General features: G+C 42.8%; 14 protein-coding genes across 33 annotated transcripts in view; 5 read left to right on the top strand and 9 right to left on the bottom strand.

Annotated features, from left to right (window-relative positions):
- Window positions 1–3,781: 3,781 nt before the first annotated feature.
- Window positions 3,782–13,949, bottom strand: plekha2 (pleckstrin homology domain containing A2). Of its 3 annotated transcripts, none has more exons than XM_068703685.1 (12): window positions 13,886–13,949; window positions 10,635–10,795; window positions 10,449–10,505; window positions 9,797–9,845; window positions 9,580–9,677; window positions 8,190–8,321; window positions 7,860–7,949; window positions 7,648–7,716; window positions 7,482–7,552; window positions 6,480–6,543; window positions 5,590–5,667; window positions 3,782–5,460 (listed from the first exon to the last, which is right to left on the bottom strand). In XM_068703685.1, exons 2-12 carry the CDS (start codon window positions 10,773–10,775, stop codon window positions 5,008–5,010), a joined length of 1,302 nt encoding a protein of 433 aa, XP_068559786.1. In that variant the 5' UTR covers window positions 10,776–10,795; window positions 13,886–13,949; the 3' UTR covers window positions 3,782–5,007. The 3 variants fall into 3 exon arrangements, with proteins under 3 accessions (XP_068559786.1, XP_068559784.1, XP_068559785.1); XM_068703683.1 differs by lacking the exon at window positions 13,886–13,949 and adding an exon at window positions 13,492–13,722; XM_068703684.1 differs by lacking the exon at window positions 13,886–13,949 and adding an exon at window positions 13,492–13,722 and having other exon boundaries at window positions 10,635–10,813.
- A 1,066-nt stretch (window positions 13,950–15,015) lies between these two features.
- si:ch211-113d22.2 (uncharacterized) lies at window positions 15,016–17,154 on the bottom strand. The gene is made up of 3 exons (XM_068704027.1): window positions 17,093–17,154; window positions 16,424–16,537; window positions 15,016–15,807 (listed from the first exon to the last, which is right to left on the bottom strand). The coding sequence occupies exons 1-3, from the start codon at window positions 17,139–17,141 to the stop codon at window positions 15,587–15,589; spliced, it is 384 nt and encodes a 127-aa protein (XP_068560128.1). The 5' UTR covers window positions 17,142–17,154; the 3' UTR covers window positions 15,016–15,586.
- Window positions 17,155–17,732: 578 nt separating this feature from the next.
- LOC137866998 (transforming acidic coiled-coil-containing protein 1-like) lies at window positions 17,733–37,784 on the bottom strand. Of its 4 annotated transcripts, none has more exons than XM_068703366.1 (13): window positions 37,461–37,784; window positions 29,074–29,165; window positions 25,824–26,256; window positions 23,907–23,961; window positions 23,718–23,799; window positions 22,766–22,812; window positions 21,469–21,600; window positions 21,269–21,345; window positions 21,075–21,118; window positions 20,536–20,696; window positions 20,076–20,182; window positions 19,835–19,955; window positions 17,733–19,681 (listed from the first exon to the last, which is right to left on the bottom strand). In XM_068703366.1, the coding sequence occupies exons 1-13, from the start codon at window positions 37,523–37,525 to the stop codon at window positions 19,613–19,615; spliced, it is 1,485 nt and encodes a 494-aa protein (XP_068559467.1). In that variant the 5' UTR covers window positions 37,526–37,784; the 3' UTR covers window positions 17,733–19,612. The 4 variants fall into 4 exon arrangements, with proteins under 4 accessions (XP_068559467.1, XP_068559466.1, XP_068559465.1 ...); XM_068703365.1 differs by having other exon boundaries at window positions 21,469–21,603; window positions 37,461–37,782; XM_068703364.1 differs by lacking the exon at window positions 37,461–37,784 and adding an exon at window positions 30,850–31,314.
- A 1,572-nt stretch (window positions 37,785–39,356) lies between these two features.
- Window positions 39,357–51,346, bottom strand: ddhd2 (DDHD domain containing 2). 7 transcript variants are annotated; one of them, XM_068703508.1, is made up of 20 exons: window positions 51,243–51,346; window positions 50,917–50,998; window positions 50,304–50,512; window positions 48,250–48,442; window positions 47,722–47,915; window positions 47,512–47,601; window positions 47,241–47,361; window positions 47,046–47,135; window positions 46,758–46,899; window positions 46,422–46,630; window positions 46,266–46,327; window positions 46,036–46,155; window positions 45,611–45,706; window positions 44,955–45,131; window positions 44,818–44,844; window positions 44,202–44,357; window positions 43,723–43,825; window positions 43,457–43,618; window positions 41,647–41,818; window positions 39,357–41,498 (listed from the first exon to the last, which is right to left on the bottom strand). In XM_068703508.1, the coding sequence occupies exons 3-20, from the start codon at window positions 50,421–50,423 to the stop codon at window positions 41,417–41,419; spliced, it is 2,316 nt and encodes a 771-aa protein (XP_068559609.1). In that variant the 5' UTR covers window positions 50,424–50,512; window positions 50,917–50,998; window positions 51,243–51,346; the 3' UTR covers window positions 39,357–41,416. The 7 variants fall into 7 exon arrangements, with proteins under 7 accessions (XP_068559609.1, XP_068559612.1, XP_068559610.1 ...); XM_068703511.1 differs by lacking the exon at window positions 50,917–50,998 and having other exon boundaries at window positions 50,304–50,434; XM_068703509.1 differs by lacking the exon at window positions 50,917–50,998.
- A 1,129-nt stretch (window positions 51,347–52,475) lies between these two features.
- si:ch211-166a6.5 (clustered mitochondria protein homolog) lies at window positions 52,476–62,949 on the top strand. The gene is made up of 28 exons (XM_068703535.1): window positions 52,476–52,721; window positions 54,460–54,569; window positions 54,755–54,926; window positions 55,705–55,836; window positions 55,933–56,087; window positions 56,181–56,335; window positions 56,523–56,645; window positions 56,779–56,911; window positions 57,006–57,098; window positions 57,199–57,365; window positions 57,540–57,719; window positions 57,828–58,265; window positions 58,353–58,426; window positions 58,549–58,653; window positions 58,735–58,835; window positions 58,956–59,108; window positions 59,192–59,254; window positions 59,425–59,669; window positions 59,768–59,852; window positions 59,990–60,143; window positions 60,269–60,408; window positions 60,600–60,680; window positions 60,859–60,984; window positions 61,084–61,193; window positions 61,300–61,393; window positions 61,478–61,603; window positions 61,685–61,758; window positions 62,078–62,949. The coding sequence occupies exons 1-28, from the start codon at window positions 52,676–52,678 to the stop codon at window positions 62,718–62,720; spliced, it is 4,278 nt and encodes a 1,425-aa protein (XP_068559636.1). The 5' UTR covers window positions 52,476–52,675; the 3' UTR covers window positions 62,721–62,949.
- A 643-nt stretch (window positions 62,950–63,592) lies between these two features.
- Window positions 63,593–65,275, bottom strand: srrd (SRR1 domain containing). 2 transcript variants are annotated; one of them, XM_068703727.1, is made up of 6 exons: window positions 65,020–65,275; window positions 64,883–64,923; window positions 64,585–64,781; window positions 64,387–64,485; window positions 64,008–64,159; window positions 63,593–63,921 (listed from the first exon to the last, which is right to left on the bottom strand). In XM_068703727.1, exons 1-6 carry the CDS (start codon window positions 65,160–65,162, stop codon window positions 63,681–63,683), a joined length of 873 nt encoding a protein of 290 aa, XP_068559828.1. In that variant the 5' UTR covers window positions 65,163–65,275; the 3' UTR covers window positions 63,593–63,680. The 2 variants fall into 2 exon arrangements, with proteins under 2 accessions (XP_068559828.1, XP_068559827.1); XM_068703726.1 differs by having other exon boundaries at window positions 64,585–64,796.
- Window positions 65,276–65,542: 267 nt separating this feature from the next.
- Window positions 65,543–70,656, top strand: tfip11 (tuftelin interacting protein 11). The gene is made up of 15 exons (XM_068704083.1): window positions 65,543–65,661; window positions 66,155–66,362; window positions 66,626–66,800; window positions 66,898–67,054; window positions 67,167–67,294; window positions 67,403–67,564; window positions 67,800–67,991; window positions 68,106–68,285; window positions 68,413–68,547; window positions 68,655–68,758; window positions 68,876–69,044; window positions 69,189–69,432; window positions 69,566–69,708; window positions 69,840–70,005; window positions 70,150–70,656. Exons 2-15 carry the CDS (start codon window positions 66,157–66,159, stop codon window positions 70,494–70,496), a joined length of 2,508 nt encoding a protein of 835 aa, XP_068560184.1. The 5' UTR covers window positions 65,543–65,661; window positions 66,155–66,156; the 3' UTR covers window positions 70,497–70,656.
- Window positions 70,657–70,961: 305 nt separating this feature from the next.
- Window positions 70,962–77,902, top strand: thoc5 (THO complex 5). The gene is made up of 20 exons (XM_068704047.1): window positions 70,962–71,076; window positions 71,344–71,448; window positions 72,085–72,228; window positions 72,496–72,609; window positions 72,992–73,089; window positions 73,207–73,353; window positions 73,442–73,556; window positions 73,799–73,931; window positions 74,031–74,108; window positions 74,287–74,330; window positions 75,140–75,239; window positions 75,980–76,088; window positions 76,206–76,307; window positions 76,392–76,488; window positions 76,577–76,688; window positions 76,781–76,884; window positions 76,990–77,077; window positions 77,176–77,291; window positions 77,399–77,589; window positions 77,694–77,902. Exons 2-20 carry the CDS (start codon window positions 71,350–71,352, stop codon window positions 77,755–77,757), a joined length of 2,055 nt encoding a protein of 684 aa, XP_068560148.1. The 5' UTR covers window positions 70,962–71,076; window positions 71,344–71,349; the 3' UTR covers window positions 77,758–77,902.
- Window positions 77,903–79,171: 1,269 nt separating this feature from the next.
- LOC137867426 (neurofilament medium polypeptide-like) lies at window positions 79,172–83,591 on the bottom strand. Its single transcript, XM_068704016.1, has 4 exons — window positions 82,825–83,591; window positions 81,392–81,591; window positions 81,160–81,284; window positions 79,172–81,059 (listed from the first exon to the last, which is right to left on the bottom strand). The coding sequence occupies exons 1-4, from the start codon at window positions 83,573–83,575 to the stop codon at window positions 79,823–79,825; spliced, it is 2,313 nt and encodes a 770-aa protein (XP_068560117.1). The 5' UTR covers window positions 83,576–83,591; the 3' UTR covers window positions 79,172–79,822.
- Window positions 83,592–86,217: 2,626 nt separating this feature from the next.
- On the top strand, window positions 86,218–92,503 carry fancg (FA complementation group G). Of its 4 annotated transcripts, none has more exons than XM_068704212.1 (14): window positions 86,218–86,360; window positions 86,961–87,066; window positions 87,280–87,405; window positions 87,523–87,695; window positions 88,227–88,380; window positions 88,678–88,808; window positions 88,933–89,079; window positions 89,299–89,459; window positions 89,583–89,649; window positions 89,748–90,076; window positions 90,166–90,206; window positions 90,568–90,741; window positions 90,939–91,053; window positions 91,891–92,503. In XM_068704212.1, exons 1-14 carry the CDS (start codon window positions 86,292–86,294, stop codon window positions 91,991–91,993), a joined length of 1,896 nt encoding a protein of 631 aa, XP_068560313.1. In that variant the 5' UTR covers window positions 86,218–86,291; the 3' UTR covers window positions 91,994–92,503. The 4 variants fall into 4 exon arrangements, with proteins under 4 accessions (XP_068560313.1, XP_068560314.1, XP_068560315.1 ...); XM_068704213.1 differs by having other exon boundaries at window positions 86,964–87,066; XM_068704214.1 differs by having other exon boundaries at window positions 86,964–87,066; window positions 89,760–90,076.
- Window positions 92,504–92,747: 244 nt separating this feature from the next.
- vcp (valosin containing protein) lies at window positions 92,748–101,021 on the top strand. Its single transcript, XM_068702841.1, has 17 exons — window positions 92,748–92,888; window positions 94,633–94,744; window positions 94,903–95,075; window positions 95,162–95,304; window positions 95,431–95,561; window positions 95,755–95,886; window positions 96,158–96,260; window positions 96,611–96,744; window positions 97,057–97,192; window positions 98,120–98,232; window positions 98,434–98,598; window positions 98,708–98,830; window positions 98,927–99,139; window positions 99,248–99,556; window positions 99,775–99,930; window positions 100,035–100,189; window positions 100,452–101,021. The coding sequence occupies exons 1-17, from the start codon at window positions 92,872–92,874 to the stop codon at window positions 100,555–100,557; spliced, it is 2,421 nt and encodes an 806-aa protein (XP_068558942.1). The 5' UTR covers window positions 92,748–92,871; the 3' UTR covers window positions 100,558–101,021.
- Window positions 101,022–101,066: 45 nt separating this feature from the next.
- Window positions 101,067–104,295, bottom strand: akr1a1a (aldo-keto reductase family 1, member A1a (aldehyde reductase)). Its single transcript, XM_068702842.1, has 9 exons — window positions 104,195–104,295; window positions 103,390–103,487; window positions 103,169–103,288; window positions 102,685–102,836; window positions 102,377–102,572; window positions 102,208–102,257; window positions 101,980–102,129; window positions 101,733–101,892; window positions 101,067–101,416 (listed from the first exon to the last, which is right to left on the bottom strand). The coding sequence occupies exons 2-9, from the start codon at window positions 103,468–103,470 to the stop codon at window positions 101,351–101,353; spliced, it is 975 nt and encodes a 324-aa protein (XP_068558943.1). The 5' UTR covers window positions 103,471–103,487; window positions 104,195–104,295; the 3' UTR covers window positions 101,067–101,350.
- A 785-nt stretch (window positions 104,296–105,080) lies between these two features.
- dnajb5 (DnaJ heat shock protein family (Hsp40) member B5) lies at window positions 105,081–114,630 on the bottom strand. 4 transcript variants are annotated; one of them, XM_068703588.1, is made up of 4 exons: window positions 114,323–114,630; window positions 112,608–112,820; window positions 111,222–111,877; window positions 105,081–107,176 (listed from the first exon to the last, which is right to left on the bottom strand). In XM_068703588.1, the coding sequence occupies exons 2-4, from the start codon at window positions 112,816–112,818 to the stop codon at window positions 106,943–106,945; spliced, it is 1,101 nt and encodes a 366-aa protein (XP_068559689.1). In that variant the 5' UTR covers window positions 112,819–112,820; window positions 114,323–114,630; the 3' UTR covers window positions 105,081–106,942. The 4 variants fall into 4 exon arrangements, with proteins under 4 accessions (XP_068559689.1, XP_068559686.1, XP_068559687.1 ...); XM_068703585.1 differs by having other exon boundaries at window positions 112,608–112,897; XM_068703586.1 differs by lacking the exon at window positions 114,323–114,630 and adding an exon at window positions 113,784–114,025.
- Window positions 114,631–118,234: 3,604 nt separating this feature from the next.
- Window positions 118,235–134,953, bottom strand: part of epg5 (ectopic P-granules autophagy protein 5 homolog (C. elegans)) — a 20,561-nt gene continuing 3,842 nt past the window's right edge. For both annotated transcript variants that reach the window (XM_068702935.1, XM_068702936.1), the window contains exons 9-46: window positions 134,906–134,953; window positions 134,025–134,139; window positions 133,796–133,946; window positions 133,546–133,707; window positions 133,301–133,458; window positions 132,868–133,019; window positions 132,462–132,602; window positions 132,168–132,329; window positions 131,960–132,082; window positions 131,606–131,868; window positions 131,378–131,518; window positions 131,132–131,276; window positions 130,531–130,728; window positions 130,023–130,130; window positions 129,821–129,943; window positions 127,956–128,122; window positions 127,552–127,788; window positions 127,309–127,432; window positions 127,021–127,165; window positions 126,681–126,852; window positions 126,358–126,520; window positions 126,114–126,256; window positions 125,860–126,016; window positions 125,416–125,610; window positions 125,113–125,326; window positions 124,421–124,608; window positions 124,079–124,286; window positions 123,875–123,950; window positions 123,310–123,413; window positions 123,021–123,196; window positions 122,226–122,450; window positions 121,926–122,135; window positions 120,767–120,911; window positions 120,414–120,656; window positions 119,875–120,088; window positions 119,566–119,784; window positions 119,337–119,451; window positions 118,235–119,248 (exon numbers count right to left, since the gene is read on the bottom strand). The exon at window positions 134,906–134,953 is cut by the window's right edge and continues 61 nt beyond it. In XM_068702935.1, the coding sequence (XP_068559036.1) occupies window positions 119,066–119,248; window positions 119,337–119,451; window positions 119,566–119,784; window positions 119,875–120,088; window positions 120,414–120,656; window positions 120,767–120,911; window positions 121,926–122,135; window positions 122,226–122,450; window positions 123,021–123,196; window positions 123,310–123,413; window positions 123,875–123,950; window positions 124,079–124,286; window positions 124,421–124,608; window positions 125,113–125,326; window positions 125,416–125,610; window positions 125,860–126,016; window positions 126,114–126,256; window positions 126,358–126,520; window positions 126,681–126,852; window positions 127,021–127,165; window positions 127,309–127,432; window positions 127,552–127,788; window positions 127,956–128,122; window positions 129,821–129,943; window positions 130,023–130,130; window positions 130,531–130,728; window positions 131,132–131,276; window positions 131,378–131,518; window positions 131,606–131,868; window positions 131,960–132,082; window positions 132,168–132,329; window positions 132,462–132,602; window positions 132,868–133,019; window positions 133,301–133,458; window positions 133,546–133,707; window positions 133,796–133,946; window positions 134,025–134,139; window positions 134,906–134,953 (6,213 nt within the window). In that variant the 3' untranslated portion in view covers window positions 118,235–119,065. The remainder of the gene's footprint in view (window positions 119,249–119,336; window positions 119,452–119,565; window positions 119,785–119,874; window positions 120,089–120,413; window positions 120,657–120,766; window positions 120,912–121,925; window positions 122,136–122,225; window positions 122,451–123,020; window positions 123,197–123,309; window positions 123,414–123,874; window positions 123,951–124,078; window positions 124,287–124,420; window positions 124,609–125,112; window positions 125,327–125,415; window positions 125,611–125,859; window positions 126,017–126,113; window positions 126,257–126,357; window positions 126,521–126,680; window positions 126,853–127,020; window positions 127,166–127,308; window positions 127,433–127,551; window positions 127,789–127,955; window positions 128,123–129,820; window positions 129,944–130,022; window positions 130,131–130,530; window positions 130,729–131,131; window positions 131,277–131,377; window positions 131,519–131,605; window positions 131,869–131,959; window positions 132,083–132,167; window positions 132,330–132,461; window positions 132,603–132,867; window positions 133,020–133,300; window positions 133,459–133,545; window positions 133,708–133,795; window positions 133,947–134,024; window positions 134,140–134,905) is intronic.

The raw sequence follows: 134,953 nt of genomic DNA on the forward strand, positions 1-134,953 counted from the left end.
TAGAACCCACAGGTCAATTATTTGACTTTCCAACTAAACAGAAATTAACGGACGTGGCAAATCAAAATGAAGACCTAAATATTTTTTAGAAAGAAAGAAAAAATGCTATTGCGTGAAAAAGCAAATTAAACAGATCCATAACTTATTATCACACTTTGCTCAGAATTACCGTTATGTGTAGTTACATCCCAAATACGCTAAAATGTTGATTTACATTCATTATTAGCCTAATAATAATAATTCAACAGACCACAGGCATAGATGTTCACTTATCCGTTTGATGCCACAGGGTAGTTACTGTATACTGTAAAATTTAAATAAATATTTCTGAGGATTTTTGTATATGTGAAAACTAAATGTTAGCGAGGAATATTGTAAGTAATGCTGCACCTTTAAATTAGTCATAACTTCCCAGTCAAAATGAGTGATTTGGCAAAACTCACTCGTCTGTTTATTGATCCTTTAAGCACAACAGTGTAATAGATAAGTATTTGCAATCCGTTCATTTATTTTGAAAATCGAAATAATTTCACGTGTTCCTGAAAGACATACACAGTTTCATCAAATATTTCCGAAAAGTTCTGTAAAACTTCCTCTGTTGAAGTTTACCATCACATAATCGAATAATAGTGATAAATAATAAAATATAATCCGTCTAATTGACTTAAAGCGACAGAAATGAACTGATTTATGCTGTTGTTGTTTATAAAGGCAATTTTTTTAATTCTGGATTCAAAATCACAAAATAGTCTGACTAATTTTTGTGGGCACCCATAAAAACTTTTAAAGTTTGTCCAAAATCTGCTCTGCTTAATAACAAAATATATAGACAAAAACAACATATTCACTCTTGAAAAAGCAGCTTTAGTTGACAGACGGTTATTAAGTAATTTGTATCAGAAACTTAATTAAAATGTTTCATTAAATTTAAAATATGTAAAAAGGAAAATATTTAGCCTATTTGAAAACTCAATATTTTCACGGTAGTATCGTAATATTGTGCATGACACTACAAAAAAACACATACACGGTCACAGGTTGTTTTTTGTGTTATATTTACGTAGCACCATTTTTTGAGTATTTAAAGCAATTTTCTAACTGGGTACTGCTTTTTGGACTGTAACTCTTCATATGGTTTTATGTCCCTCAGTTGGTTGGTCTATGCAGAGGAAAAGTAAGAGGCAAATGAGGTGGTAGTGGCGGCTGGACTGCTCATTATTGTCCCATCCTGGCTGCAGCTGACTGGATCCTCTGTTCTCTGTATGGAGGAAGTGGTGACGGGGTCCCAGACCTCCTGCACTCAGCAGGTCTGTCTCACACACCTCCAGCTTGGCCAGAGCGAGTGTGTGCGTGTGTGTGTGGCATAAGAGGGCAAGGTCAACCCATTTCTCTGCAAACAATCACATCACACAGGGCAAAATACATTCCAACCCCCCTCAACCTCCAGTTTGTAAGGTGGTCTGATGTGGGAACAGAGGAGGGAGGGGATCTGGCAGCGGTCCAGACGGGGCCCCGAGTCCAGATGAAGGAAAACCTGTTCTACATTAATATGACTTCATAATACACATGTTAGGGAGACTCTGCTTTCTGCACACGGTTAATTTAATGTAACGCTCTTCATTAAAGTCCGTGTGTGTCATCTGTCTTGTTGTAAATGTCCATCAGATCAGATCACTCAGTGGTTAATTAGGAAGTGGAGACGTTTACATATCACACGTCGGTGATCAGTGTTGCTCAGAGGCCTATAAAACATATACTTATATATTTAGTCAGTTTAATCATTTGTATCTATCATTCAACGCACTGATTAAATCCATATCATTGTAGCCTATCAACTTTTTTGGCTTGCATGGGTGAACTCTCCGTAGACCTGGAAAAACTCTAGAAAAAAGTCAATCACCATTATAGCTCCAATCATTTGCAACAAATGTGTGATGATTTTACAACACATGAACAACTGACACAACATGTTCACTGCCGCCGAATAACAACTTTTGTCAGTATAACTTGATTATACGTCTTCTTTGTAGCCAATTAAGTGTACATTTTGATTTAATATAGTCAAGAAAGTCAATGTTTATTTATGCAATACTTCGTTTCTCATCAGGCTGTGTTCCGATCATTGACTGTAGATAAGAAGATCTGATCTAATTTTATTATTATTGGGACTTTTATTGTGTAGGGGACATACTAGGAGGAGTAACACCCAAACAATACGCAGGGAACTATTGTACTCTGTCATTGTTTAGCAGCTGGCACATCATCCTCGATTCATAATTATTGTCATGTTTTTATATTGTGAATGATATTGAAAGGCCTGATGGCCACCATGAATATATTTATTGGGTTTTAAAGCGAGTGCTTGAATGCGAGAAGGACTGCTTTAGGAGCTCGTAGCGTCTTGAACTGCTCGTTTGAAAGTGTGCTGAATAAAGTGTGTCGTCTTGCAGCTCCCTCTAGTGGTTTTCTTCTGCAAACAGGGAAATAGTAGTGGAACAGTGGAAAGCAAAGAAATCAATGTGACAAAGTCCAAAAGAAACAAACATTGTACTTGTCTTCATCGTATACATATTAACCGCCTAAACTACAACTATAGCAAGAAAGCATAATCATCCAGCTACAGGAACATGACTGTATTTAGGAGCAACATAAATCACCAGTGTGATGGCATCACAAAGAGGCAGAGGAGGGAGAGACAGAGCAGTCTGGTGCAGATTCATCCATGTGGGAACATTAACATTTAGGGTGGCAGTCTGCCCTCAGAGCTGCCTGTCACTCACAGGCGTCAAACTGAAGTGCAGCGTGACCTTTACATTATGTTTGTGCACACACACACACACACACACACACACATACACACACACACACAGAGAATAAATTCAACCTCGAAGGCTTATTGTGTGTTGCCATTTTTCAGACCTTTACCTCTTTATTGTCTCTCAAACCGTTTGCACCTAAAGGCTGTGAAAGAGTGTTTATGAAGAGATGAGAAGTTCACCAGAGAAGTTGATTATATTGGTGGGAGGTTTTAAATCAGTGTCAAAGGGCCTTGCAATTAAGAGGGTTTTTAATAATCTGTTTTACACAAATAAACACCGTCCTCCACATCATCCCTTTCGTTCTTTTTCTGTCCTTAAACTTGCATCCCTCTCATCGTCACCACTGGTCCGTCCTGACACGCGTTTCTGCTCGGATTTCTTTCAGTACCTAGAGGAGCTCCATCTTTAACAGACTGAAAACTCATTTCAACACAGCTGACATTTCACAGGCACTCAGGGCCTTTTATATTTACCTAAGACACAATTTTAAACTGTTCAGTGGAGACATTTTGCTCTTGTCGGTCCTGCAGCCACACAGCTGCACTGGGAGGCAGAGAGGGAAGTGGACCGAGGTCAGGACAGAGTTTTAGGCGTTTTACCTAATGGACCTTTGCACTGGACGTGTGAAACACTTCACTTAACACAGCCTCTGGGCACTAGATTGGCATGTGTATGGCGTGCATGCATGTGTTAAGGGTGGCTGTGTTAAAAGTCAAATAAATTGGCTCCGACGTGCCTGGTAGTTGGGACATTTTTGCACTTGGGAGAGAAAACAAAGATACAACTTTAGAAGTCTTAATGTCACCCCTTCTATCAAAAACAAATTTAGAAAATGTCAAGTTAGTTTGTGCTATTTGTGGTGCAAAATGTGGATTGACTCAGCAACAGCCACTAGATGGCAGAAAGTGAGAAAACTCAAACTCAAACAGTGAACTTTCCAAAAACAACCCAAACAAGACAAATAAAAAGCATCATTTAATGTACAAGAAAGACAATTAACTCTATATGCAGGCAGACGAGTGCACACAGCTTCAGAAAACTGAAACAGTCGGGAACATGGTACCACATCAATGAAGTCTTGAGGTGAACCTGAGGAGGGCTGCTGTAGCAACACAACGTATCTGAGGCATCATCTCAAGGGAAGCTGTAATATCTGCTGTGAAAGCATTAAACAAAACAAAAAACACAAGTAAAAATGAGAAAAGCAAAGTGCAGAATTACAGTTAAATTACCAGAAGTAGTGGCACATTTTCCCACATAATGCTGGAATTAGAAAATCACATTTACAAAGCTGTCAACCAGCTGATCAACTGTACTTTGATGTTGGCAGTACATTCTACGACAAGTACCATCTAAAACACTGCTGTATCATTACGGTACCCTGTTAAAAGCTAAGAGAGAAGTCACAGTTTACTGACAGTTGATCTTCTTTGAAGTATTAAAAGCTCCTGTTTAAAACATAGTGCGAACACATAAAAATTGCTGTTGACAACAAAAGAGCCCTCATTCAGTTGTACCTTTTTTATGAGACCCAAACTTATACTTTCCCCCAGACACCTGATTAGATGTGAGAAAACAAATGCTTGTTAATTATTAATGAAGAAAAGTTGATGTCACACAACATGTGTTTCAGGAAGAAAGAGGAAAAAAAACACTGCTGGCTTTAAAAAAAACTAAAAAGACCCAATTTTTCAAAAGTATTTTGTGAAGATGAGCTTGAATATAAAAAATATAGATACTAATGTGTTTAAATGCATTAAACACTTCTTGGTAAATACTTCTAGCTGGGGTGAAAACACGTTCTTGATGACAGAGTTACATCAACAACGGAGCCTCGTGCAACAGACTGAAAGCATGTGCCATAATTTGTTAGTCTGCAAGAACAATTAACAACAAGATTATTCAAGTTTTCAGAGGACGTTGTACTAAAACCACTCCATCGTACTTCTTCACAGTCCTGTGAACAACAAACACTGCGCCTCTTGGTCCCCTTCCAGCTGGGTGCGTACTTCGTCTGCAATGCAGCTGCAAGACCAGCAGGAGGCCCCCATCTCACCTCATGGCGATGAGGCGGATGGTCACAGTGTCACTTTATTAGCAGGGAACACTATTATTACCAGTCACATTCATTTTAAAGCAAGTACCAACTCTCAAGTCCAAACAGGAGTCTGGACAGACTTCACTGAACTTAGACGTCTGTGGTGCGGATGCCATCTTCGTCCAGGCTGAAGGGGAAGCTGCAGCCGCTGTGGGGCTGAGGCTGCGAGCGGTGCCTCCGACGCCCGCTGGCCACATCTCCAGACGCTGTGAGGATCCCCAGTCCGCTGGCTGAAGCTGCTGGATTGGCGCAGGGGCAAGGGGTTGCGGCGGAGAGTGAGTTGGAGGAGGAGGAGGTTGAGGAAGAGGTGGAGGAGGAAGAGAGCGAAGGCAAGGTGGGCACAGAGCTGAAAGCACTATCTTCATCCTCTGCATCCAGGATGGAGGGCTCACACGGAGGGACAGGCGTCCAGGGCTGCCAGCCCGGTGCCACAGAGCAGGACTTGACCAGTGCAGGTCGGCGCTCATCGCTCTGTTGACCTCGAGACGCAGAGGAGGCATTCTGACTTCGATAGAGAGAAGACAAACGTCTAGATGGAAAACCCTGCAATGAGAGAGACAGTAAAATGATCAGTGTTTATCATAACCTGGCGTTTTCACTTCTCCTCTAAGAACGTATAGTGAGAAAGGATGGAAGATTTGTTTGTGTCAAGAGGAGAGACAACAGAGTTACCTTAGGGGGACCTCTGAAGTCCTGGATCTTCGTCTCAATGTCCCTGATCCAGCCATGCATCTCCTCTGGAGAGTTTGTCTGCAGAAAAATATTATCGGAAGATAAAGCCTTGCAGAACTGCATATCTGCACTTATTTTCACGCTTGCTATTATGTGTCACTATCCGATATTCTATATTTTTCTTACTGTCATGAAAAACCAACAGAAAAAGTGTCACATTTACATAGTGAATAAAGATAATTATCTTTATTCACAGATTATTGTTTGTTCTGTGATTAACATGTTTTTTTTATCGCTATTATGTTTTCCAAACTTTTAAATATCAATGACCTGCTCGAATTCTTAACCATAATTCACGTTTAATTTTAGTTTAAGATGATTTTCCACTTTGCTGTCCGCACTTCCACTATGATCATGGTCTCGGTGTAATGTGTTTTTTTTAAATTATGCATGTTTTTTTTCAGTTTACTAAATGTTTGTCATGCTTCCTTTTTTTTTTGCGCATACAAAAATAAAAGCGCTCATGCTTGCAGCCTTTCTCTCTCTCTCCAGCACTTCCCATCTGATCCGACCCCACCGTCTCAGTCAGCTGTTCTCCCGGGAGGGGGCGACAGGATGTTATTAATGTTATGGTAACAGATGTCTTTGCCCATTTCACAAAAACAAACTTTTCATGCTCCTAAAATAAGAGCCAGTGCCACACATCAGCAGCAGAGCATTTAGAGAAAACAACAGAAGATACACCTGCGAATACAGACCCTCTCTGCTCTGACTAACAGATTAATTTGTATATAAGCATGCTTTCACCCAGAACCACAGAGCTCACAACATCATTTAAAACTTGTGAGGAACTAAGCCTCTGATGGGTTGGTAGAACACTAAGACTGTACCTGAATGTAGAAGGTCCGGGAGCTGGTGATGATCTCAAACAGGTTGTCTCTCAGCAGGAGATCCCTGATGGACACACATTGTGGAAAATTATCATGCTGAATAAAACAGTGGCCAAGGGGAGGGCTAGATAGTATTTAGTAGTGTACAAATCTACTATCTGTATCAGTTTTGTATTTAGAATTATACAGGAAGTGGCCGGGTGTTTTAACCACGTACCTAAACTAATCAAATAATAACCATAACCATTAAAAAAGGAAAAGTCTAAGCTGAGTCTAAATAAAAGCTTTGTAACTGTTAAAGGAAACAGAACGGGGGTTTTTAACAATGGGGAAATACAAGTCAGAATTGCAGTGTGTCATGTTGTGTGACTTCTCTTTAAAAAATGGAGTTTATGTATTTGATAGGAGTCCAAACGTTTAAAAAATATGAGATAGATAGAGATAGATTATGCACACATGGATTACAATAATGGCCCCATAGAAATTTGCCATAATAATTAATTGAGCCACTTTTTTGTGTTAAAAGTCCAAATGAAAATGAAGGTTGTTGAAAGTGTCTTTGAAAAAAAAGAAATATTGTCCATTGTCAGTTGTCCATTTTGCATGCACTTTTTTAGACGGTCCCAAACTTCAGCCCTTCAGTTTCCATCTACTGTCAAGTCTGCACAGTCTTCAGGCTTCTATATATGCTTGTAGGTCATAGATCTATTGATTGTGAGCTAAAAACAACATCTGTATAACATCAGCTAAGCTTTATCCTGCACTGATCAAACAATCAAAAACTGATGGGGTTGAGGATAAACTTCCCTGAATATCTGAATAACAAAACTGAAACTACTGACATCTATGTTAGCCTTTTGTTTGTTTGCTGCAAAAACGTGAATGCTGTTCCTATCTGTTCAAAGTGTAATATTTTCTATTCACTGGAGAGATAACCAGAGAGAGAGAGAGAGAAAGTAAGTAAAATGGTGAATTTGACTGAGGGATTCACATTTGACTCACCCTGACTTGACGAGACATTCATGGACCTTCTGAATGTCCCTCAGTGGGACAGCTCGGAGAGGCTCCTTATCCTGGGACATACGTAAGCACAATTCAGAGATGGATAGACAAAGACCACAGTCATCAACATGCGAGAAAGGAAAAACAAAAAGGTCTGGCTCCTCACCATCTCAGACTTGTAGTAACTGACTGCATTGTCATCCAGGAGGAAAAACCTCCTCTTCCAGCTCTTCCTCTGAAACACACACACACACACACACACACACACACACACACACACACACACACACACACACACACACACACACATTACAGTTTCCACATGCAGATTTCTTTGTTTGAACACAGTTCATCAGTTATAAGTGGCTGTGTACTCACCACATTTCCTTGTTTGACACAGTAACCGCACCTCAGCACACCTGGTCTGTTGCCCTTCTTCTCCCTCCCTTCTGTCTCTTCGCTCTCATTCTGAAACATTTCATTACCACCATCTTCAATATCATCACATGAACGTGGTCAATGTAACCGCCATCTTCAAAATACACCAGATTACACACACACACACACACACACACTGTGGTTATGAAGGCTGAGAGCAAGCACAGAAAAAAAACAATGATCCATAATGCTAATTCTGGCTTCTAGCATCATCAGTGTCCTTTGATACCATCATAGTAACCACAACGGTTTGAGCTTCCTCTTCATTACCTGGATGGGAGTGTGCACCACCACGCCACCGATGATCTCGGCCTTGTAGGCATGCTGTCTCCTTCCTCCCTGGGTGTCGCTGATTACTGCGGTCACATCGGACCTCAGAGGAGCAGGGCCAGACTTAGGAACCTGTCAGCACAGCAGCCGGTAGGATATTATCAACTAGCATGGCATTAACAAAGAGAGCTCAATGGGTAAAGCTTGCTCCTAATGGGTTAAAAGGGGTTAATGGTTTCATTCCCACTGGGAGTCTCTGTGCTGCTACAATGCAATTGTATTAAGTTCTGCATGAAAACATCCAACACATAGGGTTGTTTGACTTTCATGATTCTTTACCAGGCACTTGACACAAACCAGGCAACAGATCTCGTATGACTGAAAGTCAAAGACAGGTTATGGTTCAATCTATTAACTTTGTTTTATTACCTAGTTTTTTGATTACTTTAGTTTTATTACTGTGCAATATATTAATTTTGTCCAACATTACTTAAATAAGTTAATTCAAGAGGAACAAGAGCTACAAGTCATCAGAATTTTAAATGCATTTGTTGTGCTATGTATAAACTGGAGATGCTGTTTATAAAAAAAACGTACCTTATAAAGGCAACATGAAAAATATATCCTAAGAAATAATAAATGGCGCCTCCAAAGTATATGACAAACAAATATAACTCCTTTGTCTTGAGAAGCAAAATAATAATAGAAGTATCATGTGAAAGGCTTTATTATAATCAAGCTATTATTTGTGAATAAATAGGTGAACTTCATCAGTCTATGCTTTACTTTCATTACTGCATTTACGTCAGGTCCATTCTGCTTTCAAAATTATTATTGTAGGTTTCATTGAGGCCATGGAAGCTGAGAAAAGGCGGCAGAGAGGCCCTCCCATCGAAGGGGAAGTGAAAGAGAGAGTGAGCGACGCTGCTTCCTGTGTCAGTGTGCAGGTGAGAGAGAAAGAGAGACACTCTTCTCTGTCATCTGGATGTCGCTAGTAAACAAGGCCCTGGTCATCTCGCTGAACACGCACAAATAAATGTGCAAATATTATGTGCATAGCATGGTCACACACACAAAGGTGTTTTGACACCTCCACCACAGTGACGTGTGTGTGTGTGTGTGTGTGTGTGTGTGTGTGTGTTATCGCTCATAATAGTGCACATTCACAATTTCCTCATTCAACAAGTGTGTGAGAGATCTGTAGGCAACGCAGCGGCATTTTAGCCCACTCTGGCCAAACTGGTTCCAGTCACATCACCACTTCCTGTGCTCAGGTGGAAACAAATCTCTTCTCAATATCCCCTAGTTTAGCCTTTTTCTAAACACACATAGGACAAACACATCTGGTTCTAATATCATGTATTTGTGCAGATGTGTGTGTTGCACTCACAGTGATCTTGCTGGCCTTATTGAGAGCAGCCACCCAGTCCCTCATGTCAGTCACATCGTTGGCTTGGAGGAAGTACCTCCGGGAAACTGCATTGATAACTACAGAGATAGACATGCACAATAACTGCATTATATGATTTTATCACATGTGTAAGGAAAATGATTGCCATTGTGCACTACTGCATAAGCATGACTCAGCGTTTCTCTGAAAAACTCACCAAAGCAGAACTCTGTCTTTGGCTTTTGCTTCGCTGTAGCTTCACTCACCTGAGAAGAGGAGACCATGGGGAAAGGAGAGGAGACAAGAGGAAAGAAAGGAGTGGAGACAAAAGGAGAGGAGACAAAGAGAGAGAGAAGAGGTGACAACAGAAAAGCAAAGGAGACCAAAGGAGAGATGAGGAGACAAAGGTGAAAGAGAGGTAAGAAGAAGAGACAAAGGAGGAGAAGAGGAGGCAAAGGGCAAGGAGAAGGAAAAGAATAGGAGATAAGACAAAAAGGAGAGAAGGGGGAGGAGAGGAAAGGAGAGGAAAGGAAACAAAAAGAGAAGAGAGAAGTGAAGAGGAGAAACATTTCATATATTTGCCATTTAATTTCTGTCAGAGTGTCCAGGGAGGAGCTGTCAGCACTACAGTGCAGTGCAGCCAGATGTCATTATCTCTGCTGAGCTCAGCGAGCACTCTGACATCTGGAAAACTTTACAAAGTCTTCTTCTGCATGCGACCGTTAACTACGGATAACTCCGATCTGATGTATCTGTGCACCACATTTACATGTTTCTATTTGGGTGAATGGCTGTGTCCACAGTGCTCAGATGTCTCCTCTACTGCACATTAAGTTCACTACAACCCACAGCAAAGTGAACAGGTTTACCTTAGAGATGTAGGTTAGTCTCAGGCTGCCGACAAAACTGGTTCCACTGGGCAAGTTCTGCATACAAACACAAACATACAGACTAGTCATTGGCTCAGAGTCCAAGGTTACACTGCGCCTATTGGTCAATTCCACTTCCTCTTGCTGTTTGTGCAAGTGTGTGTCATGCATATAAGTGTGGAGCACCTGAGGGTTGTCCATGTACCACAGCAGAACATTTTCCTGCGTGTCCAGGATGAAGTATCGCCTCTGGAAGCGGCAGCTGTTCTCCTTCTCCTCGACATCCAGGAAGCCGCATACACGTTTCAACCGGTCCACGTACGGCATACTGCTGCTATCACATGTCACTGGGACACACAGACACTCTAGTCAGATGGACAGTGAGAGGCAAACATGTAAAAGGGAGCAACAGAAGGAGATAGGTCAGAAAGAAATAGACAAACAGATGTGGTGGATAAACCCAACTTTCATATACTGTTCAAATACACACACACACACACACACACACACACACACACACACACACACACACACACACACACACACACACACACACACACACACACACACACATATGAAGAAAGAGACACGCTCGCACTCAGCAGTTTTTCATGTGACGTGATTGAGGCTGAGCAGCAAACCCTGAAGCCCGAGGCTGAGCTGAGGCCCTCCACCACAGCCAAAAATTACAGACTGCACTCAAGAACTGCACACACGCACATTTCCACTGGCCAGGGAAGAGAGAGGAGGGAGGGAGGAATGGGAAAAAAGAGGAGAGAGGTCTGGTGAGATGTATTCATTAAGATGATGCCATGTATGTGAATCACTGAGCTGCTGACTGATTTCTCAACAAAATAAAGACTCATCCAGCTCAGACACTCAGGTATGCTGATATTTTAAAAATGTCTGCTTTCCAGGAGAACTTTAACCAGCGCAGACATCTTTAAATGAAAGTACTTTTGTATTTTTTATTTTTTTTTAGGGGAGGGGGAGAGACTTGCCAGAAGACTTTTGGCACGATGAGAGCTCTATTTTATAATCTCGTCCTCAAACTTTCGGCCCATCCACTCTTCTGCATCTCTGCAGACCATCACACTACATCCTCTACACAGTTAGGTGCAGTCATTCAAAAGATGCAAAGCAGACTTTCTGGACATATGGTCTTACTTTTCCCCACACTTGAATTTATTGAAAGGACTTGACTGAATGTGGCCACAAAGGTAATTATGACGGCTAACTAGGCCACATCTGTGACTGATTTGAAGAACAAACAGTAAAACGTAAGTGACAGTCGTATAAAATATATGATCAGGACTGAATGGCTGAGCCCTCTGCCAATACTTTTACAGGATGAATTTCCATGAACATTTCCATGAATACATTAATACAAATGGTCCAACAAAGCACAGGCAAACATAGACACTGAGAAATAACAACAGACTCGTAGGCTGTATCTTCACTGGCCTGGTTGAACTTCTTTAACACTATTCTCAAGGTAATAGTCAGAAAAATGTTTCATTCTGAAACTGCTTTGAAAAATGAGTGGGCTGTGTTTCTGATGTGTCAGTCATACAACCTTTATTTATTTTGCCATTGAAATAGGTCAGAGATACAAACCATTCAGCAGCCTTTTGCAGAAACTCTGGGTGTAATGGAAAAGAGAAAATGATGCTGCAAAGGGCACACAGACACCCAGGCTCAGACTGACACACCCCACAAACACCAAAATCTTTTTGGGTATCGGAAAACATCTGGCTGAACCAACGCAGGGAGAAGCAGCGGTGAGGTGGACATCTTAGGCAAAAATGTACCACTAAATGTAATTAAGACAGTCTTTAACACAGTTCTATGTTACATTTAAGTACTTTGGCTTTGAATTGTAACAAGATAGCACACACATATATATCAAGGAATGTAAATGTAGTTTAGGTATGAGGGCAGAACATGGTGTACAGATCACAGCAGTGATATCAGTGTCACTGTTTTTAACCACATCCAGGGCAGTGAAAGTGAAACCCACCTCTACTCAGTTTACACATCTGCTTTATTTGTGGACAAGTAAAATCTCGTCTGAAACAGAAACTAATTTAAACTGATGTCACTCATACTCTAGTGATTTTGTTATGTACTTGTTATGAAGTTCGAAAGAATGGGCAAAATCTGAGTTAATCTGAGTTAGTATGTGCTTTGAATTAATAATTAGACAACGTAATTGTGTATTACAATACCTCCGTACAATTTCATCATGATATGATTCCATTGAAAGACGATAAAGGCCCAGCCCCACTGACAGTGATGGAATATTATTGGTTGATGCATTCACATGCGAGTGTTACTTAAATGCTGTAGAACCTAATTTTAACAGCTTTGTATACTTTCTGTAACAAGGCCTCACATGTTTAGGGACTGTACAAACATTATTGGTTATTTAGAGGAGACGTTGAAGTATTTTGAAGTCAAGGAGAGGGTTTGTTAAAACATGTATAAACTGCAGAGGGCCTAACCTTTGTTAAAAAGAGGACCACATGGGAGGCGCCCTCCCCACCCCAATAATTCTGTGGTAAACATATAAAGTAGCTTAAAATAGAAATAAAATACATAACACTGAATATATTTGGATTTGTTAGTTGAACAAAACAAGCTATATGGGAAGTTGTGACAGGCACGTTTCAATAATAGTGGATTAATAACTTCTAATGACAGCTGGATTATTACATGACCTCAGTGCAGATATACGAGACTCACGCCACTGAAAACCATGGGCGTGCACGTACGTAGCCTTTAACGTGAATGTGAGCGCGCAATGAAACGTTTAAATGTGATCTGGCAGAATTACTCAGCGACACCTGACGGACGTGACATTAGTTCTGCTCAGATGACCTGCACTGACTCACCAGATCCAACGACTCCACGGCCTGCCACACCTACAGTACTGAACCCTCCGCGCGCGCACACACACACACGCGCGCACAAACACACAGACAGACAGACAGACAATGACACACACGCAGTCACAAAGTGCTACTGTCGGCTGGCTACTTACCCGCAGTGAAGTCAGTTTGCGCCACAGCCAGCGCCCCGCTCACAAGCACAGAGACACCCGCGTTTGGTAAATAACGAGCATGTCAGAACAAAGTTTTAATAACTTTTACAAACAGCGTACATTATCAAAGCCGGTCCGGTGTGCATCACGCTCTCACACTCTCATCTGTTTGTTTGTGTGATCGGATTACAGAAGAGTTGTCTTTTTTCCGGGTTGGACGTTTCGTTATTAGAATAAACCAGCCCCGGATGTGATCTATGCGCCCTGTGAGCTCCGGCCGGGTCCTCCTCCTCTAGTCTGCTGCTGATCTCTCATACGACGAGGAACTAACAGCTCAACTCACCTCTGCTCTTTTTCATTTTTAACATCTGCGATTCAGTAAAGGCTTCCTTACCTTTGTTTTCTCAAGCTTTTATTGAGAAAATACATTAAACGTGCGCAGTTTCTTTCTTCCTTCAACTGCATGCATATGTTATCTCCTCTACTGTCAGGTGGTAACTGGGGAACTGGGTCAGACACACACATCTACACACACACACACACGAACCAGTTGGTGCTTATAAATGAGCAGCTATAAAAGAAGGGAGTGTAAACCTGGATAAACAGGTACACAGTGAAGAATAGTGTCATTCATAACATGGGAGGTGAGTGTGACAGGTGCAATGTGATGTGCTAAAAGCAGTGTGACAGGGCTGGAAATTCAGATGTTACTGAAGCAGATTGGTCCTTTTCAGAGAGTCTGGCAGAATAATAGTGTTTAATTATTGTAGGTGATCGAGGTGGTGCTTGGCTTGACTATCCCCATGGTTTAAACTTTAGCAATGTATTTTATTTTCTGATCTTATCTTGTCAATCTTAATCTGTAAAATTAGCAACTTCAAGATCTGACAAATCTAGGGGTGTAGAAAGTACAACATTGCTTAAATAAAGTACTTCAGTATTGCTTCAGTTTCCACCTTTACACAAATGAAACTCACCTTACTTTGATGAAACTCCTGAGAGACCGTAAAAGAGCTCGGAGGATGAGCTGACCTGACCTTCTGGTTTCAACAACATGTTTCGTCAATAATCTGTCTTGTTTAGAGTTTCCACACATGTACATGTAGAATCTTCCTCTCTGCTGAGCCTGTCACTTTTATAAGTGCGGAAACAACAATTACTGTCTGCATTTACAGGAGTGATGCTGTAATCTGTCCCCCCCCCCCTCTTTTGGTTAATTTGTGTCCTCTTGTTAAGAGGAAGTGGTTGCACGTCATATGACCTGCCTGAGGAGGGAGACCTACCTCATTGACTTCATATCCTGTGGCGACTGCACAGGATTCAAGTTACACAGTTGAAGAAGGAAGTCCTGATGTTTCCACAGATGTGTTTCTGCTGAATCTTACAGAGTATTTTATCTCTACTGTATGCATGCTTTTACATCAGGGATGCTAAAGATAAACACAAAGTTTTATCAAATGTCACACCAAGATGATCTTAACAAACACACACTGTACACACACTACAATAAGGGTGTGATTGTATCTTTATTCAAACAAGCTTGAATGCTCAAAGTACCAAACACATCATTACAAAATTCTAAAGATTGTTAAAATACTTTTCTGTCTGGTTTCCATGGCATTGACACAGGTGAATAATGTGGTTCAACGGTGTCAAGCGAACTGCACACTAGCTACCCGCTGAGGCACCCCAGCACCTACTGAAACCACACCGGCGGCTATTGCACAAAACATAGGCGTAGTTTACTCTGTGCACACTTATTCACCACAAACACTCTCAGGTTCACAGGTTAGCATTTACAACTTTGGATCATCTGCAAGTGAACACTCTAGATAAAATAATACCATAGATGATGAGGCTACTATTCAAGTTTGATGATAATAAAATAATAACACAATCAAAGGTGCTGAAGCTTGTATTTATGTGACAGACAACCTTCACTGCACCAACACAGTCATCAGAAACACACTTTTCTCTGACACTCAAATCCATTGGATTAAACTTGCATTGAAAATCCCTGAGGGGCACAGTGTCAAAGAGGAGAAGGTGGATGGATGGACAACCTAGCAAATGACTGGAAGGATTGACCGATGAATCACAGCTGACTGGCAGCCACACGCAGCAGCAGGGCCGTGATGAGTAGGACGGGGCTGGAGGCCAGAGCCCCTGCGCTGTTGTGGTGGTGATCCCCATGGCTGTGGCTCCGGTGGGGCCCGTTACAGTCGTCGCCAAAACAGCATTCCATCTTGGCTCCGGAGCCGACGCCATGAGCCTTGTCGCAAAAAGCCTTGTAGGTGCAAGACTTCATCATGGTGTCTGAAAAGAGAGCGAGACATGTGTGAGGCCAGTAGACGTTCACAGTTTAGTTGCTCTGAAGTGATTGAGGACTGACCACTTGTGTTAATTTGGTACGACGCAGTGAACCCAGTGAACTCCCTACCACACTCTTCTGCTCTTAACACACACACACACACACACACACACACACACACACACACACACACACATACAGGCATACAGAGGTTTGTGGCTATTCTAAACTGCTGGGACGACATCCAGTAACCTCAAATGATGAGAGGCTGGCTTTATGATCACGCACATACACACACACATAAACAAACAGAAGAAGATAAAGTATTGACAGAAGAAAAAATAGGCCATGTATCTGCAAAGCATTCAACAGTTCAAAATACTGTTGGTTCCTTCTTTGTGGGTTTTAATACTGATTTCAAACCACTTCTTTGTCAGTGGATGTAGCATGTGCACTATTATAAACTTTACTGACTTCTTTAAACTGCTTCTACACACATGCAGTTGGTTGTAAGTGTTACGCCGACCCCTAGTACAATGCTTTATTCCACCAAAACACACTTGCCTTGCATGTTTTCCTGGTTGTGTGTTTGTATGTATGTGTGTGTGCTTGTTTACTCACTGGGTCCTGTGATGGTGGAGCAGGCGTCAGCGTACTGAGGGCAGGAGGTGGAGCCCTGTCGGTTGCAGTCATCCTCATTGGACGCCACGCATGTGTGACATTTGAGGGCGTGGCCTTTGCAGACAGAACAGGAGAGACCACCTGACTTGAGACTAAGCATGTATGTTCACAGGTGGGTGAAAGCATGCAGACACACAACCATATGTTCATATTAATAGTTAATTTACCCCAGTGTGCATCCACACACACGCAGGCACACACACTCACTTGCAGGTACAGTTAGTGGAGGCTGTCAGTCCCCTCAAATTTATGACAGGGACACATTTGTACACAATGAAAGCTGCTGTATGTCACAACAACCTGTTGTATTGCACTAGTGTATAGGCTTGTTCAAGCTTTGCAGGTTTAAATCTGTGATAGATTGGTATGGTATGGAAAATGTCCCAATTTGTGCAGACCTCAAGCTAAAACTGCTTTGCTGCTGCTACTGCGTAAATCAACAATCTTCAACCAGTATCTGCTTTTTGGAACCAGAAATCCTGGATCCCCTGTGTCACGGTGCTTCTGCAGCCTCTCAGCAATTAGTCTGCCAGCTGCTACCTAACTAAATCTTTCCTCAATACTGAAACCCCAAAATCCAATGTTGGTATCAGTGTTGTAACAACTTACTGTGGCATGCCAGAGAGATGAGAAGCAGCAGGGCCAGAGTAGTCTTCATGGCAGCTGGCCGCTCGTCACTGTGTCTTCTAGAGTCCAGAGAGAGAGAGTGGATGAGCTGAGAGGAGTCTCTGATGGAGGGAACACTAAGGGGTTGAGGTGGAGGAGGAGAATTGAGGGGGTTTAGGCACAGGAAGGTGTCTGAGGGCATTATGGTCTTATCTCTGTAATCTCCATCTATGCTGCACAGCCAGCAGCCTGTGGTAATGGACTTAACCGAGCAAGCTTTAACACAGTTACAGTTCAGTAAGGATTTTGAGTTTATTTCTTTGAGTGTTGATTCTATAACACTGTTTTTGTAACTACTGACAGTTTTCAAATAGTGAATGCAGAACGCAAAAAAAGTGCAAGGTCTCTCACATCACTGCCTCAGCTGGGATGTGTAGGAGTGTGTTTGTTTGTGTGTGTGTGTGTATGTGTGGGGGGGCGGTGGGCGGTAGCGATGTAAATACTGTGCTTCATTACCAGTGCTGAAGCTAAAGCTGAGGCCATGACACACATACTGTGAGAATTTATACTTTTCTGCTTTGAGTCTGTGGTAAAGGTAATAATGAAAACTGCTTAAACACAAGTAAAATAAAACATTAACAACTTGTAGTAGAACAAATTATATTTATGTTTATTCAAGCAAATGTACACACATACACACACTGTTAGTCCTCAAAGTGTCAACACAAATGTGAGATCCTCATTTCTAATGTACAAACAATAATTAAAGAAAGAGGCTAAAGTGACAAAACAATATTTTGTAAAGCACCGACAAACCAGCTGAGTAACGAGATGTAACGTGAAATTGGAATGGCACAAATATAACCTGTGGCACATCAGTGGGTTTGTGTCATTATTGGATCTACGAGATGGTAACGAGTCTGGGTATCAGACTTTTCAACAGTGGCCAACTCCATAGAACTGAGTGTTGAAAAACATTTGAACAACAATCTTTTTAGATTCGTAGTCTTGTTTCAGTTTCTTTTACCAAATATTGCCTGATTTAAGTTATAGATTTGCATATTTTATACTTATAGTAGTAAATGGTAGTTTGTGTTCAGCCTTCAATAAACATTTATAGTGTGGACACTTTTGGCTTCTTTTGTTAAATGGAAATAAAAAAAATTCTGTGGAAAAAGGCAAGTATTTAAGCGTTTTTTTTTTTATTTGAACAAAGTTTTCTAATATTTTCCCTGATACGCAGTTACCAAATCACAGCCTCCTAAGTCATAACTACACAACTAGTTTGACTGGTGTGTTAAGAAAACAATCTGCATTCTGAGAAATACAAAGCTATGAAAATAACCATGCAAAGAAACAGATGTATCTGCTGAATAACTGGTGCAGTGCTGTAAATACAGCCATGAGAGGTCACATTTTCATCACACAGGAGCAACAGACAAAAACCTCTTACAAAGCTGTTTAACACTTAGTTTTCTTCTTGGTTGGAGGTAAATGTGATCAGTGGACACTCTGTGACACAGTGAGGATTTAAGAAGAAAATAACTGTAGACATATTGCAGTGCTTGCTTTCCTTATAATAGATTAAAATATATTTAACCAAAATATAGAGTCACTATGCTTTAATGTTGTCCAGTTGTTCTCTTTTCTCTTCAGCATAACGTTTTGTATTTACTGACTTCAGACAAGACAATGCCACTAAGTTATATAATTACAGTAAAGTCTATGATTGTCCAGTTATCATACTTGTGACTGATAAACTTTCCGCAGCTACTTGAATTGTCCAGAATCCAGGTAAAGCAAATGCTTTGAATTATTTGCAGCGTTAGTTTTACTGACATGTGGTCCAAACTCAGTCTGGTTTCAATGTCTCTTCTGAACAAACCAAGGCCTCTGAGCTCTACCGTATTTCCTCAAATAATCCTTAATCCTTTCCTACAGTTCTTGTGCAGCCTGACTTTGACCCTGACCTCATTCTGCCCCACACAATACCCCTGAGCTTTGCACTTTCAGAGTAAAATCCTTGTTCACTTTATAAAAAAATACATTTCATGGATTGTTGCATTATTATAAAACAATCCTTGCCAAAGTGAAATATACTGTATGCCTAAATGTAACTCTTAAACAACCCCCGCCTGCATGATATCATCCCAGGAGTTGCTGGAAATTTAGCCGTTAAGCTGCTGGGAATTTAAATTGAGTCACAAGAAGTGTGTTGCTCACTGGCGTGATGGGCGAAAGCACAAGTGGTCCAGATGGCCTCATAATGGGCAAAAATGCAAACAAAACAACGTGACCACATACACATAACAGAGTCCCAACTACAACAATGATTAGCATGTAGAGAACCTTTTTGATTCAGGTCACAAGTAGTGCAATTTTAGTATACATGAAGTTACTTTAGACATCTGTATAGAAGCAGTCTCTGTGATGCAGGGCTGGCAGATGGCTGGGGGCATGCACAGGGCGTCGCTGTTAGGCAGGACCGGCGGGACGCTAGTGGCTGATTACAGGGAGTGTCTCTCAGTCTATTCTTCCCATTTTGGCAATCAGCTCATCACAGATCTTAGTGAGTTCCTCCATCTCTTGATTCTATGACAACACAACAAAGGATGCATATGTACATTTAATACATCTCTATATGCTACAGTGTACAAATACGGTAAATATGTTGTGTTGGGTTTTTTTTTAGAACTAAAAGTTTGATGTAGAATTAGCATGCAGAAAGATGAGGATGACTATCACCTTCTGCTGCAGAGCTTGTTCCAGAGACTCATTCTTCATCTGTTCCTTCCTCAAACTGGCGGCCATCGCCATGTTCTCTGAGCTCGCCTTTGCGCGCACCTGAGCAATATCCTCATTGGCCCTGAGAGATGCGTGGAATGAGAAATTATGTGAAATTAACATTATCTCAAACCTGTAAATCTTTTGATTTCTTACAACCGACTTGACAGGAAAATTAGACTTAATTTCAATCTCTACATACTTGTCTAGTTTCTCCTCAGCATGGAGTTTAAGTGTCTGGTATCTCTGCTCCTCCTGCTTAACTCTGGCCAGATACTCCTGAGCACACTTCTTCAGCACCTCCTCATTCTGTACGAGGAAAAGAAACAACAAGCAGAGCTTTATTGCTGCTCTAATCCAGCTGCGAGTCAACTGGGGGTCAAGATTTTGGGGTTAACTTCTTCAATCGAAGGGTTTAATTCCGCGGCAGCTGTTGAGTAAGAGAATGTATTTATTGAGTTGAGGGCCAGGTTTATCTAGTGACCTTCAATGTAAGCCCGACCACTGGGCGACCACTGCCCTAATAATAGGGAAACCTTCCAACCTTATTCTGACCGTAATCCTCTTAGAGCCCTCCAATTTGTGCTATCGGCTGATCGCCTCAGCACTTGAAACCGACACTTTCCTTGAGCAGTTATCTGGACATGAACTTGTCCGCTTACTTTCTTAAAGCCCTCCAGGGTGCTCTTCATAGTTTCATAACGCCGAAACACGTCAGAGAGAGAGCGTTCCACGGAGTTCAGGTCTGCCAGAGCGGCTTCCTTCTCTGTCGTCAGAGTGTGCAAAGCCTTCTGGGAACTCTGGTTGTTGCGCTGCTCGTCCTCTGAGAAGAGCGAAGTAGAAGACATTTTTGCGGAGCGCAAAAAATAAATATTTATGGTATTATGTCTGGTAACAGCATGAAACATTGCATTTAAACGGGGACACATTCACAAACAAAGGGAAATGACTTGAGTGAAACATATAGTTTTTAAATTGTTGCTTTGTCTCTCCCAATAAAAGAGAATGTGGATTAAAGTTACTGCACATGTATCAGTAAAACAGGACACTCAGAGTACAAGATGACACAAATCACACTGTGGCACTAAACTCATTTGAGCAACCAGTGAAATAAACAATATAATATGAAAAATAGAAGTCTGCTCTGCAGCCCTGACCACACAATTTTAAATAGATTGTATTTTCTAACATTTCTACTTACCGATCATCTGAGCGATTGTCTTCTCATATTCTGCAACAATCTTCCTGTAATAAGATGAAACACATGATAAGCCTTACTTAACCTTATGACAGGCTGTAGACAGAATGTTTTGATCTATCAAAACCTCACGTGACCATCCTCAAAATCAATCAGTGACTGCTGAGTAAAATGCACGAAGCAACAGGTTGTCTCACCTCATCTCACTGACTTCTTGTCTGCTGTCCTCGTACTTTTTCTTCCAGTCGTTGGCTACTGCCTCTTTAGTGATGATCTGAAAAGAGACGCCTCCTGTGAGCAGAACTGTGCATTTAAAGAAAACACTTGTGCGATACATTTAGGCGAAAACAAACTGATGTCATATGTCATGTTGGATGAGTGCGATTAAAGAGTGTACCTCCTCCCTAATGAGGGTGAGAACGGCCTGTTTTTCTGCCTCACTGATGCAGATGGAATCCAGGACCTGACTTCCTGTTTTCTGCATTTCACTTCCCTCTGGCTTGTTCTTCAGTTTGCATGGGTCTTCAAACTGCTGAAGGCAGAAGAAAATCAGTGTTATTGAACATCCGATAGTTTAATGGCGGGCAAGTCCACCTAAACTTTAAGAATATACAGAGTATTCATGACAAAAGCACATGTAGAATTCAATAATACTACCATAACACTATGCCTTTTATACAAAAACAAATTCCCCTTTTCATCCCGTTTTTGTCATCATTAGTTTGGTGATATTTATTGTCTTCAAATATTTCCTTTTATAAGTATAAAATAAATAAACCCATTATATTGTAGAGGCTAAGAAAAGCCAATGCAAATGTCATGTTATTAGCTATAGTTTGTATCATCAACTAGTTAGAATAGATCATTTTTTGAGAGAAACAAACAAAAAGGAACATTTATTTCTGTAGTAAACTGCAAATTATGACTCATCATTTTTTTTAAATTCTCTCAAACTTCTCACGTTCTCATTTTTCACCCTGTAGCCCTCTTGCCTTTCAATCAGTGTTCTTACAAATCTCAATCCTTTCTTCTTCTTCTCCCCGTCTCTCTCCTCTCTCATTATGTCCTTCCCTGGATTATGACAGTCATATTCTAATGTCCTGAATGATAATCTAAATCCATCTGTCACCTGAGTACATGAACATGGTGGCAGACACTAAGTACCTCCTGCTGTCGTGCAGCACAGTGCGGCCATCATATCAGACTGGTGATCATACTACAGCTTTAGATAATAATAATAACAATAATAAGAAGAAGAAGAACACAAAACTGCACTATTTCTATTGTCACAACACACTCTACCTGCACAGTGTTTCACTTACTGTGTAAATATCACCAAATTCAAATTAGAAAAAGTACAAAGAGCTGAACACAATGTCCCAATGGGACCCTTACAGTGTCAAGTGAAATGTAATGCTGGGACACATCAAGACTTGTCAAAGCTGTTTCTCTGCAGCTGCTGGAACGGTTTAGTTTAACCAAAGCACTGTCTCTAGTTTAACTAAGAAAAGAGTGCTTCATCTCCATCTAGTGGTCACTGGTGGGTTCACGTTGTAGTTGCTTTTGTTGCTTAGATGACAAATGTTACAGACATTAACAGTGTACCACTATGACAAACAAATAGGCTATATGTGGGTCTGACGCAGCACATATAGGGGAAAGGACATGAATGATTTATTGTAGTATTTATTTACCACTGAGCAGCAGTCTGAGTCCTCAGGTTTTGATGTCACATGGCAATCTTGAAACGGAAGAAAGTGATACTCATGTTAATACGAATTAAGGTTCAGAGATGCTGTGACCTATAATGTAATATGGTTCATCATCATGTGGCAGTAAATGAAAAGTATTACAACATTTCTCCAATTGTATTTCTCACTATAAATATCACTCTATAACCATGTGCTCATATACACTGCTGGTTAATGATGTATGATCTGCAAAAAGTATTCCCATGACAAAACGCAATATCATCTTTTTAATGTGTAGTTATTTGTTTTACTTAAGTCTTGTGTTAAAATAAACTCACTTAAATCACATACGTGAAAATAAACAATGAGCCTAAATGACTAGTTAAGACATCAACAGAAGTGTCAAGGCACTCACGCAAATATCAGCTCAGTACATCTTTGAGAATTGCCTGTCTTTGGACAAAGCTGGAAAAATACTAATGCTCACAGTAAAAATAACAAACGTCATGCCCCGTTTAGAAACAACGAAACCTCAAGCTACTGCCCGTGATGCAGTTACGCAACTTCTGTAACAGTGCGGCCCGCTCAGATCCGACCGGTCAGAAACTAAAGCTGAGTCACAAGCAGCCTGAAGGCACCTGTGTGATCATACAATCTGACTGTGTTTCATCACACCAAAACAACAGAGCAGACAAACCGTACTGTTGCTCTGAACAACTGGACTGTGCTCGTTAAACATTAATGTTGTGTGTCCGTAACAGTTGGGCAAAGATGACCTTCTCACGGTCCGATATTGAAAGAGCGAAGCTAAAGAATGCTGTCTAAACTTTAACATCCAGTTATCTGATCTCTGTAGAGTCTAACTGTTAACTGAGCTCTTCACTACTGTTTCAGTGTAGCACTGTAACCGGGTGGCACGACATTAAAATCAATCTTCATTGATCCTGTTACTCACCGCTTTGGTCCTTGTCTGGTTTGACACTGGTACTGCTCGCCAACTTCTCCTCGTCTGTGGCGTGGTCTCCATGATGGTCCTCCTTTAACAGACGCAGATATAATCAGCCACGCTGACTGTATGAAGCTTTTCTAGAGCTAATACTACTACATGAGTCAGATGAGCAGCAGGCACATTATCACTTCTCACCTGTCCGCTGAAGACCTTTTGCATCGGCTCGGTCTGCTTCACTTTACAGGAGTTCCTGTGAATGAAAGTCAATAACTACATCAGCGTCAACACTAACTTGATCATAAATCTGCATGTGTGCACATGCGGGCAGGTGTGATGATGAGAAGAGGAAGCAGGAGAGACAGAAAGCCTTACAGCCAGACCTCGTTGCTCTGCTCTGTGTGTGCGCTGAGTTTGCATGCTCTGCCTAAAGTGCTGAATTAAGCAGAACAAAAAGCAGATTAATGAAAGATATTGTTGCCAAATTGAAATGAGAGCAACAGTAGTTGTTCAGAGCGCCAGAGGGAATTATAGGGTTTCCACTAACACTCTCTCTCCTCTACTTTCTAAAGCTACTCCTACTTTTTACCTTCAGTTTGGGATTGAAGGAAAATTTAGGTCAGATGAGCCTGGACCTGGACTTGTTTCAAGAACAAGGACTGAGGTTACAAACACACACACATCTGCACACACAGTTATACAGTACTTACAACAGAACACAGAGGAAATGGACTTGCTCAGCAGTCCTGATGCCACACAGAGAGAAGGGAAACAGAATGACAGGTTGGAAGGAAAGACAGGAGAGGACGGGACAGGGGTTAAACACAAGGTGAGTGCAGGGTTATTATAGTTAAGTAAATAAAAAAAAGACTAAAAGTAGACAGGTCACAGACAGTTTTGGTTAAACTGGAAATTAAAATCTTCTTGAAAACAAAAACAAAAAATCTAAATAGTCTAAAACTCTTAACTACTATGATAAGAGTTTTAAACTAAAAATTAAAAAAGTATTTCCTGCTTGTCCTTTGATATTGGCAAGATATTTGTAAAGAGATAATGAAAGTATTTGGAACAAAAGTTGATTGTTCTTTTGTTGAATTAATATTTAAAAACAATTGTGAACAGACTTGTCATATGTTTGGCTGCAAAGCAAGATAGCCATCACACGGAAATGACAGCAGGCAAACCCTCCAACAAAAGACAAATGGGCTACAATTAAAATTAAAACAAACTGCAGAGATAAATTTACATTTATCTAAAGGCTGCGATATGGACAATATGTAATATAATGGAAATGTACTATACTGTACACAGTATATTGGCCTATAAGATGCAACCCATTACATATGTAATTCAAGAGCCTGTTTCTGTATTTAGTATCATTTACTTTGAAAATAAAAATAATCAATAAAAATAATCTTAGTGCAGATTGATTTGAATCAACTTCTAATAAATGTGAGCACAGAACTGAAAATGACCAACCAAGCAATGGTTCCTACAACAGGATGTGAGGTAAGTAGTTCATTGCTGTATTTATCACAAACAGTCAATAATTACAATTGTGTTGTTTTTTTGGGTCATGATTCTTCTTTCAAAAGGAAAGTGAACGGGAAAACACCACAAGAGGGCATTGTTTGACTCTTTACCATGAAAAGAACAGTTTCTGTCCACAAGCAAAGAATAGTTGTTAAAAATACTTCATCCAGCTATGAATACTGAAGAACTGCCTTCAATCTGCCTCTGTGGAATAATGCAAGCAAATCAAAAACAAATCATCCTGAAAACTGAACAAAAAAATTAAGTGAAATTCTAAAATAAAATGATAACTAAAAGTAAAACATTTAAAACTATAATAACGCTGGTGAGGAATGAATGGACGTGCAGGAGACAAACAACATCTGAAGATACACAACAGGCAGACACAGTTGGTCGTAACGGGAACACTTTGATTCCTTCAGGTTCCTTGTGCACAATAGTGAGCATTCATTAATGTCCCCTACGGTCATAAAAGAGAGAGCGCTGTTTGTTCAGCTTGAAAATCTGTGAGTCATATTAGTTCAGTTTAAGCCACTGACTGATTGCTGAAGAGGCCTTTGTGTACTTTTGTGTTTTACTCACGTGATAATTGTGCCGTTGGTCTCACAGGTCAGTTTTGTGTTTTGGGTGTTGGAGTTCATGTTGCCATTAAGCAAGTCGGGATCCACACAAATGTCATGACTGGAGATCAAGTTTGAGTCCGGGCTGGAGTCAGACGTCACCGGAGCCTGGTCGTCCACCTCGGAAGGATCTGGTTTGTTCAGCGGGGAAAGGAAGGACAACGACGGGGGCCGGAGGGCTTGAGGCTGGGGCAGAGGGCTGGAGGGCGAGAGGCCCCCTCCAGGACTGGGATTGCTGCTAAGGGTCAGGTTGAGGTTCTGGTCCAAACCAAAGCTGCGGCCATTTGGTGAGGAGCCGGTGAGGTTGTTCAGGGAATCAACCTCTTGGGATGAAACTGGGCTGACATCCTGGTTGGAGTTCTTGTCCAGAAAGAGGTTTGTGACATCAGGAAGAACTGTGAAAACAGAAGAGAAGTAAGAATGTAACTAAGTTTATATAGAACCTTTCAAGGGCAGGACACAAATAAAAAAACAGACACATAATAGAGACTTAAGAAGAATAAAAAGAGTGACAACATGAAAAATACATTAAAAAAATGACACAAAGGAAGGTTTTAAAGCTGCCCACAGTGTCCACATATCTCATGTTGTGGGAGATAAAAACAGTCTGAAGCAAAGAATAACCAACAAAGCCTGATCAGAGACTTGCTGGTGACATAGGACTGCAGTAGATCTAGGCTGGTGCCTCACACTGAAGAGCTATGAAAGTAATTACAAGAATCTTGAATCGAATTGTAAATATGTGTGTATAGAAACCAACATCGGTGTCACACAGTCAATAACTTAACAGGGTAATTTTGGACAATTTATAAACAATCCAGGGTTGTTTTGCAACACAATGGGACTGAGTTTTGCAATGTTTTTCAGTTTGAAACATCCAGAACAAATGAAAATGCTACTTAATGATTGTATCTGTCATTCAGGGATTTAAACTTGAATTGATGGCTTTCTCCTTCTCTTGTTAGAACACTTAAAATGGCTGCTGGCTTCCTCTCAGAGCACCTCACATCCTGTGTCCTCACACATCCCGTTCACAGCAAGCTAACGACCACAGCAGCAGGCTGGTCTCTGTTGAGTCATTCTGCTGCTGAAACACGGGACTCACTGTTACTGAGAAATACACCCACTCACACTGTAAAGCTCACACAGAATAATACAACTAGAATGACTCTCCTATATTCCTCTGTAATTATTCTCAACTTGCTCAAAACATGAATGAAGTCATTGTGGTTTCACTTTCGGGCAAGTAACAGCTTCTCACACCTTTGTCATGACTAGTGTTTTATTACAGTGTGTTCAATCGCCCCAAGTTCTCCCACACAACTTCCCCTCCGTTCTCTACACTGGCTCCCTGTAAGAGCTCACATCCAGTTTAAGACTCTGGTGCTAGCCTACAGGGCAGTGAAAGGAACAGCTCCTTCCTATCTCCAGGCCATGGTCAAGTCCTACACCCCCGCCCGACCACTTCGCTCTGCTGCCTCGGGGCGATTGGTCGCCCCGTCGCTCAGAGGTCCTGGCGGCCGATCGACCCGGTCACGGCTGTTTTCTTATTTCTGCACTCTACTTTTGCTCTGCTTCATGCTCTTAGATGCTTGTGTAAGCAAGGAGATGCACTTATGACTTCTGGTGACTAGTAGTTCTCTTGAATACCTATGTTCAATACACTTATTGTATGACGCTTTGGATAAAAGCGTCTGCTAAATGACTGTAATGTAATGTAATGTACATCAAACATTGGATTATTGCAAGTTTATGTAAGCTTCTGCTCAAAATCTGGGTACTTTCAGACACACACCCATTGGAGAAAGGGAACAGATGTAGAGGAACCACACCCAGTCATGCAGAGTATACACCACCACGTGGCCTAGCAACAAAGACAACATCAGGCTTTATTATACAACTCTACGAAAAAGAGGAAAACCAGACGGAGAAGTAAGAGAGAGAGAAACAGATAAAGCTGTCTAAGGGTTCAGCTATGCCCTGGTTCAACAGCACAGTTTGATTGTAGCCTGTGGTTGTTATTATTAACAGTGAGGGTTTCCCCCTGAAACATTACGGTCTAATTATACTCAAACAGAATATTGATTACTCCACACAGTCACTCTTTTATTTATGAAACTAACACATATTTTGTACAGAGCATGTGACTGGTTTAGCATTGAAAGGAGACTGTTATTGTCTGCAAACCAGACTCATTAATAATCACATTAATCTCTCTGTTATTAGCTCATCTGGCACAGTGTCCCATATGCTGTTGTTAAAACGTGTCTGATTCCAGCTGAGTCATCCAAAACATGCAGACCAACTTGATCCTGATACACGTACAGTAGCTGTCAAAATCAGTCACTTTAGGGAAAAAGGAGGAGCAGCGTTCGCAAACATCAGTGAAACAAAAGCATTGCTTTGAGCAGAGAAGATGCACCCCACATGATCTATTACCATGGTAACGTGTGGTTCTCCTCGTGTGGGTGAAAGCAGGGCAGAGGGAGGGGGGAGATTGGGGAGAGGGGGGAGGAGGAGGGAGAGGGGGCAGTGAGCTTCTCTGGCAACTTCCAACAGGCCAGATTCATCGTAGTGTGTGTCTAACAGGATGTTTACATTTAATTTAATTTACATTTAATGTTCTCACACACACTGCGTCAGATCCCCCCAAAAAACAAACAATAACCTGAATCTTAAAGCCAAATATCTCAAATACTGGACAACTACAACTATCTCCATGATCAGGTACGACTAAAGGTAGAAAATAGATTGTAATTTGCATGAACCAGCCCTTGAACACACCTTTGTGCCATAAAGCTATCTGCTTAAAGCTATCTGCTTAAAGCTATCTGTTGGATTGGACTGTTGGACATTGTGACATCATTGTTGGCTGTGATTACAGCTGGGCAGTGACACTGCTCTTTTCAGCCTAATGTTAGGCTACTCTTTTAAGTCTAAACACGAGCAGCGATACGAGTACTTTGCCTAAATAAAACACATTATAGACTTGGCAAAAAATGTTAATTATTTGATCAGAGAATAAACAAACAACATCCATTTTCAGTACTCGGTAGTTGTAGATCGTCTGTGCTACACACACATTTCAGTTGGTACCAAAAGGTATTGGGGCTTGATACCAAGCCTAGCCTGAGAATATATATCCAATGCAATCATTTAGGTGTGACAGAGCTTGACCAGTATAAGAGCCCCGGGTCACAGAGCCATCTCACCTGTGTGGTTGGAGTTGTCCAGTTGGCTGAGTAGCTTCACAACACCTGGAGACTCTGCCTCGGGAGTCTCAAAGGTTCCCTCCGAGTCTGAACTGAGGAGAGAGAGAAGAAGACCTTAAAACACCATTCATAAGGAAAGAAAAATATAAAAATCTCCAGTTTGAAATAGAAAATGTGCTGTAACTGACAAATATGATCCATAAAACAAAAGTCTTCTCATGAAGTGACTGAGGGCATGTGATAAAACAAGTCATGTCTGGTTTAAAGCTACACATAAAACAATAGTCTACTGTCTTTGAGAACAATGAGGCATTGAAAATGTTGATCAGTCTAAATAACGACATATAAATGCTACAAACAGCTACTAAAGGACATATAACAGTGAAAGTCTGGATTGTGTGTTGCAATTCTTTCTCACAAATAAGCATATATTAAAATATCAATCGTCTGTTTTCTTAAAGTGACAGTGAGAGTTCAAAGCAGCTAAACATAAACAAGCTGCTTAGATTTTAAAGGAAGTCTGAGGAAGGTAGAGGAGAGGAAGTGAAGTCCTACAAGGCCACCTGCATCCTTTGCCTCTCAATAAGGACGCACTGTGTCCCACACGACTCATTCACACACACACACACACACACACACACACACACACACACACACACACACACACACACAGTTTTTGGTCTGCTGTGTCAGCTGCTTAGACACCCAGCCTAAATTTATGCCCAAACTGTGGAGAGACAAAAAGGAAGGGAGAGACAGGGAGTGAGAGTTTATGTGGTTGTGTGTGTGTGTGTGTGTGTGTGTGTGTATGTGTACCCGTTCCCAGCCGCTTCAACACACATCAAAACGTCTGCACTCTAATGAAAAACAGCACGAGAAGCAACAAAGCTCTCAGTGCCAAAACACAACCACACTCCATCTCTGATACCAGTTCACACAAACACATTCACACACGCTGGAGCCAGAGCTAATCCTAATATACATACCTACCCCCCACCCTGCACACACACACACACACACACACACACACACACACACACACTGAATCACGTCGCTGGATGGTTACTTAGAAACTAGCGATGGACAGGAAAAGAAATCAAAAGCTTTGGAAACTGTGGCTTTTTTCCCCATCCCCCAACATTCAGCAACTGTTCCCCAACTGCCAAACAGCCTTCACACATAAACACACACAGACACACACACACACACACACACACACACACACACACACACACACACACACAAACACATAAAAACAAGCGTTGGACACAGTCATATCCTCAGGTTTGGTGCCTCATAAAGAAACAGAATGGTACACACAAAGCAGAGACTGACAAACAAAAAATGGAGTAACTGTATTTTGACTAAGAATCTGCTTTTAGTCAATGCCAGCATGACCAAGACACTGGGATCCACAGCATAATACAACCACATCAGTCTGTTTGTGTGTGTGTGTGTGTGTGTGTGTGTGTGTGTGTGTGTGTGTGTTGCTCTCTTTGTGTGTATATATCCACCACCTGTCAGTGTGACTCAGGGGAATCTGCAGTCATCGCACAAGAACACAATCAATCTAGTGCTGTTTATCAAAGCAAATACAGAGAATCACCCATTCCTATACAGATATTCTCTGTTTCTATTTCGTATACTGACCCAATAAACCAGCTGTCTCTCTCTCTCTCTCTCTCTCTCTCTCTCTCTCTCTCTCTCTCTCTCTCTCTCTCTCTGTCTCTCTCTCTCTCACACACATACACAAACGCTGTGGCCTAGCCCTCTTACTTGTCCTCTCCGTCATCCCTGGATCTGGGCTGCCCCTCGTCCCCAGCACCCCCAGTCACTGCTGTCCATGTCCATTTGGCCCACTGGACCGGAGACAACCAGGACATCCCTGCAGCACGTCGAGTCTTTAACCTGCTGCCACCTCCAAAATTTAATAGCAAAACTTCCTCTTCCTCGTTTCGATTGTCGCTGCTGTCATTCAATGATCTTCCACAGCTCCTTTTTTAAGTAGAAAGGACCTGTCTTCTTTCCTCTCTAACGTCAGTCTCTGTCCGTCTTGCTTTCTCTTGCTCACTTCCTTGTCTTGCTTAACCGCTCCGCTTTTCCATCCTGCCCTTCTGCGCTGTTGACGCTCATGAGGGGGAAACGTGTCTCACGCTGCTGCTGTTTCTGTTGCTGCTTTGCTCTCCACAGCACTGACTCACACAGTAGAGATTACTGGAGCATCAGTAGTCACTCCTCCCTCCCCTCACCCTCTCCCTCTCCCTCTCTGTCTGGGTGGCCGATCAGCTGGTTAACAGACGTCGGCTCACCCTGCTCCTGTGTGTTTGCTAACTCGCTCACTTGCTCTCAGGAGTTTGCCTCCCCCTCTCCCTGATCCTTTAAGGGTTTGCCGATCGTGAGGGGAGAGAGGAGGGGAGAGGAGAAAGGCAATGCTTCCTGTTTTAAGAGGCAAAGAAGCGTCTGGTTACTCTGGGACATTTGTGTCCTTAAGAAAGAGGAGATGAAAATAGAACAGGGGAGGAAATGATGAGGCTAACAGTATCATTTCAAAGATGTAGGAGGAGATGAGCTTGGACTGGATATAAAGCTCATCCAGAACTCATAGCATTACGATATTCTATCTTACAATAAAGCCCATCTCACTGAGATTACACCCTCCCTAATTCCCTAAACTATAATAGTAAAATGCAGTAAAGGCCTAACTATCTAAATGTGACTTCCTGATGTGTTCGGCCTGCCCACAATGAGTTTAAAAAGGTAACTTGTGTTGTTAATGGTTTGTTTACTTGTAGTTTACCTCCCTGGATACATACAGGGACAGAGTTTAATATATTGTTTTACAAGGACTAAGAATGTACTTTGTATCAGCACTATAATCTAAAACAAATAGAGAAAATCTGAACTAGAAATGTAGCCGTTTATTCCATGATGTGTGACCAAACCCACAGAAGATCTGTTGTTCACTGACAACATCCAGGCCAGACAGCACACAAATCAATACAGCAAACCTAGATTCAACAGTAACGCTGCCGCTACCCATCTGACTGACAGAAAAGTCATTTGGATTAAGAGCTCTCATTGCTGCTCCACACACTTTCACCCACACACACTCGCCTCTGAGGCGGTTCATGGGTGGCTTATATAACTCTAAGTACAGGCTTTCACATTTATACATTTCTCTCACACACACATCTAGGCCAGATGAGACGAGCTCTTTGAAAAAACACGAACCATGACTAATCTAATAAGGGAGGACGGTTCAGCCCCTGTGAAAAGGTGAGCGGGGAAAGAAAAGGGAAGCAGCAGAGATGTTTCTCGTTATTTGCACTTTCAGGATCCTTTTCCTGCTATTTACTGTTCACACGCGGAACACATGTAAAGAAAGACAGGAGCTCTACCACTGTTGACACTGAGCTGGTCCACAGAGACACACAGGCGGATAGACGAGCACAAGCACACTCAGAAATAATGTCACACACGGGTGAACACGGAGAAAGACGCTCTGTTCAATCTGTGGAAGCTGGACTGAAAAAATGGAGCAAATTAGAGGCATGGCAGATGGAAATAAAAACATTCATTAAAAATGAGGAGTGATAGATAACAAGTGAGTTTTTGGGCAGGACTGAAATGTGAAATGCTCTATTGTTTTTCATAAACATTCCTGACATTGTCTTCTAGTTTCCTTATCTGTCCATCTGTACAGCTGAGAAGACAAACCTGTCCGTCTTGCAGTGGACATGATCTGCCTGAAAGCTAACAAACCCCCTCCAGCAGTAAGAGACATCCTGTGTTCACTCTGCTACACCTTGAAGTTGTAAACATGCCTCTGGGCTGAAGGCTGGGCGATAGTTCAACATTGTCTTTCTTTGTATTGTGATGAAATCGTACACTGAGATATCGTAATACATAATTATGTCCTGTAAATTGATAAAAAACAAGCACATACTAACCTGTTCTGCTCATGGGAACACACTAGTTAAATCAAACTATCTCTTAATCTGATTCCTCTGTATGTGTGTGCATGCATGTAAACATAGTCAGTGTAGCTGAAAATATTGTTCATTCTTTTCTATGGTTTAATTTGAAACTGTTATTTTGCAACCATAATAGTATTAAAATAAAATAATAAAATAAAATACTAAGTACCTTTCATTTCCCATGTATTTAATTCACAGAGGAGAATCCAAAAATAGGCTGTACCATTTAGTCATTTCATATAGACCATTTATTCATTGAATTACCAGAAAACATGCTCTATCTTGATGTATTTCGTTATTGAGAAATTATTAAATGATCTATAGATAGAAGATTTTGGCCATATTGGACAGAGTGGGAATATTCCTGACTCTATCTCCGGCAGAGACACGAACCACAGACAGAGAAGAAGGAGCACAGAGAGAGGGAAAAGAGTCAGCTCTTATGTAATACCTTGAAACCACAAATAGCACACAGCGAAACAGAGGCAAACCCACACGTACAGTACACCCTATATGCGAACTAGAGAGCTGCCATCTTAGCACACAGGAGTGGACATTTTACACCACACGGCAAACACCAGCTGTTACGTTTGTTTGCCGTCAGTTAATCCAGCAAGAATGCACATCCTTAATCATCAATTACATTTTGACTGATAGCAGCATGTGTGGTTATGAGCTAAGAATAAATCAGCAAGGATAAACATGTCTGTGAGCCACAACAGAGGTGATGTGATACACTGGATGAGATAACTATGTGTGTGTGTGTGTGTGTGTGTGTGTGTGTGTGTGTGTGTGTGTGTGCACAGAGAGGGAATTAGAGAAGCTTCTCAACTATCACAGACTGTTTATCTCTTTCCTCTCAACCCCCTGTATGATGACAGAAGGTCACCAATCGGACATTTTGTGTAACATCACCACGTCAACATTTACCCAGACCAACAATTCATAATATCTTAAAAACGAATAAGTGGATTTACATTGAATTTGCTGTGATTATTTTTAGACATACTAATGGAGACCCTTTATTTCTAGATATCCTCCATCAGAAGAAACTTGTATACAATGAAGTAACCTCAATGGTTGGATGAGGATGAGCCATTTAGATTTTTAACATCATCACAATCTCCTTCTCTCTTTTACATTGTTTTTATACTCAGAACTGCTAAGAGTAACAGAGATCTCAGCATGTTGTCTGTCAAACACTAACCCTGTTTCAATTACAAGTCACATTCAAAGAAATGTAGACAGCACTGTTTTTAAGTATTTCAACTTTACTTTGAACATTGCACACATGTCAAAGAGCAAACCTGCAATGTAAACATGTCAGTGTAAGTATTCAAAATATAAGTGCTCCTGATCATGTATCTTAAATCAAACTACTGTAAAGTTAGCATTAACTATCCCAGTTACACCGTTTGTTAGAGAGTTTGTAAAAACACACAACACACATCAGAGCCTTGATCCTCTCTGACTGAAACTCTTCAGGGATTGTTGGTGGTGTGGAATATAATATCATTTTAATCTTCCTCTTTGAAAGCTTTAATCAATGAATTAGACCTTAACAATGTAATTATATTTGCCATGCAACAGCTTGACAAAGTGACAACCTACAAGATCAGTGTTTTTGGGTAATTATTTTATGGCTGAGACATCTGCACTGAAGGAAAAGCAGTCTACCAATAAAATACTTAATAATATTTCATTAAGAAACTTCCAATTACCTCAAACAAACTTCTTCAAATTAATGTATTCTTGTGCAGCAGAGGATACAGCTGAGTAACAGACCCTAGGCACATAGAGGTTGAGCCACTACTGTTTGGTTTCAATAGAAAGCAGGACAAAAGATATTTAGAATAACAGGAAGTTGTTCTAAAGTTCCGGCGCAAACTCTGTTGCGACTACACAGTCTGCCATGAATAAACATACGGCCATGTGATGTGAATGTGAGTGTATTTGCAGATACAAGAAGAGGTGTGAGTATACACATATGCTATGTGTGTACAATATGTCAACTATATGTATTGTCTTTATCAGTACGTTTTTCATGTAAGACATAAACACTACTAGTGCATATGTAAAATATATATATATCCTTCCTGGGATGGACAGACGGATGAACTTGCTGTCTGTCTGTCTGTCTAATGACTCACTGCATAATATCATATTCGTTTGCTGGTTCTGTAATATGGCTCCATCTAGTGGTCAGTATTGGACTCTCACCCAGAATCCTCACATTAAAAACGTAAAGTAAATGAAGTTAAAAAAATGCAGCATTAGGACACAGCCGCGTGAGAGAGACACAGATGCTCAAAACGGTCTTTGATATGCTCCTCAGAAGCACAACCCTTTTTACATTCCTGATATCTCTGCATATTTAATAGAGAACACCCAATTAGCTGCAATCGGAGCGGAGAACTAGCATGGGGTGAACAGTGTTCGACTGAATGGAGCTGAAGCCCTCACGGTGCCACAGTGCACTAGAATATCTTAACTGATAGAGGCAGGATGAAACAAAAGAGGACAAAGAAAGGAGAACGAGATTGAAAGAGAGGTGGGGTTCACCCGAGAGGAGTCACGGAGACACCGACTGAGCTATTGTTTCTGACTACAACAATGACTCCAGAGCACACAATTCCCAGACAATAGTGCATGTACATTTTAGACACATGCACGCACAGAGCACGGAGAGAACACCCCCCTACTGTTCTACTTTATGTTTCCATTCATTTCCATTCGCCTGTTACAGGTATTTACTAGACTTAACTTCCCTTTAAAATGCCATATAGTTATATTATTGTTCCTTACAGTGTAGTATCTATAACAATATTGCTATATAAGTGAGGGTTTTCAACATTATTTAGTAGTTTCACTTTCATTCTGGTAGTCAGCATGAGTTTATGCATAATTCATCTTCACATGTTGTGCTCGTCTTCATGTATTCACAATGAGTTTTTCTCTAAAAAATTAGCAAAGTTTTTCAGCCTACACTGGCCTGAATTCATACCCCTGCAGTGAGAAAGGAGCTCCAAATGCAGGGCAGACTGTTCCCAGATGAGGGACTGTCTGGATGTTCAGGGTTTTTTTAAGAACAGGAAGTCCACTGTAGAGCCAAGACTGCTCCAGTTAGGATAAAACAAATGATTAAGCCGACTAAAATTAGATCAGAAGCTGAAAGAAACTGAGATCCCAGTTTTCCCACAGGGAGCAACCCAACCCCCACCTACACTCTAACAAAAACACTGAAACTACAGTATGCTCACGTGATCGGTGAGATTAAAAAAGAAATAAAAGAATAAAATAAATAACAATGAGCATTGCTTTCACATGGCTTTGTCGCTCTGAGCGTCCATGTTCTTGCCTTACTGTCACTCGCCATCTCCAAAACAACATCTGCCTCAGTGCACTGCTCCTCATATTAACGACCGCTGTTCTACACGACTTGAATCACAGAGTGAAAACAGAGAAGACTGAATATGCCTACGCATTTAGCTTACTTGTGTTGAGAGAAAGTGTTCTGCTACAAGGGACTGAGAGAAGTGTTAAAGATCAAAAAAGCATCCCTGGAATCAGCTAAGACAAAGTGAAAGGACTCACTCTCGGTTACAAAGGATGAGAGGAGAAACAGGAAGAGGGCAGTTAAGTGCTTTGAAGCTCTGACGAATGCCTCAGCAACAACCTCTCCCTTCATGTTGACATCACACAGTACATTAAGGATGTCAGACACACAGAACAGGAAGCAGCGCTACCTGCTCAAACAGAAATAAACTGTACCGCCCATATGATAAAAATGCCACCTCAATATCTGAGTCACGGCTGAATAATTAATAGCCAGCAGCAGCATTATCTCTTCTAGTTTTAACTGCAAACGCGGCTGCTAAAATGTCAAACACCAATGACCCTTGTGCTTGGCTTGGACACTGCCTTAATTTCAGGAGGATGATCAGCTCATGCTCATTACATTAGCCTCTCCGCTAATGTCATCAGCTGTACCACTCGTCTCTTCCTTTAGGTTTGAAAACCAAAACAGCATTCAAAACAGCACGACGGGAGAGGCTGTGTGCAGCGCAGTCCGACGGGCTGATTTGCTTTCAGTCCAGTGGGAAAAACCCTGGAAGCATCAAGGTCTCAGCACTGCCCTTCAACCTCTTCTCTCAGACTCCTCTTCCCCTCCCTGATACAGAAGCACTGAGTTCACACACAACAACAACAACAACAACAACAACAACAACAACAACAACAACACAATCTCAGGTACCAAAGGGCTGAGCTGATCCACTCTCCTTGATAAAGTGCACCCACTCTGCCTGTGCAGGTTTCCTTTTCTTGTCAAGAACTTACACACACACACACACACACACACACACACACACACACACACAGACATACAAACAATGGAGCATCTCATCTTACATGCTGCTCTTCTTCCGAGGGGAGCTGACGGAGCCCTTCCTGTGCTGGCTGAGGGAGCCCCCCATGGCAACAGCCGAGTCTGTTTCAGGTTGAACACAGATTCTCCGTATACGTCCCTGTTGTCCTCCAAAGGTTCACCTCTGCCTCTCCTCCAGACAGTCCGTCTCAACGACAGAGTGGCACAAAGCACTGCTTGTCATGACTGTCGTGTTACTATTTAACCAGCCAACCAGCCTTTTCCTCTACGCAGTCATTCTCTTCTCTCTGTTGATGCTATACGGTCTAAATACTCAAGAGTAATACTCATCACACATGAATAGCTGGCAGTCCCGCCTCCTTGCTCTGCTTCTCCTCACCCTTCAAAATCTCTCTCTCTCCCTCTATCTCTTACAAGCGTGCACACACACACACACACACACACACACACACACACACACACACACACACACACACACACACCAGATGCAGATTACATTCACTTGCCAGGCAGGCAGTGCATAGCTTTTATAAGGAGAAAGACAGAGGTGGTATGTGTGTGTGACAGGGATTGTTTAAAGCGCCCGAAGTCCATAGGGGGTGGATGTAGAAAGAGTGTGTGTGTGTGTGTGTGTGTGTGTGTGTGTGTGTGTGTGTCAGTGTGTCATGGGGGGTATCTGGCAGGGGTGAGAGTATTGTTCAAGCGTGAAAGAGTCTCTTCTTTGTTAGTCAGCTGAATACCAGATCTGAGATCCAGAGGGGAGAGATGGAAGATGATGGAGGGAGAGTTGGCGGCATTAAAACAAAGTCCCACTTGTTGTGCCACATTCCCACTACCTGCTGTGACCTAATACCCACCCCTGCAGCCCCATTGAGGTTTAGCATGACAATACACACACACACACACACACACACACACACACACACACACATACACACTGTCAGAGCTCAGCTTGTTTGCATACATTAATTTCCGAGGACAATTACTGCATTTTGACTTCTAACCCCGATACAAAACTTGCACACACTTAAAATCAGGTCAAACAATGCAATCAGCGTGACGAAAAAAGGCTTTTTGAGAAAAACGGATGTATAAACATGTTAAGAGCTATTTAACCAATAATGTAAGAGTTAACCCTATTCATGACTAAAGACGGAAATCATACCTACTGACTCAGGCCTGTCCCATCCTGTTAGTCTCTCAGGATGAAATGAAAAATGACTTAAATTCCTCAGAGCACTGGTGGGTCAGCCAGTGGTGAGCAGGAGAATAACTGAGAGGCTTTAGTGCATAACTTCTTCACACTGAGATGAATCACATGAGACTCACTATGGAGCTCCCTCATTACCACATTTCATTCTCAAACAGCGCACAAACAGCATTCAGCAGACTATTTCCCATGGCTGATGGTTTGAATATGTAACGCTAACTTCTTAGTCAGTATAAAGCAACGTTACAGCCACAGTTCACGTTACTCTGACCACTTGCTAGCGCCATAAACAACGAATACATTAACAATTAAACAATGTAGCAAATAGCTCTGAACTTTGACTTAAAAACAAATGCCAAAACACATATAAGAGTTTAACTTGCCTCATGTTTGTTGTCCAATGTTAGTGAAATCAGCCGCTGCAAGTGATGCTGTTTTCATCACGACTGCGCATGCTCGAGTGACTTACCATAGTAACGATGTTGAGGTTGTAAATTAACCCCCTCCCTGTTTGATTATGACATACTATTACTTTGAAATTATTTAGTGTTATTTGGATGCTCAATATGCGGTAATTATGTCGGTTTTTTTGGCTGTTAATTATGTCCTAGTCAACATAATACAAAACCTAAAAAGGCTGCAGATTAATGTATTGTGCTTTAAATTTCAGGAAAAAGCATGCTTACATTAAATTCATTAAACACAAGAAGACAATTGTAATGTTTTTTATTATGGCACGCACAACATGTTACCATTTTCATAAGGTATGTATTTGGAAAGGAGACAATTCGTTTTTTGGTATGTATCAACATTTTCGTATCAAGTGCAATAACAGAAGTTATGGCATGGAAGAAGAACCAGGGACCATCAAGATCCGTTTCACTGACACTAGAAACACAGAGACAGAGACGGAGGTGAAGTCCAAGGAAAGGGCACCATGATAATTAAGTATTCAGTGCATTTCTAAAGGAAGACAAATGAACAAGACTATTAGGTTTATTCATGTATTGTGCAGATGATACAACCAGAGGGTCAGCGCTTTGGTGGTGGGCCCTGACAGAGAGGAACATATGAGAAATTTGTAAAGTTAAACAGAGTTTCTCAACTTTGTAATCTGGACCCCATGTTGCAGATTTGTGGTATTTAGTCCATTGATATGTTGATTTTTGTCAAATAAATTGACATGCTTTAAAACATAATTTCTATATAGTCTATGCATCATGCTCTTTATATCAAATGCAGAGGATTTCAAGCTCTCTTATTGCTGGGTTCATGAGAATTATGAACATTTTGGAACCCAAGCATTGGGTGAGGACCAGAACATGTTGAGAAACCCTGCTCTAACAAAGCAAAGAAGTGCCTGGGATACAGAAAATGACTTTACGTCACCTCGCTACAGAGACAAACATGTACCATTTGGCCCTTAGATAATACAAAAGTTATAGAACGTGAGATGCTACTCTGTATTTAAATCAATACCATATTTTATAACAAAGAATATGCTGCTGATAGGAATTACAGAAAGATGCATTTTGAGTCAAACATGGTGAAGGAGGAATGGCACAGACCTTGGGGAGAGAAAGTGAAACTGGTCTTTCTGAACAGTTTATAACATACAAACTGTAGTCTCTCTCTCTCACACACACACACACACACACACACACACACACACACACACACATGTCGTAAACCCTTATTTGGATCCCTTCTTTTAGAAACAGATGTAGACATGATCAGAATTAAATAAATATAACAAGTGAAACAAAAATATTATTAGAAGGCAAGATGAACTTTCAATGACAGTATCATGGGAAATGAAAAAGACCATTATTGTTATATTGCACACATGTAGGAGTAGCAACCCTGGGTTTCAAGTGGCCTAAGTGTTGACAGAAAAAAAAATATGGCTTCGAGGGGAAAAATGTATTTTCCTTCAGAACCTAAACATTTTGAGATTCTGCGGGACTAATAAAGGATTATCTTATTTTATAGTTAACCAAATGAAACCACTGGACCTGCTTATTTATAAAGGTCTCATGTTTGGCTAACGGAGTGCTTCGTTGGTGAAGACAGCTTTAGGTTTAAAGGGTCAGACAGACATGCCCTGTTAAACACACATAATTATAAAGCTACATGTCCGATTACATAGGGCTGGGAATTAAATAAAATCTTATAGATTACAATCAATTTAAATTATATTCTGGGATTTTTAAATATATTCTTATTGTACATAGAAATACCAGCTTTGACGTCCAGTTTGTAAACCAATGTGGTAGATATTATACTTGTTCATATTTGAACATGTACTGTGTGTGTCTACTGTTTATCATGAGCATTACTTTTTCCATATTATTCAGCTTCAGCTTGAGGCATATGTCAACACCTGTTGGTTAAGTGAAAGTGCAAAGTCAAAGTCAAATAAAGAATGACTCACAAAAGACAAAGAAATGCATCCAGGAGCATGACAGCGATGTTTGGGTGGATTTGAAACAACTATCAGACACCAAACCCAGTCCTGCACTGGGAGTTTAGGCACCACTAAGAAGCCACTGCTCCCTCAAACGAAGGCTGACTGTCACATCTGAACCGAGATCACCTGACTGCAACCAATCGGTCTTCAGCATCGAGGGAGGGGAGGCCGGGGAACCCAGACAGTAAGGCATCTTGGAAGACGATTGTGCGGCCTCTGGCTCTGACAGCTGTCCTTCCTTTAGTCACTTTCAGGTTACTGTCATTGCTATAAAGCAAGTCAACTTTCATAAAACTGTATTACTGGTGTGACTGTTCAATGGCCACACCTAGCTTGTCGTAGATCTCCTTCAGCAGCAAGAGAGCAGTATCCTCAGATTCCCTAGTAGACAGAGAGAGAAGAACATAATATAATTTAAATAAAGATTTAAGTCAGGGACGTAAAATGGGATACAACAAAGAGAAAAACATCAAGAGCGCACAATAACAAAGGTCACAATAACTGTGGTCCACGTGTATTCATGACTCACCAGTAGCACAGGTGAGACTGGATGGCAAACAGGTACTCGTTGAAGCTCTCGATAGGTTTTTCCTGAAGTACGTAGTCGATCCTTCGTCCTCCATTCAACATCCCCACTTTAATCTCAGGCTGCTCCGTCTGCTCTGCTGACACTGAGGACTCTGCCTCGTCACACACTCCTGCTGCGACAGAATTTTAAAAAAAAGATGAAGCTGCACAGACAGACAACAGACAACAAAAAAACAATAGCCAGCAGCTATTTGTTTTCACTCAGACCTCTTGGTAAAACCAGAACAGATGAGATAATGGACAGGAAGGAAGAGAGTGTCTGCTGTAGATGTTGTAAGAAGATACTTTGATGGAATAACAACCACAAAAACTGTCTTTGTGGTTGTTTAGAAAACCACTGCAGAATGCTCTTATAGGTTAAGACAGTTTTTTTGATTAGCACTGAATGTATTGTCAATTAACATCAGACTTTGACCTGATGCTGTGTACAAACACATCAGGTCAAAGTCTCACTCACGGGTGCAAGTATGAGGTTAAGTAAATGTCAGTGAGATGGGTTAGTTTTGTGATGAGTGTCTGTTGGTATGTTAAAAATGTGTTGTTGTTTTAAGAGTGATCTCACGAGGGCTCTCAACAAAAACCTTCTGATGAACTCTAAACTGCTGGCTGCTTGAATATCATATTTTCTACCTCTACCTCATTTACTGGCAATAATTCGGACATTAAAACCATGAAAATCTTACTCTCAAATTACATATGACTGTGTCCACTACGTACTATGTTATTAGTACATTATAACTAGAGTCTCGTGTTTGGGATCGTATACCACTATACTTGATACAACAGGTGAAGGTTGTACGGGTTGTAAAAGAAAAGCTCTGAGTCCTCGTTAACGTAGAGTGAAGAGTTATTTTGTGATGCATTTGTCTGCTCTAACAGCAGCTGTATTCCCCGTGACTCATTTAATAAACTGACAGACTAAGTACCTGAGGTGCTGTTGAAAAGGGCAGGACGTGCACCTGCATGTAGCTACAGACCTGCTACTGATGATTGACATCACCTGCTGTGAACAACTGTGATCAATACTATTCAACTGGTCCTGTTTGTTCAGAACATACAAGAATGTGCCATGGACAAGTTCCTAGTGGTCTCTGTTGTTAGTGAAGCGGTTAATACATTTAACCAATCAGAACTGTCAGCAGGAGAAGACATTGAGTTGAAGATAAGCTGTGTAGCAGTAGTAGTGCAGTCAAGCATGGAGGAAGGAGGAGCAGAGGAGCAGTGAGAGCCTGTCGTAATAACGACATGCATTATATAGCATTTGCTCTTTGTGAGGGAGCTGAAAAGACAAAGTAAACCACAGTAACTGAGTACTATTAGGTTGTTTTTTTACTATAAATTCTGCAGGTATTGCAGCATAGCTTCAACCATAAAACAGTTAATTAAAGTTTTGCCTCTTTTTCCAGATTCAAACCAGAAAACTGAACTCGAATTCTTTCTATTGTTTCCTGCCTTACCTTGGAAGTAATGCTTATGAAGGGCCCTGGGCCACTCCAGTATTTTAGTCCAAAAGTCAGCACTTTTCTCTTCCCTCTTAGAAGAAGAAGAAGTGATTGCCGCTGAGGCTGAAGTTCAAAAGGTAAAGTAGGTAAAAGGTGAGGGAAGCAGGAGCAACCGCCAGATAGAGTGTAAGAGGGGAGGGGAGGGGAGGGTGGTAACATGCAGAGAGGGGTGAGAGGACATTGGGTTAGACACACCTTTGCACACATACACATACAAATGCACAAATGCAAATAAAAGTGTTTTTCTACCCTGTGTCTCTTGAAGGTCTCTCTCTATTGTAGTGTCTCCTTCGTCCACCGGGGGCAGTGCAGCAACTGGCAGTCTGGAAAAGGACTGCCATGCTGTCCGTAACGATCCCAAAACATTGTTCTTCAAATCCATGCTCATACGGGTCAAGCTGTCCTTTAGTTCTATTAGACAAAGAGACACAGAGATTATCATTAAGCCTACTACACAAAGCTCACACCACAATATCTTTACACAAAGACAAAGAGAAAGGAACAGACAGCCATACCCAGGTGCATTCTCTTGCGGCCTTTATGATGAGGGATCAGCATGGGCTCCAGATCCACCTCTGTTACAATCATGGGCTCTAGCCGATAGGCCACAGGGTCGTACTACACAGCAATAAAGGGGAAGAGTTGACTGTGAAAGATGAGCCCAATTAGATGACTTCAACATGGATGTATTTTTTTATTTTCTTGAGTTCTCTGAAGCACATGTGCATGTTTATTGATGCCAAAAGTTCACTAATCGTAATAATCTTGGTGTGAATACACAATGGTGAAACTTGGACTATTATTCTTGTCATTGTGTTTATTCAATGCTTCAGTTACATCTGGGGAGGGTGTGTGTGTATCTGTGTGGTTCAGGGTGGATCAATGGATGTGTGTCGGTGTGTGTGTGTGAAGTCAAACTGTAGTTGTGGCAAATAAAAGCAGGTGCAGGAGATGTGCCTGAATGGGCAGATACAGTAAATATGTGATGACTCACTGGATGGTAGATGTTGTAAAAGCTCTTGCAGGTTGGGAAGGTGTAGTTGGGATCAATGTGTTTCAGCCCACGAACCGTCAGGAACATTCCAATTGGAGAGCCAAAAGCAAAAAATGTTTGAGGGTGGAAAGCCAGCTGTGGGTAATCAATGGATACCTGTGGAGAGAGGATGGAAACATGTGCTATCAAATTTATTTAAAAAAATGTGAGATGAAGAAATCACAGCTATTCAGACGGATGGAACAACTCCTCTGGTGCACAACAGTGTTTACATTTAACATTTAAACTACATTTCATGACATTAGGACAACGGTCAGGGAGTGTGACAGCAGGAAAAGGGGAGACCAGGGCTCTGACCATTCATGCAGGACGGGATGAGCACAGACGCACTGTGGTATTGGGTTGCATGTCTCAATGGGACAAAGATGGTGGCTTTAATCACCTTAGCATAATGTGACTTGCCATGGAAACCCTATTGATCATAAAACAGCCAATATAATTCAAGTCGCCTTTATTTTTTTCTGAACAGACCAGACTGTGTGTGAAAAGAACCCCCAGGCACAGAGAGATCATAGAGACCAAAGGACAAAGCCTGAGGACACCATGTGAGACACACCTGTCCCTTGGCTATGCCTCCATTGGTCTGTCCAGGCAAGCAGGGGGAGGAGAGAAGCAGGAAGGTGATGCATTAAAGCGTTTTATCTACTGGTACTCCCAAGCACAACTGTATATGTCTGTGTCCGTGTGTGGTACCTGTCCGATACCGACGTCAAAGTACTCGTAGTCTACAGCGCTGGTGACAGACTGCGCCCTGTGGAACTGGGACTGCTGCATCGGGAATCCTGAAGACTGGTTCCCATCGTGGTCGCTGTTCAATGGAGGTGGAACTTGCAACCCTTCCAGCAGATGTACTGCCCCTGTCTTAAAATCCTATTTAGATTAAGAAATATAATATAATAAGTAATTCAAAAGATATCTGAACAGTAGATACTTTATGTGGTTACTCATTGGGATCGAGATCCCCCAAGCAAAAGAGGAGCTGGCCATAAATAAAATCAGCCACATCAAACTGTTTCTCACCGACAGTAAACCAGATCCATAAGATAGTTTTAATCCTATCTTAGAACATACAAAATACATACAAAAGCATGCCACATAACCAGCATCAGTCAAAAAATACACATTGATTGTTTATACACATACACATGGGAAAAAGTATGGAGTCATCTGAATGATTGTGTTGCCTCGATCTGGACAGTGAGCGTATATTAATGCCAAGCAAAGAAACTATCCAATTCAATGTTATCCAGACGAAGTCCGGACCCAAGAAACACATTTTAAAAAGGGCATTACAATGGTCATATGTTCCAAAACAAAACAAAACTCAGTATAGTATCAAGCTGTCTGACCTCTGAAAGCCATTTCTTCCTGACGTAATTCAGGATCTTCTTCCGAGGTCCAAGAGGAATTCCTAAATCTTTGAGATCACTGTCTTGGCAAAGAGCCTAAAAGAGGAGATGATGTGTTTTATACAAAGTAATACACTTGTAATTAAAGTATCTAACACCTTGGCAGACGGGTTTTGTTTATATTAAGAAACATATTTTTTTAAAGTAATTCCTGAGTTAAAAATAGTCAGGGATTAAGGTTACATGAAATATTCTGTATTTCTTCTGTCTGCTACCACTGACTCAGTGTTTACTATTCTGAAGCGTTACACATAGTTTTCACAAGTGGCAGACAAAAGAATTGAGTGGCCAGGAGTAAAAATTTAATTTCAGGCTCTGATTACTCTTAAATCTGTATGTCCATTATGTGTGTGTATGTGCATTACCAGTGACTCCATGTCTAGGTTTTCTGCCTGAAGGGTATCCAGGTACTGCTGTAGGCCCAGTCTGGTCAGAGTCTGCTGCAGTGTGTCACAGTTCAGATGTAAGGGCTCACCAGAGGGCACCTAAAGCACAGGGAGGGAGAAAGAGAAGACAGGAAAGTGGATTTTCTTATCTATGTGAAGAAAATCTATCTGTATACTGGTGTTATCGTTTACTATGAATGTCATCGTACCCCCTCTCTGGCTTCTGATCCAGTCCTCTGATTGGTTAGCAGATCAAACAGGATCAGCGAACCTGAGGAATGACAGATGAGAAGGGAAAATGTTTAATTTCAGCATATTAATGACTTGTGACTGTGTGTGTGTTTCTTTGTTTGCACATGTCTTACCCAGGCTATGGCCCACTACTGAAACAGCCCCATTGAACTCTGAGTGTCTCTGTTTAAAGAGGGCGTGGAGCGTGTTGATCTCTGAGGCCACTGTGTCCACTATGGTCTGGCAGTAGGTGGGGCTGTTGTAGAAAAACAGGTCCAGCAGGGTGTCGTTGGTGAAATGTCTTAGCCTGCTGATGCTGGGTAGAGTGATCCTCTGGATGTCCCTGGAGTGGGGGGAAGAGAGGGAAGACAGAGTTTAACAATTTTCTGCAAGTACTGGAGACATACGACGTAGTATTGCACAAAAGCGGGATCTTGTTTTGTTCGCTCTCTGCCTCTCTCCATGCTTACTCGTCCACACCAGTGGCATCCCCGTGTAGAGCGCTGTGCCAGTTGACTGGGAGGAACTCCACTCTTCCTACCTCGCCATCTTGCTGAGCACGCTTATAATGAGAGGCCAGGAGGGACAGGGACGCACTCCTGAAGTCATTTACTGGAGAGACAAGAAGAAAAAGAGTCATACAAACACAGATATATGTATATGTATATGTATATGTATATATATATATATATATATATATATATATATATATATATATATATATATACACACACACTCACACAAAAACTCACACCTACCACACTGAATGATGGATCTGAAGCGCAAGTCGCATGCAGGGCCGATGCCATGGACCATAAAGACAAGGTGGTCCACCTTTTCAGGTTCACCTGCGAAAACACACAGAAATACGTCTAAACTGTGAATAATACTTTGTTAAATGAGTGTATATGCTAGTATATTTCTCACTGGTACACACAAAGACACACACATACCATCAGGTATTTCTACAGAGATGTTGTTCACCCCCCTCTTGACTGTTCGAGGCCGTCCCTGCTCCGAGGGGGAGGACACCCACTCATCCTGCAATCCTATTGGCTGATATTGCATTATAAGCTGAGAGAGGAGCATGAAAGTGAAATAGAAGATGATCAATAGAAGGAAACAATGTACCTGATTTTAAATAAACTAGAAAAACCACGGTGTGACTTTGTCATCTATTTAATTATAGTGTACATAGTAATGTATATTAAAAACCAGCCTAACCTTGGGATTGTGTAAGATGACAGACTCTCCGTTGGGAAACTCCACTTTCCTTTTCCATTCGTCCAAGGTCACTGCTATCATATAGGCGTCCTGAAAAATGAGAGGATGAGAGGGAAAGGAAGACAAGACAAACGGATAGGAAAGGAGTTAGTGAGGAGTTGCAGCAATGAGCAGTGTGGTGGGGGGTGTTCAGGGTCTGTGTCAGACTACCTCCAGCCTCTTGCTGACGTCCTCGGGGTAAGGCATGAACCTGGTGTCTTTGTCTCCTTTATAGAACCAGCTACAGCGGCGTACTTCAGTGGGGCCTTGCTCCCAGTACACAGCGTAGCGCTTCCTCTCCTTGACACGTACATCATACCGCTCTCCCTCCACAGCTATCACCACATCATCCTCTCGGTCTCCCACTGCACAGTACATGGATGTGGGGAAGGCACGTGATTATCAATGAACAGTAGATATTCAATGTGTTAAAGAAAATAGCCCCCGTACATTACCCCCTTAAAAGCGTCTGTATACAACAAAGGTACCGTCGATGTAGCATAATGAGCCTGAAACTGTAACGCTGAGCATTTCCCGTCAAGAGAGTAAAGCGTCCTACTGGGCACCAGGCAAGTGTTGGCAACAGTAATATTTTGACATTGTATCGTCTCACGGCTGTTTATACATGCCTAATTACACACACCTTTATAAATAGCGTACAGCATATAATGTACATGTAAAGTATATACACATGCTTACCAGCGTGGCAGGCCTTCTCTAGCTTGTTAGAGTCTTCTCTGCTGAAAGGAAGCCAGGAGGTGTTGTCATCGGCCCGTCGACAGAAGAACCAGTGAGGCTGCACTTCTTGATAAGGAGCAGGGGCCGACTCCGTGTCCAGCATCTCAAAGGAGGACGTGGAAGAAGGAGAGGCCTCATCCACTGCAGGCGACACCTGGAGAAAAATTATGTTCAATCAATATTTATTCTTCATGTCAGCAGTGTTGCTCAGTTAGAAAGCAAATACCTGCTATATACAGTACACCTGGGTATACACCTGTTCCCCGCTGTCCCAGAATAAGAAAATATAGAAGTCTGAGCTTAGTCTGCGCCCTTCCATTCAGCTCCTATCGAGGAACTTGAGACCATGAGACAAAGAAGAGGACAATTGGACAGGAAAGGATTAGGCCTCCCCTTGGCTAGCAGCACAAAGCCTTGTTTTATTCTACCCCCCTCTACAAGATGTCCCTTGTCTCTTCTTCTTTGCACAACTGATCCAACTACAGCTTGTAAACAACCCTTTTCCACCAAATATCTTACATTCACAAACAATGCTGCCAGTAACACATTTGGTACTCCACTGCTCCTGTTTTAGTGTGTTGAAAGAGAGAGCCTGCCACTGCTTGACACAACAACAAACACCCACATTACACACAACTGCCAAATCAGTAATCTGAGGTGTCAAGATTTGAAATACAATTTAGAGTAAACTGTGAATGGAGCACCCTTCCTAAAAATAAAATCTCCTTGCAAGTAATACCTTCCTGTTTGCACTGCTCACCAGCCTTAAGATTACAGACTATATGATGGCTATTTGTTGAATGTCATACAACACAAAAAAAGCTTCAGGAAAGAGATTCATGATACTCCATCCAGGCACATGTATGTTTCCAGCTCATTGACTGGGAGACACATTCGCTCTGAACACTTGCACTTTTCATCTGAAAAGAGTGAATTATATCTCTAACACAACTGTTGAGTATTTAATCACTGGCATGGCCTTGAAACTGTACACGGTGTCATTGTATGTTGCTTCTATCAAATGTATAGCTTAAACCTCTTAGGTTTTTGTTGGAGAAAAATAACTTTTAGAATGATCAGTTCTTATTGTTTAACATACAAGGCTTCATGAAGTCTGGGGCTCCTGTGTGAATTCTCTTCACACTTGTTATCCTCAGATGTTCCTCGTTTAGCAGTCAGTGTGACCTTCTGTAAGGGACGATTGTATATCTTACTAAACGTCAAGATGACGTTTGCTTGTGCGGAAGGGGCGAGTTCAAGACATGTCACGTATAAATATCAGAGACTCAGAGAAAGACCTCTGAGCAGCCTTGATACATGACTTGTATGTGTTTCAACTCTGTCTCCTTCTTGCAAGAATAAATGTCCTGTGATAATTACTTTTACATCAGCTTCGAGTGAATTTCTCTAACAGTTTTCCCTGATCACAACCTAGTCCTGGACAACCTAGTCCAGGACTGAAAATAGATTATTGGAGATAACACATTGAGAGCGTACTTTAATCAACAACTAGGACCCAAGTAGCCTTTTATGCAACTCCAGCTGATCAATGAGAAAGGATGATATGACTTAACATTATCTTTAATGTAGGAGATAACCTATTGACTGTGTACTGCAAAATGATGATAACTCTGACAGGTCAGACTGATTCTATTTTCTGTACAGCACCATAGATTTCTAAATTATTCTTGAGACAATGAACATCAATGATGTATTGTCTATGTCTTCAATAGTTTTTTCATAATAAGAATTTCTTGTAACAACTTATTTGTGATGAATAAAGGCCATAACACTAAAAAATATGCACAAGATCTGTGTGTCTGTGTTAAAGTCAGTTTCCCATCAATGTGTGTTATCCCTTACCTAAATTTAAACCCAAAACTAATCCCAATATCTTCAGTGCTTAACCATAACTTAACCTAAACCCTAACCCCAATCATGGAGCTACAGGAAACAGACTTTGACAAACAACACAGATATACACATATGCAAAAAATCCCCCACACACACCTCACCTGATCCTCAGGCGTGTTCTCTGTTGCCACAGTTTCAGTGGGGTTGTCAAACAGGTCTCGTGTGTTGACCTTTGGGGCAGCCTGAGATAGACCCCCCTCTTCACCAGGACTGTGTGACATCAGCCTTAGACCTGACCCCGGGCCACACACACACACACACACACACACACACACACACACACACACACAGGAGCCTGTAATGAACTTAGCTGCACACACAAAAATGAGAGCAAAAAGGAGGATTAAAACACCATCACAACTATTAACGTTACATAACATGTAAGCCTGTCAAGTTTACAAAGGGATTGACTGGCGATACCTGCACCACACTGTTGTTGAGCAGGTTAACGTTAACTGACGTTGAGTTGGCACTTAAGGATTTCTTGACACTGTCTTGAACAAAACTAATGCTAACGGATAGTTCTGTGTGTATTTCAAAGACAAACACAATAATCACATCCTAGAGGTTGGTTGAGGTTCATGCTAGATATGTTAGCTAGCTGAGTTAGGCTGAGCGAACCGGACTCCGGTTTTAGGTTCTCCGTCTTCACATCCTGTTGGTGTTTTTGAACGTTTTAGCACTAGTAACAGACAACGGTCGACTCAAACTCACCGACAGCTTTACCTACAGTGGACGCAGAGGGTTTGTATTCGTTGTTTAGCCAGGTCTAGCTCGGCTAGCCAAGGACAGTCTCCTGTCAAACGATAGCTGGTTACAGTGTTTTCGGAAATATGAGTATTACGAGCATAGAGCCCATTGACGCTCACAAACGACCAGACTAACGGACAAATAACGGTCTAAAACAACGACGTCATTGCAATGACAGTGTTTTCTGTGAAGCCCGAGTGTTCAAAGTGTGATGATAAGATAGTGAAATATGGCTGAAACACAGCGTTCTGGTCCAATGTCCGTTTTTTTATACAATAATAAAATCTTACATTTTCTTCAGATCAATATTCCGCTGTAACACAAAGTAGTTATGAGTCTGCCAACCTCTGAATCAAACACAGTCTCTGAAAACATCCCGTATAGTACAAAAGAACCAAATATTCCTGCATAAAAGTCAAATTTACAAGGAACACTTGAAGGCGACATGAAGCAACACAGCGTCACCAGGCCCCCGCCCCCAAATATGAAGCTGTTTCGTAATGATTTTGATTATTGGTTTTATTCTGCCGAGAACACGGCGTACAAAGTTTGTACGTAACCCATGTAGTTGAAGGTAAAAATAACGTCAATTTATAACTTTTCTATAAATTCAGTAAATGGGATGTTTTTTTTGAGGTGCAGAAGTTATATTTATATATACCCCAACTATATATATATATATATATATATATATATATATATATATATATACCCAAAATGTATATGTATATATATATATATATATATATATACACACATATACAGTATATATATATACACACATATACAGTATATATATATACACACACATATATATATATATATAGTATATATACTTTTTTTTTTACCAATGATACAGCGGATTTTATGCTGGTGATGGTCAGAATGAGGATTTTATATAAAAAAAATTCCGCTGCAGTACTATTATGTCAAACACTTAATAAGTGGTGAATATTCAGCTGAGAGGTGGAATAAACCAGGGAATGCCGCCTAACATACTGTAGGCCTAGATGTTATGTGGAGTATCAATACAACATGGCATTCTTGCCATACTAAACAGATCACCCGCTCAGCCTAACACAGAAATGTTAATGATTGGTTTGGAGTGAGATATGCCCAGGTATGTGTGATATGTGACAGTATAGGCCTCTTACAACCACAACTTGAGAGATCGACACACCCTTTTTTGGCAAGTTTACTGTGGTTGTATTTTCGGTTTGCTGTCTCATGTGAGTCTAACATAAAGAGGATTCACTAATAAGGAATCCCTTACCTTGGGTGTGGGGTTTATATCCCTCTGTTTTCATGAAACCATGGATACATAAATTCCCTAAATGAACCTTGTGGCATTTGTAACATGAGGTACTTTTTTTGTCAAAAGTTGGGTGGTTGCATAGACACACCCAGTCCAACAAAATGTGAGAGACGTGAAGAGTAATGAGCCTGTGTGGAGCAATAAGAGGGTGTGGCTTTTTTAGTCAGAGAGAACAGATAAGCTTGAACGAGTTTTCGTTGCAGAGAGGGGCAGGAGTCACAATCCTGAACAGACAGCCATTTACTTTCACTCTGCTGGGCTCTCTTAACTATCCGGCTGCACGATTCTTCTCCCTCTCTTGTGCATTCCTTCAGCAGTTTGAAGCAAGACTTTGAGGGGAAAGCGGCTTCCAACACAGAGAAGGAAAAACACAAGAAGAAAGCTCAGGAAAGACTATAACTCACAGCCATGAAGGACAAAGTAAAGAAAGGAGGACGGAATCAGGCCAAGGCTGGTGAGGAAACCCTGCAATGTGTTTTTCTTTTCTGTTCCTCTGTCTATGTGCTTCTCTTGTTATTACACTTTCCTCTTCTCCTTTTTTCATCTGGTGCCTCCCCCGCTGGAGAATGTGAGGAGAGTGGGAGATTTAGCACTGCATTGCTGTTCTGAACATGGCTGGTGCTATTCTTTCACCAACTTTTCAATCTGCTTCGCACTGTAAAGTTTTATGGTTAAATGTATACACACAGAGGCATGCTGAGATCAACCTGAAATCCCTAGACAAACTGTAACTCCTCAGTTATAATCCCTTAAGGACAAAGGAGACAAAGATTAGCTTGTATTAACATCTCTGTACAAATCTCTGTATCCTGTAAAAAAAACAACCTCCCAAATATTTTCCAACCACCTTATTTACCTCCTAATTGCTTCTCCCTTTGCCACATTCCTAACTGGGCCTTTCTTTGAACTTCTGCCTCTCCGCCTTCACAAGACAAAATGATTGAATTAAGGAAGAGTCAGTGTTTGCCCGTCTTCAGGTTGGATTGCCTTGACTCTTTGAATCTTTGTGCACAGCTGGATTGATGGCTTAACTGAATTTAACATGACTATATTACATATAGAGTAGGACTTTTTTTAGCTTGTTTAGTTTATGGCAGACGTTCTCAATGTTATTTTCAGCCAAAGACCCCTTCCCAGATAGAGTATATACACGGGACCCCCTCACCTATGTCCCCTGGAATAATTTAATCTAGCCTGTTTCTTTTTTAAAATTATATTCTATGAACTATTATAGATTGAAAGATCAAAATATAATTTATTGATATAAAAATAGATGTATTCATTTTTTATATGCTTATAATTATAAAATAATAAATCTGCAAACTTGTTACGGACACCCTGGTAAAGTGCCTTGGATCCCTGGGGGTCCCCAGACCCTACTTTGAGAATCACTGGTTCCTGGTGCAAGCTAACCTCAGAAATAAGTGCCAAAGTAAACTCGGCAGGGCTGAAAAAAATGCTGTTTTCGGTTGTAGTAAGGTCACAATCCAAATATAAAAGAGGCTAATCCAATCCTGCAGAGAGGAGGGACCTTCTTCCAGCCAATCATGAACAGAGAAGCTTTTTTTGGGGTGCTTTCCAGTGGTAAAGTAGTCCCAGATTGACAGCAAGAGCTGGGGATTTACTGTAGAATGAATAACAATCTTAAGAGATGAGTGCAAAAAAATATTCTGCTTTGCTGTGTACATGCCAAAAGGTTTTGTATGTATAATAAGTGCACGCATCCATGAACGCAAGTTTACTCTACTGCCAAGCTTTAAGTTCATGTCAGCACTGGGCGTGGTGGTAACATGAAGACCAGGAGGCAAAAGCAACAGGTTTAGTCACATTGAAGGTTACGGCACACGCTGGGACCTGCCCTCCCTCTGGTCCTGTGTGTGTGTAAAAAGGCAGACACACCCCACTTTCCCTTCCTCTTACAGTTACTTGCATACTTGCATGTAAGTTACCTCTTACAGTTACGTGTGAGAGACTCTTCACTCCAGTTCCTAATCATTTTAGAGATTAACGTTATTGTTTGATTCTCAACACGAAACGCATTTTCTACAGCAGCGTAGGTTTTCGGCATCAGTGAGCTGGGAACTATCCCAGCATGTAATGAGCAGAAGGCAGGAAAACAAACTCAACTATTTGCTTGTCCAGTGCAGTGCTCTGTGGTTATTCTGAGTTAGTTTTGTGTCTTCTTGAAACAGATGAAATGAGCCTGATTGGTGGAAAGGATGCCGCCGGCATTAAGCAACACGAGGAGACATCGTTCCCTGTGAAGATCCAGGGAGCCGGAGTAGAGCCATTTGAGCTGCAGGTACAAAGCCAGACTGTTGTTTCCTCTCTGTTCCCTAGTGTTCACTAATTTGTAAATAACAAGATGGAAACCAACAGTTTTGCAGGAACTATTCTCAGATAACAGACTTTAAAAAAAATAGTATTGTCAGGTTTATAATCTATATTTGGGCATTACTTGCTGTGTTAAACCACGCGTCTCTGTAGGTCCATGGATTTTGGCTTGTTCAAGATGCAGTAATGACTCTGCTTTTGAGGGATGAGGTGTGTCCACGTTCCAACTTGTCGCTGGCACTCGCTGGTACGACTCTGGACCCCCTTGCAGAACTGCAAAGCCTTAAGGGGCTTAAACCAGGCGCCATCCTTCGCCTGGTGGAAGGTGGGTTTTTTTAAGAGTCCTCTCTTTTAGTTCAGCTTTATGGTCAATCTACATGTTTAATAACTCTGATGTCAGTACAGTTTTGTCTTGCATGTATTTTAATAGGATAATTATGTTTAAGATTTATTCAATATCTTCATAATGGGTTTTGACAGTTAGAATCTTTAGGCAGCTTTAGCTTTTTAAGAATAATCTAATAATACTCTATAAATTGTTTGTCTGGCCTTTTAACAATATAGTTTTATTCTCTCTCACATGTCCACGTATGTTTCTACATATCTCGGGTCATTTATGGTATAATAATTAATTATAGAATTGAATGGAATAATCCAGTTCACGTTTTCACCACACCCATCACTCTTTCCATTTTACACACACTGAAGTCTCTGTCACCTCAACGTAAGGCTGACTCACCTTTTCTGAGTCATCATAACAAGGTTTATAGTTGCAGAGATAACAAGTGTGTGCCAACCAATTATTCAGTTTCTCACCAGCTAGCTGTTAAAATACTGCAACATATTCTGCAGCCAATCTGCTACTATGTGCAGTATATATCCTGTCAGACTCTTGTATGAGTATGCATCATTGATTAATTGGTACCCAATGTGCTATTAAAAATGCAAAACATAACATACATATAAAAATCCTTTAATTCATTTGATGTCATAACATCCTAGAGCAGAGTATTTGTCCTGTGCATTATGGCTGTTTAAGAAGAGCGTCCACAGTTTCATGAAGGCCAGTGCAATCTCTATAATACAGCCGTGTGTCTTTCCAGAACCCTACACCGCCCGCTCAGCCAGACTCCATCTGGCTCGTGTGCTTGAGCTGCTGAGAGCATCTGGACCTCAGGATGCACTGAGAGAAGGACGCTCACCAAGCATTCTGGAGACACTCACACACACACCAGGTACACACACTGGACACTTAGACAAAAGGGTCATTTAAAGATACAACAATTCACAAACAAGCTCATACTGAAGATTTCCTTTCGTTACCTGTGCAGACTCCAGCTTACCGAATGGAAAGAGCCTAAAACGCTCTTTAAGCAACACAAAAACAGAAACAACCAACCAGGACGGAGCTCCCCCTGAGTACCTCCTCCCTGGTTCCTCAGAGAGACCACTCATGGCCCTGCTACCACACAGCTCCCAACCAGAGGTACGTAATCACCTGGAATCTTGTTTCACACTAGGCCAGGCCTCATTCCCACAGACACACTAAATCTCTGTGACTTTATATCCGTCTCATCAGTCCCCCAGCTACCTGAAAGACTTGTCTCTCAGCTGTTGGAACCCGGCTCCAGGACACAGGAAGCTGCAGGGAGACTTCCTGTACATCACTGTGGTGACAATGGAGGGACGACGGTGTGAGATCACATCCTGTCCTAAAGGGTTCTTTCTCAATAGGTAAAGATATTTTTATTTCCGTTTAATGGTTAATAACTTATAGTAGAAAATGTATAAAAAGGCTAATGATGGTCCTAGCTGTCTTATTTCCATTATGTTTGAATAAAGTTATGTGTAAATGGTTGACCTTTAACTACATGAATGTTTCAGTTTAGTTATCAATTATTTTCAATAATCTTCATCTCAGATCTACAGAAGAAGTATTTGATCCTCGTCCTGCACAGTCTTCCTCAGTTTGTCACAGTTTCACCGACCTGCTCTGTCACATCAGCCCTGCCTTCAAACAAACTTTGACCACGTTAAAAAACAGGTAAAATGACTACCTATACATTAAGGAAGCATGAATACTACAGTATTTTGCCAGAATCCAGAAACAGTGGGGTTTCAAATTAAAATCATTAAATGATCATAGTAACTGATAATGTAAACGTTTCTTCCTTCAGGGCACAGTTACCTACAGTAGAGGCTATGCCCACTCCTTACCACACACTGAGCTGGCTCGGGCCTCCCTGCGCCTCTCGCACTCATAAAAACACCTTCAGCCGACTGGGAGTTGATGAACAGTCAGCAACACAGGTTATTTACAACACAGCACAATTATTTGTTGCTATTTATTGGTTAGCGTGCTGGTGGCAGTGATATTATGTGTAACTATGTGTGGTATGTGTAGGCTCCAGACTGGAATGAGGAGTTACAAGCTGCCAGAAATCTTCCAAATGGCAGCCTGGAGGAGAGGCTGCAGCGGGACAGAGCTCTGCTCCAGGTAACCAAGAAAAACAGTTATCTTATAACAGGACTCTTATCTCCTGATTTCAGCTTCTCCCCCTCTAATCTTCATTTCTACTTTTTTTTGTTTTGTTCAGGTTAACAGTGCATTTGTTAGGGCTGTGATGCAGGGGGCAGAAACTGTTGTAGATGGCTTTGTGGAGCCAGTGAATGGAAACCCTGACGACCCAGCTTTCCTGTTGGGCGGCCTGTTCATGAGCCAAGGGGCAGCAAGCGCAATGTTCGGAGGGGACAGGGGTCGCAGGTGAGAGCAAAGCACATGTTCAATGATGAGATACTATAGATGTAAAGCCACTTGCTCTCAATTGTATATGATGTTATATGCCTGCAAAGGATTAAAGGAGGTTTTGTTTCACTTTCAGAACAACATTGATTTTCTCACTGATTATTCAACTGTTTCCCCATCTTCTTCTTGCAGGGCTGCTCAGAGGCTGGAGCTTAAAGGAGTACAGGCCTACAGTGACATCGCGGGGCTGCAGGGGCTGCACACTCTACCTACAGCCGTTGTAGACTACAGAGGAGTGCGTCTGTCTGCTCAGGGTCTGGCCCCTGGGTTGGAGGGCTCAGAGCAGGACCAGGCAACTGCTCCCGCTTCAAGGTAGTGGACCCATTATTCAACAATCCACAGTGGTAGTGGTGTCACACAGTGAGGCAGACATTTTTGTGTTTTTAATCTGCTAATTGTCTTCCTTCTTTTGCTCTATAGAGGCTTGCTGTACGGGTTAGCTGCAGGACCCCAAGAGTCCCCCCAACGCAGACGGCTCCTAGAGCTCATGGCTCAGGCTGCCAAATCTCTCTCTCTCCAGAGACATGTTGTTGTGGGGCCCAACGGTCACAAGGTACCGCTGTTCACCTCAGTGGACGCTCAGGGACTGTTGGGTGCTGATGGGAGGTTCTACATACTGGATGTGTTCAGGATCTTCCCAGCTGATGCCAACTTCTGCCCAGAGGTGGAGACAGAAGGCCAGACAGTCACTGAAGAAGAGGAGAGTAATAAAAGCTGTGAAGAGGACGAGGAGAAGAAGGGTTGTGTAAAAGAAGGTTGGCCAGAGAATTATCAATCAGATTCTGGGCTTCCAAGGAGCTTCCCTCACGGACTCTGTCGACTGAGGCCAGAGTTGGTGCAGGCCTTCACCCAGCACAAGTGAGTTATACATGAAATAAAAACACTTTGAACTCAGTTTTTAAAGTTTTTCCAACAAGTTGAAGTTTTGCTTTTTGCTTTGTTAAGACATTTACAGTTCACTCAGCATGTCAGGGAGACGTTGGACAAGAATGGAGGCTTTGAAGAATGTGCAACAGCTTGTAAGACGTGTTTTAGTAGATAACTAACTAACTGAATGGAAACCAAAGTTAAAGTTAACACATAAAGAACTTTGTCCATTATATATCCTGCATTTACTTGACAAGTGTTCATATGCTTGCAGGTGATTCTCGAGCCACTAAGGCAGTACGAGCTGCTTGTAAAGAAGTGGGCTCAGTCAGCGACATCATCTTTGAGATGCGCTTTAACCCAAACGTCTTCTCTCCAGGTACCATGAGAAAGTACACACACACAGTCAAATCTTTTTGCTGGAACACAATATGACACGCTTCTTGTGTTTTGTGTTTAGAAGTATCCTTCCCTCCTGGTGAAAGTAAGTCAACGAAGCTGCAGGAGAGGTTACTGAGGGAAGCTGCTGCTTTCACCATCACACATCAGATACCAGCCTTCGTAAGTGTTTACATACAGTTCTACAATATGCACATCTACAGCAAACATGCAACCAACTCACCATTTATCTGTATGTGTGTGTGTGTGTGTGTGTGTGTGTGTGTGTGTGTGTGTGTGCAGGTGGAGTTTTGCCTCCAAAGCAATGAGGCACCAATGGATGGAGTCTCTCTAAAACAGGCGCTACACCAGAGAGGCATCAACCTCAGATATCTGGGCCATGTAATCACGACCATCAGCCAATCAGAACACAAGGAGCGCCTGAGGCATATAATGGTGTGTTTGATTTACAAAGTGGTCAAACTTAGTCTTAATGATGTAACTGTGCTTTCTAACACTCCTCTTTTCTTCTTAACCAGAGATTGGTCATAGGGGAAATTTTCACCCGCTCAACAAGAAGAGTGTTCAACAGTTTCCTCCAGGTACTTTACAGTATTCTGTACACAGCATTCCTTTTCATTCTTATGTTTGCACACCTCAAAGTGAGGTGCAGGTGTGTGTCCACACACAGAAAAAACACTGAAAGACTGAACTGAAGAATTTAAACTGCAGCAGAAAGACTGAACGAATAACTTTGTTTATGTCTTTGCAGGGTGTGGACGTGCCTTGTCTCTCTGCAGCTGTCAGTCACTTTCTGTGCTGCTTATTAGTTCCTCACTTCACGCCTGCACCTGTGGGGGATGAGACTAAGAAGAAATCAAGGAGGCGAGGCCGAGGTGCCGGGGCCGGAGCCGGGGCCTCTGAAAGTACGCCCTGGAGCATGCTCGCAGGGGCCGAGTTGTGGAATCTGGTCTGCCAGAATGCTGCTGAAACATATAACATCTCTGACAGCCTTGGGTGAGGACACAGCATGTGTTTGTTCTCTCCCCGTGTTTGTTAGTTGCACAATGGCTCAGATTCAGTGTTAGAATAACTGTATTTTTTATTTGTGGCAGCTCTGGTCCGAACCACCTAGTGGAGCACTACGGCCTTCAGAAGATCTCTCTGCTCAGAGAGTTCTGTTTAAAGACTGGAGTACAGGTAACAGACATCGGTCACAACTGAAACACACAAATATTAATAATGCTGTAATGTACAATGAGATGAAATTGCTAAATTCCAGAGATACTGTATAATTACAGGGGAAAGTATGTTTGTTCTTTCTGTGTCTTCATCAGTTGAGACTGAGAGACTACGTCCTTGACAACCACAATAAAGCTCCCATTGGTCCAGACGACATCCTCAACATCTTCCCTGTTGTCAAGCACATTCACATGCCGACTGTGGATGCTTCAAAAGCTTATCGAGCTGCACAGAACTTCATTCAGAAGGGTGGGTCAATAAGGCCGGGTCATTTTGCTGCAGATTCATGTATTTGTAATATTTGTGCTCAATGTGTGGTTTAGAACAAAATCTGAATGAAAAGTGCAACGTTATTGTGTGCTCCCCAACTGCAGGTCTGCTGGATCAGGCCCATGAACACCTGAAAGAAGCAACCTACTTGTTTGGTAGGGTGTGTGACGACCTGCACCTTGAGGCCTGTTACTGCCACAGTCTGTTGGCCAAGGTGGCCTTCGTGCAGGGCAAGGCAGCTGAGGTAGGCTCACTGCACCACTACTTGTTACAGCTACATATACACATGTTGCAGCAACATAATGCAACTAAGGGAAAGGCCGAACTGTCTATGTCAATTTCATGAGGTAATGAAGTGATTGGATTGGTAATGATTGATATACATGAAGCAGGCCATTACGTTGTGTCATTGCTGTGACTTTCTGTGCTCTCAAGGCTCGCAGCATCCAGCTGAAAGCAGTGGTCGTCAGTGAGAGAGTGCTTGGCTTTGACCATCCAAACACTATCCACCAATATGTGAGTATAGCTACATATTGTTCATCCACACATACCGCTACTGGAAATAGAACCACTGGTCACTGTTGTGAGATAGAGGTATCCCAACTGTACCCCTGGGTCCATTACTACACATTTCTGTAGGATTTTATGCCATAAGTGTAGAGTGTGATTATTATCATTTTGTTGTTATGTGCAGGCCCTGTTGGGTGTGTATGTGTTTGCTGGAGGGGAGACTGCCCTGGCCCAGAAGTGTCTCCTCAGAGCTCGTCTGCTAATGCTAACAGTCCATGGAGAGGACCATCCTTACACCGCAACACTGGATGTAGGTTACGACAAGCACCCAAAAAAGGCTTTTCACAACATCTTTATAGACAATTTTTAATGTTTCGACAATGGCAACCCTCTCATTGTTTTCTTGCAGAGCTGTCTTGGGTTGGTGCTGACCGGAGATCAGAGAGGTAAGTTCTTAGAGAACGCCCTCAGACTCAACACCTCCTTCTTCGGCCCCTCACATCTGCACACCGCTCTCAAGTAAGACGCCATTTATAGCACTCGTATTTTGTAAAAAAGTGAATCTATTTTGTCCCTATTTCCTAACATTCTCACAATTTCCCTCTTTGGTTGCTTGTCCGTGCAGTCAGCACCTGTTGGCCCAGTGGATGTGCAGCAAGGGAGACTACAGAAGTGCTATGAGCCATGAGAAAGAGGCCCTCACTGCTTTTACCTCCATGGTCAGTATATCAGCGTGCGACAGCTGCACTTGAGAGAGATTGGTTTGTATGTGCATGTCATCGTACGGTTATTTTCTCTCTCAGCTTGGAGAGGATCACCCTCAGTCACGCTGCAGCAAAGAGTTTCTGTGCACTATAACCAAGCAAGCGGTGAAGGTGGAGCGCTCTCTCAGACAGGCAGGAGCTGACTGCACGGAGCAGGCAGTGGAGGTACGTCCAGGAGATCATGTGGTCTAAAAAAAAAGGAAAAAAAAGTGTGTTTACTGATGTCCCTGTCCTCTCTGTCCTCAGTGTCTAAGTCCCACATCTGACTCTATGCTGGAGCAAATGGCTCTGGTGACCGGGATCAGCAGCATTACACACAGGTAAATATTCACAAGCTTAAAACTTGTTGAAGCACTGCGCTGAAATGTCGGACCTTTAAAATACTAAATGAGGCATAACTTTTACCTACATGTTTAAAAATGGGCCATCTGAATATTTCATGCCTGTTATTGCTGTTACAAAAATGTAAGAAATGTGTTTTAAACCCAACACATAGTACAAGAAACTGGAAACTCTTAGAATTGTACACTAAAATCTCAAATCACCTTTTCAAACACAACTGGCTGCAGCAACATGTATGTGCATTTCAATAGTGTGCTGTTAGGTAAGAAGCCAATCATGAATGTATTGTTTTCGTAGAGACGGGCTCCAGGAGTATAGGAAGAAACACAAAGAACTGAAGGCAGCGGTGGCAAAAGAACTGGGATTCATAGTGACCGACGAGCTCGTCGCCTCAGAGACTATGAATGGAGAAGAGAAAAGCTCAGATCAAGAAACAGGAAGCAGGAAGGAAGCAGATGATGGAGGAAGCCCGGCGGTGGAGAATACCAGCGAGGGCCAACAGGAGCAGCCAGTGGAAGAGACCTTGGTGAAGAGTGCTGCCACAGCTTCAGTTAATGGTCATGTGGTGCAGCCAGCTGAAGTGAACGGGCATGAGGAGAAAACAGATGTAGACGCAGCAGACAGTGACAGAGCAGCTTCAGATGCTGAGGTCAAGATAGTGAATGGGGAGTCAGAGGTCAGGGACAGCACACCAAATGACGCAAACAGCAACACAGTCAATGGGGAGATCGGATCTGATGCAACAGTTACTGTGATAAATTCTGAGTCAGATGAGGTTAATGGTGACACAAATGGAGCTTGTGACATCCCTGTAAGCCCGTCAGTCCTAAAGAGCAAAGGAACCTGGGCAGATGTTGTTTCAAAAGCCAATGGAGGGAAAGACACAGTGGTCAACATAGCAGCAGATAAAGTCACTGCTAATGGGACAGCTCAAGAGTGAAAATATATCAAAACAGGAAAACAGTGTTGTAGTCAAGCTTTTCCAAGTGACTGCTGTAAGAGAAAACTCTTCCAGGATCCTAGATGCGATTTGATCGAATGAATATGAAGCTGGCAACAGAGAGTGAGGTTTTGAGTATTTGTTTTGGAGATGTTATTGATGATGCTGGGAGAGGGCTGTACTGCAGAGTGATGTTTTTTCAAAAATAAACTTTTACTCTGGTTTACAAGTGATGTTGCTTTTTGGGGGTGACTACACCTAATTTCTTCTCCATTTACAAGAAATATTGTATACATTACTAACAATCACTTTACCAAACATACCATAGGCTGTTTTCTCAACCTTCAGACAGCCACTGATGTGTACGGTAAAACATCAGTGGAAATCATTCTGCACAGTCACAACCTTGCTTAAGATTAGAAAACCATCATCAACTTTTTGTTCAGGGTAATGCTCCAGAAAGAACATGCCATTTCAAAATGTACGTTTCAACACTGAAAAAGTGTTGGATATCTAGAGATGTGCTTGACCAGCAAGTATGAGCAGCAGGACTGCACTGGCCAGCTGGCAGACTGGGTACTTTCTCGGTGGGCCAACGCGCCTTTTGGGCCAAAATAACTGTCTTTTTGTTTTTCTTCTTTTTGTTAATGGCCCAATCACATCTTTAAATCCCTGCCTCTTTGGGCTCAGTGCCTTCATCAAACAGCGTGCCTGCCAGTGATTAGGACAAAAAGCATGAGAGGCGTTGTCAAACAGAGACAGGCCCTTCAGGCAGAACCAGTTCTAGATGCTCAACAGTCCCTTTTGCTTCCAAATAAGGCCTTAAAACAAACTACCATGATAGTATTGCAATATTCAATCCGCAATTTAAAGCAGGACTTATTTATTAAAAAAAAAAAATCGTATACAAATAGCAACAATAGAAAATTAAAAGTGTCCATTTCCTGTTCATCTCCTGTATCAGCTCTGGGTTTCCCTCTGAATTATCTCCAGGTCAGAGCAGTGTTGGTACTGTGGTTCAGGCGGCTCTGCCCAGGTGGATTGTGGGAGTCTGTTAAGGCTACCGGTGGGAAAGGTGATGACTGCGGTGTCACTGAAGACGTCAATCAGACGGGCCGGACAGGGCAGCCGTCTCTCCTCACACACAGACACTGCCTGAGTAATGTAGCTGTAGTCCCGCTGGAACTCTCTCCCAACTGTTCTGTTGGGATGACAGACAGGAAACATCACCTCTCCTCTCCTCCAGTTTCTTAAACATCATCTCCCTCATTCATGTCTTGTACTAACCTGTCCATCATGCCATTGAAGCCATTTCCAATGAGTATCATCAGAGGAAGACATTGCACACTCCAGTTCTTCCACAGAAGGTTGTTGTACAGGGCTTTCCCACAATGCATCAGGTAAAAGAGCGTGGGCTTAGTCGCCAGACGCTTCCCTTCCTGCACAATACAGTAAGAGAGAATGCACTGATTTCCTACCTTACGGGCAGCCAGGAAGCTATGAAAATCAACTTGCAGCGACCTGAAACTTGCTTGAGATAATTCATGTTTGTAAACACACAACAGCATTTGCACTATATAATTGTTCTCCATACAGTATATGTGCTTACTGTTTTTAACTTGTCTGACAAGTTAAAAAAAAAAAACTAGAGTGGCCAACAACTGACCTCATTCTCTGTGAGTACAGTCAGACCCAGCTCTCTCAAAACAGCCCTCTCTCCAGATGAGAATGCAGGATCATAAACAGAGCAGTCCTTCAGTGGGATCTAAGGGAGGAGGTGGGCAGTGAGATGCAGATCTTAAAATGAACAGGATCTGTTGTTTAGACAGTTTGTTATCTCATTGGATGAAAAATATCCTCTAACCTGTGCTGCATCCAGCAGCAGCAGCAACATGGCAAGCTGGAAGCGAGCTGAGACACAGGAGGAAAAGGAGCCAAGGCCATAACACACACACTCCAGCTGTTGACATGGTTTGCCATCTTTGCTGCTCACCAACTGGTCGGCGGGGCCCTCGGTGTCCCTGATCTCTGGAGGTTTGGATAGGGCTGCGGATCCTGCCTCTGAAGACAAGAGTACTGAAAGGGTCATTGAGCCGCAAGCTAAATCATTCCACAGCCAAACTAAATATTATATAATAACTCCACTTGTCCAGCGTACTCACTTTTCCACTCTTGCCAAAATTCCTCGCATCTCAGCTCAGACCTACAGAGTGGGAGGATAAGCAGAATTACTGAACTCCAAATGAAACATGAATAATATTGCAGGAGACTGCTGCATAACTGGACTTAGACTTCTTACACTGTGTCTCGTATTCGTTTGACAGTTTTCCCGATATCCAGCTCCTCCTGGCTGCATGTTGAGGACACCTGAAATGATTTTGATTTCCGCGCTGCGCCTTTTCGTCGCCTGGCCACCTGCCACTCCTCTCCGGTGTCCGACATATATGCTATTTCACAGGTGTCTCGTGTAAACAGACATGTGACAATTATTTATTTATTTTTTTCGACAAAGTTTTGATTTAAGTGCTGCCATGGGTTGGCGAGTCTGAGGCAAATAGGACTGTTTTGAGTGTAACACAAGCATATCCTGTTCCGGTATGATGCCCAATTTTGTATTTGTCAAATTACCGGTAAATCGTAGTCAATAAACGGACTGTATACCATAGACGAGAACTGATGGGGACACATAGCTGTCCGGAGCAATGAATCACTATGAAATGAATTAATGTGTTTTTAATGTGTTCAAAAATGATTCACTGTGTCGTGGTATAAACAGGGTACAAAATTTGGTGTAACACCGGCAGGTACGGCGTCAACCCGGAAGTACTTGTGGTTTTTTAGAACATGGAGTAAAACGAATACGATAGTTTAACTTTCATTACTGGTGCAGAGGAATTCATGTTTAGCTAATTTCCAGAGAGGGGGATAACAAACGTTTGGGGTGAGTTATAGAAAACAGTTTTTTAATCATTTCCCAACACTCACGGTAAAGCGCGCCGTTTACGTCAGCTAACGTTAGCTTCTGTTTGTAAATACTGTCTTCACGTTGTTGTTCCTTCATAGAAGCAGATCTATGTAACGTGAGTCGTTAAGGAATGTTTACGAAGGGTACGTTAATGGTGTTTCATAACTAGCCAACTATATGAGATTATGCTGTTTGTATCTTTTTTTTTTAGTTAAAAAACTAGCTAAATTGTTGTTAACTTCATATCTGGCCCAGAGACAATAAACACATGATCATAGCTAACGTTATAAAGCGTTACAAATAAACACAACTTACAGGATGAATTAATCAAGGAACCTCAACTTCTAAACGTATTCGCGAGCTTTCAGCCACCTCTCGTGGCATTCATCGTGGAGATGGCTTCTTGGTGCAGCTTATTATTTTGAGTTTTCACAGTACTTTAACCGTCTTGGTACTTTGTGATGTCCAGAGATGTCCATGTCCCATCTGTATGGGAGGAGAGAGGAGGAAGAGGAAGGTGTTGAGGTGGAGAGCTTTGAGGTGACAGACTGGGACCTGGCCAATGAGTTCAATCCAGACCGCCGCAGACACAGGCAGACCAAGGACCAGGCCACCTATGGCATCTGGGCTGACAGGGACTCAGACGAGGATGAGAGGCCTAGCTTTGGAGGCAAGAAGTAAGGCATGGGTTTATTTTTGTTGCTGTCCCAATGGTCCTGTTGTGATACCTTAATCTGAAACCAACCATAACCCTAATCCCAAGCAGTTATTTTTGCTACGTCTAACCATAACCTAACCTAAACCCTAACCCCAATGGGGCAAACACAGAAGGGAAATGCTATTCAAAGGGGAACAGATTTAAGTACAAGACCCCATTGTAGTCATTCCAACAGAAATAGTCCACATGAACACCAACTGCTTTGTTTTTATTTTTTTCTAGATCTAAAGACTACAGTGCTCCAGTGAACTTTGTGAGTGGTGGTCTGCGTAAGCCTGCAGCTGAGGAGAAACGTCTGCAGCAAAAAGAAGAAGGAGGAGGCTCTGATGACTCTGAAGATGATGGTCCTTCAGCACCTCCCCCTCCCCGCAGCACTGCACCCAAAAAACTCCAGATGGTAAATTCTGTTGAGTTTATATTATTTACCCATTACAGTATTTTGTCCAAAAAATATGTATTTTTTGACATATGTATTTATTTTATTTTTTTGTAAGGGTAATTTCCGGGGTCACCAGTCCCAGAGGTTTGCAGGCGGCATACAGTCTGGTAAAGGCATCGGTAACTGGGAGAAGCACACAAAGGGAATCGGACAGAAACTTCTGCAGAAAATGGGCTACCAACCAGGCAAAGGCCTGGGCAAGAATGCTCAAGGTGGGTGGGCCGGAGGAGGCTATGCTGTAAACATTTAGTAAAAGTGGGTCTTTTACAGGAGTATCAGACCAGAGTTAAAATACTCTAACTTTGCTCCCTCTTATTACTGCAGGTATTATAAACCCCATTGAGGCAAAGCTTCGTAAAGGCAAGGGAGCAGTGGGTGCTTATGGCAATGAGCGAACACAGCAGAGTCTTCAGGATTTTCCTGTGGTTGACTCGGAGGAAGAGGAGGAAAAGGTAAAAAGTGTTTCTTCTTTTTCCAGCGACACCCTCTGTTAGAGCAAATGGCATAAGTGATATTGTAGAGTCATTCAACATTATTTTGACATTATTCTCAATGTGTAGGAGTTTCAGAAGGAGCTAGGCCAGTGGCGTAAGGATCCTGCAGGGTCTGTAGGAAAGAAGAAACCCAAGTACTCCTACAGAACTGTGGACGAGCTGAAGGCTAAAGGCAAGCTGGCAGGGCGCAGTACAGTGCCATCCGCTGGAGAGTTGGCACAGGTCAAGGTATGTTTGAAAAGACTTGCATTAACACTCCTTTGCGTCTGTCTCACAGGAATGTTATCAGGGCACTTTTGAATTAGGCATAATGTTATAATAAGCATCAGGGACTTAAGTTTGTTGTGTTTTTACACTTGGTACAAGCCCCTGTGGATGACATTATAATGTGAATGTAAGCAAATTGTCGGCTGCCATTTTTGTCTCTGAATCTTATTTTGCCCATAATTATTCCCATCTTCAGGTAATAGATATGACCGGAAGAGAACAAAAGGTTTATTACAGTTACAGTCAGATGTCCAACAAGCACAGTGTTCCAGATGAAGGCCCACCAAGCTTGTCCACTCAGGATCAGAAGGGATCTGGCTTTGCTCTCCCTGAACTCGAACATAACCTGCAGCTACTGATAGACCTCACCGAACAGGACATATTACAGGTATGAAGGAACCAAAAATATCTGCCAAATATCTACAGCAATGACTTTCTACATGCTTCTATATACCATTCTGCTACTTCTTCTTCTTGCTATCTTATTTCCCGCCTCCTGTAGTCCGCCAGACGTCTGCAGCATGAAAAGGATGTAGTTGTGTCTCTGAGCCACGAGTCACGAGCGCTACAGAGCAGACTGGATGCAGAGCAAGATGCCATTCAGAGAATGGAGGCCGTTCTGACATTGGTGGGGCGTTTTCCTTCTGGGGAGATGGCGCCTGGGGAGGCCCCCACCCTGCAGGTGCATATACAGTGAACACACACAGACAAACAGCTTCAGTTGTCAGGCTGTTTCAGTTTGTTAGTCCTTGCTCTGTTATTACATCCATATAGGTGATTGTTTTGGTGCCTTCCTTCTCTGTCTTCAGGAGTGCGCCCAGATCTTTGAGACTTTACAAACAGACTATTATGAAGAATACAAGACTATGGGATTGGCGGACTTAGCTGTAGCTGTTCTTCAGCCATTACTTAAAGAGAAACTTCGCTCCTGGGACCCTCTGAAGGTATGCTTTTGCAATTAGTTCCTTCTGAGGTAACTTTATACTCATCGCTTACTTGAGCTTATCATTGATAAGCTACCACTTCTCAGACTGTTCTTTCATTATTTCAGGACAGCTCTTTTTGTCTGGAAGACATCGGTCAGTGGAGAGCAATCCTCGAATCTAGAGAGTTCCACAGCAGTGCCCCAGATTCAAACATGGACCCTTACCACAGGTCATTTCACACACACAAAAACTAAGCTGTGCTCACGCATTCACATGCTTAAATTCTGCTGGCTAGGTGTTAAAGCTTGTTTTTGATGACATGTGTGTCCTGTCTTTGTCGGTCCAGACTGTTGTGGGAAGTGTGGATCCCAGTGATGCGGCCCTGTGTGTCGGGCTGGCAGCCTCGTATAGTGGGGCCAATGGTGGACTGCGTGGAAGTGTGGGCTCCTATTCTCCCCCTGTGGATCCTGGATCACCTGATGGAGCAGCTGATCTTACCCCGGCTACAGCGAGAGGCAAGACACATCTCCTCTTAAAGACACACTTACTTAGATGTAGAGAAACTCCCATGGTTTTGATAATTTTCCCTAATTTACTTGTGGATAATTGTCTTCTACATAGCGATCTGTTTTTATTCATCTCTGTTTACTGTTTGATAGGTGGATAACTGGAACCCTTTAACTGACACGGTCCCCATCCACTCCTGGATCCATCCTTGGCTGCCTCTGCTCCAATCACGTCTAGAGCCTCTTTACCCACCAATCAGGAGCAAGCTATCCAATGCCTTGCAGCGATGGCATCCCAGCGACACTTCAGCCCGCCTCATCCTGCAGCCTTGGAAAGATGTTTTCACCCCAGGTGCATGGGAGGCCTTCATGGTGAAAAATATCATCCCTAAACTCGGTATGTCTTTATCAGCCTTAAGTATGGCATTGCAGTGGAAGAAACTGTATTTTACCTGCGGTCTTTTCCTTGCGTGTCTCTTTTTTGCTACTGGTTTCCCTTATTCATACATTGGATCTGTGTCCCTCCTCAGCTCTGTGTCTGGAGGAGCTGGTTATCAACCCTCACCAGCAGCAGATGGAGCCATTTCACTGGGTGATGGACTGGGAGGGCATGTTGTCCCCCTCCAGCCTTGTGTCCCTGCTGGACAAAAACTTCTTTACCAAGTGGTTGCAGGTCAGTGAATATCCTTCCACAGAACAGAAAAGTGATTAAGAAGCACGTAACCATTTGATTATTGTATAAATTAAATTTTATGAAATGTATAGTTTTTTGTGACTTCATTATATGTGTTTTGGTGATTACAGGTCCTGTGTTCATGGTTAAGCAACAGTCCTAACTATGAGGAAATCACTAAATGGTACCTGGGCTGGAAAAGCATGTTTAGTGACGCCTTGTTGTTACAGCCGCTCATTAAAGAGAAATTCAACGAAGCTCTGGACATCATGAACCGCGCAGTGTCTTCTGGCATGGGTTGGTATTAATACACAGTCTCAGAAAATAAACATATGTAACCTATAGAACAGCATTCCTATATGAAATTATGATTGTGCCGCCATTTTTTTCCTCTGCTGCAACATAATGAACTACAGCACTCATTCTTTTTCATATCCACAGGTGGATATATGCAACCTGGTGCCAGGGAGAATGTTGCATACCTAACACAGACCGAGAGACGAAAGGACTTCCAGTATGAAGCGATGCAGGAGCGCAGAGATGCCGAGAGTGTGGCTCACAGAGGCATCAGTGCCGGTGTGCCGACTAATTTCAAAGATCTTATCCAGACCAAGGCAGAGGAGAACAACATTGTCTTTATGCCCTTAGTGGCCAAACGGCACGAGGGCAAACAGCTGTACACTTTTGGGCGTATTGTCATCTACATAGACAGAGGGGTTGTTTTTGTGCAAGGAGAGAAGACTTGGGTGCCCACGTCTTTGCAGAGTCTGATCGATATGGCCAAGTGAGGGTGGACTGACTAATTCTTTGTCCTGCTTAGTGTTAAAGAGCATTGGTAGAGCAAACGTTTGCCTTTTATGTAACTTCAGTATGCTGATCCTCGTCATATGTGTCTTTGTACATTCTTAAAGTGTCACTAGAACTGTGAATAAATCATTTTTTAATGTATGTGGCCTGTTTTGTTTTAATCAGATGTGAAATGTTCATATACTGTACTTGAATAGTATAGTTCATATGGGATATATATGATATTGGTTGGTTTTCAGAAGTTTTTGCATTAAATAATTTTTTGCAAATTTTACTGTACCGTATATACTTTTACCATTGATGTGTCTTAAGGAGGACTAAAGTAATATTTTTTTAGTGTAGTGCAGGTTATTGAATGACTTGCAATACCGGTTATTTTCTTATTTTGTGGGTGGCAGTGTAGCTGCTGGTTTAACTGTCTAACCGCTCTGGGTTTTTTGGCAAAGCAGGGCTTCCGTCCCTCCTCGGTAGTTTAACAAAGTACCCTGTACTGTAACGTTACATGTGCATTTACGCACGATTTTAAAAAAACAACCACAGACGTATTTTTGATACACGGAGGTATGTGTCTATTTATACATATCACATCAAACATACACCATATTGACGGTTGTGTAACTGATTGGAAAGCTGCCTTTGTGAGCCGACAAGCTAACGGTTGTTAGCCAAAAAGCTAACGTTAGTCAGCCATTGCAGAGCTACAGTGCTAACATTAGCTACGTTGCTAATAGAAAAATACTGCTGCCACGTTACGTTACTGTAACTGGTGAACGTTTTTAATCGATATTTTATTGTTTTAAGCCTATATATATTCACTATCTTATCCAGCCAGACATGTCGTCGGACGCCCTGAAGAAGCGGAAGTCGAAGGTTGTCCGCAGTGAAGGAGGAACACCAGAGATGAAGCGAGGTCGCGGAGAGGGAGATCCGCAGGTAACGTGAAGTTAGGACGCCGCAGGATCGGAACGGTTTAGGGACACGGAGGGGCCGCAGTGTGTAGGGAGACCAACAGCAGAAGGCCTGGGGTCAAAGGCTTCTGTCAGCAGCATAAATGCACCGTGACAAGGTTAATGTAGCCGAGACACAAAAATCAAAACAGTCGAGCAAGTTTGTTTTTAAATTTAAATAACGTTAGACGCAGAGGTACTAGCTAAGTACTTAATCCACTCTAGTGAGTTACATTGTTCACATCTTCAACGAAAATATGTGTGAGTGTGTATTAGTCTACACGAGATTGAATCTGTTTTTGTGATTTGGATGAAGGTCCTCATGTGATTGAAGCACAAAATAAATGTTGATGAATTAAATATGGGAGCAAGGACTAGGTTTGATGTACCACTATTTCTAAGCACTAACGTTATATTGTTACAAATCAGACATCATACAAATATAAGTTATCAATGTTGAAGTTTGAGTGAAGTTCAGAGTCTGGGTCCTGACTTAACTCACTCACCACTTGCCTGCTAGTTGTGATGTAATGGATTCAGCAATTGAAATGGGTGAGTGGGGTCAAGTTAAAGCATGGCCGACAGTGGTGTGATCAACTGTATATATTGATGTATTTTCCAGGATGTGCGTGTGTACAGTGAGGAGGTGGAGCTGGATGCCAGGGACCCTGAGCAGGACTTCCTGCAGTACAAAGAGTCATGTGAGAGTTTGGCCACACTCATGAGTGAGATTCAGGAGTTGAAAGCCAATGGAGCCAAAGACGGGGTAAGAATCTTACATTTAAGATAGTACGCACATTCAAAATACTTAGACATTATAGACTGATTTCATAGTCAGTGTTTGTCAGACTTGTTGAACTCATCAACGTGATGTGCTGGCTTGTCACTGCAGAAACAAGTATATGTGGTACTTACTTGTGGTATTGGTAAATCTAATACATCACAACATTGAATATACTGTATGATCACCACCAAAGTTGATTCTGTGTCGACACCACAATGATGAAGTCTAACTAGTTTTGTCTGTTCTCAGTGTGCTGAGGTGGAGCAGAGACGTATGCAGAGCTGCATCCACTTCATGAATCTGAAAAAACTCAATCGTCTGGCTCATATGCGACTAAAGAGAGGCAGAGACCAGACACACGAGGTAACTCCCACACAACTCTCACAGGCTGTCCAACTTTCATGAGATATTAAAAGAAATACCAGCTTAGCTTAAGTTCAGTCCATTCATTTGCTGAAAAGGTGCTGCCTCAACTCTCTTTTGTGCTGATGAGGAACACCAAGAACGTTGTTTCTACTTTTAACACCAAACTGCAGTAGTTGCCACTGTCAGCAGATAAAACTTATACGCCCGAGGGTTTGTTTCATTTAGACTTCATTGATCCAGTTTTGAATCCTGCTTATTGATCCATGTTCTTATTGAGTCCTGGTTCTGATTTTTGGGCAAATTGTTTGGCATGTATTTATTTCCAGGGTCACCTGGGTCGTGTTTGTAAACCAACCGTAACCACCTTTTTTTCCTTCAGGCAAAGCAGAGAGTGGATGTGCTGCACCTTCAGTTACAGAACCTGCTGTATGAAGTGATGCATCTTCAGAAGGAGATCAGCAAGTGTCTGGAGTTCAAGTTAGTACAAAATATATCCTTCGACTTACTACCCATGAAAATATGCTGAAGTTAACCATTGTTATATACAACAAATATCGTTTAAGAAAGATTTTAACATACATTTCCCTGATCCAGGTCTAAGCATGAGGAAATAGACTTGGTGCCCGAGGAGGAGTTTTACCAGGAGGCGCCACAGGACATTTCCAGGCCTCCGCTCACAAAAAATGATCCTCACCAACTCACATTGGCACGGCTGGACTGGGAGCTCGAACAGCGGAAGAGGTATGCACACTTGCCCAAAATAAAAACAAAACAGTGGTAATTATTTTTGAGTATAGAGCAGCAGTTAAAAGTTTGTGCTTGGATACAGGCTGGCAGAGAAATACAAGGAGTCGCAGACCACAAAGGAGAAGATCCAGAAGAGCATCGAGGTGAAGAAGGAACATCTGACAAGCCTGCAGCCAGGACTCAATGCCATCATGCAGGTATAAAAACTGTTTAGGTGCCATAATACAGAGGTTTTGATAGGACCACACTATCACTCAGGTTTTTTTGCAGTCGCAGCAGCTCGGAGTATTGATTTTGAAAGTGTTTTGTTCATTTATGATATTGACTGCTTAATTTGTTTCTTCATTGAGGTGACGGTCTTAACTGCTGTACCACCATTGGACACCACATATGGATCCCCTAAATGACGATATGATTTCTGCTCTCTCTTCTTCTCCAGGCCTCTATCCCAGTGCAGGAGTACCTGTCCATGCCTTTTGAACAGGCTCAGATTCAGACGGAGGTTGCCCGCCACCTGCCTCCTCCTCTCTATGTCCTGTTTGTTCAAGCCAATGCCTACGGCCAGGCCTGTGGTAAGTCGTCGTTAGAGGAAGAATACCTTATGTTTAAATTTTTTTTTTTAATGGAATGTAAGCCCTGATTGTCGTGATTTATTTTTGTTTCCATGTCAGACAAGAACCTGTGTGTCTCAATAAGTGGTGATGTGGATGAGGCCAAGGCCCTGTCCAAACCTCCAGAAGATTCCCAGGGTACAAACACTACTTTACATGCCTGCCATCGCACACATCACTCGAACACGTAGCTTTGATGTGTAGTTCATCTTCGGTTTTACTCAGTGCTGCTTAATATTTGAAGATGTTGTATTTGTGAGAGATGTATCTCCAACAAAAACAACAACATAATATTCTTTGTCCTGGTTTCATATAGATGATGAGAGTGACTCAGATGCAGAGGAGGAGCAGGAGAAAACGGTGAGTCTCAGGCCTGGCTTCACTCCACACACGCACGCACGCACGCACACACACACACACACACACACACACACACACACACACACACACACACACACACACACACCCTCAGTTCAGTGAGTTCAATGATTTCTTATTATACACGTCTTTGAAACGGACACACAAGTTGTCCCAGAAGTCCCAGCTGTTGTGGTCTGGCTGGTTGGAGAGTGGCCACTATCGATCGCTTCCTGCTTCCGGGCGAGTGCCAGCAGGGGTTTTTTGGGAAATATGGCCAAGAATGGCTAGGTGACTGTAACCAGAGCCCACCTCAGACATGCACACTCAGCACCGGACCAGTGCTCTCTGTTGGGATGTTTCTCTAGTGAAGTAAGTGTGTAGTTTGAATATAATGGGTTTCATTTTGATGCAACCTCTGTCTGGCATATCTGCTTATGACCGCTCAGATTAGATTGGCTTTATTGTCCACCCCAGTGGAAATTTGTCTTTTAGCTTTTCACAAGTACAACAAGGTACGTTCAATTCACATAACACATCATTTAAAACATACAAATATACAATAGTGCAAATGCGCAGGTAGCAGCAAATAAGCTAAATAAACAATACAAGAGAGCAAATTTTCATCTGAAATACCTTTCAGCCTTTCCTTTTGAACTGTTGCCTTCTTATATCCATAACAATAGAAGCCAATAGCATGTTTCTCCTGGAAGCAGCTAGAATTTGATGCTGATTTATTTAATATGTCAAACATGCACTTTGCCTGGCTTTCTTTCTCCTCATCTCTTTTTTCTCTTGCTTTTTATCGACAGAAGAGAAGAAGGCCAACTACAGGTGGCCAGCTGGATGACAAAAGACGGGAGATGCTGAAAAGGCACCCTCTGTCCCTCTGCTTAGACCTCAAGTGTAAAGGTAACTCATTCTACAGGCTTGGTGACTTCAAATTTTAGTTTCTGCACCAAATAAGTCTGAGAATTTTGTGCATTCCCCGTCTTTACACAGCACATTTACTAGTCATCTGTAATGTATCCGTAGCTGTGCTGTGTATTGTGGTAACTCTATACCTACCAGAAAGTGAGTGAAAGGAAGTAAGCGTGACCCAGTCTGCTATGATGTCATGACACCATTTGACCCTCGTGTTCCCTCTGCTGGCAGTAAAAGGAATAGTGACATATTATAGGGGGATCTGCATTGCAGACGTAACTCTACCTAAAGGGGGAGGAGGGAGAGGGAGAGAGAGACGCTTGCAGCATTGTGGGTCTGCAGCACCTACAACATGCTGTAAGCATATTCTCGAACCTCTCTTTGTGTTTCTAGCGCTTCTCTCTCCTCGGTCGTCTTCACCGCAGCAGTCAGTTTACTGCAGTAAAAGCAAAAAGTGAGCAGCGTAGGTGTTGGGGAGTGTCAGAGTGTCGCTGAGTTCACTGTGATTGCAGAGAGTGGAGCGTGAAAGATGACCATCGGCACAGTGTGTGTGTCCCCTGGGGGGGAGCTGTGGCCACGCCCTGTTATTGTTCACCAATTCGCCGCAGTGTAAAGAAACCCTTTGGGGACGCTCACTGAGACGATTCGTATAAAGAGGGGGATAGAGGGAGTATTGAGCCAGTAATGGATTAGTTAATCACCATGTGTTATCCATCATGTCTCCACAGATGGCAGCATCCTCCATCTCCACTTCTACTACCTGATGAATCTGAACATTATGACAGTCAAGACCAAGGTCTCCACCTCCACAGACCTCAACACAGCCATCAGTGCAGGGTGTGTGTGTTTTTTATCATCTGTTTATTGTCTGTGTTGTTTGTAAAACATATATCCATACTGGTATAAATAAAGTAACCTGGACCTGTCTGAGCCTAATGATGTCTTCTTTTGCAGGGACTTGCTGAAATCAGACACTCTACTCAGCTGTCTCTATACCAGCGACCAGGGACGAGAAACACCCAATCCAGCTAACCGCTACCAGTTTGATAAAGTCGGGTGAGGATGTCAAGTAATTAAAGGAAAAGAGAAGATATTCAGCGAATCACAAGCCAGCAGAATTAACCCATCATTTCCTATTAGGATTGTTTCCTTTGCTGATTATGTGGAGGATCTGGGCCATCCCTACATGTGGGTTCAGAGTCTAGGAGGACTACATTTTCCCAAAGATCCTTCCGAGGTGCGTGTTGAAATCGAGTATTATCCCAGATGTGCACGGGTTCTGCGTGTTACAGCCTCATCACGTTGGTATACTCATGTTTTTCCAGGGCGTGCGTGTCGGCAGTTCTCTGAGTGCGAGCCACATGGAGACCACCATGAAGCTGCTGAGGGGGCGACTCCTGTCCCGCTTGGCTTTGCACAAACAGTTTGCCTCTCTAGGTACGTTTATATATGTAAACAACCACACATCAATCACTCCTGAAGAAGAGATGGGACAGTTTGAGTGAGTGAGTTTGTGCTCCTGTCCTCAGAGCACAGCATCATCCCGGTCTCCAGTGAGTGTCAGCAACTCTTTCCTGCCAAGATCATCTCGCGTTTAGCTCGCTGGACCCAGACCACTCACCAGGACTACATGGTATGCACACATATAAACACACATACGTACAGACCTGTTTAAAAAGAAACCAATGCTCCTCGTGCAGGACATGTCTCACTGTGATATATCTCTCTTTCTTGATAGGATCTGCCATATACTCGTCATGTGACTGACGCTGGGCTGGCAAAGGAGACCGACCTGTACTTCATGGCTGTGGTGGAAAGGGGCACAGGTAAACTACTAGCACCGAGGATAGAATTAGCAAATATTGATACATTGATTTGTATGCGTGTCTTGTAACTCACCTGCCTCGATCTTTTTCTTCCTCAGCTCGCCTCCAGGCAGCTGTGGTGCTGAGTCCCCGTTACCCAGAAGTCTCTCCTCTTTTCTCCCTCTCCCTCAGCTGGAAGGGGGAGCGGAGTGGACGCACCGACGACAACCTTCGAGTATGAGCATTTTTCAATATTGATCACTCATGCTCTGTTGATGCACAAGCTCATTTTACATCTAGATATTTCAGGCTCTAACTGACTCATCTTTTCCTTTTTTTTAGGCCATGGAGAGCGAGGTCAATGTGTTCAAAAATGAACTGCAGGGACCACGACCAGGACACCAGCTCCTGACCAATCAGTTTTCACGCCTGTGTGTCTGCCTGGATGTGTATTTGGAGACTGAAGGACAAGATGACAGCGTGGAGGGACCACGAGAGTTTCCCAGAGAAAAGATGTGTCTGCGCACCGTCAGGTACGCAGTCAAAAGGAAGCTATTCGTAGACAAGATGTGGTCAAAAGACAGTTTGGTATCTGAATAGAGTTACTGCATCTCTGACATCTCATTCTGTTTCACAGGGGTCCAAATCGTCTGAAGCCGTTCAAGTACAACCACCCTCAGGGCTTCTTCAGTCACCGCTAGAATTGTCCATGTGATTCTCACTGCTGTACTTCACAACTGTAACTCCTCCAGCTTATCTTTGTGGCTCTTTGATGCACAAAGTATTCCTTTTTAAAAGTCTTTTTACCTGTTTGAAAATAAAAAAACGACATGTTATTTTCTTGAATGAGTGTGTGTCTGGTCTATTTAAGGTTCTGTTGCACCCATGCTTTGTTGTGCACTCCAGGTTTCTCAGTTTTATCTCTCTCCACCCTCACCTCTCTCTGTGGTGTTCTATTTATAGGCGCTAGCTGATTATTATGCCATTGTGGTTCAGTGCTACAGCGAGCTGAGTCATTTCCCCAGAGAGTTATGTCCATGGAATATGATATTTTATAGTTGACGGTTAGCCTTTGACCTTTCATTTTTCATCCTGGATGCTTTAATGAAAGAAGAAACAGCTCGTTGTTCAGGATGCTGATGCCAATTCCCTCAAGGATTTCTCTCATTTTACGATTAGATGGCAGTCTACAGAAGTGTGCAGCAAAATATCACTAATTTTCTTGCACATGGGAGTGCTAATCCAGCTGGATTTAACTGAATCCAGACATCAATCCTTCAAAGACTTATGGATGTATGTAATTGGAAGAAGCCACTGGGGCTGATTACTAGTTGAGTTACTGCAATCAGGAACTTCTATTTTTTTTTTTTTATCTCAAATTCTCAAAACAAATTTGTAATGACATTTGTCATTTGTGACTTCCACCTGTTGTGTTTTGTGACGTGGTCGATGATCCCATTAATACAAAGCCATCTATCAGATGAAACGAGATTGGATGCAAAAAGAACCCTGAAATCCCGCCAGGAGAGAAATCCTTCCAATGTCGGCCAAAGTGTGTCCAATGTCAGAACTGTATCCCAAAAAAAGGGTGATGAAATGCTTTTGTAACCAGCTGCTGCACTCATTAATAAACCCGATTAAAAATGTAGCTACACCTTTTCTGTGGAAGAATAAGTCATGACTAAAAAAAGACGGGATTTGTATCTCGTTAATTTAGTATGGTTTTAAAAGTGAAGGTGTGTTCTATATTAATCTAATGCCTACTCAGGATACTCAATGGTGTTAGTAATTACAAAATCACTGCTTCAGCGTGTGAACTTTCCTCTTTGCTGTGAGGCAAAGCTGGAAATAAAAGAAGCAAAACTGAGTCTGTTCTGTACAAGCAAGCAGCACTGCTCCTGATTTATACATGAGCGTGGTCTGTGGGACGTGAGGAAGGGTGCAGTGGCTGCTGTGGGGGGGTACAGCTCCCCCTCTCCTCAGCCGCAATGCAGTGTAGTTCCAGGCCTCGCACCTTCTATGAATACTCTTGGCACTTCTCCTTCATAAATCCTCCCTTGAGGTCAATGTGCTATCGATTGTTGTTGTTTTTTGTAAAAGTAAACAGATTCTCCAAAAAGCCTTTTGTGTTTGATTTATCATTCTTTATTTATCTGTTTCATATTGCATATTCTCAGCAGTAAATACGTAACACATACTCATCATTGTCCTAACATTGCAGACCAGATGAGTGAGACGCTGCAGTTCACCTGTCAGGAGAAGCTGCATTAAGGTGCACAACAAGCAAAATTCAAGTCTTTCTTACTGATGTATCTGTAAATATAATATAGTCATTTGTATCTCTTTAAATATACGTATTTATATTCAATATCTGTCACAATCTTTAGCTTTACATTATTTTGACATCTCTAACCCTTAAAAGGCTTGTGTAGCGGTCCCCGTCAGCGGGATTCATTTTAAATGCACTTGTTATTAAGGGCAGTTGTCACATTCAGATAAAGAGTTAAGAGCATTCTGCATTCACTACAGTCATACATCAGAAGCATCAGGGGGGTGTAATGGCCATACTTAGGGAGCACGGGGTTTTTTGCTACAGAAATCACTATTGCTTACATACCATCACCTGCTTTGCTTTGGACATTAAAGCGCCTGTCTGAGCAGCTGGCTACATCCAGCCCCTTCCACATGCTCTTTAACCTCCCCTCCTCCAAAGAGTTCTTTGGCATCTCCTCCTCTCCTCGTGCCTTGAATCACAGCTTATCAGTCTCACTTCTTGGCCTTCTCCTCCTTGCTCTCCTTCGACTCCGTGCCAGAAGATTTCTCCGCCTTCCCTCCGTCCTTCACCTCTTTACTCTCTTCTTTACTAGTCTCCTTTTTTGCCTCTGGCTTCTTCTCATCTTTCTTGCTCTCAGTTTTCTCGGGTTCGGTTTTAGGTGCAGACTTCTCCTCTGGCTTCTTCTCCTCCTTCTTGCCCTCTGTTTTCCCGGGCTCTGCCTTAGGGGCAGGCTTTGGCTCCGGCTCGGCCTTCTCTGATTTAGGAGCAGAGGGTTTCTCCTCCTTGGCGGGGGGAGCACTCTCTTTCGGCTCAGACTTGGGGGCAGGTTTGTCCTCTGAGGGCTTGCTGGGAGCAGGAGCAGCCGGTTTTGAAGTGTCATCCACCTTTGGCGCTTCATCTTCCTTGCTCTCTTTCTTTGTATCGGCTTTGTCCGCCTTCTCTGGCTCTTTCTCCTTGGGCTCCTCCTTCTTCTTATCCTCCTTCACAGGTTGTTCTTTCTCCTTCTTCTCCTCTTTGACAGGCTGAGGCTTCTCTTTTTTCTCCTCTTTAGGTGCATCTTTGGCAGCGGCAGGCTTGGCCTTCTCTTTCTCTGGAGACTTTGGTTCAGGGCTTTTGGGACGAGGAGAATTAGATTCAGGGGATTTGCTGGGTGGGGATTTTGACACAGGTGACTTTGACTCATCTCCTGCTGGGGATTTGACTGCAGGTGACTTGGCCGGTGATTTGGGCATTGGGGATTTGGCTGCTGGTGATTTCGATTCTGGTGATTTTGGTGGAGATTTAGACACGGGTGATTTGACAGCAGGAGATTTAGGCGGAGGGGATGCAGCCTTTTCTGGTGATTCAGACTTATCCTCTTCCTCACCTGCCTCCTCTTCCTCACCCTTCTCCTCTCCCTCCTCATCTTTCTCCTCTCCCTTTTCTTCCTCCTTCTCTACTTCTCCCTCTCCTTCCTCCTCCTTATCTTCTCCTTCCTCACCTTCTTCCTCCTCTTCTTTGGTTTCCTCACCTTCTTCTTCCTCTTCTTCTTTCTCTTCCTCCTCTTCTTCTTCATCTGCCTCCTCTGTCACCTCTGTCACCTGGGTCTCATCTGTCTGTTCCTCCACTATGACTGTATCTGAGATCTCCTCACTTTTCACTTTCAAGTGGGAAGAGATTCTGCTCTCCAGGTAAGAGTACGGACCTCCTCCTGACACGAAGCGATTCTCCTCTCCCTCCAGTAACTTCCTGTTTTAAAGACAAAGACACAGAGTCAGCGAAAATGTCAATAACTTGTGTCATTAAGAAGCCAAAGAATTATTTTAATTATGTGTAAACCCTGACTAACCTATAAGCAGCAATCTCAATATCTAAAGCCATCTTCACATTCAGCAGCTCCTGATAGTCTTTGAGCTGGCTGGCCATCTCCCATTTGGTGGTTTTCAGCTCATTGTCCAGCTGGTTGATGGTCTCCTGCAAAAAGAAAAAAAAACAGCCGTCTAGGTCAAACGTCATACAGATGAAATGAATGTGTTTTTTCCCTGTGTGGGATAAGTGAGATGCTTGTGTTGATTTCCTGCCTGTAGGGAGTTGAGGTCGTCGTGGTGTCTGTCTTCACTTTCCATACGCTGCCTCTCCAGCGACTCCTTGGTTCCCCGAAGAGTCTCCAGCTCAATCGTGCGGCTCTGGAGCTGACGGCGGTACTCTACGATCTCCTCCTGGCTTCCACGAATTGCACCTTGGTTGGACCGAGCAGCTTCAGACAGACGCTCCATACGCACTGCAGAAATTGCCCACAAAAGAATGTATTTAGAAATCACATTTGCTGTCTCATACCGTTGACTAGCTAATGTCCAAAGACAGTTTGACGTGACTTGCTGTCCAGAAATATTCTGCATTCTTATTCATTCCATAAGCATTCATACATTTGACATTTGTCCTCAGAGAGTCTCTTCTGGGAGCCTGAGTAACCTTGGCAGTGTCCATCTGTCAGTCAGTACTCTGACTCAGCACCTTTCCTCCTCCAAGCATGAATGAGCCACACTGCTGCAGTCAGCTGGACATCACACAGGGAAGGTCATTCACTTTGCACCTTTCACTGGTTATCAAGTCAGCATGTAAATGTGCAGCAAGGGTCAATCTATAGTTCATTAAGTTCTGTGACACGCAGCTCAGATAAAACCCTCGCTGGCCTTTAAAGTTGTTGACTGTGTATTTGTGCAGCACCACAAAGGTCAGTATAATCGTAGAGAGGATTCTCACAGGGCTTCATCCATAATCTATCTATCATATCCGATTGCCACATCAAAAAAGAGGACTGTTAGAGTGATGAAGCATTATCTGTCTTGTCTGCCTACCACAAACAGTGACCTTGGAACAACTTTTCTATTTGTAGAGGTTCAGGGTAAGAGACACACAGCACATGGGGGCGAAAGCAAGAACACACCCAACTGTAACCCACAGCGGGAGTGCGAATGAATCATAGTCTCCTCTCTGTGTGCCACCTCTCTCCTGCAGTGCTTGACTTAAGTGGAAAATATTATTCTGCGGCAGCGATGCACCCGCAGGAATGTACACTGGTTAAATGATTGAAATAGCCTTTTGGTCTCTCTTCTTTTTATATTTATGATATCTGCCTTGCCTGTAATTGGTTATGAAACGTCCTCTCTTTAGTTAAAGTTTGCGATCTGGCAGGTTGGTAGGATAAAAGTTAACACATCTGTTAATCTGCAAAGATTTAGAAGTCAGCATGTTTAATAGCTTCAGTGTTAAAAAAGTAAGAGACCCTTGTAACCCTGATATGAGCACAATACTGCAAGCTACTGCTCATTCACCTTAAATAACATTATGCGTTACAATAGGGCTACAATTAAACGACAGGCTAATTCAGAAGTGGCATGTAAATCTCAGGGTTGACTATAGACTTCAGCACCACGGACAGAGAACAAACACTATACTGCACACGGGGAAAAAAAGTATCTATTTCTTTGTTTTTGTTTTTGACCCAACTCACCTTTGAACCATTCCTCTGCGTGTGTTGAGCTCTTGGATGCGTGACCGTCCAGCTGCGCACGGATCTCTCGCAGTGCGCCGGTGACGTCCGTCTTGTGAGTGTCTCGCATGTCGAAGCTCACCTGCGTGCCGTGAATCTGCTCGAGGAGCTCGGCCACTTCTTCCTCGTGGTTCTTCTTCAGGAAAACGTCCTCTTCCTCTAGGGCACGAAGCTTCTTATCCAGCTCCATCCTCGCCATCCGGCACTCCTCAACATACTTTTTCATGGCACGCGCAGCAGCCTCCAACTCTTCCCGGTTGCGCGCCTCATCCTCCAGCCTGACCCGCAGGTGCTGGATGTCCTCCTCCAGGTGCTCGTGCTCTAGAGCTGCGCGGGACTTCTCCCCGGTCAGCTGCTGCAGGAGACCCCTCAGGTCGCCCAGCTCTCGCTCGTAGTGCTCCCCGACCGAGGTGCGCCCGGCCTGGTTCTGCCTCAGAGCTGCCGCTTCCGCCTCCAAGTTGCGGTTGTGCATCTCCAGGTTGCGCACCTTGTCGATGTAGCCGGCGAACCGGTCGTTCAGAGTCTGCAGAATCTCCTTCTCGTTCCTCCGTGTCATGTCGCCATTGAAGGTCTCCAATCCGTCCACGGAGGATGGCTGGCTGTAGGTGAGGCGGCGGCGCTGGGAGTGAAAGCCGCTGGAGGACACCGAGGCAGGCCGAGCCTTGCGGTACGAGGTCGGGCCGAAGAGGTGGTGCTCTACCGAGAAACTCATGTTGGCCAGGCCGGATGAGAACTGACTGCAGCAGGAGCGGGAGCGCTGGGTTTATATAGGAGGGAGGGAAAACTCACTAGTCAGCACCAAGACACACTCTATTTAAAGAGACATCTGCCTGCGCAGGAATATATTCACCCTAATCAGTGTAGTTATTGATGAGTTGTATTTTTACTGAATGTGTTAACAAGGTGTGTTTCATCAAAGCAATAAAGCCAAATAATGGTTTTATACATGTTCGAGCATCAGTTTGACTTTCACTTAAGATATTTTGTGCATAAATACACTTGAAAAATATAGTTAGTGTGTTAAATGATCAAGACATGAGTCATTTTAGACCTATTCGATACTGTCAATTACTATTGCTCTTTTTATAAACAGCCTTGATTAATTATTACTTTTGAAAGATTTTACACATTTGAAGACACATATTTATATTTTGGGTATGCTGTGGCTAAAGTCTGTGTGAACTGATTGTTTGCAGCTTGTTCTGCTGATGCTCTCTGTAGCTGTACTGCTGCAGTGTGAGTTTGCAGATCCACGCCAACCCCCCCGGGAGTCAACTCAACTGCTGGGCCATTGACAGACTCTCCCTCTCCCTCTCTTACTAAAAACACACACACACACACACACACACACACACACACACACACACACACACACACACACACACACACGCACGCACAAAAGGTTTGTTTCTCCCGTTATACTTGAAACGTTACATTTAATCTCTTTCTTCTTCTTTTTTGTTGCGGAAAAGAACATAATCTCCAGATGTGCACATGTGGTGGCACTGACATAAAAAGCTGAGCTATGGTGATACACCACTCACACAAAACTAAACTGAGCTGCCTCTGCTGATCGAAAGGGATGTCTGTTCTCAAACAAGAACAAGTTCTGAGGAGCACATACAGCAACTATTGATTACTCAAATTCAGGGTGATTGAGTTTACTCTGCATGCCTTAAAGGAGCCTGAACGGTGAATATCACCCTCCCTTGAGACACATATTGAAGAAAAGACGGTTCAGCACACAGTCATTTCTCTGTATCAGCCATTCTTCGTCCCTGCGAACACGTGTGTTGTCAGCCCAATGACACCCAGGGGACTGTGTGACACTCAAGGCCCTTAGCCTGTCCTCCAGCAATCGAGTCTGTGTTTAAAATGTTATTTTCAAAGGTGAAACACATTACATGTTATCATTCTTTTTTCTGAAATGTCTTAAAATGCATGCAACATGTTAGTTTGCTATTAGTTAAACATATGGAGTTCCAGTGTGTTTTGCATCACATCTCACATGTTCAGAGAGGCCGAAAGCCATGCAGGACAGAAATAACATGCAGGACAGAAATAACATGCATCACATCCCCTCCCTCCGCTAGCTTCATGTTTAATAAATGAGGATAATGGAGCAGAGTAGGCAGAATTCAGTTGTGATGTTATCAGGATCTTGTTTTCAGTATAGCTCATGTTCCTCAATACCTTGTTATTTGAGCCAACAGTAAGCAGCTGAAGTCTACAGAAAAAAAGACAAATTTATCATTCTGTGTTAGAATATACCTGCTGGAGAAATACCACAAACATGGACACATTTGGTTTTTATCACCAGTGAGAGTGTATGCAAGAGTATATTCGTATTTAAAACAGTGCTAAGCCTCACTGTTGGAGAGCTATAAAATTCAACAGAACAGGTAGATTTTTGCTGTTGTCTGCTCTTTTATGCTACCATGGGTGGATTCATCACAGTAACAACCTTTTTTTTTATCAACCTTTTTAATAAAAGCTGGAAGTCTTACCATGTGAATGACATTGGCAGAGGGACAGCAGAAAAGGAGGAGGGAGGCTCCTGCTATGTAATGACCTTGTCCTTGAAGGGATGGATGGAGAGAGGGGAGACAGAGAGAGATGGAAAATAGCAGGATCGATGCAGAGGAAAAAGTCACAAAACGTGAAACCCATCCTACAGGAAAAAAGAGGATGTGTAGAGCCCGAATGAAAGACATGTTTTGTGTACATTCTTGTGTGTGCATGCCTATGTAGCTGCAAGTGTGTGAGAGTATATCGTGGAGCAGTGGTCAGGACTCTCCCCTTGTTTTTCCATAGTGGTATATTTAGAGCTTTCTGTGATTTGAGACAATGAAAGAAAAGAGGAGCCAAGAGGTTGTGAGGAAGACAGACGATGGAGGTTGCAGTCAACAGGGATGATAGAGGGATGAAAGGAGAGGACTGGAATTGGGTGAGAAAAGAGGGAGTCACCTTGAGAGGGACAACTAGAAAAATGGCTGTCCTGGCAGTCTTAGGGATGACTCAGCTGCAATACAATTACGGTCTTGGCTTGTGTACACTTGCTTTGTGTTGAATACATTAAGGTGGTGCAATTTTGAGTGTGTCCGTATGTTGATTTTAAGGGCTACAAAGCTAATCACAAAAACACAAAACGCAGAAGCACTTCACAGTTTGATGGCTGTAAAAACAAATTCTAAAATTGAACACAAGTGAACTTGGCTCTGTCACAGCACCACCTGCTGGACAGTTAGCAGACTGCTGGTGTAATTTCCTGGTTTGTCCACAGGGGGCAGCACAGCCCCGGTGCACTACACTAAACTCCCTCATGTTTACTTCCTGTGTGAGCCAGCTCCCCTTTGACCCAACGAGGGAAAGTTCAAACCAAACACCACAAACTTTTTCCTCAAAACAGCGATATAAAGTCGAATAAAATGCATCAACCTTTGTGTTTAATAGACACTTGGAGCCAGGAAAACAACGAGGTGGTAAACAAGTGGAAGGTAGGAAGTGTTTTAACGTTAGCCTCTACAACATTCATACATAGCCTACTGTAACGTTAATTTAGCGTTATATAAATCTGTTTATGCTTGATAATAGATTATAAAAGTAGCATGTAATCCTTGATAACGTCACGTAGCGTTCTGGTATCTAATGATATAACGTTACTGCCGAATATATCTTTTTTGGGGAAATTTCTATTAACAGACTGTTGTGTATTGATTATTTTAGCTGAACAAATGATATCACCGATGAATATCACATGATATTTCATTATTATTATTACGGATGTATTAACATGCAGTATACAAGCAGAATTGTAATGTAGGAGGAGCTCATTTTAACTCATGTTTACACTGTTGTGTAATGTTATCTATATGTATTAATTAAACACTGATCACATGTTTTGTATGTACAATCTTTTTTGAGAGGTAACTTAAAACTTGATCTGATAGATGTTATGGAGTAAAAAGTACTCTTAATATTTAATTATAGTGTAGTAGCAATATGAAGTACATACTCAAGTAAAGTATGAGTACCTCTAATTTGTACTAACAGTACTTAAGTAAAGTTTCCAGTTTGCTTTCATTTCATTGTTTCAGCAGCTAGAAGGAGGAGAAGATGCATTAACCCGAGACCAGAACCAGAACCACAGCCGTCTGATATGGTGTTCCTCTGAGTTTCATAAACTTTTAAGGAAAATCCAAGGTGCTCCATCTCCATAATGCTCACATGTATGTGTGAATGTGCCCGAAACCCACTTTGGGGTAGTGGGATTTGATTGTAGCCACACTCAGAGGTCTTCGGGAACTCATGTGATAAGAATTAACTTGGGCGGAGAGCTCAGCTATTAGCTTTATGCGTTGTTTATCTCCCTCCTTTCCTTTTTTCCTTTCCTTTCCTCATGTCCCTCTCCTACAGGTATCCCTCCTGTTGCAGATCACACACAGTTGGAGCTGACCGTGGTGTACAATGCCTGTGTGTGCTCCATTGCTCAGTCTCAGTTCTCAGAAGCGGAGCTGCTCCTCACACGAGCCACAGAGAGAGGTAGGATGAGGACCATAGATGTAGATGACACAGGAACTTACGCCATACATCCAATTTTATATTAGTTTGAAGGATTGCTCAACTCTGACTTTACCAGCCTGCTCTGGTCCCCTACAGTTCTACAGATGACAGAAGATGGCCCTGCTGCTTCAGACCGTTCTGTTTTTTGGAGAACAGCTCTCAAATCAGTGGGAAACACAGCTTTGACTCCCTGCGTACTGTACCTTCTCTGTCTGCAGTGGGCAATATGGCTGGCCACCTGCCAGCTGAAAACTATACAGGGATTTCAAGTAAGATCTTGCTTGTTCTCTTCTTAATTATTTGGTGTGGTTTAAAGGAACTTCTTCTGTTTAGGCTAATGAGGTGGCTGTGTGGACCAAACCACTGTACTTAGTCCTGCTAAAACGAAGGATCTATGTGATGCTCCATATATATATATATATATGTATAAACTCAAACGCTAGTCTACTCATCATGTTGGTGTTCAGGCCATGATGTCAGCTTCCTCTACATCTCATGGACCATTTATGAGACAATGCCTCATACCAACCACCGTCAAGTGTAGTTGGTACTATTTACCAGTTACCATTTATATTCCAATCCCACAAATACATTGAATATGTTATGCTTTTGTTTATTTTATGTTTGTTTGAAGAGATACATTACAAAATGCAAACTTTCTTCAGGGCAATGCAATTTCCCCCAATATCTCCTTTCCTGCCTCTGCCAGCAAAATGTATATTTGCCGGCATGCAACAGTGTCCAGTCCCGAAATGTGTGGGATACTGTAAAAGTATACTGTATTATTTCCTGTGATGCAGGATGAGCTGTTCTCTGTGTTTGAGACACTATCTACTGGAGTTTGGGAGGAGGAGAGGAGCGCGTCAAGGAGAAAGTCTTCTGACGTTCCTCTATTGGTGATGGACCAAAGAAGGCTTATCGAATTGTTGCAGATCTGTACTTTCATTGCCCAAGGTCAGCAACATTCATGTTTTACATTAACACATATTGAGAGGAAAGATACAGTTTGCTATGACCAGATTAATGTATTATATGAAGCTTAAGCAAAGAGTGAATGTCTTTATTTTTGCACTGTGCATTCTAAATACATATTTCACCTTGTTTTCTATTCACTTTCTTGCACTTTTGTGCAACCAAGAGAGAAATAAGGCACACAAACTCAGCACAGGAACAATTTTATCTGACTCCTTTAGTTTGTATTATTTAGTAATTAATCTTGTTTTTTTGATGTCCTCTGTATGTTTCATTAAGGTGCAGAAAGATTGAGTGAGGGCCAGAGTTCAGAAGCGCTGTCTGGTCTGCAGACCGCTTCCTCCCTGCCTGCTCCCAGAACTCTAATAGCACACACACACCTCCTCTCAGGCTCTTGCCTTGCCCATATGGTACACATGCAGACAGAGTCTAGACAAACACAACAGAAGCAGAACATAAACTTCTATTATTCATTGGCATAAAAGGTTTGAGCATTCGCATGCAGTGAGACTGTGCATTTGTATTTGTCTCCAGAGCCGCCCTCAGATGGCCTTGCAGTGTTACAGGATGGCACTGGAGACAGACTCCCGGTGTGTGTGTGCTCTGTACCAGAGCATGCTTATTTACCGACAGCTTGGCAACACACAGGCCGAGATACAAGCTCTTCGTTTGCTGCACTCTGTGAGTACCACAAGTAATCAGTAGATACAGAGAAAGCAAAAAAAGATGCAGAATGCCTGTAAAATGTGTCTAAATGTTTGTCTTATAGAATTAGATACATTATTGTTATTGTTAAAAATATTCTCTGCCTGTTGTGGTGGAATAGCTCTTAGGAGGTCAGCCAAAATGTTTATTTGGGACACCGTCACATATTCATGCGAGTGCTCTCTTGTCCCACAGAGTTTAATGTTGCCCTCTGCCACAGAGCCTGCTCTGGCTGGTGCTCATCTCCTCCCCCCCTCCTTACTGCTGCGCAGCCAATCACTGAGCAGCCTGCTCTCAGTTCCCTCTGCCCTCTCCGTCCTTCACAGTCTGGCCCTGAAGTGTGTGCTCCATGAGAGGTGAGAAGAAAGGTCTGTTACTGGCACCTCACCACTGCTGAAACCCAGAAAACGTAGATGGAGATGAGAGTAATAGACACATAGTGCACATTGTAGTTGTTAAATGGGTGCTTTTTCTTTCAGGGTGTCAGAGGGTGTGGAATATTATTTGGATCTGCTGGCTGCTCTTCACTCAAAAGATCAACATGGAGTGAGACTGAAAACAGACACGCAACATAATTTAACAATGAGCTTTGGATTATTTAATATATATTTATATATGCATGCTATGTGCACATTTTTGAGAAGTCTCTGTCTCAGGTGCATGCTGAGGGCCATCCCCTCCCCAAGTTGCCTGAGCTTTACCTGCAGGCCGGCGCTGCCTTGCTCATGGCTCGGCGGCCCGCTGATTGCATGGCACTGTGCGATGAAGTCATCACCACGGCACTGGAGCTGCTGCCAGGGAAGGTGGTGCTGGAAGAGCCAGAGGAGAAGTGTGAGGCTGAGACCAGGGCTCTGTGTGCAGAGGGTGAAGATAGAGTGGGGATGCTGCTCTGGGTGGGTGCTGCCTACCTCCTGCAGGGTCACTGCCACACTCACCGGAGGGACTGGAAACAAGCTGTGACTCACTACACAAGGTCTGTCAAATTAAATAGCTTATAATTCCTGAATAATTCCTGATGACAGAAATAAAGCCAGACACATAAGATTGTGCTTTGCTCTACAGGTGTTTCAACCTGCTGGTGAAGGTGCATTTTAAAAAGAGAGGTGAGTACTTTATTAACTTTGGAGAGAAGTTTTCCTTTTTACACACCATGCAGCAGTGATACTCTACTTGTGGCCTGCGGGCCAGATGCTGGATGGCCCACTGACCATTTTCTAAGTCACAATGAATACAAACTAACAAGCCATGGGGATTTCTTTTGTAGTTTTTATGTAAATAAGGTGCCACAGGTGCAGAAAAAAGGATCAAAATAGACTAATAGAGCTTGTTTAAGGTCCGGGCTAAGTAATGAATGTCTGTTATGTGTTTATTAACTGGCCCCTGCCTCCTGTCATTTTGCAAAAGTTCAGTATCCCTGCCCTGCAGCTACTCTTACATTTCAGTCTGGTGTTTGTTTAATTACAGGTTGCCAACCACAGATTCCCAGTGCAGACATGGTGGGCATGCAGGGAACAGATCTGTGTATCCTCCAGAGGTTAAAGGGGCTTTCACTAGCTGGTAGAGGCATCAGCTTCACCCAGATAGACCAAAACAGAGAGGCACTGAGAGACCTGCAGCTCAGCATGCAAGCATTCCCAGGTAAACGCCACAGCTGTAACCTAACCTATAATGTAACAGTGTTAATGTCATTGCAGCATGTGGCATTATCTTTGAGGTTTTTACACACAACACCTACAGTCCAGCACATGTATGAGTCAAGAACTGTAGTTAATCTGTATTTGGTTTGCGTTGTCCTTTTGTGAGAACATGTAATAACGCTGTATGTCCTGTCTCAGAGTGTACCGGTGCAGGGTTGTGGTGTGGTGAGGTGCTGTGGAGGCTTGGCAGGAGACAAGAGGCAGTAGCTTGTTGGGAAAAGACCTGGAGCTTCACCCCACAACCCTCAGTACAGTAAGACATTGACATATTTATATTCACTGTCTTTGCTAAGATTGTGGTTTATAGTGCGCAGTATGTCATACAGCATGTGCACACTTCACCCTGTACACACAAAATGCATCTCTCGGGACCTGGTTACACTTGTACAGCTCTAAATATAGGTGTGAATCACTGTGGGGTTGTGGGATTTTATTGTAGCCACACTCAGAGGCAGTCCCATGTGACCATGCACTGTGTACTGTAGAGTGGGGTGAACACAGATGCATCTCCAACCACGCTTAAGATGTTTTTGCTCAAATGAATGTGCATCAACAGAACTAAAACAGTTTTTGTTTTAATCAATTAGTTAGTAGTTAGACAACTTTAAAGTCTTACAACCAAAATGCATGATTTGTGGTGGTTGTTTACCATATTCCACTGTACAGATTGATAAATTACCTACAGTATATATTATTAATAAGAAAACATCAGATTTTTTAACTGTAGGTTGATGCATCACAGAGGGATTACTTTCATTTTCACTAGCTGTTTGGTCAATGTTGCCGTGTGCCAATGCGCATTTTCTTTCTTCAGCTAAGGACACACTTTCTACAGATAAAGCCAAATATGAACAGGGAGCTGTTATACAAAATGCATTTGAATTGCTTTCTGATGCCACATATGAACTGGAGTCTGTCACATTTGGATCTAGATACAATCTGATACGGTGCTGATTTAAGATACTAGAACAGGATATATTTCAAAGAATGGTAAAAATGAAGCCGCTATCAGTCTCTTGCTGTTTTTAGGCAGAGCACATTTACTATGCTGTGATATTGATGCTCCTTCTAACTGGTATATGTTTTGCAGGAGTCTATCGGTGTACCTACAGGAACCACAGTCTGGCCCTCTGTTAGACCCCACCGAGCTGCGCTGCAGAATACAGGAACTACATCCTACCTCGTCAGACTAGAAAGACAAAAGAAGAATACCCTATCACTTACTGAACAGGATCCACTTTCTGTGGCCTGTGAACTGAAACCCATACACACAACAAACGTGTATCTACTGGGACAGTAAAATAAAGCATCTTGAAAAGGCTTCCAGTGTTTGAGACTGAACACAGTGTGGGTGGTAAACCTAGCTGGTGGTTTATGCATGAAATGAAGATTACTTGACAAACTGTATTTTGGTCACTGAGGGTCTGGCTTGAAGGAGATAAAATGTGTATTTTGGCCAGGCAAGAGTAATCAAGACTTTAACGTTAATAAATGATTATGTTTTTCAAGATAATGCACAATACAGAGTACTTCAGAAGATGCATACCATAAACTGTGATGTTGCTCTAAAATGCCGATTTATATCGATGTGTCGATTGTATGGAATGCTCCTACTAATATAACGCACTAATTAATTTGCCCTGATTTTACACACATGTACTGTTATGATCAAGAGTAAAAGACTAATTTCATGTTTATACGACGCTTTAACAACAACGCGGTGCAAATGTATTGGATGACATAAGTTTGGTGACGGGCTTAAATGACCAATAAGAGAGACGTTGTTGAAAATAGGAACCGCCCACTACTTTATAACTGGCCAAATTGTCAAAATATTCTCGATGACGTGAGACTTCAGATTCTTTCATTGGTTACCGAAACTGATGGCCAGCCTTCAGCCAATCAGAAGGCCGGATGCGTCTAGCTCATGGTATAATTGTAAAGAAGGGCACGAAACTGCTGCTCTTTCGTGTGAAATCACAGGGAACGTTCAGTAACGAGAACCGGCTAAGCCTCTTAAACATTTAGCTAGAATTTCTTTATTTATTAATAGTAATCCAGGTGGACAACCATGGCTTCGGGAGGGGAGTAAGTAAAACATATTTCAGTCCTATTAAAATGCGGATTTCTGAACAATGGCCACCAGCAAACGCCTTTTAAATGGCTAACGGCAGATCAAAATACGTTAGTTTATAAAAGTTAGCTCGATTGCTAATACATTAGGTTACCTGGTTTGCTAGCAGGAGAGCTAATGGGGTCAGTTACTTCAGCCTCCGCACTTCTGTCCGTGGGTTGTATAACCTAACAATGCAAATCCACTGACAGTTGGTCGGTATCCCGACGAACTGTTGACAGTTACCATCCACACGGTTGTCGTTGGCCAGCTAACCGTATTAAATTAGCCAGCTGTGGGACAGCGACTTGACAAAGCGCAGTCATCGCTGTCGTGTTTGAATGCTAACGTTAGCTTAGCAACACTGTCAAGGCCAAAGCCATCACACCGACAAATTGGCCTATCCGCCGGCTAATAACCCATCTTCAGAGCTGGTTTCAAATTGTAAATGGAACAAATGACGATAGAAATGGAATAAATATTGGTAATAAGCCAACGGTTACACGAAAGAACGTTAACGCAAGTCATCCAGATCATGGTGCACTGTCTGTAGCCACTCTACACCAGAGCTAGCAGGCTAACAGGATTCGGCTATTCATTCTAAATGATATTTACTTGGGCTCTATTTTGACGTTAGCTTAACGGCCGTGAAATAAAACATTTCATCATCCATGTAGCTCATATGACTCTGGAGCTAATGTATCTTAAGTCACGATTGATTTGTGAAGCTAGTCTGTCCGTAAAGGGACCGAGCTAACGTTAGCTAATAAAGTTTTTTTCCAATTCTTTTGCTGTGTCATCTGGGCTCGCTTGCTCGCCAGTCAGTTAGCTTTGCGGCTAGCATTAGCACGCTAACAACATGAAAGAGAAACTACAAAACCGGTACTAGAATCTTCTGGAAACATTTGGCCATTTGAAACTTAACGTTGACTACCCGTTATGTTTTGACTTTATTTTTAATGTGCACACGATTGTACGTATTATCCGTAGGTAACGATTATTCATGTTTATTGGCTAGTTGAGTGAACGATCTGGTTACACGTACGATAACTGCAATACATAATTACTTATTCTTAGTTACTGTTATAATAATGTTGGGACGTGTATACACACACACACACACACACACACACACACACACACACACACACTAGAATATTGGGTTTCTAAAATTGACTAATACCTCGTGTCATTTATAATTTAATGCAGTTCTTATTCCTTGGTGTGCTCGTATAGCTAAACAAGTAGAGACGATTCACAACTACAAATTTAAAACACAAACCGTACTCATGCCTGAATATTAAGTGTACATGATCTCTCCTCAGACACGGTTTGATATTGGGTTTAACATGATACCAGTAAGGATACATTTAGAGCTCATATGGGTAAGGAGTTAAGACATTGATCCCTCAACACAGAAAGCTGTCCTGCAAGTGATGTTTAACCAGAATGTGTTTCCAATTCCCCACAGATGTACCAGAGAAACTAACCTAGAGCACCATAGGTGTCTGGTTTACCACAGGCATTTTTAATGAAGTTATGAAACCTGTCATTAATTTGCTGTGGTATAGTGATGTTAATAGTTTTCTGTCCACATGTTCTATTACACAACTGCTTACTAACTTCAGTTATTGCAGGACTGGCATGATAACTTGAAGTTGCACAATAAGTTATTTTCTTTGACCCAAAACCTTTTTTTCAATCTGTTTTTCTATATAGATCCAAAAATGATGATCTAGCCACTGCAATTCTGAAACAAAAGACCAGACCCAACAGACTGATTGTTGATGAATCCATCAATGAAGACAACAGTGTGGTCTCTCTCTCTCAGGTAGACATTCAGAAGGCTTCATGAATGGCTAATATATCTACAAATTCTAAACCCTATGAGTTGTAGTGATAAATAAAGTTTCTATCTGTCATCTTGATATTTTAAATGTAATAACATTGAGATGCACATAAAATAACATTGTTTAATGCCTCTTTAAGACCAAGATGGATGAGCTGCAGCTCTTCCGTGGAGACACAGTGCTGATGAAGGGAAAGAAGAGGCGGGAGACTGTGTGCATCGTGCTGTCCGATGACACCTGTTCTGATGAGAAGGTTCGCATGAACAGGGTGGTCCGCAACAATCTGAGGGTCCGACTGGGTGACGTCATCAGGTGGGGCAAATTATACACTTGTATTAAATTCTTTCCACAACTCTTTTAGAAAAGTGACGTGGTCTAAAGCCTTGTATCTCATTCAGCATTCAGCCATGTCCTGATGTGAAGTATGGAAAGAGGATCCATGTCCTCCCAATAGATGACACAGTAGAAGGAATTACTGGCAACTTGTTTGAGGTCTACCTTAAGCCATACTTTCTGGAGGCTTACAGGCCAATCCGCAAAGGTGAGTAAAAAATGTCATTGTCGGAACAAATATTTAATTTTCCCCTGGCTGATCAAATATTTCAATGCATGACATGTACCTCTCTTAAGAGTGGTAAAACTAACAGTTTTCTTTTCTCTTGTGAAGGTGATATTTTCTTGGTCAGAGGAGGCATGCGTGCTGTGGAGTTCAAGGTGGTAGAGACCGACCCCTCTCCCTACTGCATCGTGGCCCCTGATACAGTCATCCACTGTGAGGGAGAGCCAATCAGGAGAGAGGTGGGTGTCATGTGTACACACACACACACACACACACACACACACACACACACACACACACACACACACACACACACACACACACACACACACACACACACACACACACACACACACACACATGGGGCATAGGTTGAAGTTTATCAAAAATAAATTGCATTGACATTTGAACATCTTGTGTTTGAACACGCAGGATGAGGAAGAGTCCCTGAACGAGGTGGGCTATGATGACATTGGAGGGGTGAGGAAGCAGTTGGCTCAGATCAAAGAGATGGTGGAGCTGCCTCTTCGACACCCTGCACTCTTTAAGGCCATTGGAGTCAAGGTAAGGCAACAAGCAAACGTATCTGGTCTTCATTGTAACATTTAAAGTGAGCGTGTGTAACCTAAAACAGAAAAATGGGTTAACTTGCATTTTTTTACAAAAATATGCACCCATCCTTAATTTGTTATACACACGATGTACTACAATCATACTTAAGCAGGAATAATTGGCCAATCTTGACTAGCACAGTACATTTCAAGTATGACTTACTTTGTTTGTGTAGTGGCGTTGTCATTAAGGTATTAATTATTTTTTTCTCCCCTCTTTTCAGCCCCCACGTGGAATCCTTCTATATGGACCCCCTGGAACCGGAAAGACTTTGATTGCCAGAGCCGTAGCCAATGAAACCGGCGCTTTCTTCTTCCTGATTAATGGTCAGAACACCCACCTATTTATCGTCATAGATAGATACACTCGTCTCTTCAGAACAATCTGAAAATAGCTGAGCTTTACTAAAGAAGACATCTAATCAACTAACTGCAAGGAGTGCAATGCACCGGTGTCATCTCCTAACATACAAGTTCAGTTGGGAAAATTATATTGTACAGTCAATACTCAGTTTTTTTTATGCATGCACTGTATGCATGTGTCTTGGACGAGCTACTTTATTACTGGATTGTTAAGATTAGAGTGTTTTTATCTTGTGATTCATACATATTATTTTAAAATAGTATGTGAGGTCACGGTTTCCACTGAAATTAAAATGTTTGGCTTTCTGTTTTAGGTCCTGAGATCATGAGTAAGCTGGCCGGAGAGAGTGAGAGTAACCTGAGAAAGGCCTTCGAGGAAGCAGAGAAGAACGCTCCGGCCATCATCTTTATTGACGAACTTGATGCGATCGCTCCTAAGAGAGAGAAGGTGAGCGGGAACAAAGGAAACTAAATGGATATCTGAATAACAGTACATTGTCTATTCATGATTTACAAGTTGTTGGGGTTTTAATAAATGGAAAATGGCTGTCATTCTCCAGACAATGGAACCAAAAAGTAGTTGTATTATTTATTTTCATGTTGAGCAGTAATCCTAGAAATCTAGTTGTTTGGGTCTTTGTGATGTCACTCTCATCCTGATCACTTGCAAACATGCTCAAATTTAGTCAAGATACTAATGTCTAGATAAAGTTTTAAAATGTGACTTGTATAGCAACGATGTATTTTATTTTTTTTTAAGACTCATGGAGAAGTGGAGAGGCGCATAGTTTCCCAGCTGCTGACTCTGATGGACGGACTGAAACAAAGAGCTCATGTGATCGTCATGGCTGCCACCAACAGACCCAACAGCATTGACCCGGCTCTCAGGAGATTTGGTAAATTATTTGTTGTAAGCATGTGTTCAGTTACTGCCTAAGTTGAGTAATAGAAGAAGCATCTGATGCAGGTCTATGCATAGTGAGGGAAAATGTGTAGCTCTGTCATTCCTAAGACCCACATCTCTGGTGTTTACCTCGTCATTATCAGGGATGTATCATCACGTGTTTTCAACAGATATTAGTCCTTTTAAATATCGGATTGAACACTATCAGTAGGTAGTCAGTTTGTTTCTTTTTTGCCATTATTTCAAAGCGCTTGGATGGCCAACATCATGCCTGTATGTAAGATCAGTAAAACAGTGTAAAAATTGCAGAATAGCTTTGCTGTGTGTGTGTGTGTGTGTGTGTGTGTGTGTGTGTGTGTGTGTGTGTGTGTGTGTGTGTGTGTGTGTGTGTGTGTGTGTGTGTGTGTGTGTGTGTGTGTGTGTGTGAGAGAGATTATAGTCACAGTAACTGTGATCAATGTAGCAGAATCCTCTTTTCATCTCCAGCAAATTCAAATGTATTTTTTAACAAGCACCTGAGAAATGTCACTACAATAGACCCAAAGTTCTTTATTAGTATTTTATTTTATCCCACCCGGAGCTGCTCTGTGTGCCCGGTTCACTCCAGCATGTCTCCATATCACTGATTTAAAACTGCTGACTGCTGTTTATTTTGTGGGCTCTGCAGTTCAATAGTGGCTCAGGTTCTCACAGCTTTTTTGACAGCCTTGACTAGCGGTTAGGAGTGAATCTTGCCTGTTCAAATACTGAAAGATTTACTTTTAATTTGGTTACTTTTACAACTAGAGATGTTACTTCTGCTGCCACATCATTAGAAGGGAGACGATGAGTAATAATAATTCCAGACGACTGCCTTATTGCTCTCAGTCCGTTTCAGTCTGAATTAATAAGCCTGTGTTTGAACCTCCACCACCTCCAGGGCGTTTTGATAGGGAAGTGGACATTGGCATCCCCGACGCCACCGGCAGATTGGAAATACTCCAGATTCACACCAAGAACATGAAACTGGCTGACGATGTTGACTTGGAACAGGTCTGGTCACATTATTGTTTTCCTCTAGTGAGGTAACACCACACACTGCTTCATGTGTCACGTCATGTGCTTTACATCTAATTGTGACAGAATGTATTTAATTTGAAATGAGTAGCAGTGTTCATGGTTCTACTGAATGAAGGTGTGTTTTATAGGATACTGGACAGGGATGTAATACTGTCCTCTGTGTCTTGTATGTAGGTGGCCAATGAGACCCACGGACACGTGGGAGCAGATCTGGCTGCTCTCTGCTCTGAAGCAGCCCTGCAGGCCATCAGGAAGAAGATGGACCTGATTGATCTTGAGGATGAGACCATTGATGCTGAAGTCATGAACTCACTTGCTGTCACCATGGACGACTTCAAGGTAAGAGCTGTGATACGCTCGTTGGCGTATATGGTGCAAGTAGTACGTTTTCGATTGGCTTACGTTGGCCTTCTGAGTCCTTACTATCATGCTCGACGCTATCTTACAGTGGGCCCTGAGCCAGAGCAATCCATCTGCTCTGAGGGAGACGGTTGTTGAGGTTCCCAACATCACCTGGGAGGACATCGGAGGTCTGGATGACGTCAAGAGGGAGCTGCAGGAGTTGGTGCAGGTATGAACCTCTTCCAGAAGTAAGATGGATGCATCGCAAACTTTAAAATTAGAATGTTTTCTCTTACTGCATTCTTCTTCCTCTCCTTACATTCAGTACCCAGTGGAGCACCCAGACAAGTTCCTCAAGTTTGGCATGACCCCATCCAAGGGTGTGCTGTTCTACGGTCCCCCTGGTTGTGGTAAGACTCTGCTGGCCAAAGCCATCGCCAACGAGTGCCAGGCCAATTTCATCTCCATCAAAGGGCCGGAGCTGCTCACCATGTGGTTTGGAGAGTCTGAGGCAAACGTCAGAGAGATCTTTGACAAGGTAAGAATGTTGCTAGGGTGTCTGTCATAGAACAACCACATCCTTTTAATGTTTGCAACTTATTTCAATTCACGTCTAAAATGAAAACCGTCTGTGTGATGTTTCCAGGCTCGTCAAGCAGCCCCATGCGTGCTCTTCTTTGATGAGCTGGACTCCATAGCCAAGGCCCGCGGTGGCAACGTGGGCGATGGTGGCGGAGCAGCCGACCGCGTCATCAACCAGATCCTGACCGAGATGGACGGAATGTCCAGCAAGAAGAATGTCTTCATCATCGGAGCCACAAACAGACCAGACATCATCGACCCGGCCATCCTGAGACCCGGCCGTCTGGATCAGCTCATCTACATTCCCCTGCCCGACGAGAAGAGCAGGATGAGCATCCTGAAGGCCAACCTCCGCAAGAGCCCCATCAGCAAGGTGACAGCGCTGCCTTTCTGTCAAATGCAGTCATTACAATTTAGATTGTATTTCTTAGATTATGTGTTTTTTAGAATACTCCCTGTTTATGTTCAAATAAATATCAGGTTTGCATGAAAACAAAATTATTCTGATTTAATAAACTTCATCGGAATTGAGTCTGAAGATAATCCAAATATGCATGGTACATTTCTAAACTTCTACTTTGTTTTTGATAGGATGTGGACTTGGACTTCTTGGCCAAGATGACCAATGGCTTCTCTGGAGCAGATCTTACAGAGATCTGCCAGCGGGCGTGTAAGCTGGCCATCAGGGAGTGCATCGAGAATGAGATCCGCAGAGAGAGGGAGAGGCAGACCAACCCGTCCGCCATGGTCAGTGTTCTTGTTCTGTCGCCTGGATGTGCATCTGCACTCTGTTGCTGCCTCAGATATTTAGCCATTTCATAACACTATCGTATATATTTTTATGTTTAAAGGAGGTGGAAGAGGAGGATCCTGTGCCAGAGATCAGGAAAGACCACTTTGAGGAGGCAATGCGATTTGCTCGTCGCTCCGTCAGCGACAACGACATCCGCAAATATGAGATGTTTGCTCAGACCTTGCAGCAGAGCCGAGGCTTTGGCAGCTTCAGGTACGTTTCCTCACATCTTGTATTGGCGTGACTGTTGTTGTTGGCAGCGGTGTATTTAAGTCTTCTGTCTCTTGTTGCATTAGAAATGATCTGCATGTATAAAAAGATGTTTGTAAATAGCTTCATCCTACTAGTCATGGCATTTTCTTAGACTCACTGACTACAAAAGGTAGTTATTGCATACCATTTAAATTGCCAGAAACACTAGTTGCCATATCATGGAGTAATCTCCCTTCAAACATGACTCTTCTCTCTCCTCCAGGTTTCCCTCCACTGCTCCAGGCGGCAGCGGCCCGACCCACGGCTCAGGAGGAACCGGCAGTGGTCCAGTGTTCAATGAAGACAACGACGATGACCTTTATGGATAAATGTACACTGCCCCACTGTGGTCAGTACCGGGATCACACCTGTACAAATTCTCACCAGATTCCACATTTTTAGGACTTTGTGCTTCTTTCATGTGTTCCTTTTTTTTGTATGACTTCCCTTGGAGAAAGCATGTAGCCACTTGGTTTGCTCTGGCTTTGATGTGGGTGGGGATAAGGGGAGGATGTTGGAAATGGAAGGTGAGTGACTGATGCAGATTAGGGAGGGGAGGGGGGGTGGGGGGATGTTATTGAGTGGCCTCATTCTCAGTATATCACAACCAACATGAATGGCTTTAGTGATGGGATTCTATGCTAGACTATAAGAAAGAAAAGAAAAAAACATATTGCTTATGACTTCCTCTTTTTTCTTTTCTTTTTTTTTAAATAAACGGTAGCATATAATGTATTACAAATTTGTCAAGGTTATGTTGTTGAAAATAAAATCTCACAAAATGGAAGTGTTATCAGTGTCGGTTTGAAACTTCTTTTTGATAAAGAGTTCATGAACATTCTGTCTGATTCAAAGATATTTATTTGATAGTTTTACAGTAGAGACAGATGTGTTTTCACAATAGTCATATACTTGACACTCCAAGTAATTTTTCTTCACTGCAATATTGGTAGACAAGTGAATGGAAAAAAACATGTTTTTAAGCTCTTCTACAAATTTAGTGTCTTCAATATTAAATCAATTCAACACAAAAAAGGAAAATGCATTGAGCACATTTTAATTCGGTTTAGATATTTGTCTTCATCGTCAGAAAAAACAACACTGCATTCCTTGATTGTAGACTCAGTAAGGATCATTGAATGGAAAATGTGGGTGCTCTGCATCTCTCCACACTCTCTTGCCGTCCCTCTGTAAAAAGAAAAGACGATGAGTTTGTTCTCGCATTGTAGCAATAAATGAGGATTTGTTTACATCATAGAAAACAGTCGGGACTAGATTAGAATCCTATGGTGCAGCTTTCTAAGAGTTTCCACTGTGCTTATCAGAGACTCATGGAGATCTAAAACAGGCTGATGTGTCAGCCATGCGGCGTCATTTGCGAGTTGAGTTAATTTTGGACAGACGGCTGTGGTACGTACATAAACATAAGTCATCAGTCTATTAAGGGCTCTGCCTGGGACGTCCCGGTATAATGTTGTGAGCGGTCATAAGATCAGCGACTCACCTCTACAGTTGGAATGATGAAGCGCTCGTTGCGGTTGAAGGTTTCAATGAGCTTCATGTCGTCTTCTGACAGACAAAAGTCAAACACCTGCAAGTTCTGCTGGATCCTGGAGGGCGTCACACTCTTAGGGATACACACAACCCCCCTCTGAACATTCCACCTAACAGGACGCCAAAGAGGTCAGGGTGTGATCTGATTGTACATCTCAGTTTACAAGTTACTTTGAAGTTGAGGCTTTGAATCTTACCTGAGAATGAGCTGGGCAGGTGTTTTCTGATATCTCTTTGCGACAGCAGCCAGTCCAGGATCCTGCAGCACACTTGGTTCATCAGGAGAGGCCCAGGGTCTGTCCCTGCTGCCCAGAGGACTGTAGGCTGTCACACAAACTGCAACTGACCTGTGGCAGAGGTGTATGCACTGTTAATAACACAACAGGACGATATTTGATAATGTGTTTAACTGCAGTTACACTGACCGACAGTGAGACAGGAGATCTGCTTGAGACAAATAAGGATGGCATTCCACCTGTGGCACAATGAGACAGTTAACACTTTTTCAGCTTGTTTCCTAATTACACATTCTCTATTGTCAATAAAACCTTATCAAAGGTATTCATGGTGGCCTATGAAAAAGCCACATCGTACCTGGTTCACCACAGGTTTGTGTCTGGCCATGTTGATGATGTCATCAGTCTGCCTGGCGTTGAAGTTTGACAGTCCTATAGATCTGACCAGACATTTGTCCACTAGGCTCTCCATGGCTGCCCAAGTATCTCTGTAGTGTGTGTCAGAGTAACAAATACTACCATCTTCTCGTCGAGGCATCAGCTCCTTCCCACGCCTAAGACATCCGACATACACAAAGACCAATGTCACGAATGTCATTTCACTTTGATCCACACAACGTTTAACCATGTGGAGAAAAAATCAGGGAATTGTGTGCAGCTGCTCACTGAAACGCCATGGGCCAGTGCATGAGGTACAGGTCCAAGTAGGACAGACCCAGGTGGGCCAGAGTGGTCCTGCACGCTTCCTCAACATCCTCCGGGTCATGTTTGGTGTTCCACAGTTTGGATGTTATGAACACCTCCTCTCGACACAGAGCCTGGAGGGAAGAGGATGATGGGTGTACAAAACATTCACGTGTCAATACAGGGAAATACCTGATAGTTAAAGGTAGTTTCAGATATACACGCTTGAATCAGAGACTGAGCATTAAAGGTGTATCGTGTAAATATTCAGCAACACTTGCTCTGATATTAACATTCAGTCAACTACACAATGTTAACTGTGTTTTTTTTTTTTTTATTGATTAAAATGGTGTGACATGGTTGATAGCACCAGAGCAAGTAAGTGGATCTTGAGATTTGTTTTGTCAACTGCTGTTTCCAAGGGCAAGAATGAATTTCTGATTCAAGTTGAACGAGAGTTTCTCACCTTCCCAGGGCCGACCCTGATAGCCAGAGCCTCTCCCACCTCCTGTTCATTGCTGTATGCAGCAGCACAGTCAATGTGTCTGTACCCGCAGTCCAAAGCTGCCAGCACTGCCTGCTTCACCTGAGAACACACAGACACAGACACAATCCAAACACAATTTTTCTTCTAAAATAACAATTTCCAGAAAAACAAAGCCTGTTTACGGGTTTTGCTAGTTCTACCTGTCCTGGAGCGCTCTTCCATGTTCCGAGTCCGACCATAGGCATCTTCTGCCCTGTTGAGAGAGTCACAAAGGCGCTCATGTTTCAACCCTGAGGACCTGACGGAGGAAAGACAGAGAAGTGGTGAGAGGTGTTCACATGTAAACTCCTATGAAACTGGCCCAGTCATTGTGACTAACTGTGTTAATGATTATCACTCACATCTGGATTTATTAACTCCTGCATTACAGCGGGGGTTGTGTGTGCACATACACTCTGGCCTTTCACCGAGCAGGAGCCATCAAATTCAGCCCACAAAGCAGCAAAAAATACCTCTCGGTGCCCTGCTTTCTGTCATTTGTTTTGTCACTTCCTGTGTTTCAGTGGAAACATAAACCCTCTGTGAACCCAGCGTTATTGCCAGAAATAGCTGATACAGGGATATGGCATTAGTCACAGCGTGGTGTCACTGCAGCACAAATCAGAACCTTTCCATGCTTCACTAATTGTCTGCTACATGGTTACCATGTGATGTACACACATGCACACAGACACACAGACACACAGACACAGACACAGACACACACACACACACACACACACACACACACACACACACACACACACACACACACACACACACCAATCGTCAACCACTGCATTTGTTTCACATGATCAGTGTCTTAACAGATCACCTGCCCTAACTGCCTCCTGACCCAGCAACAGAACAGAGCATGTCATTTATTAATGATCTAACGCAGTACGGAGATTAAACACAGAGTGAATTAAAGTCTCTTTATTTTTCAGTCCAGACTTGAGTTCTTACCTGGGATCGCTCTGGTAGATGGAGCAGTGATCCGCTGAATGTAGCTGTACGTCTGGTCTTCAACAGGCTCAGGTCAAAGTCTGCCTTCTTTTGTTCATCTATAACTCAAACTGTTGGAACGTGTCCAAAATGTATCCTCGAAATAGCACAAAGTCCAACATATATTGGCAATGTTTGATCTGGCAGGTTTCTAAAGATGAAGACCTGATATCAGATCAGTTAATTTGTTTGCATGCACATCATTTCAGTTTTGAGTCTTACTGATGTTTTTCAGGATATAATGTTGAGACACCTTGTTATTCATATCCCTGTATGCATGATCTTAATGGTATCCAGGTGTATCATCATCTTCATTCCTCAACATCTCATCCACTCTTTTTTATACCAACAGAGAATGAGCAGTAGTGGAAGAAGTGCTCAGATGCTTTATTGAAGTAATAGTGCCAATGCAACAATGTAAAAATACTCCATTACACGTAACAAATCCCGCAGCTAAACACATCAAAAGTAAAAATTACGCATTCTACAGAAAAATGGCCTCTGTGACTGATATAGTATAAAATGTGACATAAGATTGAATGATGCATCCATGTGTAAGCAGCATTTTACTGTTGTAGCTGGTCTAGGTTGAGCCTGCTTTAAATACCATGTTAGAAGTCTAAATGGAAAATCTCTCCTTGGTGGAGCTGCTAAATTATGCTAAGCTATTTTCTAATAGTATTTTCTAAGCACATCACGTTTCTCATGTAAAATGTTAAATCTGAAAAGTATCTATAGCTGTATATTATTCAAACATATTCATTAAGGTGAATATTTGAGGTGCACAACAAACCAAAGTCATACCTAACTGATTCTACTTGAAAGAGAAACTCAAATAACACAACCGTTAAATTCACACATTTGGTTTATTTGTTGCCATTTTGAAAAGATCATAAATATTGTCAAATGCACATAAGCAGTGACAGTCTCTCCGCAGCAGCACTTGTGCATTCTGCTTGCAGCCACAATCCAGCGTCCCCGCAGGCTCCGAGAGGCAGGAGGCTCACACACTCAGACAAGTCATTCAAGTCTCCCCCGCCATCTAATAGTTCAGTCAGTATCTTTTATGACATAAAAGTGCATTTATCAACAAGTTGCATTCAAACATTGTCCCATACGTGTGATATATATGACCTACTAGTGCTGCCTGCATAAACCATACTCACACATACACCTTATGATAGCTATAAACTACAGTAGGAAGAGCTGAAGAGCCCCCTGCAGCTGAGACAGAGAATTGCTGCTGCAATATTACAAAACCTGTTTCCTAAACAGTGTTTTCTACTTGAAAAAACAGATGTTGAATGTACACATGTTGAGAAGCAGTTATCAAATCACAAACTGAAACCATGAAACCGAAAAGTAGACACCAAGGAGGGTCTATTTTTAGCACTGCTCACAGTAGCACCGAGACATGGCCTTCAAATGGCACAAGAGAGAGAGCAGAATATACACAACAAAGATGGGTTTCCCAGAGAAATCTCCACTATTCACTACAGATTCATTTAATGCTTTCATTCCTCTGGGAAATCCAACCTGTACTTGTATGGCACTTTACAGAGATGCACTAGCAAAATTCAGCAGTTTTGTATCAAATCTCTCCCTAAAAATGTCCTTGCTCACATACAGTGCACAATGGTCATTGACATTACATTGCTTACTTACTGTTATTCCAAGATCACCAACTCCAAATGTCTAACACGGCATGGGGCATCATCTGTTGTGCACTTAACATGGCTGGTCGTGTTATTACAGTGTGACTTGTGTGTGTGTGTGTGTGTGTGTGTGTTCACATATGTGGTATCTCACCAGGCTAAGGCACCTAAATGTCCCTCAGATAGCGAGCCAGGCTATTCAGGTCAGAAGGGAAAGCACCCATATCATGTGCAGATTGTATTGTCCGAGCTTACACTGCTGTTATTGTACTTGATTGTCATTCCTAGATTTTCAAATGCAGCAGAGATGCGATTAAATACGTGGGACTCTAAGTGCGCTGTGGCGTTGATCGCATCAGAATACAATTGATTTTAGCGGAGATAGGTCTTACTAAATGGCCTACACACTTCAAGCAGGAAGCTTTATCAGACTGAAAACATGAGAAAAGCAGGTAGTGGGGGGGAGTTATGTTAAAACCGGGGTTTGCACTGAACACACTGAAGCTGCTGGTAGACTCAAGGTAAAAATAAGTAAACCCATTTCAAACTTCCTCTGTAACAGAAAATCCTGGAAAAAAAATGTCTTTTTAAAAAATATCTCACAGTTCATCCTATCATAAAAAGATGAGGATCAAAGAGTTGGACAGCATATAAAATCACTGATAAATCCGTAAAAAACAGAGTTAAGAAAAGATTGGTAAAAGCCATGATTGTGCTGAGCCCATCCTCAGCACCGCTCCGCTGCAGTGTGAGTGTGTGTGTGTGTGTGTGTGTGTGTGTGTGTGTGTGTGTGCTTGTGCCAAAACAAACACAAATAATCACATCTTGATACTGCCATTTGTCTAGGCATTCTTCCTTCATCCTCCCACTGTGAAGTTCCTACAAACAACAGCGTCTGTTCGGTTCTGCGTGCATTAACTCAAGACATGGGGACTGGAAGTTGGGAAGGGAAACTACAGTGAGGGTCAAAATTGGAGTATCAAGGGTTGGTTTTCTGGGTTTGGGCCATTTAGTCTGGAGTGTTTGTTGGTGGAGGGGTTGAAGGTGAGTCTTCCTAAGATTGGGGGAGGTGTTGTCGGATAATCTCTCTGGACTGAGGGGGAATCCTGTCGGGAAAACGAACAGAAAACTCCACAATGAGGTCACCGCGCTGTGATGGGTTCTTGGGGAAAGGCAGGCCTTCCCCTCTGAATCGCTTCACCGTCCCTGGCTTGATGATGTCGTGACAGGGGAGCGAGATGATGCGGTTTTCCAGCGTGGGAATGCTAACTGTGCAGCCACACAACGCCTGCAGGAGAGGAGATTGAGAGGGTTAACATCTTTAGTAGCAATGAAGTGCCAAAGCCATGAATATCTCGATGACTTCATGTTTCCATGAACTAAAAACTTTAGTTTATCTTTTCTCAGTAGGTCAACCTAACAGGTCAAACTTCATGTTTTCTGCGTGTGCTCATTGTTTGTGTGAGTGAGTGAGTGAGTGAGTGAGTGAGTGAGTGAGTGAGAGAAAGAAAGTAGGCTTATCATTTTAGAATTAACTGCAGCACTGTGGGGACTACAGCATTTGGAACAGAAAACACGACTTGGCAGTGGAACAGTTTTCTTTGTGTCTTTATGTGTGTGTGTGTGTGTGTGTGTGTGTGTGTGTGTGTGTGTGTGTGTAAGCATGTCAGTGTTGGAGCAGCTACACATTGCACAGGGGACTAATTTTAGCAACAGTCTCATGGCCAGGGCTAATGAAGTGAGGGAGGAATCGGCTGAGCTTGTAAATAGTTGGAGGGCTTGTCAAATGGGCTGGCAGAACGAGGTTGAGAGAAGACACGCACGCACGCACGCACGCACGCACGCACGCACGCACGCACGCACACACGCACACACACACACACACACACACACACACACACACACACACACACACACACACACACACACACACGTGTGCCTCACCTTCTTATCACAAGGACTGATAATATCCAGTCAGTGCATAGAGCGCTACACTAAACATGGAGACCTGAGGTTATCTCAACTTCACAGGCTTTCCAGTGAGCATCACTTGCCAGATTTGCACTGAATAGAAGAACTATTTAAACCCACACTCTGTGAATGAAACACCCTGATGAATAAAATACTTTTCTTATATAATGTATTTCCAAACAACTGTTACAGAACAATTTACGACACAAAACAAGGACAGCGAATAAATACCATAATGGTGTGGAGAAAGGAAGATGGAGAGCCATTGTGGAGGATCTAAAAATAGAACGCGAACTTGGAGACTATAATTACCCGGAACAAAAAGAAGCCATAAAGAGGAACTTAAAAGTAATTTTTTAAAGGAATGATAGTGGGGCAACCAAGGGTTTGGGACAATGACCGTGCGGTTGTGACATAACTTGAGTCTGGCTGATGTCAACCAGAGTTTAGCATGTCAACATGCTAACACTTGCCAATTAGGAGTGATTGATTTTTGATTTGATACACTAGGTACAGATGAGGCTGATGAAAATGTCTTCATGTATTTGGTGATAAACCAAAGTATTGGACTAATAGATGAAAAGTCAGGGGGTCAGAAAAAGCATTACAATTCTTCCCGAGGGGAACATAAATGTGTGTAACACATTCCTTGGCAATCTATCCAAAAGTTATTGGGACATTTCATTGAAATCGGCAGATGTTGAACTCATGGTGGTGCTAGAGAAACCAAAAAGTTGAAGTTCCCCTCTCCGTTTTTTCCAAAACACACCAACACTTGATACCAATCATCTCGATGCAACCAGCCCTGCATGACTTGATGGTGATATTGCTTTCATTGGCGCATGCTCAACCTTTTTTTTTTTTTTTTAAACAGAGACGGTCATGTGGACAGACGAAGTTCAGTCGAGCAGAGCAGCTGCTTCAGAGGACAGACAAGGACAGCTTTCCAGCCATGACATCAGCCTCCTTTTCCTTGCGACATACATTAGGAGGTGATTCAGCCGACTGTGATGGAGACTAGAGCTCATCCTCTTGTTATGAACGGCTCCATTCACCAACATGAGTCTTACACACAGAGACAGGTTGCCATGACGCTTGGCACACACTGCCAGCTGATCTGAGGGCCCACTGATTGCATAAGCCTCAGCTCAGACAACATAGCTCTAGAGACACAAACGCACACAGATACACTGTGGTTTTGCTATATTTGTGAGAATGATCTATAGATTAATTCCCGAGGGCCAGATCCTGACGTTAACCATCACTGTTACATGCTTAACTCCACAGCTATGATCAGCTTCTTTTTTTTTTTTTGCTGAGAGGACAAATGATCAGTGTCATTTATAATCCAGTGTGTCCTCAGAAGGCCGTGGGCTGTCAATTCAGTCTACCTGAATACTGGTTGTTATTGCTGTATTCAAATTAACAGGAGTGAATCACATGATTGTTAAAAAAAATGCACAAATGTTGCTTTACTCCCACTGATTCATCATCTTCTAAAACCTTGGATGGCTAGTATACTTGCGTTTCTGAATTGATATCAGAGGTAGCTGTAAAGAAACCAATTTGCCTTTAGAGCCCAACAGATACAGTTAGCACCTATGTGTGTTTTGGATGTGGGTTTTTGCTGCTGAGCTAATACCACCACACTGCAGAGGCATCATCATATTAATGCCAAAAAGAGCCAGACTAAAGATCCAGATATAGGTCGGTTTCAGGGAAATCAATGTGTCAAATTCCCGCTTTGCTCTCTAACTGCTTCTGACTGCTGTCACATTAAAGCCATTGCAGGGCTGGAAGTCGCCTCTAGCAGAGTCTCCCCAGGAGTTTAAAGCTTGGTCAACGAGTTTGGCAGCATGAAATGAAGCTGCTCATCCAGGCATGCTCCAGACAGTATACAAGACTGAGCAACCAAATAGCAGGGGAATCCTACAGCAGTCGAAATAAGACAAAATGACTGTATCTGCTTCCTCTTTTTCTTTTTTGTCCTTTAGAATTGGCTGTTGGCTAGGTTTTATCTGCCGGTGCATTGCATAACGTTGGTGTGCAGCATGTGCTGTGTTTCACTGCAGCATTTAGCATCTTCAGGGAAGCACAGCAGAGTGGAGCAGAGGAATATGAGCTCTTATTTGCTTTGGATACTGAATCATCTGACCCACTTCCCTAATATTCCCCAGATACCCCCCCACCCCATCTCTCCTTTTCTCGACATCTTTAGCTGCACCAGAATTAAGTCTCTTATCAGGCTGCCATAGGAGCAGAGGACTTAGCTGAGGGACTTCTGCAGTGTAAACTTAACCATTGTGCAGGTTTGATCAAGTGACATCTCCTGCTTAATGCAACTTAATAAACTACATTGTGCTCTCACTAACTAGGCTGTCTTCATAGATGTGTGCACGCACCCTTGTTTACCGGTGAATTACTTCTGTAGAGTCGGTGCTGCTTTTAGAGGAAAACCGTTTAAAATTGACTTGAGTGGAGAACAAACAACTCCCCTGGCATCTCCAGCTCTTTGAGAACACCTGCCATTAGGCAGACCACGAGGAGCGCAGGACAGTGTGGCAGCGCTATTAGAAACATTAAAGCTTGTGTAATTCACAAACCGTTCAGAGCTGTGCTGGACTCGATGCCCTCGTAGGAGCGGCTAATTAAATGTCCTGCCAGTCACAGTAATAGCAGCCTGGATTGTCACCACTATCACACTACAATCCATCTTTAAAATGAGTGTGTTTGCAAATAAGCTAGAAGATGTAAGAGCGTGTGTGTGTGTGTGTGTGTATGTGTGTGTGTGTGCGCACGCGCTTATTCCTGTGTGCAGCTTTATATGGGCCTGCGTGCATGTGTGTTTATGGATATATATTCGTATAGCAGTGCAGAACAAGTGAGGACGATGGCTCTATGCCGGTCACACAAGGACACCACATTCCCGCTGTTTCTCTCACACTGCAGCGACAGAGACTCTGCAGTTCACTGATCCTGCACTCCAGCAACACATACATACTCACTCTTCAATATGTTTTATATATGACCACCCACCCAGGACATTATCCTATCATATGAGTTGCAGTCTCACCTCTCCACCTCGTCCACCGATTGCCCAGGTTGAGTGACAAGAATGTTACAAAGAAAAGGAGTGGAAAAAGGTGTGCCATTTTGGAATATTCGTCAAAGCCTTTTGCAGCTCCATGAATACATTCAATTTCTGCCTAGTTTGCTCCACTGGGAATCAAACTCCCAACCTCAGCAGCATTATCTGCTCATCTACATCCAGAACCGTGACAAAGAGAGAGGACTGAAGATAGACAGAAGAGCAGATGGCAAGAGAGTAGAGAGATAGTTTGAATAAAAAGGGACAGACGCACCTCTTTTAGACTGATCTTGCAGTTAAAAATGATATTGGAACCGTCTCTCTTGAAGTGGACGTGCCCTTTGTCTTTCAGCACAAAGGCTATGTCGGCAGGAATGTTCTCAGGGGTCTCGTCCCCCTCCTTTGGGAAGGTGATCTTGGTCCCCTCCTTCCATCCCTTCTTGATGATAATGTTAAGGATCTTGTCCTCTGTCCTCATGCTGCGACCATCTGGGTTCAGCCTGCGGCGGGTGATCTTCATGCGCTTGGTGCAGCCATGGAAGATCTCTTCCAGAGAGACCTTCAGCTCGTGAACCACCGGAGGGTCCTGGTGCTTTCGCCCTGTCCCCAGGCGCTCTGACGGCACCCCCCTCCTCCTGCGGCCCTCCCCCGGGAAGCCGTTGTTCACCCCCCCTGGAAAGCCGAACTGTCTCCCGATATGAGCGAAGGGGTCATCCTCATCCACGTCCATGTCCTGCTCCGCATCGTGGTCGTTGTGGAAGGAGAAACCGTTAGAGCGGCTGTGGCTGCGGTTGGAGCCAAAAAACATGTCGAAAGGGTTAGAGCCTCCAAAGAAAGAGGCAAAAGTGGCATGGGGGTCTCCATGGAAGGTGTAGTGGTACGTTGAGCCGCCAGGAGCACCTGAAGAGCTGCTGCCTCCTGTCCTCAAACCTGAGAGAGAAAAGAGAGAGAGAGAAGAACATGAGTCCTCAGATGCACATGCACACTCAAATACCTACTATGCTGAAAGACACACATTAATATGAAGTCAGATTCCAGACACAGGACAATGTTCAGAAAAGACTGCGTGTGGGTAACAGCAGGGAGAAGAGCGCAGCCCACGTGAGTGGGAAGAATCCCACGGCATCACTGATCTTCCAACAGCGCTGGAGGAGTAGAGGAACTCATAAAATACCAGGTCACTCCATCCAACACGCTCACACAAAGACACCTTTTAAACAGAGACACATGCACAAAACACCTACGAATGCAAACTGCAGCAGCCGCAGCTATTCATATCTCAACCACGTAATGATCGAAAGCCATCTGTCTGTCAGCACACACACACACACACACACACACACACACACACACACACACACACACTACACTAGCAGCTGAGGTAGACTACAATGTATTAGAGCTATTAAGTGTTGTAGACAACCACACACACATTTCTGCACACAAACAAGACAACATGGAATACTCAGTATTATTACTTCAGTGACTGAAGCCCTCCACTGTGATATTAGATGCTGTTGAGCTATTTTAATAACAGCTTAATAACTCATAACGCCTGTTTAACAAGGCCTGCACTCTCTGACCGCTTTCACTCAATGAACCTAGACAGACACAGACGGACAGATAGGATCAAACCCAGACATGACCCCTCCCTCCTCACCTTCCTCTCCTAGCTGATCGTAGACGACCCTCTTCTTGGGGTCACTGAGTACCTCATAGGCCTCTGCGATCTCCTTGAACTTCTCCTCGGCGTTGGCCTCCTTGTTCTTGTCGGGGTGGAAGCGCAGCGCCATGCGCCGGTAGGCCTTCTTGATCTCCTCCTCGTTGGAGCCCTTGGGGATGCCCAGGGTCTTGTAGTAGTCCTTCCCCATAGCTGCACACACGCATACACTTTCAGGATTGGGACCACCCCCCCCCCCCCCCCTCTTCAGCTCAGGCCGTGGTCAGTCACTGGTGAGAAACAAGGTTACTGTTAGAGTCTTTTAACACTCCTCCCAGGCGGATGCTGGACAAATATATATATATATATATATATATGTGTGTCCTGGCAGAGGTGCAGAGTGAACTCAAGAGCTCTCCTTCAGGGCTTTACTGTGAAATCTATTTGGTGATAGTTGGAAATGAGAACACAGAGTGTTGGTTTTTACTATCTGTTGCTATGGGGATGTGGTTGCTGTGCCGGTGTATTATAGAGCAGAGGGATCCCCTTCATCTGATTTATCAACGGGCTTCTCTCCCTATCAGCTCAGCCTGCCAGGTAGCACACAGACGATGCTTGGGATAATTTGTCTCATGTGCACTTATTTTGAGAAGGGATTTTGTGCAATAAATACATTTGACTTAGCCATTGGTTGATCCTACAGAAGATCTACCCTCAGATATGTAGTGTTAAACCAGCTGGAGACACACAGCCTGTCAGACAGCAGAAACCTCCTCACTGGGACAATGCGGTCCTCTAACAGGACAGTGTTTAACCAAGACGGAGCAAAAGTCCACGATAAGACCTGTGACATCTAATTGTACATTGTACATTGTAATGTCCTGCTAATAGCCTGATCTATTTTAGACAAAGACCTAGCCAGCTTTCTATTTCAGTATACAACCCAAAATGTTAAAGCCCGACAATTTAGTCACCACCGATAATTTAGACTTTCATTTACACCAAATATTGGTTTATACCGACTGATAAAAGCGAGACATTTCCCATATTAACCGATACAATGAAAAATTAAATATTAGTGAAAAAAACAGATTCAAAGACGTTACACGATTTCGGGGCAACGCGGACGCGGATTATGGAAGAAAGGAGAGGAAAATGAAATAAAGAAAACCCTACCAGAATGCTCAGCAATATCTGAAGAATATCGACACCAACATGGTCCGGCTTTCTGTCCCTCTTTCCTCCGGTCTGCTTATCTGTCTGCCGCCCCGGCACCTCTGGGTCCTTATAAATTGACGTCAGGAGGATCACAGGCTCTGAAATAACCGGTGACCGAACACTGAGGCGCATCTGACGTCTCACTGGAAAACCTCAGACAACTGCCCGTGCAGCCTGCCATAAACCTAACAGTACATCCATCAACTGAACGAAGAACTCACTGCTACCGGGCTTCAGAGAGAAAACAAAGGGGGGAAAGTTCATCATCTCGTGATCTCCTCACGAATACCCATCATTTAAAAAATCATACTCAACTTATTAAACGAGGCTGCATCGCGAGTTTACAAACTACATTTCGTAATCGTGGTTGCTATATTGGTCAACTCCCCTTCCATTGTCATGGTTTTTCCCGATCCGATCCCTGTGGTGTAAAATCTGATCCGATTTAGGCAGATTTCGCTTTAAAAGGCATAAAAACAACAGATTAGTTTCCTTACCGAGCCCGCTGCTTTTTGTCCGATCGATACTGGTCCTGTCTGTGTCTAAAATATCCGTTTGCAGTCTGGAGGGCACAGCCAGCCCTCCCAACCAGTAGGGCTCTTTGTTCAAGGTCTGCTCACAAACACACTCAGCACTCACACTGAGTTACATTTAAGGTGAAGTTATATTTATGTATATTATATATTATGTGGAAACAGAGCAGTGGCATTGCTTTGATATTGTCCTCTTGCCAGATGTATCAGTCTGAGCAGGCATGTCCGAGGCTGAGCAGGTAACAGAGTCATATTTGGAGAGAGAGCGAGAGAGAGCACTATAGCTGACAGAAAAATAATCACCTGGTAAAAAAAGATGTGCGTGCGTGATCGTGTAGTCGTGCCTTGGTTGACTTGTGATAAACACTGAGTCATGTGATGACTCCATATAAACACACACACGCATTTTGATCTTCTGTCTTTGTAAAGATCGATGTATTCAGAGTCACATCCTACTTTCTACATAACTAAACTCTAAAATGAGCCCCAACTTTAACCATTTTCTGAACTCTAAACTTAAACAGTGCCGCCCCAAAAAATAACCCACCCTTTAGCCCGGCCCTTAGTGCTGGACCACCTCACCCCGACTGAAATTATAACAGTGAGCCCAAGATCAAACCCAGGGACGCTGTGAGGCATTCTGGTACTGACTTTGAAATGTCTTTAACTCTAATCCTTAAAAGTATAAACGCACTCTAAAAAAAGAGTGTGTTTATTACATTACACACTAAAATAGTGAAAGGACAGTCTTACACCTTTTAACATGAAAACCGTCTTTAAGGCCGTAAAGCAGGATCGACCTGGAGAGCCTTATCATGTCGGCTGATATTCCCTGGTTCATTCCCAAACAAATATCCAATTCAAACATTAAAACCAGTTGTGAAACAGGAGCTACTGGGCCTCTGGAGTTCTGAGACCCTGGTTGGGAATCCCACCTTGATGCTACATCTCAACCTAACCATACTTTCAACAGTAACCCGCTTCCCACAATCCAGATACAAACCAACATTAACTTCTTTCCAAATATCCTCTCAGCTTTTAGTTTTTATAGATAGATTAGGGTCTCACAGTGTGAGTGTTCCTCCCTGGCTCCACCACTGTTCAGAGCACATCAACAAGCAACCTACCAGCTTTCTAAAACATCACACTTATAACAGCACCGAGAGGCAGATGTCTGAGTCATTATTGATGACTTTTACTGTTAAGTAGGTACCGTCAGCGGGGCGAAGTGTTACCGCTCTGCTGGGTCAATGAGAGAGAGAGAGAGAGAGAGAGAGAGAGAGAGAGAGAGAGAGAGAGAGAGAGAGAGAGAGAGAGAGAGAGAGAGAGAGAGAGAGAAAGAAAGAAAGAAAGAAAGAAAGAAAGAAAGAGAGAGAAAGAAAGAGAGAGAAAGAAAGAGAGAAAGAGAGAGAGAGAGAGAAAGAGAGAAAGAGAGAAAGAGAGAGAGAGAGAGAGAGAGGAAAAGATGGTTTCTCAGTTGGAGGAGCCTGTCTGACACACACAAACGCACACTTGCTTTCACACACATGCATATACTCACACACACACTAAGCATTCAAAACAATGCCAGCAAAGGGAGGGAGACATTCCCGTCTGTGCAGCTGAGTGTGTGTTTTGGCAGCAGGGAGGGACTTCAGGCCAGTGCAGCTGTCCCAGAAGAGCAACTGGTCAGTTGAGGGCCTGTGTTGGACATACATGTACACATAGGTTACCCAATAAACATACTCGTTTCTGTCAGAAGTTCTTGCATTACTTGTCACATTTCTGAGAACGTAATCCCATTTCTGCGATCCCACGCAGTGTGTGTTTGATTTATGTCTGCAGCCTAATTGCCAATGATGACCGAGGGGAGTTGAGCCGCCACGTGCTGCTCTCGTTGCTGAGAGTGCACTCTAACAGTCTAGGAACAACTATTCCTGACCCGATGCAGGGTTTCCATGGTGACACAGGAATCTGCCAGACAGTGATGCGTCTGCCAGGAATACTCAGCAATGTGTCCTCTGAGCAACTGTATATGTAGACATGTGTGTGTGTGTGTGTGTGTGTGTGTGTGTGTGTGTGTGTGTGTGTGTGTGTGTGTGTGTGTGTGTGTGTGTGTCCGTGGGGCTAATGCTTGAGAGCAAGCTGTCACATAAACATCTCCTGCTCCAGTGTTCTCCACCACCTGAGCTGAGAGACGGGAGAACAGAAGGTCCATCAGACGGAGTCAGATGAGGGGTTCACTGAATACACGGGAGGCCGTGTGAAGAGGAGGCAGCGATAAGCGCCTGTAAGCATCTCCCACCTTCTCTCTCTCTCTCTCACAGCCTCAGAACACCCCGTCCTTTCCACCTCCTCTCTCACTTCTACCCTTCCTGTAACCATAGAGACCATCGTTGCCTGAAGAGAGGTTTTCTCCCAGACGCATTTGGTGGTGTTAAATGAGGACGCTGGATGCATGATGTGCACACAAAAGCACACCGCTCAATTTACTAGACCCTCCTCCGGAACAATCCTTATTCAAACTGTTCTGTACCTTCGCACAGAAAGAACAGGATGCGGATGACAATTAAATTACTAAGACACAGTACGTGCTTGTCATAACAGGCTTCTTAGACAAGACAGGAATAGATTTCGGTTTGACCATCTGCAGCGTTATGCATGGAGAATGCAGATTATAAAGCCAGTTTTGTTGTAGAGGTTACACAATGTATCCTGTTTTGCCGTCTGGACCTTTTTGTCTCTCTCACAGGTTCTTTACAGCTCGATTCATTACGTGTCCCTCCAGGTGGCCTGTCCAGGGAGCACAGATCAGTCTTCCTGCTCTCAGAGGCTACATGTACTACATGCGGTCCCCGATCACTGAGTTGAGTTGGTAAGTACCGGCTGTGAGACATTCAGTTCCCTTTATTGAACTTAGTTTTGTCTCCGTTGTGGCAGCCAAGCCCTGTAGCTCCCTCCTCCAGCAGCCCTACAGACCCATTCCTGATCACTGACTCATAAAAAAAGAAATGCTTTTGACATTAACAGTCACCACATAACACAGGCAATAAGGCGAGCTTTAGGCTGCAGAAGCGCAGCATGATTATTATTGAGATGGCACAGAGCAACAGAAGTGGTGAACTGACGAGGCAAATTCAAATTAGAAGACTGTTGGACATGCAGTGTAGTGCAGAGGTCTGATACATCTTAATTACAATCTGCCCTTGTCCTCACATGGCCAACACATTTGTTTATATAATGTGTAAGAGCCAAATATGGTGTTGGAAATATCCAGAAATGTAACTGTTATTCTCTGTGTAAACATTAGGTGGCACTGTACTAATATCCTGGGCTCAGGGATATACAGCAGGTACTGAAATCACCGTTGTCATCGGGTGTTTTTCACCCCAGAAGGGCAACGGGTTTTGACCGTTGTGGTGGAAACAGCTTTCGTTGTCATTCTGCAAACTGTGCGTTTGATTGTCGGGGGAAGCAAACAGACTTGGTTTTACAATACACGCAAAGCAAAATAAAAGGACTCTCACTCTAAAAATCTTGTCTGTGAAGGTTGTACTTAACGCAACGCACATCGATGGTAACGTATGTTAATTTAGGCTTAAGACACCTCAGTTGCTTACAGTACTAGACTGGGCTCCTGTGACATAAGGTCAGTTATATAAACTCACTGAACACAGTTCCTCACCATAGTGACATACTAGCTTCAACAACATGACACTCCAGGTCTCTTAAGTAATACCAACAGCATCAGTAATTTGTATTCCAGTGCACACACTACTTTATAAGGAAGCCAAGTAGTGTGGGCCATTGTAAGTGGTGCTTAGTGGAGCTTCTCGTGCATGTGCTTGTTCAGGCTGCAGTCTTTGTGCCCAACAGAGACAGATGAAACAACTGCAGTTTATAGTCAAGAAGGTTTAAGTAGCTGAGCAAATTAAAATAACATCTCTTTGGCAGAAACAAGAAAAGCACTTTAGGCTGGACATAAATACAATATGGCTAATGTTCTGTTACTAAACATGATTACTTCAAACAGGCAGTCATTGTATTCATCTGTATGTGTACAGCATCTACGATTGAGATTGTAGCTAGATGCTAGCAACAACAGCTGACTTCAGACATTGAACCCTGCCCGCCAGCTTTTCTGGTTCATCCCTCTGCCCCAGGCTTATATATTAGATATGTCCTTCGACTAGATATGTCCTTCGACTTTCTCCAAATAATCTATGGACCCTTCAACTATTTCTGTTAGATTCCACATGCAGGTGTGAAACTCACACCTAAAGCCCAGCATTGAATTCTGCTTCAATAAATATGTGCAACTTCCTCTCAAATCAAGAATAGAACAGAAGGGTTGAAGACCAACAGGCAAGTTATATAAAGAGCAACAAGGCATAAACATGAAAGAAGGAAGCAAAGTGCGAGTAAAGATTAGAAGTTAGCACATAACATTTCTTATGGCTCCGACTGGTGTTATGACCCTTCATTGAAGATTGCCAGTCAAAAAGTATTTTTCACAAAATGCACAGCGAGCTCTGATGAACAGTCCTCGCTGATGAGACATGTAGCTCTTGCTGATATAAAAGCAATAGCAATTCAATGTCACTACTTGAAAAGTTTGTGCTCCAGAAAGATTTTCTCTGTACAGAACAGAGGTCAACTGTCACTGTATTTGCCATAGACAAGACAAACGTCCACTTGGATCTCCAGCAGTGTCAGGTTCAGTCGTGGTTAACGGATAATGTGTAGGTATCTGAGGTCAGGGTATAGGAGGTTGGCCAACAGGGCCAGCAGTCGCGGCCCATCTCTGAGACAGTGTCCTGGGTAGCGGATGAACTGGACAGCTTTATTCACAGATTCCTCTAACTCGGTGTACTGCTTATTGCTGGGCATGGCCTCCAACACCCCCAACATCTGTATCCACAGAAAACACGATACATTTTTAGGAGATGACTGCAGACAGGAAAACAAAAACATTGTAATTGCAGTTTTTGTTGCATACCTGCTGTGCTTTCGCAGAGAGCTGCAAGTCACTGGAGGGTTGGAGTCGAAGCTCGGTCTCTGATGGCATCTGGACTGACAGGAATGCTCCCAGACTGCGCACCACCACCCTGAACCTAGATGTGCAGTGGACATGAATTAACAGGAGGGTTATCAACAATGAAGAATACATATTTGACTCTGTTTTCTCTCAGTGTTTTCATTGGCTACTAAAATGCATGCAAGCTTACCTATTAGAAACAGGAGACCTCTTCCCCAGGCCGATTGCTCCCAACAATCCAGAGTTCAGTCTTTCTTCTCCCAGCTGAAGCAGCCTGGTTTGCAACCTCGACAAACCCATGACGACTCCTGACACTTCAGTCTGTCCCGCCTGCGGCTTCAGCTGCTCCGCTGACAGACTCAGCGCTTTGTGCCACCACAGAAACAGCTTGGCTTCATCCCCTGGACCACTGGACACACAAAAGCACACATACTGACATGATAAATGGACTTTTAAAAGCCTTAACAAGCAACTAAATGAGAGAATGGAGCGGTCAAACCTGGGGAACACTTGATTGGTCCATGTGTTAATTAAAGCCAGAGTCCTCCTCTCATTGGCTGCTGTGTATTCAGAGTTGAGGCGCTGCAGGATGAAGGCGTAGAGCGTCAGGAAGCTGCCCCCTGATTGGCTCTCAGAGAGGAAGTCATCCACTGTGAGCTCAGGCACCTGCAGCGAAGCCAACACAGGACCCCAACCTACAGACTCCTCCTCAGCTGAAACAAATACACAGACAGTGGAAAAAAAATACTAACTAACTAACTTTTTGGAAAAATTGGTCAACTTGCAACTTGGACAAGGAGAAGTAAAACAAAAACTCTAGACTTAAAAGGTCTGTCTTATGTAAGACAGTCTTATGTAAGAGTATGTACAGCATACTAACATGTGCATGGGTATGCATGTGCATAGGACAGAGATATCTACAAGAGGAGAATGCTTTATGACTGTTCTCTTACTGTAACAGTGAGCAGTAAACCATACAAGCTTTCCCAAAAAAAGTAGTTGCAGATCTCAGTTAAATAAAACTGTTACTTTGGTTACCGTGGTTGAAGTACGCTGTAATGCACGCCTCCATGATCCTCGTCATGTGCCGCACTGACGCAAGACAGCGGGAGCAAGCTGTGAGGAGAGGCAGGATAGGGAAGCCCCTCCCCTTCCTGTCCAGCCAGGTAATGACATGAGCAGCAAGCGCCTCGCCTGTTGAGACGCCAACCCCATTCAGCAAAGCCAGAGCTTCACTGAACAGACCGCAGAACGCCATGTGCCTCTGCTCCAAACCCGTCTCTGTAGAGGAAAAAAGAAGGAAGTGGTACAATCAACGTGATGACAGGATTCATTACTGATGGTTGATGTTGTTGAGGAAGACGATGAGGAAGACGATGAGGACGACTCACCTGGTGGGTTGAATGTGACGACGCTCTCCAGAAGAGACTCCAGCTGAGCCTCCAGGCTGCTGAGGCTGATGCTGCCTCCCTGCTCCAGAGTCACCAAAGACTGCACACACCAGCACACATGCGCTCCAGCCTTCAGCGTCTCCTCCTGACAGAAGGAAAGTAACAAAGATTATAGTGTTTGTTTGGGTCAATGCTGCACAGAAATAGATACATAAATATATGCATTACTTTCTCATTTAGAAGAGATATTCAGAGTATGTGTCCCCAAAACAGTTTAAATGTTAGAGTACAATTCAGGTATCAAGCATTACATCACTTATTTATTATTACTGGTTAACATGCAGTTTCTTATTCAGAGATTTTGACTGATTCTTAAAGTAAAATATGTTGTAACATTACCAACTGGTAACAAGCATCTAGTTTCTACATATTTTCATTCATATTTTTGCTGTAATCAGTTGTACCTACAGTATGTTTGGCAGAAAATCTATTTTTAGGGATAAGTTGAAATACACAATGGAGTAGAGAAAATACATTGCTGGATCTGTGTACAGTAAAGCTTAGAATTGCATTTTGCCACTTTGGAACATTATCAAGTAGTGTATAAAATTGGCTTGTGCTGCTCTACGTCAACAGCAACTGTAAGGACTTGGGTGATACATTTATGTAATTTGGCTGAGTGATATAGAGCTGACAAAGAAAACTGAATTGTTTCAGTCTAAATTTAATACGGATGTTCCAAGCCTCCCACTTAAACACAAGATGCATCTGCCTGGGGCAAAGTAGATGCAGATAAAAAAGACGCAATAATCTTTATATTCTTCAACATAAGGGCTCCTCTGTAAAATACAGCCATTCAACGTCAATCATGCTGTATCTAGTATCTCCATTCACCCTGTGAATGAACTTTCATGAAATCTCAGCTGTATGATGATATATTACATGTATACGAAATCATCGGAGTATGTTTTGTCATATATTTCTGGGTGTGAAACCTCGATTGGGCTGCCACCTACTACATACAGAGCTTAAATGTAGGAGATTATCCAACTTTAAAGTACTGTAGCTATGATAACTAAATTTAGACCTTAAGAGGTTTATGATGCCTTCATAAATCTGGGATTTGACTTGTAAAACAAACAGGTTTGTTTTGTCCCACCCTGTGTGGAACTTCATGAGGGAGGGGCCGGAGCCCAGCAGCACTACACAGAGATTTCAACAGTAGCTGAAGCGCAGAATCAGCACTGAGCAGCAAGGAGGGCGGGTAGTGGGTGCCGACATATCCCAGAATGCCCTGGTATGAGGACAGGTCCAGTTGGTGCCAGGGCAGAGAGGTGGATTGGACCAATAGACTGAGTAGAGGGGAGTCCTGGAGGTTGAGGAGGAAACAAATGAAGAATGAAGGAAGGAGGGACAAGAGGACTGACTGTGATGGGAAACCAAAATAATCTGGATTTACCTGCTGACTCAGGATTTGTTCCTCCTTTGCCAAAAAAACTAGCATGTATAGCAGATAGACTAACATGGTGTGTGACTCCTTCTGAGTACCCGTGTCCTGTAGAGTTGGATATGTTGTCAGGGTGGGAGGCGTTTGTAAGTGGTCACTTAAGACACTGACCCAGTTGACTTCACATAACACTTCTCCCAGAAAGAGGAAGCAACTCTTGGGACTTCCTCTCTCCACCTGCAGGCACAGGAAGGAGAGACAATTATCAAAAATCCACTCTTAATACAGAACTAGAAAACAAATCCAACTTATTGTATCTAAACTGACTGCGCTCAGAATATGTATTACTTCTGGCTATTTGTTTGAGTCCTACTTTATGTAAGATGCACATTCATTGCTAATCCAGTTATCTTGAAATAAATCTGAATATCCTATGTATAAATACACATACAGTATCTCAAAGAAATAACAGTAAATGATACATATGAAAATACTTACTGCAGGAAAATAACATATTGATAAATGTGTTTCTTTTTTGGTAAGCTTTCCCATTCATGGATAAGCAATAATAAGCAGCATTTTTGTTTTAGTTACTTTATATGTTTAAAACTGTACAGCTTCTGAACAGCAGCCTCTAAAGATCCATGTGGGTCTTGAGAGACTGGAGCTTGTTTCCAGGAACAGAAAAGTCAAGCTAATAATAAGACTGAGGTCTCAAATTAACGAGCTCCCCTGTGTCATGCATGTCTAGACCAGTGTGCAGTGTTGGGGGTCAGGGGGTTGAGAGTCGGAGAGCGAGTGTCTCACATTGAATAGCTGCTCCATTAGCTGAGTGTCGGGGTGCAGGTGTCTCCAGGGCAGGCTGCGGAGGTGTGTGTGGTACAGGTAGAGAAGGTACTCGGGTGTATGGTGAGAGGTGCAGCTCTCACAGTAGTGCATCATACACAGCCACAGTGCACCTCTCTGGCCGGGGAGAAGACGATCTGAAACATACACACAGACAAAGTTTTAAATAACTTTAACAGCGCAGACGAAAACAGTAGCAGCACTTAAAAACACTCTCTTATGTGTGAACAAAGGACTGCTGGGTACTCACCTCTGAACTTGTGATACAGTGCGTCAGTGAGTTTAGCATACAGGCCAACCAGACATCCTGCCGCACCTGCGTCTGTCTCCAGCCAGGGGTAGCACTTGAGGTTACTGAGACAAAGAGACACTGATATTGACATCTTCTTTGTTTTTCATTTTCCTTTCCCTGGAAAGCACTAAACTGCTCTCTACATGTATCAACCAGAAGAGTCACAGTACAAACCTCTGGCCACATTAGAGACTTCATTGTGACTTGGCTAAGTTCAAACAAAACAAATATCTAATGTGGTCTTTTGTCTCCAAGCAGTGTCTTGTTTGTGGTTCATTTTGTGTAATGTATAGTGTGCTTCAGAGATAATTATTGGTTCACTCATCATATTCATCTGCTATCCACCCAGAAAAAAGGGGGCAAAGATAACATATGAAAAAACTTGTGGTATGTGAATATTTTTGATCCTCTGTCCTCTCTGGAGTCTGTGCTGACATCTGTGCTTACGTCTGCCTCACTGACAACAGTTCCCCATCATCTAAAACCAACGACTGCCTGAGAGCTGAGGGTGTGTGACGCTTACCCGCCATCATCAGTGTCCAGAGGGAAGATCCAAGGCTTAAATAACTTCACAATCTTACTGTGCAGGTCCTGCAGAGCTGTGAGAGTGCAAGATAAAAGTCACTTTCATACTGACAGGAACAACAAAGCATATTCCCAAATCAGCTGAATTAAATTAATGATGAAGTATTACGGTCCTCAACATGTGCTGACAATTGGCAGTTACCTTTCATTATTTTGCCACTGCCCACCGACTCTCTGGCACAACCGCTGAGCTGCACGCTGATGAGACAATCAGTCAAATGTTCCCAGAAGGAAACCACCTCACTGATGTAGGGAGTCCAGGCTGAGTAGAGGCCAAAACTACGGAGGTCTGGCTTACTGAGACGACTCCGCAGGAAGAAATCACTCAGCCAATCAACTGTCTCATCCACCTGTTGAAAACCAATCAAATCAAATCACACAGCCTTGTTAGATTAATAATTTATCTTTAAGCATCATATAATTTAGTGAGACAGATGGGATGACATTTTGCAACAATCTGTACAATAATACCAACATTAGTTACCTGCTGAGGGGAGAGGCTGATGGAGGATCTGTAGGGAGAAGCTGGGGATGCGACAGCACGGCCAGAGACAACAGTGGTGTTGAGTGCTTGTTCAGTTTTGCTTTTGGTATTGCGGGATGGAGGTAAGCAGCCCAGCACTCGCAGAGTCACCTTCCAGCAATCAGGACTCAGTAACTGGTTTGAGGAGCCTGGTGAGGTTAAGAAATGGCTTTGTTTGTTGAAGAAGTTGCAAATCAAACATCTAAATCCAATATTCTTGAAATAAAAATACTATATAAAGATTTTAGATCTCTGATTTTGCATTTGTGGCTTCTTTGGAATCATTTTATCTCATTAGGACCTAAACTCTGTCTTGATAAAACACACAAATGTACAACCATTTTCCAACTAATATCTGATTCAGTAGCTTGATGGAATGATTCAGCTAACTTTAGTTTTGTTAATTAATTAATAAATCTTTTATTGTTCGGAAGATGAGTAGGAGGCATTCTTTCAGAGGGACGAATGTGTTTAGATGAATCACTTGAATGAGCAACAAGAGGACTGATTGCTCCTAATTGTATTACCAGCCAAGACCAAAAAATGAAAAGCTTTGTGTAGTCCAATGTTGACACACACACACACACACACACACACACACACACACACACACACACACACACACACACACACACACACACACACACTCTTACTGGTCATAAGCAGACGCAAGCAGTCACTGTAGTGATCGGGGAAATGGTGGCGTAAAAGCCAGGTCCAGTGTTTGGTGAAAAGGTGAAAAGGCGTGAGAAGTTCAGGCTCAGGGTCTCGGCCGCAGACGCAGAGAGCTCCGTGGACCAACTCCAGCAAACGGGTTCTCTCCGAAAACACAGGATGGGCTTCATTCAGCCACTGAGACAAATCAAACTGGCCAGGAAGAGGCAGAAGTAGTTTACTGTACTGTTTTAGGTATTTATCATATTTCTTCACTGTATTGCATTTGTGTCTCGGCCAACCTTTGTGAGCAGCATGAAAATGACATCAGCGCTGTCAACGTGCAAGGATGTCACCACGTCTTGGTAGAGAAAGACGAGCTGATTGGGTGCTGAATTGGGAGTGAAGAAGGGGGAAATGAGTGGGCAAAGGCGCCTCTGCTCCAGGATTGTCTTCAGGACACGACCACATTCCTCTGCATTTCCCTGGATAAACACCTGGACACAGAACAAGAGCGCAAAGCAATTCAAGCAAGCATTATTCCTTTAAAGGAGTGTAACAAGAGAGTGAACCTGCTCCTGTTAGCAATACCTTGGGCACAGCGGTGTCCTATTTAATCCCTAAAGCAGCAGTGTTTCTGAATCAAGTAGGGTTAACAATCTAACCCATAGATATTTACTCAGTGCTTGATATAAATCTTGTACTGCCGTGTGTGTGTGTGTGTGTGTGTTTCGGTGTATGCGCACCTGTCCCAGTATCTCCACACACGAGGAGAGGTACTGGCGTGTTGGGGGATGTCGCAGTGTGTCTTCACACACAAAGGAGACCAACCGGTAGAAGGCAGACACCCCAACATGCTGCACGGCCGGCGATTTCTGTGTCTTATATATATTCACCAGAGCCCTAGGCACAAAAACATGCATCAGTCAAAATTTATTGTGATATAGTTCATGTTTTTTTGTTGTTTGTTTTTTAAGTAGCACCCTCTGTTTGTACTGACGTAATAAAGTTCTCAGTGTGGACAGCAGCCTGGGCCAGGCTTTGAGGTGGAGGAGCCATGGCGTCGGCTTGAAGCTTCTTGACGTCCCTGCGCAGTGACGTTATCTGAGTCTGCACTGCCTCCTGCCTCTGGACACGCTCGCACTACGCAGTAACAAACATGGCAAACACATTATAAATATATATATATATATATATATGTATTATGTTAAAATAATGGCTAGTGGATGGTTTAGTGGTCTTACTGTGACAGTGATATTTGCGGGTCCCTGGCACGGCTGCCCACCCTTCCCTTTACACTCCAGGGCCATGATGACTTGCTCTGGTTGGTTCTTATACAGTAGAGGAAGGCTCTCCAGCAGCTCCTGCTCCATCGCCACTTGCTGGGCTTCACGTGCAACTGCAATCCTGACACCAAGATGAACAAGTATTTCCTAATCACAGCGTAGCCTTGGGATTTTTGTTGTGATGTGTGGATTGAGTACAAATGCGTGTGTGCATTTCTGTGAATGCATGTGTTTCACTGATGATGAGGAAATGTTTTGATGTTTGTGTGAACTCCATGTACCTGGCTTGCTCCTGCAGGATGCTGAGGTCCTTCTGCAGCAGTTCAGCAGCAGCTTTTGAGTCAGAAAGGCAGGTGGTGGGCACTTCAGCTACTGACACCTTCTGATGCTGCAGCTCTGGAGCTGGACGGGGGACTGGATGCTTCTGCAGGTTGGATAGGATACGATCCCTTGCTGCACACAGAGAGACACAAAAGCACAACATTGAAACTAGTAATTACTAAAAATATATGTATTTATCAGATTTTAAAATGGTTCACTTTTCCATTGACCACTTCATGTCTGTTGAAGTTCACCATTTTGTAATCTTTTTTATCTAGAGTATCAATTTTGGATCAGTACCATTGTTGAGGCTGGTGTAGTCCGTGAAGCCGGGGTTTTGAACTTGCAAGAAGATTGGCTCACTCTGCACCTTTTCCCACAGAGACAGAACCTCTCTCTCGTCATACTGCAGACGCTCCTGGTCCACATACTCCAGCCACAGTTCCTACAGCAAAACATGACGACACAAATTCAAATGCAAGATCTACATGATGTAACACTCCACAACGAGATTTGACTAGCCTGTTACAATTACTGTACCGTATGTTTTTCATTCATAAATGTAAACACACATAAAGATAAACTCACCTGCTGCCGCTGCATGACCTGTGCCAGTCTGTGTGGTTCATACTCGGGAGGAAGAGAAGGAAGGTATACTTCCTGCTTCTGCAGAGTCTCATCATCCAACCAGACAGCAAATACACCAAACAACCTGTATGCAACCAAAGAGCGGAGATCTGAGAGCCTGTTACCACACTAATGGCTGCTACTACCTGCCAAACAGCAAGGAGGAATGTATTTGAGTGCACACATAAAGCATCGGTGACCTACCTGACCAGCTCTGTGTGTAGCTGAGGAGAGGTGAGGTAAGGGGGGCGGGGATTTTCTGGGGTTTCGTCACCCTGGCTGTCTGATGAAGGGGTGTGTGGTGGGGGCACCCTGAGGGCCTGGCTGGCAGCATGGTGGAAGTCAGACACCTCCTGTATTCTCTGTCTCAGGTTACTGAGTAAAGCAGCCTGAGAAGAGGCCTGGAAGAACCTTCTGCCGATACATCCACCTGCAACCAGCCTGGTGGACGACACAACGAGAGACAAGGAGCCTTCACATGGATTCTGCTTTATTCCTGGTTTCTGTGGTTAGGAATAGTACTGTGTGTGTGTGTGTGTGTGTGTGTGTGTGTGTGTGTGTGTGTGTGTGTGTGTGTGTGTGTGTGTGTGTGTGTGTACGCATCGTACCCATACTCAGGTCCTGGTTGTCTGAAGTAGAGCTGTAGGAACTTCTGCCAGACCAGGGGAAGGAGGGGGTGGTCAGGAGGCGTGGCTAAGGCCTGACACGCCCAGCGGTACACCTGCAGTCGCTGCAGAGATGGTGCTACCGGCAACTTGAGCCTCTGCTGGGCCTTCTGGCTCAGACACAGACACACTGTTAACACCATCTACATACAGCAGTACATTAACCAGCAGTAGACCAGACTGCTAAACACTCTCTCTATGGCACTGACCTTTGATTTTGTAAGTACTCTGTTTATGTTTAATTACAACTCCTCTCACAAATATTGGATTACACTGATGTTGTATATCAGGCAACATCCAACACTAATCTTCTAAGTCTTAATATAGTGTATAATAGACTATGCCGATTTGTTCTTGTCTGTCCTTACATAACCCATTTTGTACAATGTATGACACTCTTGTGAAAGCTGGTGTGACAGGCCATTTTGACATGTCATTGTAGGGTAAACACTTTAATTATATCCCTGCTCTATTTAGGCCCTGGTATTGTGCTGGTTGGCTCACTGTAATGGTAGTGACATAATGCATATAACAAGACCATAATTACTTTTATTGCTATGTCATGTCATAAAGGCTAGTGTGAAAAGAGTTCATATGTTCAAGATTTCCAGTCTTAGATAAGATTCAAGTTGCAGCTTTCTGAACCATTTGAAGACTTGTATTACTATTGCTTGATTTAAAAAGTTTTAAAATGCCAATAATGAATAAAACACCGTCAGGGTTTGAATGGAATTTTTCGCTGAGAGCATAAATATGTAGAGAAAAGCCTGAAAATGTGCACGTCCTGAGTGTGTTTCTGAGCGTGTCACTAATTAGCTAATTTCAATCACCTGTGTATGTCTGGCAGCAATCAAAGGTTGCCATGGTGATGGTAACTGCTAAGCGACTCCTTGTCGAAAATCACAACCCCTATCGCTTACATTTTATTAAGAGGTAGAGTTGGGACAGTGATGAACGAACACATAGTGTGAAATTTGTGTGTAGTGTCAAAAATGTGAGATGGGAGCAGGTCAGAAAATGGTCATTGTTTGCTGTCCTCCATCATTTGGTTAGTTAACATGAGTGCCTAAGGGGCAGTCTCACTTTCAGGCTGTTTCGGGGAAATGTGTAACTCCGTTTGATTCCATAGTTATGTATCTGCAACCAGCACAACATCTCCTACATTTTGCTATGTATGAAGAGTGAAAATTGTGGAGGTGAGAGCAAGTTTAAGATTTTTTCCACTCCAGCTGTGGTGAGTCACTTGCTCCAAGCAGCGCAATACACACTGTAAAAGATATCAAAAGGTTGACTTATGCTTTGACAGTTTAAAGTCTTATAACCTGTTGAAAGTTTAAATGAAGTCTGTAACTTGGAAAAATGCAGAATCAGTTGCTATTCAAAGCATGTTTAAAAGGATTTGAAGATTTTTCTACATTTAGTTAAATTGTGAAAGTGAAATTGTCCCTAAAGAGCTGAACATTCTGATATTGCAATGGCTTCTGTCGCTGAAAGTTTGCAGAAGTAATTAATAGTCAAAAAAACGTATACAGAAGAAAAAGAAGAAGTTTAAGAATAAAGATTTGGATCATAACAGGCCCTTTTCAGAGCAGCCATTTTGACATGTCATTGCAGTGTAAACAGGTGTAATTAAAAACATGAATTATGTTCCCATTCTATCCAGTGTGTCACAGTCATTCCAGTGAGCCAACACGCACAATACCAGCATAATTAACATGTTCTCCTCCACTAACTGTGTACTGTATTGTGAAACCTTTTTTCGAAATGCTACATTTATTTTCAATATTTCCAACTTTGTGTCTGGATACCTTTAAGGCTTGTTCTGGGGAAATGTTGGGCTCTGACAAGAGCTCTTGTTCAACACAGCGTCTCAGCTGAGAATCCTCCTCAAACACGCCCTCCATGTTCAGCACCATCCAGGCGAACCAAACCTACAAACACACAGACAACACCTTTACCAATATGATCAGGAGTACTCGCACGAATCGTTGGTGCTGTAGAGACCCTTACCTCCGCACTCAGGGATTGGCCCTCTATGAAGGAGGGCGTGGCATTTCCAGCGATCCAGCTAACCAGAGAGGAGAGCAAACCTCGATCTCCATGGTAACCCAAGGCATTCTGCATGACGTATGAAAATGTTTAAATTCACAGCTATTTGTTGGTGACACTGTGCTTATTCAGTGGTCTAGCTCACTGCAGTTTTCCTGATGGAAACATTTTAAAAGGTGATTCATTGTTAGTATAACTTCAGAATATAATCACTAATGATCAGTTTACCACAGTATGAAGAACATTAAACACTAAACTTCACAGCTTAATGTGTTAAAGGTGCTTGTTCAGCATCCCTCACCACCAAGCTCCTGCTCCTACTGTAATGTGCAACCCATTAATGTTAATGTAATGTTTATCTTTACAATGTAACTGAAGGCAGTTTGCAGAGCTAAATTCAGCAACTGCACCTGTGAGAACTAAAGAGTCCATAAATAATACAACCATCTAACATAACATGAGTAAATACCTTATGCTGTTGGTACAGAAGTTTCTGCACACATTCCTCCTGCATGCGTGTGAATGCTGCACAGCAGATCTGATCCATGAGGAACAGGACTGTTTTGTCCCGGTACCACAAGTTCTGCTGAGTCAAAATCCCCACCCAAAACTCCAGCACCGCCGCAGCACCGACACGACCGGGTTGTGAGCTCTCCACCACATGGCTCTGGAAGATACAACACACATATTTGTACATGTACTCAAAAAAACAAAACAACTTAAGCTAATTTCGCAAGATAGTTTTGCTTAAAAATTTGAAATGTTCAGAGATTAAAACCTATATCATGCGGTTTATCTTGTGCACATGTTATCAACATTGTTTCTAGGTTTCAATGCTTTTCCTTCTGAAGACTTATGGTATTACTGTTATTACTATTATATGACACCTACTTACAAAAACAATGTAAAAAAAACCCAAAGACTTTGCTGTCTGTTTCTTAACATACTATGTCTTATGGTAATATTCCACCTTTTTTCAAACAATTATAAAAATCCTGAATTTTAGCAATTTTCTGTGATGGCTGAAGACTGGAAACACATCTTTACAATAAAAACTTGTTGTGACGGACCTGAATGACGCTGTTCAGATGTCGGACAACGTCTCCATAGGTGGTTCCTGTGAGCAGCGGTGCGACCCGGTGAGTGACCTGCTGTGTCACACCTTGAGGACACACGCTGTCGTACTGCAAGAACAACTGGATACAACTTACAAACCTGCAATGAACAGAGGGACGACAGTAGAGGTGAGAATAATTTAAGTGGTGGCTGCTACAATAAATAAGTGTTATGGGCTATGTGTGATGCGTCTTTCTTACTGAGCGTTGTTGAGCAGGTAGAAGCTGAGCGGGTAGGTTGGGGGGAGGATGTTGTCCAGAAGATGCACAGCAGCTCTCAGGTGGCGAGATTGTATCAGATTCTTTAACAACTCGACTCCATCAGTGCAAAAGTGCTCAAGACTAGAAAAAAGCAGAAGATGAACTCAATTCAAATTCCAATATATAAATCACTCACAAGTTTTACGCACCGTGTGAGTGAGTACAAACCTATGCCCCACTGTCGTCATGGCGATGGACAGGTAACATCCAATAGGGATGCCTGCTTTTACAGCCCTGATAACAGAGTGCATGCTGGGAGAGTGCGTAAGCTCTGGAGGAGGGTTGGACGCCAAAGCGGGGACCGACCAGGCTCCTTTAGGGTTCTGGGCGTTGCCATGGAGCTTCAGCCTCAGCAACAGTTGCCAAGCCCATTGACTAAAGGACGCTTCAGGAGACACGCCCAGACGAAGGACACTGGCAAGGTAAGACACCTGAAGGGAGAGGGTAAGAGAGAGAGAAAGATGGAAAAACAAGCCGTGGTGGTTCACACTAAACATCTGTGAGCAGAGAGAGGTTCATCACCTGTTTGATTCCCTCTGATATGAGGCCACTGTACGGTTTGTCTGTGAGGTACTTTTGATAGGCTTCAGCAACCAGCAGAGCCACATCACTGTGGAGGGATGACGACAAGGCCAAGGAGCCATCCTGCAAGAGGAAACTGGTTTACCTACAAACCCTAAACAGCACTCATGGTGTCTGGACACATGCTTCTTAATGAATCAGTGACTACCTGTGTGTAACCCCAGTTAAGACCCTCCAGTATGACGCAAGCCAGCCGGTTCTCCACAGCAGACAGAGGATGTTGGAGCAGCCAGGCTCCGATCACACATATCTCCTCTGGCCGTGGGCGCCACAGACTCAAAGGCAGCTCTTTGCACAAGTACAGAGCCACCTAACAGACACATATTAACACAAATGTTCACACAACACAGAAAAAACAAAGTCAGAGCTTAATGACAAGATATTTTCCTCTCAATGTAGACCACCGCATGCTGTTGAGACTTTATTGAAAAGCAATACCAACCATTCCCACAGCTTGTATGGTCTCTCTCAGTCTCTCCAGGAGCACGGAGATAACGTAGGGATGGGCTGTTGCAATGGCAGCCAGCAGCTCTCTCCCCACCTTAGAGTAAGTTTCTCTGGTCGTCACACTCACATAAGACACCTGCAGCAAAGATAAGAAGAGATGTAAATGATCAAGGTATTGTATGTTTTCTAACCAAGGGACCAGGGTGATGAATCTTTTAAAAATTTTAAACTATGTTTTCTCTTTGCTTCCCTCATATTTTTACATTGGTTACCTTTGGTCCTATATATGAAAAACACAGTATAGTATATGAGTAATTCAGTAGTTTTGTTTGACGTCTAAATTACTCCACATCTTTACTTTATACATCCCTCTTCTAGTGTTTTCCCTCTGCAACTCATACCTGGTACATCAGCAGAGTTATGGTTGTGATGAATGCGGGGTCAGAGTGCTGAGTCGGTGTGGCCATGTGTGCTAGTGCGGTGAGGAGGGAGATGCCATCAGAGCTGTTCACTTCGCAAAGCCAGTGCTCAAACCTCTCCTGGTGCTCTGGGTCTGTAACAAAATTAAACATCAGACTGAGAAGAATAACGTTTTTTAGCCTGGATTTAAAATCTTAATTCAATAGATCTGCCAAATGTCTTGGAAATTGAGTTTAAGTAGTTTGAGAAAGGTTTTCAAAAACTTCCTTCAAAATTGTGTTTGAGATACATTCAGTTTTTGATGTCGATGACACCATGGGGCCACATCGAAGCGTCACTAGAATGCCCATGCCAGTGTTTTCTTTAGGATATGAAAGATAATATTTCGTGCAGGTTAGAAGCATATACTGGTACCTCTAAGAGCCTGAATGCAGGAGTGTGTGTCAGTAGCAGTGCCGAGTGTTTCCGGTCCTGCTGTCTCTGCGCACTGCATAACATGAAGGACCCTCCACAGCATAGAGCTGGACAGAGTCCCATATGGCATCTCTGACATAAACAACCAAATTCCCAACCTGTAAGAGACGACCACAGAAAATAAATGTAAACTCATAAAATAAATAATTTCCTGTTCAAATGGAAACTTGAGGCCAACTCCTCACCGTTTGTTTCTGAGTACATGTAACACAGCTCTGAGGAAGAGATTGTCATATTCCAGCTGCAGTTTGTCCAAAGACAGAGAGTGTGCATGAGAGCTGGATCCACCAGCACCAGTTACACTCACATACTGGGCCCAGTGATCACTGACATAACACACTGTCATTCTGAGGAAGAAGAGAGGAGACAACAGTATGAATATTTAATGTTTCATACTGTATGTATACTTTGACTGTCTATTACTGGTGCACTGACCTTATGATGTGTCCTATTCGTTTAACTAGCTGTCTGTATCTCGCTCTGTTGTATGTTTGAAGACCAAGAGCCAGAATTTCAATGAGTGAGGAGGCAAAAGCAAAAACACGCATCATCTTCTGACTGGAACAGGCCTGGGGTTGATATACACCTGGAAGGAAAGCAGTGTGTTAATTAACTCAGTGAGTGATACAAACCAACAGACGGACAGACAGACAGACTCTCTCACCCTGCTTGCTCATCCCCAGCATGTGTGAATAGAGCTGCTGGAACGGAAACTGGGTCAGCAGAGAGATCAGATCTTCCTCACAGAGCAACAACCAGCTGCTGTCTGGGTCCTCATCCTAAACACAGAGGAGGGAGACACAGTTAGAGGCTAAATGAACACAGACTGCACTCATTAAAATATATCTTTTTTTAAAAGTCATGCCAGTCTCTATTTTACACCTGTTTAACCTGCTAAAAGTGTTTTAAGGCAGGATACAAAGTGGAGACTGCTTTATATATATATGTATATATATATATATATATATATATATATATATATATATATATATATATATATATATATATATATATATATATATAATGTGAATAAGCCATTTCATTAAAAAATGAAAGATTAAAAAGTATTACATAATAATTGAATTACAGTATCTTGAAATGTTACTGTTTTGCTAAATAATATGCGTCTCGAAGGTTCCCAAAACAAAGTGGTTTCTAAGCAACACATTTGTACTGCCAGCAGACTGATATTTAAAAGTCATAGGTGTTCATTTAGCACCTATTTTGCAACAGCTTTGAATATGACTCAGCACATCAGAACAAAGACCAGAACATTCTGATTTATAAATTCACATCACATTTTCTTTAGAGACATGTAGACTAGGTACTTTTTTTTTGTAACATATCTGTATCACAATCAGTGAAGGAAAACAAAACAGATACTGTTGTAAAAAAACAACTTTATTATAAATCAAGTTTTTTTTAAACTTTCTTTTGATTAACAGATTTTTCCTATCCCATATTTACCCACAACTGAAATTTTCCAGCACATGAATTTTTTTTGTTTCCTCAAAATGCATTCAGCCATGGCCCGTTTAAACATACCTCCTCTCCCGCTTCATCAACTAGTGTCCAGTTCCCAGACTCCGGTCC

The sequence above is a fragment of the Cebidichthys violaceus genome, unplaced genomic scaffold (genome assembly GCF_023349555.1).
Source record: "Cebidichthys violaceus isolate CVI_PGR_0920_01 unplaced genomic scaffold, fCebVio1.0.p SCAF_9, whole genome shotgun sequence".
In the NCBI taxonomy this organism is placed as follows: domain Eukaryota; kingdom Metazoa; phylum Chordata; class Actinopteri; order Perciformes; family Stichaeidae; genus Cebidichthys; species Cebidichthys violaceus.

What these genes read in the sequence shown, in the direction of transcription:
- plekha2 (XM_068703685.1), bottom strand. Translation starts at nt 10,775, where the DNA reads ATGCCGTACGTGGACCGGTTGAAACGTGTATGCGGCTTCCTGGATGTC. An exon ending in GTTACTACAAGTCTGAGATG is followed by an intron (nt 7,553 to 7,647) that starts GTGAGGAGCCAG and finishes CGTATGTCCCAG; the next exon opens with GATAAGGAGCCTCTCCGAGC. An exon ending in CCCGGACCTTCTACATTCAG is followed by an intron (nt 5,668 to 6,479) that starts GTACAGTCTTAG and finishes ATTTTTCTGCAG; the next exon opens with ACAAACTCTCCAGAGGAGAT.
- si:ch211-113d22.2 (XM_068704027.1), bottom strand. Translation starts at nt 17,141, where the DNA reads ATGAAGACTACTCTGGCCCTGCTGCTTCTCATCTCTCTGGCATGCCAC. An exon ending in CATCTCTCTGGCATGCCACA is followed by an intron (nt 16,538 to 17,092) that starts GTAAGTTGTTAC and finishes CTGTCTGCAAAG; the next exon opens with GCCACGCCCTCAAATGTCAC. An exon ending in CTCCACCATCACAGGACCCA is followed by an intron (nt 15,808 to 16,423) that starts GTGAGTAAACAA and finishes CTCTCTTTTCAG; the next exon opens with ACACCATGATGAAGTCTTGC.
- LOC137866998 (XM_068703362.1), bottom strand. Translation starts at nt 30,956, where the DNA reads ATGTCCTGGTTGTCTCCGGTCCAGTGGGCCAAATGGACATGGACAGCA. An exon ending in ACCAACGGCACAATTATCAC is followed by an intron (nt 23,962 to 25,823) that starts GTGAGTAAAACA and finishes TTTCATTCACAG; the next exon opens with GAACTCCTGTAAAGTGAAGC. An exon ending in ACCAGACAAGGACCAAAGCG is followed by an intron (nt 22,813 to 23,717) that starts GTGAGTAACAGG and finishes TTCCGTTTCAAG; the next exon opens with ATTGCCATGTGACATCAAAA.
- ddhd2 (XM_068703511.1), bottom strand. Translation starts at nt 50,423, where the DNA reads ATGTCACACAGTCCTGGTGAAGAGGGGGGTCTATCTCAGGCTGCCCCA. An exon ending in TTTACAACATCTACCATCCA is followed by an intron (nt 43,826 to 44,201) that starts GTGAGTCATCAC and finishes ATTGCTGTGTAG; the next exon opens with TACGACCCTGTGGCCTATCG. An exon ending in AGACCTTCAAGAGACACAGG is followed by an intron (nt 41,819 to 43,456) that starts GTAGAAAAACAC and finishes ATTCTGTCGCAG; the next exon opens with CAGGAGTGTGTGACGAGGCA.
- si:ch211-166a6.5 (XM_068703535.1), top strand. Translation starts at nt 52,676, where the DNA reads ATGAAGGACAAAGTAAAGAAAGGAGGACGGAATCAGGCCAAGGCTG. An exon ending in GCAACTGCTCCCGCTTCAAG is followed by an intron (nt 57,720 to 57,827) that starts GTAGTGGACCCA and finishes TTTGCTCTATAG; the next exon opens with AGGCTTGCTGTACGGGTTAG. An exon ending in TGTTCAACAGTTTCCTCCAG is followed by an intron (nt 59,255 to 59,424) that starts GTACTTTACAGT and finishes ATGTCTTTGCAG; the next exon opens with GGTGTGGACGTGCCTTGTCT.
- srrd (XM_068703726.1), bottom strand. Translation starts at nt 65,162, where the DNA reads ATGTCGGACACCGGAGAGGAGTGGCAGGTGGCCAGGCGACGAAAAGGC. An exon ending in ATTTTGGCAAGAGTGGAAAA is followed by an intron (nt 64,797 to 64,882) that starts GTGAGTACGCTG and finishes TGACCCTTTCAG; the next exon opens with TACTCTTGTCTTCAGAGGCA. An exon ending in TTCAATGGCATGATGGACAG is followed by an intron (nt 63,922 to 64,007) that starts GTTAGTACAAGA and finishes TCATCCCAACAG; the next exon opens with AACAGTTGGGAGAGAGTTCC.
- tfip11 (XM_068704083.1), top strand. Translation starts at nt 66,157, where the DNA reads ATGTCCATGTCCCATCTGTATGGGAGGAGAGAGGAGGAAGAGGAAGGT. An exon ending in CGGAGGAAGAGGAGGAAAAG is followed by an intron (nt 67,295 to 67,402) that starts GTAAAAAGTGTT and finishes CTCAATGTGTAG; the next exon opens with GAGTTTCAGAAGGAGCTAGG. An exon ending in AAATATCATCCCTAAACTCG is followed by an intron (nt 69,433 to 69,565) that starts GTATGTCTTTAT and finishes GTCCCTCCTCAG; the next exon opens with CTCTGTGTCTGGAGGAGCTG.
- thoc5 (XM_068704047.1), top strand. Translation starts at nt 71,350, where the DNA reads ATGTCGTCGGACGCCCTGAAGAAGCGGAAGTCGAAGGTTGTCCGCAGT. An exon ending in GCAGAGACCAGACACACGAG is followed by an intron (nt 72,610 to 72,991) that starts GTAACTCCCACA and finishes TTTTTCCTTCAG; the next exon opens with GCAAAGCAGAGAGTGGATGT. An exon ending in CAAACAGTTTGCCTCTCTAG is followed by an intron (nt 76,689 to 76,780) that starts GTACGTTTATAT and finishes TCCTGTCCTCAG; the next exon opens with AGCACAGCATCATCCCGGTC.
- LOC137867426 (XM_068704016.1), bottom strand. Translation starts at nt 83,575, where the DNA reads ATGAGTTTCTCGGTAGAGCACCACCTCTTCGGCCCGACCTCGTACCGC. An exon ending in CGCAGAGGAATGGTTCAAAG is followed by an intron (nt 81,592 to 82,824) that starts GTGAGTTGGGTC and finishes CAATTTCTGCAG; the next exon opens with TGCGTATGGAGCGTCTGTCT. An exon ending in ACGACCTCAACTCCCTACAG is followed by an intron (nt 81,285 to 81,391) that starts GCAGGAAATCAA and finishes TTCTTTTTGCAG; the next exon opens with GAGACCATCAACCAGCTGGA.
- fancg (XM_068704212.1), top strand. Translation starts at nt 86,292, where the DNA reads ATGCATCAACCTTTGTGTTTAATAGACACTTGGAGCCAGGAAAACAAC. An exon ending in AAACTATACAGGGATTTCAA is followed by an intron (nt 87,696 to 88,226) that starts GTAAGATCTTGC and finishes CCTGTGATGCAG; the next exon opens with GATGAGCTGTTCTCTGTGTT. An exon ending in GCTGTGACTCACTACACAAG is followed by an intron (nt 90,077 to 90,165) that starts GTCTGTCAAATT and finishes TTTGCTCTACAG; the next exon opens with GTGTTTCAACCTGCTGGTGA.
- vcp (XM_068702841.1), top strand. An exon ending in TCACCATGGACGACTTCAAG is followed by an intron (nt 98,599 to 98,707) that starts GTAAGAGCTGTG and finishes GCTATCTTACAG; the next exon opens with TGGGCCCTGAGCCAGAGCAA. An exon ending in AGCTGCAGGAGTTGGTGCAG is followed by an intron (nt 98,831 to 98,926) that starts GTATGAACCTCT and finishes CCTTACATTCAG; the next exon opens with TACCCAGTGGAGCACCCAGA.
- akr1a1a (XM_068702842.1), bottom strand. Translation starts at nt 103,470, where the DNA reads ATGAGCGCCTTTGTGACTCTCTCAACAGGGCAGAAGATGCCTATGGTC. An exon ending in CACTGGCCCATGGCGTTTCA is followed by an intron (nt 102,573 to 102,684) that starts GTGAGCAGCTGC and finishes CGGATGTCTTAG; the next exon opens with GCGTGGGAAGGAGCTGATGC. An exon ending in ACAAACCTGTGGTGAACCAG is followed by an intron (nt 102,258 to 102,376) that starts GTACGATGTGGC and finishes ATTGTGCCACAG; the next exon opens with GTGGAATGCCATCCTTATTT.
- dnajb5 (XM_068703588.1), bottom strand. Translation starts at nt 112,818, where the DNA reads ATGGGGAAGGACTACTACAAGACCCTGGGCATCCCCAAGGGCTCCAAC. An exon ending in CGATCAGCTAGGAGAGGAAG is followed by an intron (nt 111,878 to 112,607) that starts GTGAGGAGGGAG and finishes TTTCTCTCTCAG; the next exon opens with GTTTGAGGACAGGAGGCAGC. An exon ending in GCAAGATCAGTCTAAAAGAG is followed by an intron (nt 107,177 to 111,221) that starts GTGCGTCTGTCC and finishes CCTCTCCTGCAG; the next exon opens with GCGTTGTGTGGCTGCACAGT.